This window comes from Heterodontus francisci, chromosome 13 (assembly GCF_036365525.1).
Source record: "Heterodontus francisci isolate sHetFra1 chromosome 13, sHetFra1.hap1, whole genome shotgun sequence".
Lineage (NCBI taxonomy): Eukaryota > Metazoa > Chordata > Chondrichthyes > Heterodontiformes > Heterodontidae > Heterodontus > Heterodontus francisci.
Window position 1 is genome coordinate 76,053,772 of NC_090383.1, and position 121,896 is coordinate 76,175,667.

The window sequence follows — 121,896 nt, forward strand, 5'->3', positions numbered from 1 at the left end:
TGTTGTAAAAAAGGCAGGGGAGACAGGAAAAGCAACCATCATCAGCCCAAGTTAACGTAATGGTGTGGTAGAGAAAACCACAGGCAGGAAAACTGCCAAAAAGGTCGAAAGCCATTTATGCAGAAAGATGGGCCACTTCCAGGCTGTGTGCTGTAGCAAGAAGCCTGCACAGAATATGCACAAAGGTAAGCTTTCGAAAGGTGGCAAGATCCATGAAGTAGAGGATATCCATGATTATTGAGGTGCCTTTCCTTGGAGAGATCCAGGAAGCAAGCGTAAGTTGCTGGAGCATTGAGATTCTAGTACAGGGAAATGAGACACACTTTAAGTTAGAGACTGGTGCAGCAATTTCGGTTCTGTCTGATGCTGAACTGTGGTTAGAGAGAAGCTTTCTTCAGCCATCATGTAAAAAACTATACAGGGCGGGAGGGATAGAACTCAAAGTCATAGGAGAACTGAAAGCCACCCTGCAACTTTGAGAAAAAGAAATCACAGAAACATTGTATGTGATTCAAAACCAGAGTTGCTCACTTTTGAGCAGGAAGGCCTATACCGACTTACATCTGATTTGCAGAATAGAGGAACTGGAATGCTGAGAAGATCAGCCCAGAAACTTTACAGCTGAATTCCCTTAGCTGTTCACAGAACTAGGGAAGCTGAAGACAGCATATCATATAACTCTTTGTCCAGAAATGAAGATAGTGTGCTTGTTTACACCCAGAAAAGTTCCTCATCCACTCTTGCCAAAAGAAGGAAATCAACTCAACGTTGAAGCAAGGTGTTATTTCACCTGTGACAGAACCGACAAGCTGGTGCTTAGGGATGGTCCAGGTGCCAAAACCTAACAGATCTATCAGAATTTGCGTTAATCCTACACAGCTGAACAAAGCAGTTAAATGTGAAGTTCATCCTATGTTGACTGTGGACGAGAGCTTAGCAAAATTGGGAAAGAGTTTCATCTTCATGAAGCTGGATGCAAATAGTGGTTTTTGACAGCTACCCCTGCATTTGGGAGATTTTGTTTCAATAGACTACCCTTTGGCATCACGTCAGCACCAGAAATCTTTCAGAGGACAATGTCAAACATCCTAGAAGGACTGGATGGAGTTTTATGTCACATGGATGATGTCCTGATTCATGGATCCACTCACAGAACATGACACTGGAGTGTGAGCTGTACTGTGCCTAGAGGAAGCAGGATTTACACTCAGCAACAAACTTGAATTCTCGCAGCTGACTGTCAAATTCCTTGGGCATATTAGAAACATGGAAACATAGAAAATAGGAGCAGAAGTAGGCCATTCGGCCCTTGAAGCCTGCCCTGCCATTCATTATGATCATGGCTGATCATCCAACTCAGTAACCTGCTCCTGCTTTCCTCCCATATCCTTTGATCCCTTTCGCCCCAAGAGCTATATCTAACTCCTTCTTGAAAACATACCATGTTTTGGCCTCAACTGCTTTCTGTGGTAGCGAATTCCACAGGCTCACCACTCTATGGGTGAAGAGATTTCTCCTCATCTCAGTCCTGAATGGTTTACCCAGTATCCTCAAATTATGACCCCTGGTTCTGGACTCCCCCACCATCAGGAACATCCTTCCTGCATCTACCCTGTCAAGTCCTGTTAGAATTTTATAGGTTTCTATGGGATTCCCCCCTCACTCTTCTGAACGCCAGCAAATCTAATCCTAACTGACTCAATCTGTCCTCATTGTGGATGCATCTATTGTAAGAGTTGATCCACAGAAGACAACAGCAATCCAGGAGTTTCCAGCTCCTCAGAACATGACTGAGCTCCAGAGATTCATAGGTATGGTAAAGTTCCTGCCCAACCTAGCTGTCATCAATGAGCCACTACGCTAACTGTTGCGATGGGACAATACATAGTGCTGGGAGGAAGCACAATAAAGGTCTTTTGAGAAAAGAGATGCTGATATCACCTGATGTGTTAGTTCACTACGACCCAGAGCTACCCACTATCATTGCTGCAGATGCATCTTGTAGTCTTGTATTCTTTCAGATACTGACGGATGGAAAGTGTAGTCCAGTTTACCATGCATCCCGTTCACTGACGGAGACTGAACAGAGATATGCAGTATAGAGAAAGAGGTACTAGCGCCTACATGGGCTAGGGAGAAGTTTGCAGATTATGTTCTTGGTCTTCACTTCAAGATAGAGACAGACTACAAGTCCTTGGTGACTCTCTTAAATTCAAAGGAGTTGGCAAAAATGCCTGCATGAGTACAATGATTCAGACTGAGGATGATGAGGTTTGATGTAAAGACAGAGTATGTTCCGGGAAGCAGCCGATTACAGTGGATGCATTGTCCTGCATAGCAGTGGTAAGACCCGAACAAGATGATATAGCCCTTGTTGAAGAGATAAAAACCTTTTACATCGATAACTACCACAACTTTACCAGCAACAACTCAGTGACTGAATGAAATCAGAGAGGCACAGAAATCTGATGAAGAATGTGCTCAAGTCAAAGAGTACTGCGTCAAAGGATAGCCAGTATACTTGCCGCACAATCCCATTCTGGTAGAGTACTATGAACAGAGAGGACACCTCTGTGTAGTTGATGATTTAGTCATCTATGATGAGAGAGTGGTCATTCCAAGGGAGTTCTGAAACTCGACATACTACAAAGATTGCATCAAGGACATTTGGGCATCACAAAATGTTGAGCCAGAGCGATATTCTGTTTGGTGGTCAGATCTCTCAAAGTCACTAAAAGAGATGATGACAAGATGTATTACTTGTGCTAGTCATCGTCAGAAGGCAAGAGAACAGTTGATGTCATTTTCCTTCCCATCATGACCATGGGAATATCTTGGGATGAACCTCTTTGAACACAGAGGTAAAATATTCTTGATCATAGACTGCTACTCCAGATAGATAGAAGTCAAGCAACTGCAGGGTCACACTACATCATTGAAGGAGATATTTGCAACACTTGGAATCCCAGACCTTGTAATCCACAGTTTGCCAATGAATACTTTAAAAAGTTCACGGCATTGAATAGATTTGTCCATACTACCAGCTCACTAAGATGCCCTCAAGCCAATGGTGAAGCTGAAAGAGGAGTGCGTACAATGAAAGGATTGCTGAAGAAGAACAATGATATCCAACTTGCACTTCTGAGCTATTGTTCAACTCCACTCCAAAATGGTCTAGCAGCGTGTGAACTTCTAATGGGAAGAAGACTGAGAACTCAACTCTCTCTCTCTCACACACACACACACTCATGTCGCAAGTATAAGTTGATGACTTCAACAAAGTGAAAGAGAAAGAGGACAAAGATTGTTCCAGCCAGGATGTGGAACTATGACAAATGTCACAAGCCTTGCAACCTGCCAGACCTCCAACCAGGAGAGCTAGTTTGGATCCGAGACCAGGCTCGCTATGGAGAAGTGGTTAAACAGACACTATATCCACAGTCCTACCTCATCCAAACAGAGCATGGTACGGTGAAACGGAACAGACATGCACTGATGGCCATACAGAAGCAGCCTCCTATATCCCCTCTGGGGAATCAGTCATCTACCCAATCTAACCAACCAGAGATGCTACATTCATCCACCAATCCAGATGACAACCTGACTGATGAACCTGAGTCATCTACCAATTCTCCTCCCGCCCAGCAGAATCTGGGAGACTCAAGACTCAAAACCTCAATTCCCCTCCAAAGGAAAAGAGAACCCATTCTGGTAGTCTTGTGAAATAGCCACAGTGATTGTCCATCTAGAAATGGAAATCAGAGACTTGGGAGGAGATATAGTACAATGTGCTATATTGGACATTGAGTTGTTAATGGGTTAATTCTAAGTGGTTAATGTTCTAATCATACTGTGTACCTCGTCACAGGAAGTGATGCAACACCACATGATTTTGGCCCCTTGTGTAGTCTCTTGGATGATGTAAGCCAGGGTGGTGCAGTGGTTAGCACCACTGCCTCGCAGCTCCAGCAACCTGGGTTTGGTTCTGGGTACTGCCTGTGTGGAGTTTGCAAGTTCTCCCTGTGACTGTGTGGGTTTCCGCCAGGTGCTCCAGTTTCCTCCTACAGCCAAAGACTTGCAGGTTGATAGGTAAATTGGCCATTGTAAATTTCCCCTAGTGTAGGTAGGTGGTAGGAGAATTGAGGGAAAGTGGGGATGTGGTAGGGAATATGGGATTAGTGTAGGATTAGTATAAATGGGTGGTTGTTGGTTAGCACAGACTCGGTGGGCTAAAGGGCCTGTTTCGGTGCTGTATCTCTCTGACTTGTTTCAGTAAAATCATGTTTCATTTACCTCAGCAGGCTCATTATATATTCTGTATTCATCTAATACCCAAAATTTTACAATCACCTACTGTTCTTGCTGCTGGGCAGCTTTCCTTGTGGACCTGTGTTGCTTGGTGTTGTAAAGCACCTCCCCCCTCATTCTGACTTTCTCCAGTAGCATTTCCGCTGTTACGTCAGAGATTGTGGAACCTCGCTATCCTCCTGCTGATCAGAAAACAATTTTTAAAAGAGAATTTGTTTTATGCACCAAAACTGATTATGATCCATGTTCCTTTAAGCTTTTGCAGGCTTTTTGATCCTGCACCAGCTTGCTATTCTCCCCTCAGCAATACTCTCCCAATCAGAAGCAGTTCTGATGCTAAAGCTCATAGAAAAAATGGTAATGAGGTTCACTTCAGGCTTTAAAGAAAGGAATATATCTGATCAGAAATGTTAAGGTTAGCTGTCATGATAGGAATTTTCGCTATTTTACAAAGTGACCTGATAGCTGATGAGTTTTTGACAGATAAGTATTCTACATATTTTAACAGTGGATATCTTGTAATTTGACCTTTTTAAAGAGAGATTAAATTCAAGACCCATCTAGTTGTTATGGTGATTCAGTTGGATGTTAAGGATCCCATGGCATTAAACACTGCAGAGCAAGAGGTTCTGCAGTGACTTGGCTAATATTTCTCACTCAATCAATACTACCAAAAACAGATTCAGTAGTCATTCATCTTATTGCTTGTTTGCTGGCTGTTGGGTTCAGAATGGTCTCATTTATCTACAGAACAGGAGTCATTCTAATTTAAAATAATTCTTTGTATGAAGTGATTTGAGATGTTTTGATGTGATAAGACACAGAATAAATGTAAGTACTAACAATAAATAGGACAAAGTGCCTAGAAATATGTTAATAGGTTGAGATTCAATGCCTAGTAGCCTTATCAACTGATAGAGTTGCTAAGTTATAATATTTCATTAGTCATGCCAGTTCACTGATATTTTCTCAACAATCCCTTATGTGTATTTTTTCTAGTCCCATTCTGCTATAGTTTCTTATGCTGCACAGCTTTCCAGATCTCCTGGATGGGCTGGGGCCTACTTACAGATCTCTACCAATTCCAATCTTTAGCTGGGTTTCAGGCAGAACACAAGAAAATCTGCTTTTAATATTTTTTAGGGAGAAGAATCCTCAGAACTTGCTGAGGAATTCACTGTGTGAGAAAACACGGGCATGAAACACACTTCCCAGCATTCCACAGTTGCAACTCCAGTGCTCTGTTCCACTGTTCTGTCCTTTAATACAGCCAGCAGAAATTTCAGTCAGCTGCAACTGTAGCAACACTGATATTTTCTGAAAGTGCCACTTTTGTCCTCTGCAGAAATCATGGGGCCAGCAGCATCATCTCATTTATGCTAAATTGCTACGTATGGTCAGTAGGACTTTAATGGAAAAGGGCCATGATTTTTAACATATAATCTGTTATTCTGTGTGTCACCATCTGTCAGTTTTAGCTCAACAGATCTCCACACATGCAATCCTGTTGCATCTATTTTGTTTGACAGTTGAGCTTCTTTCTCCCTCCTCCACAAATGTACATCAAAAATTACCTTTTACACTATTTATTGAGTTTAGAAAAGTCTAACTTTTAGGCCACTTCCAGGATTTATACAAGTCTTTTTCACTTTATTGTCACTATTGGGGTTGGCAGTCATTCAGATAAGATACCTTGGAATAACTGTACTTTCCTTTTTAACAACTTTAATCAGCTTCTTTAATTGTTGCTTTATTACAGTATGCAGTCACAAAGAGTATCTAAAATCCTCTTCTGCACTGAGTATAATATGGAAATCTACTAATGTTTGAAATACCAGATCGGCTCTCGTACTCACAATCGTGTTGATCACATGAAGGACCCAGTTCTGTATTTTACAAAATGTGATCATGTGGTGTCATTGTGACATTTGTGTTTTAACCTTGAAAGTCTTTCACCAGATACAGTACATCTGAAGTAAACATCATTGTAATAAAACTAGCAGATTTTATGTGGTATTGCTAACAGTGGGCAGAATGTTTACAAGCACGGGGAGGTGGGTGTGGGGAGTTAAATCCCCTAAAAGTGACATCAGGTTTGAATCCCAACATCATCCTGCCATCTTCAGGGTGTACCCCAGGCAAGTTTGAAGGTAAGTGGGGAACTATCTTAGAGCTGTCTGGTAATGCATTTAATTATTCTAATAGGCAGTTAAGTTCTGGATTAACAGGCAGCAGACCTATTTCCCAAACTGTGTGGAACTCACCAGGGTTACTGAGGTGAGTGCACAGTGGGGAGTGCTACTTCAGTGAAACTGACAGGCTGAGAAACCTTTGAACAGTGAAACTGAAGTGCTGCAGCCATGGCCAGGTGAGAGGCTGCTGCTCATTGCGCTCCTTCTCAAAGAGAGCCTCAGTGCTTGACAGGTGATTGTTAACTTCTTGGAAGTCACTTCACCTGTCTTGCACTTCACCCTGCACTTCCCTGCTGACAGCCTTTATCACAGTAGGAGAGCAGATTATGCGGCTCTTCTTTGCACCTCTGATGAAGAGGAGCAGCAACAACAACAGCAGCAGCAGCAGGACCAACACGTGCCAGCTGCCTTCTTCTCAGCCACATATTGTTTCACTGGGCAGAGAGGATGGATACAGAGATCCAGCTCCTAGAGGTGAGACCCCCAACACAAGGTCTAGAGGGAGAGGATCAGTATTCTTGGCATGTGTGAGCACCAGTGCCACAGGAAGCTCAGGCTTTCACAGGTTGCTTCTGATATCTGCAGCCTCATGGAACAGTGGGCCAGATGGGCATGGATTGCCGTTGGCCAACAAGGTTCCTGTCACTGGATGGCCAAACACCCACCCCAGTCTCTGCCTCTCTCTTGGATTGTGTGCTATCTTCTCCTGCAAGGTGAGAAAACAGAGTTATGGGTATTAGTAATCGCTTCTGTGGCTAGCAGAGAAGGACAACATTGGTGGAACATGACTGTGAGACATGGGTGAAGAGGGCATAGGATGAGGGTGAGTGTGAGTGTTGCCTGTTGAAATGGGATATGAGGTGCCTGGAGAGAGAGGAATTAGTGGAGCTGCAAGATGTATTGCTGGGTAAATTAGTGTGTGGGGATTGGCACCTGAAAGTGCTATGCCACTCACTTTTCCTGCCCTCCTGAGGTCCTAGATCCACTTGGTGCACTGTCCCCAGGTTGAAGGAACCACACTCCTGTTGCTGACTTTCTCCTTCACTTCCATCCATACCTGTTTGGTTGGAGAAGTTGTCCACTTCCTTCTTTCCTCCTGCGCTCAGGAAAGATCAGTTCACTGTTGCCCTTCAGATCTCACAGCAGGACCTCCAGGTAAGGATGAGAGACCCAGGGAGCAGCCTTCCCTTGTCTCCTCTCCATTCCTGTTGCTGCATATAAATTCGCCAGAAAAAACAACAGACCTGAGGATTGGGAGCAGTTTAGAATTCAGCAAAGGAGGACCAAGGGATTGATTAAGAAGGGGAAAATAGAGTACGAAAGCAAGCTTGCAGGGAACATAAAAACTGACTGTAAAAGTTTCTATAAGTATGTGAAGAGAAAAAGATTAGTGAAGACAAATGTAGGTCCCTTACAGTCAGAAACGGGAATTTATTATGGGGAACAAAGAAATGGCTGACCAATTAAATGCATACTTTGGTTCTGTCTTCACAGAGGAGGACATAAATATCATACCAGAAATGTTGGGGAACACAGGTTTAGTGAAAGAGAGGAACTGAAGGAAATCAGTATGAATGGGGAAATTGATGGGATTGAAGGCTGATAAATGCCCAGGGCCTGATGGTCTGCATCCCAGAGTATGTAAGAAAGTGGCCCTAGAAATAGTGGATGCATTGGTGGTCATCTTCCAAGATTCTATAGACTCTGGAACAGTTCCTCCAGATTGGAGGGTAGCTAATGTAACCCCACTATTTAAAAAAGGAGGTAGAGAGAAAGCAGGGAATTATAGACCAGTCAGCCTGACATCGTGGGGAAAATTCTAGAGACCATTGTCAGAGATTTTATAGCAGAGCACTTGGGGAACAGTGGTAGAATCAGACAGAGCCAGCATGGATTTACGAAAGGGAAATCTTGCTTGACAAATCTACTAGAATTCTTCGAGGATGTAACTAATAGAGTTGATGAGGGGGAGCCAGCGGATGTGGTTTATTTGGATTTTCAGAAGGCTTTCGACAAAGTCCCACATAAGAGATTAGCGTGTAAAATTAAAGCGCATGGGATTGGGGGTAGTGTATTGCGATGGATAGAAAATTGGTTGGCAGACAGGAAACAAAGAGCAGGGATAAATGGGTCTTTTTCCGAATGGCAGGCAGTGACTAGGGGGGTACCGCAGGGATCGGTGCTAGGACCGCAGCTATTCACAATATATATTAATGATTTAGATGAGGGAACTAAATGTAATATCTCCAAATTTGCAGATGACACAAAACTGGGTGGGAAGGTAAGTTGTGAGGAGGATGCAGAGAGGCTTCAGGGTGATTTGGACAAGTGGAGTGAGTGGGCAAATGTATGGCAGATGCAGTATAATGTGGATAAATGTGAGGTTATCCACTTTGGTAGCAGAAACAGGAAGGCAGATAATTATCTGAATGGCTATAAACTAAGAAAGGGGAATATGCAATGAGACCTGGGTGTTCCGCACACCAATCACTGAAGGTAAGCTTGCAGGTCCAACAGGCGGTAAAAAAGGCAAACGAGAGGATTCGAGTACAGGAGCAGGGATGTCTTGCTGCAATTATACAGGGCTTTGGTGAGGCCACACCTGGAATATTGTGTGCAGTTTTGGTCTCCTTATCTGAGGAAGGATGTTCTTGCTACAGAGGGAGTGCAGCAAAGGTTTACCAGACTGATTCCTGGGATGGCGGGACTAACATATGCAGAGATTGAGTCGGTTAGGATTATATTCGCTGGAGTTCAGAAGAGTGAGGGGGGATCTCATAGAAACCTATAAAATTCTAACAGGACTTGACAGATGCAGGAAGGATGTTCCCAATGATGGGGGAGTCCAGAACCAGGAGTCATACTCTGAGGATATGGTGTAAACCATCAGGACTGAGATGAGGAGAAATTTCTTCACCCACAGAGTGGTGAGCCTGTGGAATTCGCTACCACAGAAAGCAGTTGAGCCCAAAACATTATATGTTTTCAAGAAGGAGTTAGATATAGCTCTTGGGGCGAAAGGGATCAAAGGATATGGGAGGAAAGCGGGAACAGGTTACTGAGTTGGATGATCAGCCATGATCATAATGAATGGCGGAGCAGCTTGAAGGGCCGAATGGCCTACTCCTGCTCCTATTTTCTATGTTTCTGTGTTTCTATGCAGCCTCAAAACTCCAAGTACAGGAGAGTCATTGTAACCCATTAATTAGAAATCGCTTTAATTAGAAATTCTTCCTTTGACAAATCCAGTGCATGATATAGCTGCCCTCCTTATTGGTCAGGGAACCTGGAAAGGGGATGCTAATGCCTTGGCGCAGTTAAAGAACCATGGAAAAGCCTGCTGGAGATTCATAACGGGTTCCTAACCCACAAATTATCCTGTCGTTTCAGCAAAGACTAAATTGTGAAAATTACGCCCAGTAAATCAGATAATATGAAAGAATTGATAAAGAAGGAAAGCACCAATTGGTCCGTCAAGCCTGCCCCATTCTGACATGATGCAACTTATATACTCCAAACCACCCTATCCCCCTTCAATTCCTTCCCCACTCTATTAGTTATGCAATCTCCTGGAAGAGGCAAAAAACAGAAGAATAATGTATGCCAATTTAGGGGGAAAAAAACTCTGGGAAATTCTTCTCTGACTCCAAATGCAATCAGACAAGCTTCAGTAGACCACAAAGACTATGTTCAGTAGTCACCATTCAAACACCTAATCTCTCCTAATTCAAGAACTGATACACTGTTGTATAATGCCAAGTACATTATAGCATGTAACACACCATGTATTCTGCTAATGGGAGATTATGTTTTTATCAGTAATGTTGTTTTAAAGCTATAAGCCTAGACATTTGAGTGCACCCAAAAACAGGCATGTAGTCAGTGTAGCAAATAATGCCTGCACCTGAATGGACAGAAGTGAGAGCACGATCTTCTCAAGACTGTTCAATTAATGGCTGGCAGGTGGGAAAGCTGGCCAGTTAAGAGGCACGGGTGGGAGGAAGTATCAGCAAAGGCATGGCTTCCACCATATTTAAAAGGCAGCCAGCATTACTGGGGAACAGTGAGGCAGACCTGGAAACTGCGTAGACAGCGACATTTTGACATAGCAGAGGCAGAGTTGTGCCAAGGTTCACTAATGCCTCACTGGAGGTGTAATATTTCCAAGTTAGCAGATGACACAAAACTAGGTGGAAGTGTGAGTTGTGAGGAGGATGCAAAGACACTTCAAGAGGATTTGGAGAGGCTAAGTGAGTGGGCAAATGGTATGTTGGCCTTCATTACAAGAGGTTTTGAGTATAGGAGTAAAGATGCCTTACTGCAATTATATAGATCCTTGCTGAGACCGCACCTGGAGCATTGTGAGCAGTTTTGATCTCCTTACCTAAGGAAAGATATACTTGCCATAGAGGGAGTGCAACAAAGGTTCACCAAACTAATTCGTGGGATGGATGGATTGTCCCAAGAGGAAAGATTAAATAAACTAGGCCATTATTCTCTGGGGTTTAGAGGAATGAGAGGTGATCTCATTCAAACTTACAAAATTTATACAGGGCTCAACAGGGTTGATTTTCCTCTGGTTGGGGAGTCCAGAACAAGGGGACACAGTCTCAAAATAAGGGGCAGGCCATTTCGTCTGAGATGAGGGTGGTGAATCTTAGGAATTCTCTGCCCCGGAGGGCTGTGGAGGCTGAGTCGTTGAGTATATTCAAGACTGAGATTGACAGATTTGTACAAATTAAAAACATCGAGGTTACGCTGATAGTGCAGGAAAATGGCATTGAGATAGAAGATCAGCCATGATCTCATTGAATGGCAGAGCTGTCACAAAGGGCTGAATGGCCTACTGCTACTCCTATTTCTTGTGTTCTCCTCCAGGCTGTATGGACTAAGAGGGACATCCTGTTCCCTTGGGGTAGCAGGAGGAGACTGGCTTGCAAAACCAAGCAGGCATGGGTGAAGATAACAAAGGAGGTGAGCAACCATGAGGTGGTCCCACCTACCTGTCTGCATTGCTGAAAGAGGATCAATGACCTAATTCGCTTTATGGAGCAATGGTTGGGCAAGACAGGGAAGAGATGTCAGGAGTCATTGCCAGGTCCTCAAACTCCTCAGGTGAGCATGGAGGGGCAAGTGTACCCTGAAAGAGAAAAGGAGTGGCTGCCTGAAGCATACTGGGGTCTCATCTCAGGGCATTTCCGTCATGGACGGCAAGCTCTCTGTTCCTCTGATGGTGACACCAACGTCTCGGGAAACTGTGATGACAGAGGCAGCTCCTGAACCTGTGCAGCAAGCCTCTAATATGCCTGGTCCCTCAAGGTCTCAGGAAACCAGTGGACAACCACCTTGGCCATTGAAAGTCTCAGAACAAAAAGGTCAGCAGTCTGCCTTTACCTCAGTCAACAGCGCAGGTGGAGCACCATGTAGGAGCACCCACAGCATGCAGAGAAGTCCACCTAGCTGTACTTGGATCTGACATGGGTTAGATTATCTATATAGATGTGACCTTGCTGTTTATTAGTCTGTAATGAATAATGATATGTCATACCACAGAAAGATTCCTTCAGTTATTTAAACACTACAGGATGATTAACATATAGATGGCTCTTGCAAAGGGTATGATGGAAAGGAGCACACCTGATGAGGTCAATCCATTTCCCTGCCGAGGTCTCATGTGATGACAGCTCCAGGAATATGGTAAGTGCATTCAAGGAAATGGCAAAAGGGCTACAGAAGGTGAAAGATTTATTTAATTGAATGGGTGTGTAAGGAAGGCTCATAGAGAAACATTTCTGTATTGGTGAGTCACGAGCCTCCTATAGGGGAGACTGGCTTATAGGGAATCATGGGATACTTGGCATAACCCAGCCCCTGAAACTTGAGAAAAGCTTGCCTGTTAGACACCCGAATCACATGAATAACACAATCAAAAGGTAAACGAGATCAGGAGGGAGACACCCGAATCACATGAATAACCTAATCAAAAGGTAAACGAGATCAGGAGGGAGACACCCAAATCACATGAATAACCTAATCAAGAGGTTGACAAGATGAATAATATAATCAAGGCAGAATGAGATTAGGGAAGACAGTAGATGGGAGATGATGTAATTAAAGAAACAGTTTGTCAAGTAAGCCTCCTGTAAACTATATAAAATGACTGCTTAAACATGGTACTAGTAGAATCCCTACGATCATTCGTGAGAGTAGGACTTCAGCTTGCTCGTAATAAAGAATGCTTGTTTGAACAAGACATCCGACTCTCGAAGCATTTTTGGGTACCAGGGCAAGCCCTCACCCCTTACACTCCCTTGTGCTTATCTCATTGCGCCCTGCCTACTGTCCCTTGGGGTCTTCATCATAATGTACCTGGTCACCATCGCCCTCCATATCTTCATCCTCTGAGGAGGCTTCGTGCTCCAGGATGTCCTCATTGCTCCAAGGTTCTCCCCTCTAGCACCAGGTTGTGCAACACACAATACACCACAACGATATGCGACACCCTTGCTGGGGCGTATTGAAGGGCTTCCTCCAGATCTATCAAGGCATCTTCAGAAGCGCTATGGCCTGCTCAATGGTCACTCAAATTTTCCCATGGCAGATGCTGTATTTCTCCTCTGCATCTGTGCTTAGGTTCTGCACAGGCATGAGTAGCTGGCCCTTGTCACCCAGTATCCATCCTCGAAGGCATGTGGGGGACCTAAAAAGGTTGGGCACCTGGGACTGCCTTTGTATATAGGCATCACGACAGCTTCCCAAGAACCTAGCATCGAACTGAAGGATCCATTTGCAGTGGTCAAAGACCAGTTATACATTGAATGAGTGGAAGCCCTTTCTGTTGATGAAGACTGCTGCCTTGTCTGTGGGAGCCTTGATGGCTACATGCATGTGACCATCACACCCTGCACCTATAAGAATCAAGCAATGGTCCCAAATCCTGTAGCCCCCTCTCAGCCTGACTGTCCTGATTGATGTGGAACTGCACATTTTGGCTGGTCCTCTTGAAGATGGAATTGATGACATCTTAATGCAGTGATGAGCCACAGACTGGGAAATCCCACAGATATCTCCAGAAGATCCTTGGAATAAGCCTGAGGGGTAGAAATTCAGCGTCAGGATGACCTTCAATACGACAGGCAGTGGGAGCCCACCACTTCCCATTGGGCTCAGCTTCTCCTCCACCATGGTACAAAGCTCAGTGACACTGCTGCTCCAACATTTGCAGGAAGCAGAGCCTCTGTCAGTAGACCCTCTCCGGTGGGTACCATCCATGCAAAAGGCTGGTTGTGTGTACCTCTGTCCCCTCCTCCTCCCTGCCCCCTTCCAGCCTCATGCTCCTGGTGCCCCTCTGGGAGCTGCAGCTCTCTCCCTCACTGATGTTCCTCCTCACTGGAGGTTTCAAGGCCTGACTGAATGAGGGCCATAGAAATCATATTCACTTATCAGGTTCTCCCACCCCTTCCCCACCAACACCCTCCCCCCACCCCATTACTCTGTGTTCACAAGTGCCAAGTTGGAGAAGACACTCAATCAAAATGCGTCTGCTGTGGTGTCCAAGTTTGGCTTGCCTCCAGATTGTTAGTCATTGGCTACTTGGTATCACTCTCATTACCAAGCCCCGCTACCCATCTCAATGGCTGTTGACTGCAGCAAAGACTGATCTGCCACTGAGCTTCCACCTCCTTTTAGCTGACGAGGCTCTGAAGTTCCATTGTTCTCATTTGCTACTTGCAAAATGCAAAAACACTAGTAAAATCACAATTAATTGCCTGTTTAACAGGTTCCAATTATCTTCCCGCCACCTTCAAGCGAGGCCTCCTCCCACCAGGCTGGCCACCTCTGGGAATAGCCCCCTGATGGCGTAAATACATCTGCCTTCCCTCCCGACGCCTTTTGCTGCCATTTTCCCACTTCCCAGTTTGTCTCCAGTCGGCTGGTAAAATCCTGGTCCTAATGTATGTCTTCCGGCAGCTGACAGAAGAAGCCACGAAGATTGGGCTGTTGTGACACAGTGTATCAAATGTCTAGGCTATAAAATCAACTCACTGTAAGTATAAGCCTCATATTAATCAGAGTTTAATTGCATTTTGAGGTAAGCTTTCAAACTGGAAGATGCGAGTAAATTTTGGCTCCAAGTCAGAAAAATAATATGGGGTGAATCCCTTTCATTCTCTATCATTTTATGTGTGTACATCTGACTTCTTCCACAGAATTACATAGAATGTACAGCACAGAAACACACCATTCACACTCCACAGGAGCCTTCTTCCACCTCTCCATCTAACCCTATTAGCATAACCTTCTATTCCTTTCTTCTTCATGTGTTTACCCACTTAACTGCACAATTTTCATTCTCAATGCTGCAAAGGCAGCATTTATTTCCCATCCTTAGAGAAGTTGGTGGTGGGCCATCTTCTTGAGCCACTAGAGTTCATATGGTGAAGGTACTCCACAATGCTATTAGGTAGGGAATTCCAGGATTTCGATTCAGTGACAATGAAGGATTTGTCCAAGTTTGGATGGGATGTAACTTGGAGAGGAATTTGGAGGAGATGGTGTTCCCATACACCTGCTGCTCTTGTTCTTCTAGGTGCTGAAAGTCACTGGTTTGGTTGGTGCTGCTGAAGAAGCTCTGGTGACTTGGTACAATGTATCCTGTAAACAGTACACACTATAACCAAGGCCTGCCAATGGTGGAGGGAGTGGATGTTTAAGCTGGTGATTGGTGCTTTGTCCTGGATGCTCTTGAGTGTTGTTGCAGCTGCTCCAATCCAGGCAAGTGTAGATCATTCCATCACCCTTCTGACTTGTGCCTTGTTGGAGACTTTGGAAGTTCAGGAGGTGAGCCAATCACTGCAGAGTACCCAACCTCTGACTTGTTTTAGTAACCACAGCATTTATGTAGTTTGTTCAGCTGAGTTTCTGATCAGCAGTGACCTCCAGGATGCCAATGGAGGTTTTGGCAATGGTAATGCCATTGAATGTCAGGGGAGGTAGTTACACTCATTCTTGTTGGAGATGTCATGGGCTGACACTTGTGTGGAGCGAATGTTACTTGTCACTTAACTGCCCAAGCCTGGATATTGTCCAGGTTTTGCTGCATGTGAGCACTGACTGCTTTAGTATCTGAGGAATTGCAAATGGAGCTGAACAATCATCAGTGAACAGACAAACTTCTAACTCCTCATGGAGGGAATGCCATTGATGAAACAGCTGAAGATATTTGGTAATTGGTCAAGTTGGCTTTGTCCTGCTTTTAGTGGACAGGGTATAACTGGGCAATGTTCCATATTGTCTGGTAGATGTACTGGAAACAGCTTGGCTGGAGGCCAAGAAGGATCAGCCACTGGACACTTTTGGCTGAAGAGGCTTGCAAATGCTTCAGCCTTTCTTTGCACTGACGTGCTGGGCTCTGCCATCATTGAGGTTGGGGATGTTCATGGAGCCTCCTCCTCCTCCCATTAGCTGTTTAATTGTATGCTACCATTCATGACTGGATTTGGCACGGTAGCAGAGTTTTGACCTGATCTATTGGTTGTAGGATTGCTCAGCTCTGCCTTTAGCATGCTGTTTCTGCTGTTTAGCATGCATGCAAATGTGTACTGTAGCTTCACCGCATTGGCACCTTATTTTCAGGCACGCTTTATTTTCAGGTACACCTGGTGCAGCTCCTGGTATGCTTTTCTACACTCCTTATTGAACCAGAGTTGGTCACCTGGCTTGATAGTGATGCAATAATGAGGGATATGCCAGGCTGTAACGTTACAGATTGTGGTGCAGTACAAGTCTGCTGCTAATTGCCCACAGCACCTCATGGATGCCCAGTTTTGAGCTGCTAGGTCTCTTCCCACTTTATCCCACATAGCATGGTAGTAGTACTGCCCTCAATGCAGCCCAGCCTCTACCAGTCATGGATGAGCTGGACATACAGCCAACCAAATCGGAACTCAGTGTTGCCATTGATTCCCTAGCCAGCGGAAAAGCCCCTGGGAAGGACAGCATTACCCCTGAAATAATCAAGAGTGCCAAGCCTGCTATACTCTCAGCACTACATGAACTGCTATGCCTGTGCTGGGACGAGGGAGCAGTACCCCAGGACATGCGCGATGCCAACATCATCACCCTCTATAAAAACAAAGGTGACCGCGGTGACTGCAACAACTACCGTGGAATCTCCCTGCTCAGCATAGTGGGGAAAGTCTTTGCTCGAGTCGCTCTGAACAGGCTCCAGAAGCTGGCCGAGCGCGTCTACCCTGAGGCACAGTGTGGCTTTCGTGCAGAGAGATCGACTATTGACATGCTGTTCTCCCTTCGTCAGATACAGGAGAAGTGCCGTGAACAACAGATGCCCCTCTACATTGCTTTCATTGATCTCACCAAAGCCTTTGACCTCGTCAGCAGACGTGGTCTCTTCAGACTACTAGAAAAGATCGGATGTCCACCAAAGCTACTAAGTATCATCACCTCATTCCATGACAATATGAAAGGCACAATTCAACATGGTGGCTCCTCATCAGAGCCCTTTCCTATCCTGAGTGGTGTGAAACAGGGCTGTGTTCTCGCACCCACACTTTTTGGGATTTTCTTCTCCCTGCTGCTTTCACATGCGTTCAAATCCTCTGAAGAAGGAATTTTCCTCCACACAAGATCAGGGGGCAGGTTGTTCAACCTTGCCCGTCTAAGAGCGAAGTCCAAAGTACGGAAAGTCCTCATCAGAGAACTCCTCTTTGCTGACGATGCTGCTTTAACATCTCACACTGAAGAATGCCTGCAGAGTCTCATCGACAGGTTTGCGTCTGCCTGCAATGAATTTGGCCTAACCATCAGCCTCAAGAAAACGAACATCATGGGGCAGGATGTCAGAAATGCTCCATCCATCAATATTGGCGACCACGCTCTGGAAGTGGTTCAAGAGTTCACCTACCTAGGCTCAACTATCACCAGTAACCTGTCTCTAGATGCAGAAATCAACAAGCGCATGGGTAAGGCTTCCACTGCTATGTTCAGACTGGCCAAGAGAGTGTGGGAAAATGGCGCACTGACACGGAACACAAAAATCCGAGTGTATCAGGCCTGTGTCCTCAGTACCTTGCTCTACGGCAGCGAGGCCTGGACAACGTATGCCAGCCAAGAGCGACGTCTCAATTCATTCCATCTTCGCTGCCTTCGGAGAATACTTGGCATCAGGTGGCAGGACTATATCTCCAACACAGAAGTCCTTGAAGCGGCCAACATCCCCAGCTTATACACACTACTGAGTCAGCGGCGCTTGAGATGGCTTGGCCATGTGAGCCGCATGGAAGATGGCAGGATCCCCAAAGACACATTGTACAGCGAGCTCGCCACTGGTATCAGACCCACCGGCCGTCCATGTCTCCGTTATAAAGACGTCTGCAAACGCGACATGAAATCGTGTGACATTGATCACAAGTCGTGGGAGTCAGTTGCCAGCATTCGCCAGAGCTGGCGGGCAGCCATAAAGACAGGGCTAAATTGTGGCGAGTCGAAGAGACTTAGTAGTTGGCAGGAAAAAAGACAGAGGCGCAAGGGGAGAGCCAACTGTGCAACAGCCCCAACAAACAAATTTCTCTGCAGCACCTGTGGAAGAGCCTGTCACTCCAGAATTGGCCTTTATAGCCACTCCAGGCGCTGCTTCACAAACCACTGACCACCTCCAGGCGCGTATCCATTGTCTCTCGAGATAAGGAGGCCCAAAAGAACAAAGAAAAGAAAGAAGTACTGCACAACATGATAGATGGTACCCTCAGTGTAAAGAAAGGGCTAGGGTTCTAGAAGAAATGTCCCTGGACACTCGTCACGAAAACGTCATATTACAATATTACAATACAAATATTGTCCTCAGTACCTTGCTCTATGGCAGTGAGGCCTGGACAACGTATGTCAGCCAAGAGCGACGTCTCAATTCATTCCATCTTCGCTGCCTCCGGAGAATACTTGGCATCAGGTGGCAGGACCGTATCTCCAACACAGAAGTCCTCGAGGCGGCCAACATCCCCAGCTTATACACACTACTGAGTCAGCGGCGCTTGAGATGTCTTGGCCATGTGAGCCGCATGGAAGATGGCAGGATCCCCAAAGACACATTGTACAGCGAGCTTGCCACTGGTATCAGACCCACCGGCCGTCCATGTCTCCGCTTTAAAGACGTCTGCAAACGCGACATGAAGTCCTGTGACATTGATCACAAGTCGTGGGAGTCAGTTGCCAGCGTTCGCCAGAGCTGGCGGGCAGCCATAAAGGTGGGGCTAAAGTGTGGCGAGTCGAAGAGACTTAGCAGTTGGCAGGAAAAAAGACAGAAGCGCAAGGGGAGAGCTAACTGTGTAACAGCCCCGACAAACACATTTTTCTGCAGCACCTGTGGAAGAGCCTGTTACTCCAGAATTGGCCTTTATAGCCACTCCAGGCGCTGCTCCACACACCACTGACCACCTCCAGGAGCTTACCCATTGTCTCTCGAGATAAGGAGGCCAAAGAACATTCATTACAATGTCACTATCCTTCCATCATACACGGATTTAAAAGATTCCCCAGCTCTCTCTTTGCCTCATCTTACGGATAATTCTTACTAAATATTATTATTTTCCTAGCCCTTCAACAGTCTCTCTGAACTTTAATTTTACTCCCTCTGACCATTACCAGTATGTTCATTTATCCTTATTATTGTAAGGTTATTTTCTCTATCGAGTATTGATCAATGCCTTGATAATTTAAAATATTGTCTCACTCTACTGGCCACATTAACCATTTCATGCCATGCTGTTTATCAAGTTGTTGCACATGTCTGAAACCCATTCTTCAGTGTATTTCATGATGCATTTTGCATGTTAGTTGTTTCACATGTAACAAATCACATCTGCACACTTATATCGGTATCCCAATATCATGTCGCATATTCTTGACTCTCCAGTGATCTTGTCAAAGATCAAGGATCAAGGGTGGTGGTAGGGGGAGGGGGCAGGGTGGGTGTCTGTCTGGAGACCTTTCCTTGTCTCCCTGTGCATGCCTTGATGTCTCAGGTAGTGGCTAGACTATCAAATGCAGCACTTTTTAAGAAAAAGTTAGAGGCAAGAGAAAGCTATCAAATTATCTACACCTTCCTGACTTTCACTGGAAAGTTCTGGACCTTGGAAATTCTACACTGTATTAATTTAATAGTTTGAATTCTAATTTCACCATTTTTTTGTCCCCAAAATGTCTTTATTAGCTCTTGCTGCAGCCAGATGTAACTTCCAATTCCCATTAATTATAATTCTATTGCATTTTGAGCTCTGGAGAAACTTTACAGTACAATATTCATAATATCTTTAAAACAGAAATTAAACATTTCCATTTGCTTCCAGGCATTACCATATATTGTTTGTTTGTTCTTTATCTTGGATGACATTTTAGTTTCTATAAAGTAACTTGCTAAATTAAACTGGACTTTTTGTATCTCAAAATTATCCCAAATTCAAATAACTGTTTTGCTCGGATTATAGGTTTTGTTAATGTTCCATTTAATTTCTCCCCAAAATAAACTTTTTATGGTTTTTGTTTATTCTCAGGAACCACCAAGACTGCTTTTTCATCAGTTTTTTTTTGTTTGATGTAAATGTGATTATCCCCTTAAATGTCAGGTAAATTTTCCCTTTTGAGTGCTTAAAATAGCTACTCATATCAAGTTGTTCACACATTTGTTTGTTTATCAATTCCAGTTTCTTATGCCCAGGCTTGGTGGTATTGTGTGGTGTCTTACATTAAAGATAGAAGTGCTTGCAACTAGTTTAGAGATAGCATATAATTGTGCAAAGATAAGTGGCAGGTCAGATGATTGGCCAGAATATATAGAGCAGCAGAGAATGACTAAAAGGTTAATCAGGAGAAAGAAATTGGAGCATGAGAGGAAGCTAGCTAGAAATGTAAAAACAGATAGCAACAGTTTCTACAGGTATTTAAAAAGTAAAAGAGTAAGTAAAGTGTACAGAAGTTTCGAGTACAGGAGCAGGGATGTCTTGCTGCAATTATACAGGGGCTTGGTGAGGCCACACCTGGAATATTGTGTGCAGTTTTGGTCTCCTTATCTGAGGAAGGATGTTCTTGCTATAGAGGGAGTGCAGCAAAGGTTTACCAGACTAATTCCTGGGATGGCAGGACTGACATATGAGAAGAGATCGAGTCGGTTAGGATTATATTCGCTGGAGTTCAGAAGAGTGAGGAGGGATCTCATAGAAACCTATAAAATTCTAACAGGACTTGACAGGGCAGATGCAGAAAGGATGTTCCTGATGGTGGGGGAGTCCAGAACCAGGGGTCATAGTCTAAGGAGATGGGGTAAACCTTTCAGGACTGAGATGAGGAGAAATTTCTTCACCCAGAGAGTGGTGAGCCTGTGGAATTCACTACCACAGAAAGCAGTTGAGGCCAAAACAGTGAATGTTTTCAAAAAGGAGTTAGATATAGCTCTTGGGGCAAAAGGGATCAAAGGGTATGGGGTGAAAGCCGGAACAGGCTACTGAGTTGGATGATCAGCCATGATCATAATGAATGGCGGAGCAGGCTCGAAGGACCGAATGGCCTACTCCTGCTCCTATTCTCTATGTAAGTGAGTGTTGGTCCTCTAGAGAGTGCGAATGGGAAGTTAATAGTAGACAATAAGGCAATGGCAAATGAAATCAACAAATATTTTGCTTCTGTCTTCACTATAGAGGATACAAAAGACATTCCAGTAATAGCTGTAAATCAGGAGGTGGAAGGAAGAGACCAGGGAAATGGTACTGGGCAAACAGTTGCGAGCTGACAAGCTCCCGTGTCCTGATGGGCTTCATCCTCGGGTCTTAAAAGAGGTGGTTAACGAGGTTGTAGATGTTTTGGTGTTAATTTTTCAAAATTCGCTGGATTCTGAAAAGGTTCCATCAGACTGGAAAGTAGCAAATATAACCCCTCTATTCAAGAAGTGGGGTGGGGGGGTGGTGGGGAGGGGACAGAAAACAGGTAACTATAGGCCAGTTAGCTTGATGTCTGTCGTGGGGAACGTGTTAGAATAGATCAATAGATCATTAAGGAGGCCACAGCTGGGCACTGAGAAAAAGTCAAGGTAATTGGGAATAGTCAGCATGGTTTTGTGAAAGGGAAATCATGTTTAACCAATTTATTGGAGTTCTTTGAAGGAGTAACATGCGCTTTGGATAAAGGGGAGCCCACTGACGTACTGTACTTAGATTTCCAGAAGGCATTTGACAAGGTGCCATATAAAAGGTTATTGTGCAAAGTAGGAGCTCATAGTGTAGGGGGTAACATATTAGCATGGATAGAAGATTGGCTAGCTGGCAGAAAACAGAGAGTATGCATAAATGGGTCCTTTTCTGATTGGCAGGATGTGGTAAGTGGAGTCCCACAGGGGTCTGTGCTGGTGCCTCAATTTTTTATATCAATGATTTAGATGAGGGGAGCAATGGCTTGGTAGCTAAATTTGCAGATGACACAAAGATAGGTATGTTGTGAAGAGGACATAAGGAGGTTGCATACCGATATAGGTAGGTTGAGTGAGTGGGCAAAATTCTGGCAGATGGAGTATAATGTGAGAAAATGTGAAGTTGTTCACTTTGGCAGGAAGAATAAAAAAGCAGAGTATTACTTAAACAGAGAAAGACTGCAGAATTCTGAGGTGCCGAGGGATCTAGGTGTTCTATTGCATGAGTCACAAAAAGTTAGTATGCAGGTACAGCAAGTCATAAAGAAGGCTAAGGGAATTATATCCTTTATTACGAGAGGAATTGAAAATAAAAGTAAGGATGTTATGCTTCAGTTATACAGGGCATTGGTGAGACCACATCTCGGCTACTGTGTGCAGTTTTGGTCTCCTTATTTACGGAAGGATGTAAATGTGTTGGAGGTGGTTCAGAGGAGGTTTACTAAATTGATACCTGAAATGAGCGGATTGTCTTATGAGGAAAGGTTGGACAGATTGGGCTTATTTTCACTGGAGTTTAGAAGAGTGAGGGGAGACTTGATTGAAGTTTATTTGATCCTGAACAGTCTTGACAAGGTGGATGTGGAAAGGATATTTTCTCTTGTGAGTGAGTCCAGACTAGTGGGCACTGTTTTAAAATTAGGGGTTGCCCTTTTAGGACAGAAATGAGGAGAATTATTTTTCTCTCAGAGGATTGTGCAACTTTGGAACTCTCTGCCTCAGAAGGTGGTGGAGGCGGGGTTGTTGAATATTTTTAAGGCGGGGATAGATCGATTCTTGTTAAGCAAGGAAATCAAAGGTTATCGGGGGTAGATGGGAGTGTGGAATTCGAAACACAAACAGATCAGCCGTGATCTTATTGAATGGCGGAGCAGGCTCGAGGGACCGAATGGCCTATTTCTGCTCCTAATTCGTATACTTGTAACTTCTATATCTCTCCTTCTCAAGCAGATTGTCTCAGAAGATAACAATAACAAAAGTTTTTGAAAAGGCAAAGAGCCTTTAATCCAAGTTTGAGTCTGCAGATAATTTCTTACATTCTTCAAAAAAAACTGCGAGAATTGCTAATGTTGTCCCCTTGTTTAAGAAGGGCAGCAGGGATAATCCAGGTAATTATAGACCGGTGAGCCTGACGTCAGTGGTAGGGAAGCTGCTGGAGAAGATACTGAGGGATAGGATCTATTCCCATTTGGAAGAAAATGGGCTTATCAGTGAAAGGCAACATGGTTTTGTGCAGGGAAAGTCATGTCTTACCAACTTAATAGAATTCTTTGAGGAAGTGACAAAGTTGATTGATGAGGGAAGGGCTGTAGATGTCATATACATGGACTTCAGTAAGGCGTTTGATAAGTTTCCCCATGGTAGGTTGATGGAGAAAGTGAAGTCGCATGGGGTCCAGGGTGTACTAGCTAGATGGATAAAGAACTGGCTGGGCAACAGGAGACAGAGAGTAGTAGTGGAAGGGAGTTTCTCAAAATGGAGACGTATGACCAGTGGTGTTCCACAGGGATCCGTGCTGGGACCACTGTTATTTGTGATATACATAAATGATTTGGAGGAAAGTATAGGTGGTCTGATTAGCAAGTTTGCAGACGACACTAAGATTGGTGGAGTAGCAGATAGTGAAGGGGACTGTCAGAGAATACAGCAGAATATAGATAGATTGGAGAGTTGGGCAGAGAAATGGCAGATGGAGTTCAATCAGGGCAAATGCGAGGTGATGTATTTTGGAAGATCCAATTCAAGAGTGAACTATACAGTAAATGGAAAAGTCCTGGGGAAAATTGATGTACAGAGAGATTTGGGTGTTCAGGTCCATTGTTCCCTGAAGGTGGCAACGCAGGTCAATAGAGTGGTCAAGAAGGCATACGGCATGCTTTCCTTCATTGGACAGGGTATTGAGTACAAGGGTTGGCAGGTCATGTTACAGTTGTATAAGACTTTGGTTTGGCCACATTTGGAATACTGTGTGCAGTTCTGGTCGCCACATTACCAAAAGGATGTAGATGCTTTGGAGAGGGTGCAGAGGAGGTTCACCAGGATGTTGCCTGGTATGGAGGGTGCTAGCTATGAAGAGAAGTTGAGTAGATTAGGATTATTTTCATTAGAAAGACGGAGGTTGAGGGGGGACCTGATTGAGGTGTACAAAATCATGAGAGGTATAGACAGGGTGGATAGCAAGAAGCTTTTTCCCAGAGTGGGGGATTCAATTACTAGGGGTCACGAGTTCAAAGTGAGAGGGGAAAAGTTTAGGGGGGATATGCGTGGAAAGTTCTTTACGCAGAGGGTGGTGGGTGCCTGGAACGTGTTGCCAGCGGAGGTGGTAGACGCGGACACGATAGCGTCTTTTAAGATGTATCTAGACAGATACATGAATGGGCAGGAAGTAAAGAGATACAGACCCTTAGAAAATAGGCAACAGGTTTAGGTAGAGGATCTGGATCGGCGCGGGCTTGGAGGGCCGAAGGGCCTGTTCCTGTGCTGTAATTTTCTTTGTTCTTTGTTCTTGTTCTTGCTGTGGCAAGATGGTCCTGGAAACCATCGTCACCAGTTTAAAAAAACACAAAGAATCCATTGTGGCTCCACCACAAAGCCCAATGGGTTAATTTGTCCAATTATATCTGTCAATTTAGAAATTTAAAATTTAATAATGTCCTAGATATAAATTTTACACTCAGCAATACAAAAGCTGTGTAGTAATTAAATTAAAAAAAAAACTACAGCAGGGTTAATTTCTCTGCTTGTCACTAAGGGGATGGAGTAAAACATTCTCAGATATGTCACTTTACGTAACCTTAAAAAAAATTCTTGATTGAAAAAGAACTCCATTTTAAACTGGTTTTTTTTCCCAATTCGTTTTGGTATTCTTAGGGTTCTTCCTCATCTGTTAGAGGTTTACGTCTCTGTAGTTTCTTCTCCCTCATTTCCTATTTCTAATTTTGTTATTTTCATTATTCACAGTGACACCGCCCTCCCCTGAACTCACGCTGGCAGACTGCCCCATCCTCAATTTCAATTTCCCCTCCAAATAATTCCAAAAAATACAAATTCATAAATACATCTGGCATGTTTGTTCCCCACTCACTCTCGCATTTATCTCTGAAATAAAATTCATTACATAACGTACACACATCAGGATTTTTTCAGGATGTTTGAATTTTTAAGCAACTCAATCATAAACTAGTCAAACTTATCCTTCTTATCTTCTAATTGCTCCAAAATTGCTGCTCACCCTCATGCATAACCTGCCACATCTCAACTAGCCTCAAGACCAACTCTTAATTGTTGACCGAGGAAATTAACAAAATCTGACAAATCAAGAACAGCCCCAACATGCAAATAAATAGTTACATGAGCATGTAAATTAAGCTTTATTATTAGTATTCCTTCATATGTATTGGAGAAGGAAAAGAATGAAAACCTGAAGGGAATATCATATGTTAAAGACAGAAAATGGAGGTGCAGGGGGGAGGTGGTTTGAAAGTCTGACTCACTCCCCAGAAAAAATGAGATTTTACATGAAAAATGATGCATTCTAATTAATGCTAAGCACTTTTAAATCAAAATTAACAGAAAAGTGGTATTTTAGATTTGCAACATCACTCTCCACATCCAACCTCCCATTGCTCCATTCACAAAGGCAACCATCCGACTCTCTCCCAGTTCATTTTAGCACTCTTCTCCCTCCACCGCCTCCCCTTTCAATTTGGCACTCTTCTGTTCCATCTCAGTTAAACTAGTACTTCTCTCTGTCAATTAAAACTTGTACCCTTTCTTCAACTCCTGTGCCACCACTGCCCTTCCCAGAACTCATGCTGGTACTCATTCCCATCCTCATGGTTGAAATTGGAATTCTCCCTCTCAGCTAATACTGTCACTGTTCTTCCTTCTCCTCTCTGCCCGGCCCCCAACAAAACACTCAATTTTTACCTTTCCTCCTCCCTGTCACCTCCATAGTCGGTCATTTTTTCCCCTTTCTCTCTATTGCCTATGCTTTGTGATCCAGTTCCCTCTTCCCTTTATTGCCATATGTTACATATTGGGATTTTTGATCTTTTTTCTTTCATGGGATTGAGTTCTGTTTAGGTATTTTTGAAATGAAATGAATTTCTACAGTTTTTTTTTAAAAGGCCATAAAATACAGGCATTGAAGATCTGTATTTAAGCCAAATGGACCAGTTTCAGGAATGTCACAGTTCAGTCTATTTCAATCTAATAGAATGAGGATCTATTGTCTCATCTCAGGCCCATTACCGAAGAAGACCAGGCACATAAATCAATTTGTTATCTCGTCTCAGATACCCAACATATATTTACACCCATTGCCGTGAGGATGATTCTATTCATCTGCACACTGCTCCAATGATTCATGGGTTCATAACTAACAAAAAGATCATGGGGTCATAATTAACAAAAAGAAGGGGAAAACCTATGTTAGAGGACAGTCAGGTTTTAAACAAGAGCCTGTGAGGCTTAGGCCTGGGGCCCAAAGCTGGAAGCAAAAATGCAGAAGGTCATTTTTTGCAGTTACAAAGTGTCTAGATAGAAAAGTAATGCTAAAAACAAGTGAGTCTGCTTATGAAAGTTTTATTATTCTTTACCTATTTTTCAAAGAAAGATGTGCAACTAGGTGAAATTTGCATACACTGTTGCTCTATATTGTTGATGAAATAAAGCAGCTTAATGATTTGTATCTGGCCTCATCTCTAGAAGTGTTTCTCAGATCGCTTTTGAAAAGATTGAGGAAGTGCACGTGAGGACACTTGAAAATGATACGGGAAGTGCATTTCAGTAGGGGTTCTCCTGCTAGTTCACCATAACTTTGATGAGAGAGCCGCAGAAATGCAGGTGTAAATAGCATTTTTTCCAGGTTTGCTGCAGCTCTTTCATCAAAATTACTGTGGACTGGTAGGAGACCCCACCCCCACCACCCCCAAGAAAATTCATCCCCAGGATATTGTTGCCCAGGGGCTGTAAGAAACACAGAATCAGTTACAAACTGCTGAGATTGTTTGACCTGTAGTAACCTGGAGCTCGGACACTGGCCTGTGCTGGTAAAAACCAGTTTGAACTAATTACTTTGAGACAAGACAAAGGATCGATCACAGGAAAAGGGCCTTATTTGGATATGGTGTGATACCGGGGTCTTTGGGCCTGGGCCAATTAAGAGATGTGAACGAGGTGAGCAGGCTTAAGCCAACCGGAAAGAGACAGCTCAGATTGGAGAGATGAGTGAGGATAAGAATAGAGCTTTTTGGGCATAGAGCCAGCGAAGACTCCGGAGATCAACCATCGTGGAAGCGGAAGACCCTGCATGAGCAATGCGGCGACGAGGTAGAAGAAAGAGAGAGAATGGAACGCCTGGCCAGCGTTAACTCTCCCTTTTTCGGATAATATCCTTAAGTTTTCTGTGACTAGGTCAGGGAAAGGTCAGAGGAACCTAGTGGGTGTGCTTATGAATTCTAGCTAGTTTTGTTATTAACTGTATAACTCAGTTGGAGTTGTATGCTTTTGTCTAACTAAGTGTATAAGCCTTATTCTTACATTGTACAACAATGTGAATAAAGTAAATTGATAGTTAAAGAAAGGACTGAGTTCCTCCTCTTTGTACTAAGCCAGTAACTGTAGCTGTGGATTAAGCTGGAGGGTGGCTCTCTTGAAATCCGATATCCCAAACACCCAGCCTCAGCCTGAATTAAGAGGACTTCAGTCCCACGTGACGGCCAGGATCAAGTGGGTGCAGGGAATAAAGGGGACAAGGGGGAGTTGACTCCGCGCCACGGTTTACATAATTGGCGTCCCTGGGTGGGCTCGAGGATAAATCGCTCTGTTGAATCAGTGGGAGACTCGAGCCGAACCGAATTGGCAAAGTACAGAGAGAACAGGAACTTAGGGATTAATTTGTAGTTACTAACATAAGATGATGAAACAAAGGGAATCTCCAAACCTTGCAGACTCGGATTGTTTTGATTGGAAGGGATTTCTCCAAAAATACGTAATGGCGAAGTGGCCACAATATGGAGAATATGCCGGTCACAATAGCGATAAGGGAAAACCCGTAGGAGAAGCCCTTTGGAAGATTGCACAAGCAAAGATGTCAGCAAGGAAATTTAAAAAGATACAGAAGTCAGTAGCTATTGGCTGCTTACTTGAGGAATGGATAGAATGCCAACAGCAGGCTAAAAATGAGCAGAAAAGACGAGAGGAAGAGAATAAAAAACTCCGTGAAGAGGCAGCCTGCCTTTGTGAAAAAGTAACTGATTTGCAGGGACAGAGAAGACGGGATTTGATGTATATGAACCAATATCAGTTACAGTGTGAAAAACTAGTTACAGAAAAAAGTAGGCGAGAGGGAGAAGCCCAAGCAGCTAAAGCTGAGGTGGAAGGATGGAAGCAGCAATGTAGTGATTTAAAAACTGCCATGAATGTGATTCAGAGAGCAGCTCAGGAAAAGAGAAGTAATTCAGGTGATCACACAAAGTGTCAAAAATACATAGCGAGACTGCAAGAGCAGCTAGCCACACAGAGAGGTATAATCTGTGCTTTTGCACCCGAAGGAAGTGAGGAGAATGGTGAAGGGGACATAGATTGGAATGAGTTAGCAGACGAAGCGGCTAGACACAGCCATGATGACGGAGACCCTGTACCCGAGGATCCTCCGCCAGCATATGAGCCAGAGCCAAAGGACTGATCGGTCCCCATGGCCACCTTTGTGACCACTAGGGCAGCGATAGGGGCAGATGGCCAGGCGGCAGCTGGCCCGCATATGACATATTCCACTCCAATGGGGGTACAGCAATTGAGGGATATTGCAAAAGATATTGGGACGTGCGCACCCGGGGATGATCCTAGGGAGCTGCTCCAAGCGGTCAGTCAACAGAGAGGAATACACGGCTTAGATGATGCTGAAGAAAGAAAATTAATTATAATGTGTCTACACCCACACATACACTCCGCCCTACCGGAGGAGCAAAAACTCGGTAGAGGCACAAATGAGGATTTAAAAGAACAAGAATTAAATGTCATGGGCGCTAATAGAGGGGACCCAGTGGAGGCGCTAACGAAATGCTATCAAAGAAAAGGTGAACACCCTGTTGCGTTTGCGGCTCACATCTGGGCGGTGTTTCAAGGGGTATATGGCACGATCCTAGACAGAGCCAATCCAACGCCAGAGATTAGAAATCGATGGCTGAGAACGCTGGTGTCGCATGGCACTGAGGAGTCAAGAAGGGTACTAGATCGATTTGATCCCTCTGATGACACGCACACAGAGGTTTGGGTACTCAGGAGGATGGTTAGAGCATGGGAGAAGGAAACAACAAAATTCTCCAAGGCCCCTGGGGGAAAGGCAATGCCTGTAAAAGATCAGACAATAACCTGGCGAAATGAAGGGAGGGGAACTGCCTGAGGGGCACCCCACCCAGCCTTTCAGACAGGAGGAAGGGGTAGAGGCATTGGGAGAGGATCCGTCCTAGGAACAGGGAGAATTCCGGGCGGGCCGACCCACTGCTATAATTGTGGCCAGGAGGGACATTTCAAAAGAGAATGCCCAAATCTGAGACGAGAAAATGTAGGTCGGGGAGGAGGCCAGAATAAACGCCAGAGCCTACCCGTGGAAGGACGGAATAGGTCAAATCCTCAATGTAATATACTAGAGATTGCACCATCTTCGGGGTTTTACCCTGAACTACAATGACGGTCGCAGGCCTCTCCATTATGGGTGTGCGACACGCGGTGGGATAACACAGGGAGACCCCTAGTGAATGGTAGGGTTGGAGGCCGCCCTGTCACGTTCCTTTGGGACACTGGAGGATCCCGAACCACCGTAAACACCACCAATGTTAGTAAAATAGATTGGAAAATTCAAAGTAAACTTGTTTTACGTGGATTTACAGGACATTCACAAGTGGGATATGTGAGCGTACCATTGGAAGTCAGTGTGGGGGACGTAGCAATAGAGCACTCAGTGGTTCTCATTGAGTTACCTAGAGAACAACAGCATATATTAGGGTGTGATTACATGGCTAAAGCAGGACTCTGTTTTGACCCTGTTAATTGCGCGATTTGGCAAATGCCCTTGGGCATGGGTAGTATAGATCACAGATCCGTCCCGGTGGGGGAATACCAGGATAGGATATGCACGTTCGGGGAATTGTGGACAAGACCAGAAGAAATGAGCAGCGATAGTGAAGTACAACAAATTATCACACGGAATTCAATAGTATTTGCTCGACATAAACATGATTGTGGGAAAATGACCAGGAGTGTGTGTATACAGGGCCCAGACCCCAAACCACAGAAGCAGTATGGTTTTCCGAAACAGGCAGAAGAGGAGGTGGGAAAGGTGATACAGAGTTTGTTGCTACAAGGGATACTAAGACCGGTAGCCTCCACTAACAACTCGCCTATTTGGCTGGTGAGGAAACTGGACGGTAGCTGGCGACTAACGATAGACTATCGAGAATTAAATAAGGTAACCCTGTTAACGGCCCCTACCGTAGCAACTAGCCCAGAGACGGTAGTTAAACAAAATTAGGATGCACAGTGGTTCACTGTTTTAGACATAAGTAATGGTTTTTGGTCTATTCCTCTGGAGAAGGAATGCCAATATAAATTTGCGTTTACCTTTCAAGGACAACAATATACATGGACCACCCTACCACAGGGATTTCATAATTCCCCGTCTATATTTCACCAACATTTAAGGGAAGGGTTAAAAAGGTTCTCAAAGCCTGAATGTCTGGTGCAGTATGTAGACGATTTACTGCTACAAACTGAAATGGAACAGGAACATTATCAGTTACTAAGTGAATTACTACAATTGTTACACGAATTGGGACTAAAAGGAAACCCTAAAAAAGCGCAAGTTATGAAACAGAAGGTTACTTACTTGGGAATGATCTTGACACCAGGAAAGAGAGAAATTGACCAACAAAGGGTAGTAGCGGTTGGCAGGCTCCCTGTCCCGAGGGATGTAAAAGGGTTGAGATCCTTCCTGGGTTTGGTCGGATATTGCAGGGACCACATTGATGGATTCGCTACAAAAGTGGCCCCATTAATGGAACTATTGAAAAAGAATGTGGTGTGGGAGTGGAAAACTGAACACACACAGGCCATTTCAGATTTAAAGCAGGCACTAGCTGCTGCGCCTGCACTGAAAACCCCAAATCCAACGGAGCCATTTTCATTGGAGGTAGCTACCACAGACACCACCCTCTCAGCAGTTCTGTTACAGGAGACACATGGGAAATTGAGACCAGTAGCGTATGCCTCACGTATGCTTTCACTGGTAGAGCAGAGGTATACGACGTGCGAGAAACATTTGTCAGCAGTTTTTTGGGCAGTACAGTATTTTACTTACATAGTGGGACTGAATCCACTTACAATATTGACAGAACATACCTCTGTACAGTTACTATTAGACGGTAGGATCAAAGACGGGTCAATAAGTCAGAACCGAATTGCTAGGTGGACACTATTGTTGCAAGGAAGAAACATAAGCGTGAAAGGAATAAAAACTACCACTATGTTGGCAGACAACCTAGTGTATCAAGGAGAGAAACATGAGTGTCAAGTGATGATGGCAAATGATCCCAAGGGACCATTTGTATCAAAGCAAAAAGGAGGGGGTAGGAGTGGATTGGAGAAAGCAACGGAGACAGAAAGTAAAGATGCAAAGGAACAAGAAGAACCCCACTTAAAAATTTTTGTGGATGGTTCCTCATCAGTTCAGGATGGCGAGAGGAGGACTGGGTGCGGGATATATGTAGAAGACAAACATGGTCAGGAAAAGTTTAGCGCAGCCTGAAAATTGCCTAAAACAATGAGCACGCAGGCAGCAGAATTAGCAGCCATCGCATATGCGGTTGGCCACCCAGAATACTTCCCGCCTGGATCGGTTATATATTCTGATAGCATGTATGTCTGTAATAGCCTCACAGAACATTTGCCCTTATGGGAGGCGAGAGGTTTTGTCTCAGCAGACGGGAAGCCCCTTCCATCGGCTCCATAATTAAGATACATCTTTGTAGGAGCACAGGGGAAAGGATATGGGATCACGAAAGTAAAAGCTCATTCAAAACTTGCTCCGGAAGGGAACAGGAAAGCAGATGAGCTAGCCAAACAAGGTGCTGTTAGTGGGCAGGAATGGCAGCCACCGATTGAGAACATTGGGGAACAGAAAGGAAAACAGGTTAAGGTCATGGATGTAACAGAGGAGCAGAAGAAAGATGGAGAATTGAAAAAACTGATGGAAGGAGTAGAGTCAGATACATACAAAGAGTACAAGGGGATATATATTCAGGAAGGAGTGGTTTTATGTGAAGGAAAATTTGTAGTGCCAGAGGGGGGACGAAACCAAATAATCCACTGGTACCATGATTTATGGGGACATAAAGGGACAGAGAGTACCCTCGAAAGGATAAAGGAGGTGTGCTGGTGGCTTGGAATGAAAGGTGACGTGGAACACTACGTCAAGAATCGTTTGATCTGTGCACAACACAACCCCAATAGGAATGTCAAGAAAGGGGCCCTCCGACATACTAGACCAGTAGAAGGGCCTTGGACTAATTTACAGATAGACTTTGTAGGACCCTTACCCCCCCACTCCAGGAGGGTTTAAATACATTCTAGTAATAGTAGATACGTTTACCAAATGGGTGGAAGCTTTCCCAACCAGAACAAGTACAGCCAAAGTCACGCGAAAATTCTGTTAGAAAGGGTATTCACTCGGTGGGGTTTACCCCGAAGCATAGAATCAGATCAGGGAACACATTTTACAGCCCAAGTAATGCAAAATGTCATGACCCTCTTTGGGGTTAAACAGAAATTCCACATACCCTATAGACCAGAGTCTAGTGGAATTGTGGAAAGGATGAATCGGACATTGAAAAACATGATAGCTAAAATGGTACAGCAGCACAAGGCGACCTGGCAGATTGTTCTGCCCTATGTGTTGATGGTAATCAGAAATACCATAGCTTCATCAACGGGTTATACTCCCTATAGACTCATGACGGGAAGGGACATGAGAGGAATGGAGGGGTTGCTAGGTTTGGACTTGTCCGAATCTGAGGTGGACAGTATTATATCAGAAAAATGGGTACAACAATTAGTAGAAACAGTGAGGGAAGCAAATTACATGGCAGCTCAACAACAGGGAAAGAAGAGACAGCAAAGTAAGGCTTATTTCGATGCGAAAGCCAGCCCGATAGAGTTGGACCCCGGACAAAGGGTAATGATCAGAATATACCAGCCTATCTCATTTTTGTGTCCAAAGTTCACTGGTCCCTATGAGATAGTAGATAAAGCTAGTCCATCTGTATACAAAATGTTGACGGTGCCAGATAAGAGTGGCTGGTATAACATTAATCAGTTAAAGTTAGTAGGAGAAAAACAAGATAATCACAGTTGGCATGTAATGCTTGATGCTACCGTTGTTCCGATCGAAGGTCAGGGAGATCAAGAGCAGGATCAACTGCAGATCCAAGCCGAAGTGTTTGAAAGACAACCTGAAGTTGTACGTCCACATACAGAGGGAAATCGAGGGAAGAAACAAAAGAAAAATAAAGAAAACAGGGGAAGTAAGTGGACTAGAAGAAATGGACGGTTAGAATCAGTAACAAATTGGGATCAAGATATCGACATAAAAACAAGAAATGCTGGAACCGCTCAGCAGGTCTGGCAGCAACTGTGAAAAGAGAAGCAGAGTTAACGTTTCGAGTCAGTGGAAGAAGGGTCACTGACCTAGAAACTGTAAATAAGAGCAGAAATTACACTTGTATATTACAGGTCCAGCCCACAATGAAGAGGGTGATACATTGCATTGCTATTGGATTGACCATATTTGGGACTATAGGTGAACCCGCATCAGAGCTGTCGCGACGAATGAACACACCTGAAGCAGTGTCGATACGGGAAGATTATCCCGTGGCCAGAAACAACTTTGCTCGGCAGATCAAGATAGTTCAAACAACAAAGGACAGCGAGAAGATTTAAATTTGTATTATGTGGGAGTAGATGGGTTGGCGTGCGCGGGAAAAACATTGGGTATACAGAAGGGAACAGAAGTTTGACCTTAACTAACAGAGTGTTAGGTACCTGTGAAGAGGATAGAGGAAGATATTATGGTGGGGCAGTGTTTCATATTCTCCGACACGGGAGTAATTTGACCTACCCTTTAAAGAGAGTCCATAATGTGGGCAAGTACCAAGAGGGTACACAGTAGGGCGGCACAGTGGCGCAGTGGTTAGCACTGCAGCCTCACAGCTCCAGGGACCTGGGTTCGATTCCGGGTACTGCCTGTGTGGAGTTTGCAAGTTCTCCCTGTGTCTGTGTGGGTTTTCTCCGGGTGCTCCGGTTTCCTCCCACAAGCCAAAAGACTTGCAGGTTGATAGGTAAATTGGCCATTATAAATTGTCACTAGTATAGGTAGGTGGTAGGGAAATATAGGGACAGGTGGGGATGTTTGGTAGGAATAGGGGATTAGTGTAGGATTAGTATAAAAGGGTGGTTGATGTTCGGCACAGACTCGGTGGGCCGAAGGGCCTGTTTCAGTGCTGTATCTGTAATAAAATAAAGGGTATTTGGATATCTTTAAGTAACCCACCATCTCATGCCATTATAATGGATGGTGTTGAGAAAGGGGTAGATTTGTCAAAATGTCATCAAGGGGGGAATCACTGGGCCTGTCCGGAAGAGATAACGAGACAGAAACTTACAAACTACGGGCTCAGCACCTATGAAAATTGTTCATTGTCCATTTTGCCAGATATGCCCTTGTGGGGCAAACGTATTACATAGCCATGGCTGCTATGAATTACAACAAGGGATGGAAACAGTGCCCTCTGGGGGGACACAATGTAGCCATTCACAATGTAACCTCGGACTTGGTTTTTGGTGGACTAGTACTGCCTAAGCCAATAACGAGGGTAGTGATAAAGGAAAATCTTACGGTCCAGCGTACTGATACAGATCAAGAAGTACAGGAATATATTGCCACTGAATTACAACCCATCCCACACCTGACAGCGGATTGGGCACTAATAGCAGAAGAGGCAAAAGAGATAATTCATCAATGGAATAAACACACTAAAACAATTAGAACTCATGCCGACAAGGCAAATGAACTGTTGCATGACCCAGGGTTTTGGAGTAAGTTTTGGAATTGGGGATCTAATGTTCAAATACATCCATGGGTCAGAATTGTATCACATATTGCTGTTATTAGTGATTCTATGTGTGCTAATAATTGTTGTATTCAATGTATATCAGCTTAGAAGGTGGAAAAATGAACTTTTGCGAAGATTGGATGATGGGACTATAATGAAACAGAAGGAATGGTTCTCAATATAAACAAAAACTGAAAAAACAACTGTATATACTAAGTTTTATAACGTATCTTTTTATATGTAACAGTATTGCACACTCATTGGGGGACAATGACGTTCTCGGGAAATGTTCACGGAGAAGGGAAACTTGATGATCCTAAGATAAGTATCTTTGGATCATGAGGGGGGAGATGTTGGCCAAGGGCTGTAAGAAACACAGAATCAGTTACAAACTGCTGAGATTGTTTGACCTGTAGTAACCTGGAGCTCGGACACTGGCCTGTGCTGGTAAAAACCAGTTTGAACTAATTACTTTATGAGACAAGACAAAGGATCTATCACAGGAAAAGGGCCTTATCTGGACACGGTGTGATACCGGGGTCTTTGGGCCTGGGCCAATAAAGAGAAGATGTGAACGAGGTGAGCAGGCTTAAGCCAACCGGAAAGAGACAGCTCAGATTTGGAGAGATAAGAGGGAGGATAAGAAGAGAGCTTTTTGGACATAGAGCCAGCGAAGACTCCGGAGATCAACCATCGTGAAAGCGGAAGACCCTGCATGAGCAACGCGGCGACGACGTAGAAGAGAGAGAGAGAACGGAACGCCTGGCCAGTGTTAACTCTCCCTTTTTCGGATAATATCCTTAAGTTTTCTATGACTAGGTCAGGGAAAGGTCAGAGGAACCTAGTGGGTGTGCTTATGAATTCTAGCTAGTTTTGTTATTAACTGTATAACTCAGTTGTAGTTGTATGCTTTTGTCTAACTAAGTGTATAAACCTTATTCTTACATTGTACAACAACGTGAATAAAGTAAATTGATAGTTAAAGAAAGGACTGAGTTCCTCCTCTTTGTACTAAGCCAGTAACTGTAGCTGTGGATTAAGCTGGAGGGTGGCTCTCTTGAAATCCGATATCCCAAACACCCAACCTCAGCCTGAATTAAGAGGACTTCAGTCCCACGTGATGTCAGGATCAAGTGGGTGCAGGGAATAAAGGGGACAAGGGGGAGTTGACTCCGCGCCACAGTTTACAATATCTAGTTAAAATCACAGGGAGGCTCTAGTGCAAACCAGACGTGTAACAATTCATTTAGTTAGACAGCAGGCAGTGTGGGCACAGTCCTGAATTCCGAAAGAGGAGCAAGCTGTTGGGTAGGGGAGGGAAATGGAATGGTTAGCAATGAAATGCTTCAAGCACTTATGGGAGTGACCAGTACTGCTAAACCCAAGGAAATATCTAAGGCAGACCAAAAATTTGTAACACAATCCATTTTCCCCTGTTACCCCTTCCATTTCTCCCTTTTATCACTTCCATTTGCCCCACTTCATTGACACCCATTCCCTTCTTTTCACGACCATCCATTCCCCTCTTATTTTCCTCCCCCACCCACCAGCACACTTCTATTTGGGTCTGTTGTCATCAATAACATGCAGACGCCACAATTTCTGTCATTAGTGCTAGGAACAGTACTGAAAAGACAGATGGACCTGTCCTGGTGCATTTGTCACAGGACTTTGGAAGAAGTCGGACTAGTGCCCAACCTCTGTCATTCAGCCCTGAATAGGCCCTAAAATGCTCATTAACAGGATGAAAAAATGATGTTTGGTATGTATAGTGTGCCCTCCACCAATATGTCTGTCCGTCTGGCCGATCTGAAGCCGAGTGTTTTCATCCACGCAACAGCCAGACAACAACCATCAGGCGATCCAGCCTTACAATGCGTACATAAAGAGTGCAACTGTACTGGAACCAATGTGACAAACTCTAGAAACTGGAAAACAACTCTTAGTAGATGAATGATGGTGGTCTTCTGACTTACTCACTTCCCTCTCAGAATTGGAGAACAGCAGAGAAGCATTAGAGGAAAAGAGAAAGAGGTTTTACTTTTGTTCTTTGAAAAATGCTGTGTAACATGAACTAATATTTTAATACTTTTTCTTTTTGGCAGGGTGTTAGAAATGTGACAGAGCTCAACACTTAAGTTGTTTAAAATCACAGTATTTATTGCCAGTGTCGCTGGCAAGGCCAACATTTGTTGCCCATACCTAATTGCCCTTGACAACTGAATGGCTTGCTAGGCCATTTCAGAAGGCAGTTTAGAGTCAACCACATTGCTGTGGGTCTGGAGTTACATGTAGACCAGACCAGGCAAGGACAACAGATTTGCTTCCCTAAAGGACATTAGTGAACCAGATGTTGTTGTTCTTTTTACGAGAATTAATAGTAGTTTCATGGCACCATTACTGAGATTAGCTTTCAATTCTAGATTTTTAAAATTAATTAATTGAATTTAAATTCCACCAGCTACCATGGTGGGATTTGAACCCAAGTCTGCAGGGCATTAGCCTGGGCCTCTGGATTACTAATTCAATGGCATTACCACTACACCACTCTCTCCCCACAACCTTACTCGGTACCAAAGCACTTTGCATTCAATTAAATACATTTTGATTGTAGTCACCGTTGTAATGTAGGAGACATCCAATTTTTTAAAGCTTTTATTTACATCAGTTGCACATTGCAGAACATGTTGGACAAACCAAACCTATCTGATCAGTAATTCTTTCACTTATATCATATGTATAGATATACTGTTTATAGATTATTGACTGTAGATTATTTCACGACACATTGTGTGAAAGGCATCACATATTCTGTGGTATGAAACATACTGCTTGTCAACGTCTGCACTAATAGCCAGGACTGGTACAAAAATTGTAGTAAAATTGAAATGATCAAGGTTCAGATAACATTCCAAGCTGTTAAAACTGTGAAGTTTAAGGCATAGTCTTACTCATTGATTTTTAGTTCCAGTCTAGTATTGTCATGTATGTCTTATCCTATATAACTGCATAAATAATTTAAGCAATATCTTAAGTACAGTAATGAATTTGGATGCTGATGGCACCATTCTTCAATTGTTTTACTTAGTAGTAGAACATTGCTCATGCACAACAAATAAAGGCTACAGTACTCTGGCCTGAAGAATGTCTGCTGGGATTTTCTCATCAACTATCCCCAAAACAGGTTAGGTTATTTCTAAGCCGCTCTGCCCATCCTGAGGCCCTGGCTCCTTTCTCACTTTTTTGATGTAGGCAGGGCTATTTTAACTATGATTAGGTGTGATAGATTTGTTTGTTTTGCCTAATGGCTGGGGAGACAGCAAAGATTATATTTTTTAAAAAGACACATATAAATGTGTTAGACCCCAGACATTAGTTTTCTTTCTCTATGGTTCCAGATTATACAGTTAGTTCCTGGTTCATCATATGGGACTAGAGACTATAAGGCATGGTTGATGGTCAGGCTGGAATGAGTTTTGGTGGAAAATAAATGCTAACCATTATTGTTTCATGCTGACAAATGATTTGGGTATCTGGATAATGTTGGTGCTTTCTGATAAAATTCAGCACAGATTGGCTCACTCTCATTCTGGACCCATTCTTCATCAAGATTGTCTGCCATTGCACAGGACTAGCTCCCTCTCACTACCAGCAGCTTCTGGGGAAGGGGAAGGCCTCATTTGGATGCCAAGTTTTGTTAAGGAACAGAATTTTGTTAGATTCATTTAGGATGCGATACATTGGAGCCACACTTCCATTGCTTCTATTTATGATTGAAATCCATCAGTTCAAGCTGAGGTGTTTGAAACCGTCAGTACTACTGTGTTTAAATTTAGCAGCCAAAAAAATGGATGTATCACTTAGTATGATTGTGAATCATGAAGATGTCTACGGTTCTCTCTGCTCTTCCTCTTGGAGGAAGAAAGATTCATAGACAAAATGCAAGAGTTCACAGATCTTTTTCAAATTTATGGTATAACATTTTTCACACTAAAATCCATTTGTAAGATTGTCAGTCAGGCTGAAGTGTGGCACATCTGCATGTACTGGAGGCTACATATATTAATACACAGGGCCCTGTTCTTTGCAGACAGAAAGAACATGTACACACATTGCGCCTGTTTCAGCTAAACAAAATAATTGACAGCCATTCGCTGGTTCATTCCTCAGGGCAATGCCTTGACCAATCAGAGTCAAGCTGCCTGGTTTAAATTTCAAACAAATCTTGGCAGTTAACTGTCAGTCACTAGAAACTGGTGCATTCTCCATGGCAATGCCTCTACCAATCAGAGTCCACTTGCCAAATAATCAGTATTCTCTTCTCATACAGTATAAATTTGTTGCTTTTCCTTACATTGGTATTCTTGTCCTGATGAGTGCAAGACAAAAAGCTTCAACAAAATGTCTCTATTTTCAGCAATACTGAAGGACAAAAAATGAAAGAGCAACAGAGAAATAAAATATCACCTGAAAGGTTTTTAATTTTTTTTTGAAAAGGATAGAACTTGTGCTGCCTTGATGGCTAAGCGGATGAAAGCATCTTACTGTTTTGTATAGAGACATAGTGGGGAATTTTCACAGGCAAGGGGTTTGGGTGAATGCGGAGAGTTAAAAGTGACTTGTAAAAATGAGGAACTGAAAGTAATTAGTATCAATAAAGAAGTAGTACTCAGAAAATTAATTGGACTGAAAGTTGATAAATCCCCTGGACTAGATGAGCTACATCCCAGAATATTGAAGGACGTGGCTATAAAGATAGTGGGTGTATTGTTGGTTATCTTTCAAAATTCAATAGATCCTGGAAGGGTTCCTGCAGACTGGAAAGTAGAAAATGCAACCCAACTATTAAAGAAGGGAGCGAGAGAGAAAATGGAGAACTACAGACCTGTTAGTTTGACATCAGTAGTAGGGAAATGTTAGAATCTATTATAAAGGATGAGATAACTGGACACTTGGAAAATAATGATATGATTGAGCAGAGTCAACATGGATTTGTGAAAGGAAAATCATGTTTGACAAACCTGTTAGAGTTTTTTGAGAATATTACTTGTAGCATAGATAAAAGAGAACCAGTGCATGTGGTGTATTTGGATTTTCAGAAGGCTTTTGATAAGGTCACACACAGGAGGTTAGTAAACAAAATTAGAGTATATATTGGGGGTAATATACTGGTATGGATTAAGAATTGGTTAACAGACATAAAGCAGAAAGTAGGAATAAATGGCTCATTCTCAGGATGGTAGGCTGTTACTAGTGGGGTATTGCAAGGATCAGTGCTTGGGCCACAGCTGTTTACAATCTAGATAAAGGATTTGGATATGGGGGCCAATTGTAATATTTCCAAATTTGCAGATGACACAATCTGTGAGGAGGATGCAAGAGGCTTCGAGGGGATTTGGACTGGTTACGTGAATGGGCAAGAACATGGCAGATGGAATATAATATGAATAAGTGTGAAGTGATCCACTCTGGTAGAAAATACAGAAAGACAGAATATTTCTTAAATGGTGATAGGTTGGGAAGAGTTGATGTCCAAAGAGACCTGGGTGTCTTTGTTCAGGAGTCACTAAAAGCTAGTATGCAGATGCAGCAATCAGTTAAGAAGGCAAATGGTATGTTGGCCTTCATTGTAAAGGGATTTGAGTACGGGAGTAAATATGTATTACTTCAATTGTTGAAAGCTTTGGTGAGACCGCACCTGGATATTTTGTACAGTTTTGCTTATCTAAGGAAAGATAGAGGGAGTGCAACGGAGGTTCACCGGACTAATCCCTCAGATGGACTGTCTTCTGAGGAGAGATTACAGAAACTGGGCCTGTATTCTCTAGAGTTTTGAAGAATGAGAGGTGATCTCATTGAAACACAAAATTCTTACAGGGCCTCACAGGGTAGATGTGGATAGGATGTTTCCTCTGGGTGGTGGGTCTAGAACAAGGGGATACAGTCTCAGAGTAAGGGGCAGGCCATTTAAGACTGAGATCAGGAGGAATTTATTTATTCAGAGGGTGGTGAATCTGTGGAATTCTGTTCCCCAGAGGGCTGTGGAAGCTCAATCATTGAGCATGTTCAAGACAGAAATCAATAGATTTCTGAATACTAATGATATCAAGGGATATGGGGATAGTGGGGAAAAATGTCATTGAGGTAAATGATCAGCCATGATCTGTTTGAATGGTGGAGTAGTCTCAATGGGCTGAATGGCCTACTCCTGCTCCTAGTTCCTATGATTCAATGACATGCGAGCAGGATTCTGACATTATCCCGCCCTCTTCTGGGTTTCACGTGAGCAGGTTTGAAGGCAAGCGGGGAACCCCTTTGGAGCTGACAGGAAGGTAATTAGATTATGCAAACAGGGAATTAATTGTTTCTTTAACCCTGCATTCTGGCTTTAACAACCAGGGGTCCTATTTCCTGGGTCTGTCAGCAACTCGCAGGGGTCAACCAGGTGAATGCAGAGTGGGGAGTGCTTCTTCAGTGAAACTGACAGGCTGGGAAAGTTTTGATCAGTGAAACTGAAGTGCTGCAGCCCTGGCCAGGTTAGAGGCTGCTGCTTACAGTGCTTCTTCCCAGTGACTTATTTTAGTGCTTGACAGGTGATTGCCAACTTCTTTGAAATCACTTCACCTGTCTTGCACTTCACTCATCTTCAGCTGCATACCCTGCTGCTACCCTTCACCAAGGCATCAGAGCAGTTTATGCAGCTCTACTTTGCACCTCTCATGAAGAACAAGAGTAGCAACAAGATCAACAGCACCAGCAGCAGCAGGAGCAACACTAGCACCAGTTGCCTTTTCTTCAGCCACATGCTGCTGAACAGGATAGAGGGGATGGACACAGAGGTCTAACTCCAAGGAGGTGAGACTCCCAACCGAGGCTACAGGCAGAAGATCAGCTCTCTTGACATATGTGAGCACCAATGCCTCAGAATGCTCAGGCTTTCGTGGCAGCTGATATCTGCAGCCTCCTGGGACAAGACTTCCTTCCCGGCGGGCCAGGTGGGAAAGCATTGCCAGTGGCAGTCAAGAGGAGGGAAGGATACCATTTATGGAGGGTGACTGTGAGGCATGGATGCGACAGGGAAATAGGATGAGGGTGATTGTGAGTGTAGGCTGTTCAAATGGGGGTGTGAGGTGCCTGTGGAGAGAGGAATGAGTGGAGCTACAAGATGTGTTATCCTGAGGAGTACTGTGCAGGAGAATTCTGGGAAAGTCAGAAGGTGGGACTTGGACCTGAAAGTGTTATGCCACACCTTTCCTGCCCTCCTGAGATCCTGGATCCTCTTAGTGTACTGTCTCTAGGATGGAGAGACCGCACTCCTGCTGCTCACTTCCTTGGCCAACTCCATGCATGCCTGATTGGCTGGAGAGGCTGGCAGCTTCCACACACCCTTGGGAAAGATCACCTTTCTGCAGCCCCTCAAATCTTGCAGCAGAACCTCCAGGTAAGAGTGAGAGACTTGTGAAGCAGCCTTCCGAGGTCTCTTCTCCATTCCTGTAGTTGCTGCAGCCTCATAAATCCAGTTCAGCCATTCTGACCCATGCTGGGGTCCCTTTAATTAGAATTCGAATTCGAATTAGAAAAGGAAATAAAATTAGAATTAAATTAATTAGAAATTCTTCCTTTGACAGATCTGGTGCATGATCCTGCCTGCCCTCTTTGGTTGGGGAACCCGGAAACGAGATGCTAATGACGTGGCTGAGTTAAAGGGTCACGGCAAAGCCCGCTCCTTTGCCATTTGGGTTCCCGACCCGCTACTGGTCCCTCCATTTCAGCAGGGACTAAGAGTTGAAAAATTCCACTCATACAAACTAAAATGGTCCCAGATTCAATCTTCATCTATTCTGATTTGGCTAAACTCAGCTGGGTCACTAATAAATGCATTACAATTGAGAGTCTGTGGGGCAGGAGTGGAACACTGACTCAGGGTTCTCTCTGCTGATTGCTACTGAATAACCCTGTTGGTGCTATATATGAGTATGATCCTTGCTGAATACATGAGCAGGTTTGACTGTGTTTCTCCTCCCATAGTCAAAGAGGCGACAGAAATTATGCATAAATAACACTCCTTAGCCAGGGTATCAAGGGTTGCCAGTTATCATGGTATTATGGAGCAACATAAATCACTGTCTTTATCAGAAGAGGAACAGTTTTGAAAAATGATAGATGGAAATTCAAGACATAGGCTTACAAATTATCTAGCACTAATTTTAAGGTAAATTTTCATCTTCAGTACTCCTGGCTCAAGGCTTTGTAGACTACCAAGGTGAGAATATGATTGTAATTAACATGCAGGAAAACATGAGGAGATGCATATCCAGGTTCTTGGTATGCATTGTTAACACACACAGCTCTATAAAGGAAACAGTAAAGATGAAAATTTACTTCTGTTTATTCTTTAATTTAGAAGATATGGTTGGCAGCAAAGCAATGCATTGACAAAGGTGCTGTTGTGAATAGTTAATTTTAAAATGTAAGCAAAATTACTTAAATCCATAAAAGGAGCAAAAGAAAAATAGGCATTTTCTTCTAAACTTGAAATGTAATTAGGGTACCATCATAGGATCCAAGCTACATTCTGCAATAATATTGATCATCCAAATATTGAAATCCAGACAAGTACTTGACAAACCTAAAAACAGATGTGACAATCTTAGCCGTCAGTGATTATCTCCGAGCAAACAATAACCTTTATTTCTTTACTTATGTAGAAAGTGAGAGGACTGATGTTTAATTTTCAAACTACTAGTGTTACTATGATGGAAAAACCTAAAGTAGATTGGTCTCTGTCTTAGAAGTGTGGGAACAAATACTCGAAACCTTTAAAATATCTTGAGTGTGCATTGTGCTCGCACCTACAAACTAACGTTATTGATCCTTTTTTTTAGCTGGTTAGTTTTGACTTTACTGGTGTGAAAGGACTTCAGGACTGTGTGAAGACTAAAAAAGTTCTGCTTCAGCAATTCAAAATTGCAAAATAATTGGATATTTTTGTTTAAGGATCAAATCTGATAAAGATTATAGCAGCTTTTAAAATGAACTATGTTAAAGAGCAAGAAAATGTTTGTTGTAGTTCCCATTTGAAATGAGCTTGAAAGGGATTAATTGCCTGACTACAGATTATCTGACCGCATAACACAACCAGACCACATCACACACTTGGCAAACAGATAGGAATGTTCACCTTTGGCAGACATTGAGAACATCACTGTAGGCATTGTCACAAGTTGATGCATTAGGCATTGTATTTTATATAGCTTTGCTATGGAGAGGGGGAATGTATAGACTGGGGAAACTACAGACCATCAAGACAAGAAAAATATTTTAATTACACCAGTAATATTTTATCTACAATGTAAACAAACTGATTCCTATGTTAAAAATAAATTATGTGAACCTAGGGACCACTGTCAATAGTGTTTATAATCAAAGAATCATAGAAAGTTTAAGACACAGAGACATTGTGTCTGTGCCGGCTGAAAAACGATCCACCTATTCTAATCCCATCTTCCAGCATTTAGCCCGTAACCCTGCAGCTTATGGCACTTCAGGTGCATATCCAGACTCCTTTTGAATGAGTTGAGGGTCTCTGCCTCAACTACCCTTTCAGACAGTGAGTTCCAGACCATCACCACCCTCTGGGTGAAAAAGTTTTTCCTCGTTTCCCCTATAATTTTTCTACCAATCACTTTAAATCTATGCCCCCTCGTCACTGACCTCTCTGCTAATGTGAATATACCCTTCACCTCCACTCTATCCAGGCACCTCAAAATTTTGTACATTTCAATCAGATCTTCCCTCAGCCTTCTCTGTTTCAAGGAGAGCAACCCCAGCCTATCCAATCTTTCCTCATAGCTGCATTTCTCCAGTCTTGGCAACATCCTCGTAAATCTCCTCTGTACCCGCTCTAGTGCAATTACATCCTTTCTGTAATGAGGTGACCAGAACTGCACACAGTACTCAAGTTGTGGCTTAACCAATGAGTTATACAGTTCCAGCATAACTGCCCTGCTCTTGTATTCTATACCTCAGCTAATAAAGGAAAGGATTCCATATGCCTTGTTAACCACCTTACCGACCTGTCCTGCTACCTTCAGGGATCTGTGGACATTCACTCCAAGGTTCCTTACTTCCTCTACACTTCTCAGTATTTTCCCATTAATCATGTATTCCTTTGCCTTGTTTGACCTCCTCAAATGCATCACCTCATACTGCTCCAAGTTGAATTCCATTTGCCACTTTTCCGCCCATCTGACTAGACCATCAATATCTTCCTGCAACCTACAGCTATCCTCCTCACCAATCTTTGTGTCGTCCGCAAACGTCTTGATCATGCCCCCCTATATTTACATCTAAGTCGTTAATATACACCACAAAAAGCAAAATTACAGAAGTTACTATTAGTTTCAACTATAATATAATAAACTAGAATTAGGAAAACTTATTTTTGAGGATTACCAAGTCTGATCCAGAGGTGTTTATTTTACAGATAGATTTCATTATTTCAATGTGGCTTATGGTCAAATGGTAATGCATTTGGCCTACCATAATTGAGGTCATCTAATTCTCCAAAGACCAGAAAGTAAACCTGGGAGCATGCAGATCTGAATGCCTTAGTAACGTGCTGGCCAGTGCATTTGGCCACTAAGCCATCAAAGCAATATCTAGATGTTTTTTAAAACAGATTCTTGTGTTTCATATTGTCCATTTACTGCATTCAAGTCAAATCAAGGCTAAGTCAACCATAGAGTTCTCTTAACTGCTTGGGAAAACTGAATCATGGCAACATTTATCCCTTTGAAAAATTCACACTTTAATAGACATGTGGGATAAGGGTTCACAGGCATTTAATTAGCAACGGAATGTGATTATTCAGTATTAACATAACTATTGGTAGGATTAAATGAGGCAGTTCATGGAGACAAAACCACTCATGTAGATTTAACAAACTGAATGGCCTGTTTTTGTACTATTACATTCTACGATTATATTGTCATTCTGGTCACTGCCTTAGTGGTAAAGTGATAGAATTCACTTAAGAAAGCAAAGAGAAACAACAATCAGCCCAACAATGGACTCATGCCAAAACCTATGTAAATTTTTATTTTTCGTCCCAATTTTTTCCCTCCTCTCCTGAAACTGGTAGTTATGGTGGGTATAGTTTTATAGAACCAACTGCACTTGGCACTTGACCCAAGTACGCGTTCTTCATGTATAACTATTCACAATAGGTGTAATTTTAAGTGAACTGCTTAACAGGAAAGTTATGGGGTCGGGCCGAGCACCCAGTTTACACCCTGCCTGATTTAACTTTGACATTGACTTCAGTGGAGAGTAAAATTGGGTGACTGAATTGATCCTGTCAGTTTCCTGCCAGGCATGTTAGGTTAAAGTTACCTGCAATGTGTGCTGGACAGAGTATCTGACTATGACTTAGTTCCCATCCAATGTGTACTTTCCAGCAGACAGTCACTGGAAAGCCCCCAAAGCCCCAACCTCAAGGAAGTGGAAATCCTGCCCAAGACCAATTAAGGGCCTAGGGAGCGAAAACTCCCGGTCTGGCTCCCCAGACCCAGAGGAGGCGGGCATGCCACCGACTTTTTAGCCGGTGAACGGGGCCTCCTGCCCAATGAAAAATTCAGCCAGAGTCAAGAATTGTACTAGCTTTCCCTCAAAGAAAGAAAACCAACAGAGAATATTACCATCTTTTGGAGAGCCTATTTTTAATAATTATGGCCAAGTCATAAATATCCCAGATATTATAAGGGTCCAGGAACTCTCTTCAATACGTACCTCTCCACTTAAAGAGACACAGAGAGAGGGTTCTTTGTAGCTGTATACAGAATGCTACATGAGACGATTTATTAACTTTTATAGATTTATTAAAGAATTTAACACTTCCAAGTGGATAAGTATATCACAATATCAAATATTACTAAAAGATGTAACATATAATCTTATTTTTAAACATAGAATCCAAAAGTTTAACCTTGCTAATGTTAAAGCAAAAATATCTTAGAATGTCCAGAATATCCATCAAATTAATACCCCGTAGTTGAGAAGCATTGTTGAGGATCAATACTTCTAATCTTTGCTTCAAAACCTCTCATGTTTATACTGTTTCTGAAGTGTCATCTGACTTTTAGCATATAGATGTTACCTTCCTGTGTATGTTTATCTTGCTTTTAAAATCCATATCTTTAACTACCATCTGCACTTAATGTTTTACTGGAATTTTCTTGCTTTTGAAGTTGTGAGCATTTATCTGGTCAAAATGTTGATAATTGAGTTTACTTGACCTCTTGTTCCTGTAAGTCCATTCCATTTATTGTTTTATTATCTATAATTTCCCTTTCTATGGGACCCCAAAGCAATCTCTGGAGCCAACCTGTCTGCACAACCCCACAAACCAATTAAGTTTATTGCTATCTCTTGCTGATGTCACACAGGATATTTCAATGCGTGTGTTTATCTTCTAAGCCCGTAACAACAGAGACACAAATGAATTTCCCAACTTGTTTCTGGTTCATAGCAGGGACCTTGAAATTTTTTTAACTCTACCTTCTTAAAGGGGAATGTCAGTGAAAACCTGACCGTGTATTCAATCTTTAATTCTAAAAGGTATAATATTTTAAATATGTCTAAATTCTACCTAATTAACCCTTATATACCTATATTCCATCACAACCCCTCTTGACCCGTATAAAGGCGAACAACAAAAATAGGTTGTTTAAACTATCAATGCCTAAAATATAAACATTCAATAAAATGTCATAACCTATTATGTGAAACAGGGCAATAATACGAAAGACTACATTGACAACAATCATAATCCGCGTTTTTACATGGATCATCTACATTTTCCAAAACTGAATCTTATAATGCTATCACAAAGTTCAGAATAAAACTATGCGAAGCGTCGGTGATCTGAGATCGCAAAATGTCTACTGAGATGACTGTATCCCGCCATGTCGGACATCAATGATCAATTGATGAAACCATGTGAAGAGGTAAAGAAGTAAGATTCCATAGCTGCCGCTTGATCTTAAACCGATAAAGTCCTGTTGAGATAAACTGGATAAAAGTGTTATGCAGAACTTAATATCTTTATAACAGGTGTACAGTCCATCAGAAGCTAACGTGGCGATACAAAGAAAAACCATTCCGCCATGTTGTCCTTAGTTCCATCGCACTCTTCCAACGTTATGATGAATAAGAACATCACTTGCATTACCTCCCCTCCAAAGTCACTCAGGGCAAATGCAGTAAAATGTTCTATTTCTGCTTCTCTGCAAAAATCACATAGGTTAAGCTGTTCAAGCAGTAAGACATATCTGGCATGTCAAATGCACTGCTTGCATCCAAAAGATCTTTAACAAAAGAATCTAGCAGCACCTTAATCCTTGCTTTATGCAAGAGCAAATCCCATCACTGAGAGTCTGCAGTACACACATTCCTTTCCCACAGTGCTTCCTTCTTCTGTCAAACAAAGAACAAAGAACAGTACAGCACAGGAACAGGCCATTCGGCCCTCCAAGCCTGCGCCGATCTTGATGCCTGCCGAAACTAACACCTTCTGCACTTCCGGGGCCCATACCCCTCTATTCCTTTCCTATTCATATATTTGTCAAGATGTCTCTTAAACGTCGCTATCGTATCTGCTTCCACCACCGCCCCTGGCAGCAAGTTCCAGACACTCACCACCCTCTGTGTAAAAAACTTGCCTCGCACATCCCCTCTAAACTTTGCCCCTCGCACCTTAAACCTACGTCCCCTAGTAACTGACTCTTTCACTCTGTCCATGCCGCTCATAACTTTGTAAACCTCTATCATGTCGCCCCTCCACCTCCGTCGTTCCAGTGAAAACAATCCGAGTTTTTCCAACCTCTCCTCATAGCTAATGCCCTCCAGACCAGGCAACATCCTGGTAAACCTCCTCTGTACCCTCTCCAAAGCCTCCACGTCCTTCTGGTAGTGTGGCGACCAGAATTGCACGCAATATTCTAAGTGTGGCCTAACTAAGGTTCTGTACAGCTGCAACATGACTTGTCGTTGTGACTTGACTATCGCTCATTGTGCCGAGTATGGTTCCCTGTGAAGCTAACCTTTGAGGCACTGTGAGGTCCTGCGTGGGTGAGGAACATTTATTGACGCAGTTGGTTTCAGTTCGATTAGAGCCATTTCCAATGCCAGCCTCCAGGCTGGATCCTGAAAGACAGTGTACGACTGCACCTTGTACTGTCCCTGCATCCTTCAGAACACCTCTTCAGGTTTTCTACAGGGAATGCTTTCCACTCAGCTGGTTAGCAAATATTTTGACAGTTCTTTCATTAATAGCAATGTATTTGAATAGGTTTCTTCTGCTTAGGTCTCAAACCAAGTTTCTGTTCAAACTTTCTCTCCTGAACCCACTCCTCGGTTACAGGCTGCCAAGCTTTGTCATTTACCTGTTTTTGTCCCGTCCTTGCTCTGATTCGCTGATCAATTTCATGAATTTGAGCTGTTATTTCTTGTTTCAAATCTAATTGTTGCTGTCGGGTCAAGGCGTCAGAAAGCGTAGAGGCAATAAAAGAACCGCGAGTAAGTGATGTATGCATTTCAACACCTTCTCCTTCTTTGGCCTCCTTGTCTCAAGAAACAATGGGTAAGCGCCTGGAGGTGGTCAGTGGTTTGTGAAGCAGCACCTGGAGTGGCTATAAAGGCCAATTCTAGAGTGACAGACTCTTCCACATGCACTGCAGATAAAATTGGTTGTCGGGGCTGTTACACAGTTGGCTCTCTCCTTGCGCTTCTGTCATTTTTCCTGCCAACAGCTAAGTCTCTTCGACTCGCCACTCTTTAGCCCCACCCGCGTTTGCAGACGTCTTTAAAGCGGAGACATGGATGGCCGGTGGGTCTGATACCAGTGACGAGCTCGCTGTACAATGTGTCTTTGGGGATCCTGCCATCTTCCATGCGGCTCACATGGCCAAGCCATCTCAAGCGCTGCTGGCTCAGTTGGGTGTATATGCTGGGGTGTATATGTTGGCCGCCTCGAGGACTTCTGCGTTGGAGATACGGTCCTGCCACCTGATGCCAAGGATTCTCCGGAGGCAGCGAAGATGGAATGAATTGAGACGTCGCTCTTGGCTGACATACATTGTCCAGGCCTCACTGCCATAGAGCAAGGTACTGAGGACACAGGCTTGATGCACTCGGACTTTTGTGTTCCGTGTCAGTGCGCCATTTTCCCACACACACTTGGCCAGTCTGGACATAGCAGCGGACGCCTTTCCCAAGCGCTCGTTGATTTCTTCATCGTGAGACAGGTTACTGGTGATAGTTGAGCCAAAAGACTTGCAGGTTGATAGGTAAATTGGCCATTATAAATTGTCACTAGTATAGGTAGGTGGTAGGGAAATATAGGGACGGTGGGGATGTTTGGTAGGAATATGGGATTAGTGTAGGATTAGTATAAATGGGTGGTTGATGTTCGGCACAGACTCGGTGGGCCGAAGGGCCTGTTTCAGTGCTGTATCTCTAATCTAATCTAATCTAATCTAGGTAGGTGAACTCTTGGACCACTTCCAGAGCGTGGTTGCCGATATTGATAGATGGAGCATTTTTGATGCCCTGTCCCATGATGTTCGTTTTCTTGAGGCTGATGGTTAGGCCAAATTCGTTGCAGGCAGCCACAATCCTGTCGATGAATCTCTGCAGACACTCTTCTGTGTGGGATGTTAATGCAGCAACCTCAGCAACGAGGAGTGCCCTGATGAGGACCTTCCAACCTTTGGTCTTCGCTCTCAGACGGGCAGGGTTGAACAACCTATCTGATCTTGTGTGGAGGAAAATTCCTTCTTCTGAAGACTTGAACGCATTTGAGAGCAGCAGGGAGAAGAAGATCCCAAACAGTGTAGATGCAAGAACACGGCCCTGTTTCACGCCACTCAGGATAGGAAATATATTAAATAATAAGGTGTTCTAGGGAACACTGTCCCTGACGCACACATGGGCACATTATTTAGTACTCCCGGAATGATGGCGGCCCACTTATTCCCTCTGATTCTCAACAGTTTGGTCAATAGCTTTTTTATTTCCTGGTTTTTATGTCCCACCAGTCCCGCTGACTGCGGATGATGTGGTGGGCAGTGCTCTAACCCAATCCCCCCCTTGCACACAATAGCCTTTGAAAACCTTGGAAACAACTGCTCCGCCTTGATCAGAATGTAGGATTTTGGGTGCACCAGCTACAGTAATAATGTCAGTAATAGCATTGGCAAGTGCAGTTTCCGAAACAGATTTTGTGGGGACGAGCCAGCAAGAAGAAGTGCAGGCACCAACACAAATGAGAACATGTTTATACCCCATTGATGGGGGTAGTGGTCCAATGAAGTCAACAAAAAATTTCTCCATTGATTTATTCGGCTTCACAGGAGTTTAATAAGTGACGATTTGTTGATCAAATTACATGGCTCACAATTTGCCACATATGTTTTACAGGCTTGAGGCATGTCTGGCCACAAATATAAAGGAGTCAATTTACAGAATGTTGTTCGGGGTCTACTATGTGCCACTATGTATTCCATCACACTCTTGACTTGTGCCTTGTAGATGGTGGACAGGCTTTGGGGAGTCAGGAGGTGAGTTACTCGCCACAGAATTCCGAGCCTCTGACCTGCTCTTGTAGCCACGGTATTTATATGGCTACTCCAGTTCAGTTTCTTGTCAATGGTCGCCCCTAGGATGTTGATAGTGGGGGATTCAGCGATGGTAATGCCATTGAATGTCAAGGGGAGATGGTTAGATTCTCTCTTCTTGGTAATTGCCTGGCACTTCACTGTCGCTGGGTTAAAATCCTGGAACTCCCTTGTTAACAGCACTGTGGGTGTACTTACCCAACATGGACTGCAGCTGTTCAAGAAGGCAGCTCACCATCCCTTCTCAAGGGAAATTAGGGATGGGCAATAAATGTTGGCCTGGTCAACGACACCCACATCCCATGAATGAATAAAAAAAAACTTGTGTGGCGCGAATGTTACTTGCCACTTATCAGCCCAAGCCTGGATATTGTCCAGGTCTTGCTGCTTTTCTACACGGACTGCTTCTGTATCTGAGGAGTCACGAATGGTGCTGAACATTGTGCAATCATCAGCGAGCATCCCCACTTCTGACCTTATGATTGAAGGAAGGTCATTGATGAAGCAGCTGAAGATGGTTGGGCCTAGGACACCACCCTGAGGAACTCCTGCAGTGATGTCCTGGAGCTCAGATGATTGACCTCCAACAAGCACAACCATCATCCTTTGCGCTAGGTATCTGTCCATTAGCTTTTAGTGATTCTTATACCTGGACCCTAAATCTCTTTGATGCTCCACAGTTCCTAGATTCTCACCGTTTAGAAAATACTCTGATCTATCGTTCTTTGGTTCCAAGTGGATGACCTCATACTTCTCCAGTGAACTCCATGCGCCACAGCATGTCCCTTTTACAGCTTTCTGCTTCCATCGATGCTATCTATTGTGCCACCTAACTTAATGTCATCATCAAACTTGTATATATGGCTCTCTATTCCTTCATCTGTGTTACAGAATTGTGTATTGCACCTGGTAGTGAGATGTTTTGCTCTTAGCTAATGTACGTTGCATTTAAAATGGAATGGCAAGAGTTGTGAGGCACCTCCTGTTTTGTATCGAAGAAATCTTAAACTCTATTGCACTTTCGAAAATGTCAAATTTGAACTGTTTTGTTATGTTAATTTTTGCAAATTTTTATGATTAAAGTATATTCTTGGAAAAAAGTTTTGCTATTTGCTACAAAGTGGCTTATTTTGGTTCATCCATCCAGAAATAGAAACTACGGTTCCACACCATCACTGAGATGGCAAAGGAAAACTGCTCTTATTGCCTGCCATTTCTAATCCAAGGATTCATTGACGGCTTGATTATGACCATAGTATTACACAAATAAATTTTTGCATCAAAACGGTGTTTCATGCCTTGATTGCAAAAAAAACTTGGTAAAGTGAATTACATTGTTGTTTGAATTATATTTCTCAATGTGAATATTAATTGTTTTACGCGATACACTTGGTCACACGATCCCAACAGCCATTTTGAGAATAAATTTGCTGAAAGGGCTTTAGATGACGACTTTGTGAGAAAACATGACGTTTAAACATGATTGTTTGGAAGATACCTTTGTATTAATAACAGATATTGTTCAGGAATCATTTAAAATCCTACACGGAATATCTCTGATTTTGTTTTCAAAACTAAGCAGGGCGGAACAATGATGTCATATCAGCAGATTTTCCAATTAGCCTCCTCAAAGCCAGGATCCGAGCTCAAAAGAGCTTCTTATATTTTCAGATCTAATTCAGCTGAAAATTTGGGAAAATTCAATTCTCTAATTACCAACCGGATTCTTTCTTTGGCTTCGTTAATATTTTGGCATTTTGAAAAATTAGAAGAATGTGCATTTTTCACATCCGTGCAATTGTCGACAGCCGATTGGCCAAGTGTCTTGTTAATGATTTCGTGATTCCCGTCCTATCGGTGTATCCGATTGGTCATCTCCCATTGATCGCGCCCGAGCGGACAATTGATTGGCTACTATGTTCCCGATTAATCTGTGCGCCTCATGACTCCGGAACCTGATTGGCCAAGAGCAGCGTCAATCATGTGCACCTCCTACCGTATGTTCAATGGGCCACAGCTTCAGTTCTAACCCGCCCTCCAGAACGTGTGACCAAGTGTATCGCGTGAACGGCTCTCATTCAGTTGAGAAGCACCGTTGAAGAGCAACTGAAGTAGAAATTTACTGTACAATACAGTTTAAAAAAAAATTACACCTATAATACATAAAGATAGATTTTAGTTTCTAAATGAATTACATAAAGTATATATTTTATATATCAGCGAGTAATTAAAACTAAATAACAATGGTGGACGCCGATGGAACAGCATGCCCTGTCACAAAGACAACACCTACTGCTTGCGGTAAAGAAGTGGTTCTAAACGGCCTCAATGGCCACGTCGAAGGCATTGAGCAAGACGGAAAGCCGGCGAAAAGTGCCCGCTCCCCGGAGGAGAGGGAAATCATGCTGACTGGCGATGTGAAACCGATCCAGACCCGGCTTTACTGGAAGAGGTTCATTATACTGACCGTGTTCAGCCTCTACTCTATGGTGAACTCCTTCCAGTGGATCCAGTACAGCATCATCGCCAACATCTTCTGTACTTTTTACCAAGTCTCCGAAGAGCAGATCGACTGGCTGTCGGTGGTGTACATGCTCGCCTACATCCCCCTCATCTTCCCCGCCGCCTGGCTGATAGACAAGAAAGGTTTGAGGACCGTGGCGCTGCTGGGTTCCGGCCTCAATTGCATCGGAGCCTGGATTAAAATCGCAAGCGTAAGGCGGGATCTGTTTGGAGTGACCATGTTCGCCCAAACGGTCTGTTCCGTCGCTCAGGTTTTCATCCTTGGGCTGCCCTCTAGAGTAGCATCCGTATGGTTCGGGCCCAAGGAGGTTTCTACAGCCTGCGCCACCGCTGTCTTGGGCAATCAGGTAAGGGGCATCGAGTCTCTGGGATTTAACCGAGACTCCGGGGACCGTCCCGCGGTGGGGAGGGTTGTAGTTCCACGAGGATTTCCTCACCCGCAAAGGGTGAGCGGAGGAGGACCCCCGTTTTACGCCGGTGCGGCGATGGGACCGCCACGAATCGGCACATTCGCGCTGCTGTTCCTTTTCCCCCATCTCCAGTGGCTTTCGCTAGGACGGTCTGTGAATCTTCGAGAGGGCGTGCGGCCCCATCCCACATGAAAGCAGTTGCGTTACAGTTTTCTCTCTCCTTTCCAATCTCCGCATCCTGTAATTTGACTGAGGTTCCAGACGGACCGCTTTTCATTTACGTTCTGTTAAACCATCAACATATGCTGATAGCCGTGTAACGTGGTTATTGGAGAAAACCCTCAAAAATGGTTGACGGAATTGGCTTTCTCGACGGTTTTTAAGTGCAAATGTTTGAAATTGCTTGGCTGTATCTTGGATTCCAAGCCATTATTTTCATTTACATTTTTCTCCCAGCCTCGAAGCCAGCATGTCCAACACTACATTTTACTTTTCCCTTCTCCGAGTTAGGGACACGTAGCGAAGTCATACCTAACACGTGCATTTCACAACCCAAGTGGAAATCATTCCCTGTTCTGTGATGCAGTCACCTATGTGATTAAAACAGGAAATAGACAAAGATGGCAGTTAAGAAAACGGTTTTCTCACTGGCATGCCGTTAGCAGGAGTTTGTAACTGGTATCTTGCGTCCATTGTTCACTACTTTGCTGATGGTCTCAGTGATCTCGTCGCCAATGTTGCGCGACATGAGACCAAAAAAAAAATCACTAGAGGAAAATTCCGTGGGAAGATCAGCCAGGAGCTTCATCTTAGCCCTCTGGCATCAGGTTACCCTGCTAAAACGGGCAGCCTGGTGTTGGCAGATAATATGGAGCAAGTTGTGTGTTCTTTACTAGGAAAATGTTCTGAAAGTGGTCTTTGTCACTGGAGCTAGTTTGCTCAGTGAGCATTTATCTGTTTGACTAATAATTGAGTCTGAGGTGTGATAATTGACTTGCTCTGTCCTTTTTCATCTTTCTTACTTTTCTAATCTTTCCAGATTTCTTCCTCTTATCTTCACTTGTAGATTATGGCCTGGTTTGGTTGATCTTAGGTTGGCGAAGACCCTCCCCTATTCTGTTCAGATGGTAGCAGTTTTGTTGATATGTGATGCCCTCTTCATACTCTTCGTGATCGACAACTATTCAGAATTAATTAGTTCTGGCCTTTTTTTCATCCTTTCTTTGACTTATGGTGGTTTGACATGTCACTAAAGTATTTGGTGTCCACTATTTGTTTGAGCAGCCGTTGTTACTATTTGTGTACGCTTTAACATGTCTTCCATTTTCTCTTAAAATATGACAAATAAAGTTCTTTATAAAAGGAAAATTCCAGAAAATGTCTGTGCGGTACCCTGAACTTCCATGAAAAAAAAAACTCAACGAATGGCCGGCAAGGATTTCCATCCTTTTTCCAGCTGATTCAGATGTTGACCAATTCTTTTGGAGTGAAGGCGAGAATGGATTCAGACATTGAGAGTTTTCTGATTGCTTCAGATGTAAAAGGCAAAACTAAAGTATGCCATTCTGTTTTTAATGTCACATTATCAAACAGGTGAGGTAAACTGCTTTGATACAGCTGTGAGAACCTTACACTGAAGAAAATATGTTTAGACCAGCTAGACAGAAACTGAGTGAGGCACCAGACATGTAACTCAGCTTCCATCAATTAGGAACAGCATGAGAATACACAGATGTGATACCATCCATGACCATGCTGGGCATAGATCGGAACACTGCCTGAAGCTTGCAAGTCTGAAGTTTTCATACATCATGCACAGCATTGTAATAGCACTCATAATCAACATCTCTTGACAGTCTGAATACAGTTTCATGGAACCAAATTGCATCTTCAAATGAACTGGCAGTAATAACCCTACATAGAAGACAAATATCCTGCCCTGCCAGAGGTAAACTCTGCAGATTGTGCAGTAAACAAAATCGCTTTGCAGAATGCGGTCATTCTAAATTGTGGAACAATTAAACAAGGGCTGCAATCCCAAGTTTTTATAAGATGGTATACAAAATAACACAGCCAGAGGGCGATAATCAATCAGTCCAAATCCTAATTCAGTATAGACGATGAATGTCATGTCATCAAGTAACCTACCCAATTCCTTGTGATTGAAGTGGCCATGTTGAACGTCCTATGCAAGAAGTGATAGAGACCAGGGTAATTGCAAGTTCCCTCAACAAGAGTGCCTGTAACAAACAACCATTACATACAATCTCTCGTTGGATGTCTGGCAGCTCTGGTTGAATAATACATCTCAAGGCTATTTATATACTACAATATGGAGCCACAGTTTTTGAAACTTGACCTCGTCACAGTACTGTGGAATCTGTTCCTGAATTTAGGTATGCAATTTTTTTTGCCGAAGTTATGAGCGACGTAATAATGGAATTTCTTCATTCCAAAATACTATCCAATATACTTTATTGGCATAGCTAGATAGCAGAGCGCCATGCAGTCTAAGTGAGGTAAGAAGCCTATTGTGGCGACATCAGGTATAAATCTGGCACAATCACTCGACCCATTACACAAACTAACAAGAAAAGGTGTTAGTTGGAGCCTGGAACTGAAGCAACAAACTTGGAGGTACCAAAGAACTGAGTGGGTAGCATAGTGATGGATTACTTACATCCAGCCTAGATGGCTGAATATTATGACAGGGGCAAGTATAGTCAGCTTGGGAGCTGGCCTTCTGTGTCCATAATAGATTTTTCGATCAGGGCATTGACACCTGTTGGAACAGTATTTTAAAATAGAATATGAAGCAGTGACCATTCATGGAGCTCTGAACACGTTCATATTTGATAACTAAAAACAACCAACTTGTAGACTGTTGGTTATATTCTTTCATGAGTATATTAAAATAATGCAACACATTTCCAGTTAATTTTCACAAGTCTTTATTGAGGTCAATCTATGTCCCTGCACCAAAAATGGTGATATTTCATCTGAGAGCAGCTCCTGGCTTAAGTCAATCTTGAGGGTGGAGGCATCAGATTTCACTTTTTTCTGGACTTTTCTCTTTTTTTTTTCCCCTCTGGAAGGGGCAAATCCTGGGTTCAGTGCCATGTGCTGTGGTAGCCTTCTGGTACCTTCCCACTTTGGCTGTTCTTCATTTGTGAATTTGCATAGTAAGTTTGGGCTATTTCCGTGAATGTAGATTGTCACAATGATCACAGTGATAGTCTAAATTATTTCACTATTCCTAGTGTTGCGACCGAGGTGGAGGAGTGCACTGTCTTTTCTAGGCCCACTTCTGCACATGTCACAACATATATTTTAAAAATATTTATCCAGTTACCAATTTGGTAACTCTTTTTATTCCAGCATAAAATACACCAACCAGGTTTCTTTTAATAAACAACAAAGTTATCAGTTTATTGTCGAACAAGATTTATCCAGTACTGAAGCAAAGCATTAACACACATTAAAATATGAAAGTTCCCTTTTTAAATTCCCCCCACATACACTGGAAAAAAAATACAGAAATTCTCTGTCAAGGTCTGTTACAAAAAAAAGACAAAGAATACCTTGGCCAAATATTGCTAATTTTTGAAGAAATAAGATATGGAAGGAAGTCAGTTGTCCCTTTTGGGCTGCTGTCCGGGTCTATGGAGACAAGTCACGGGGATCTTTTCAAAAGCAGTTCTTTTCAGGCGGCGTTGAGAATTAATCTGACACGTTTTTCCAACTTCTCAGGAGAGATCACAGAATAATACAGCGCAGAAGAGGCTCTTCGACCCATCGAGTCTGCACCGATGCATTAAAGACACCTGACCTGTCTACCTAATCCCATTTGCCAGCACTTGGCCCATAGCCTTGAATGTTATGACATTCCAAGTGCTCATCCAGGTACTTCTTAAAGGATGTGAGGCAACCCGCCTCTACCACCCTCCCAGGCAGTGCATTCCAGACTGTCACCACCCTCTGGGTAAAAAAGTTCTTCCTCAAATCCCCCTTAAACCTCCTGCCCCTTACCAGGTGCAACACCAGGTGTTTCAGCTCTCCCTTACTGGATCTTTGTAGGGTTTCTTCAAAGAGCCAGAGAAAGAGGTGAGCTGGGTGGTTTTTCCTGGGGAGGCCAAACACCAACTGTGTTCAAAACAGTTCGCAGCCCAACTGACTTGAAAACAATATCTTCCCCGAAACTCAACCTCCTGATCTCCATAAATCTTGACATGCGGCTTCTCTGTAAACATCTTCCCCAGGTCACCTAGGTTTCCATTGTTTATGGGGCTTAAAGCACATTATTTCCAGCACAGGTTGTTTTCAAACAGCATCTCAAGTGTCCTTTTCAGTGAACCTGGTAGCAAAAACGCATCCATGGAATCTCTCCAGTTTTAACATAAGTCCTGAAAAAAATTTAAAATGGAAGCACTTTTGTAACACTAGCCTGTATACTCTAAACTTAATTGTGCACCTCTGACTGGCACCTCAGTGACATCTGATTTGGCACAGATCAGAGTATATGGCTCAGCCTTTAACCTTGTGGTGCATTTATCACGGCTATTTAGGTACTTATGCATTTGCTATTTTAAGTGCGAGAAGATCCAGTCTATTCCTCTTTCATGCAAGCTTTCATCTATGAACCTGGTGTTAGTATCTTCGGTTAGGCACAAATATGAGTGGAATCTTTTTGTATCAATGCAACCAATACAACATTGACCATTTGCTGAAGTAGCTTTTATTATCATGTCTGGATGAGTTCTCTTCTACATCTGCACAGAGTTTTTGTACCATTCAGGTGAGATCACATAATTAATCACAGGATATCAAGTTTCACAAGGGACTTCTAGATATTTTCTAGAAATGATGACATGTCCTCCTTCTACATCATCCTTCTCCATCTTGGACTCAAACATCAGTCAAACTACTAACCAGATTAAACATTTTGAAAAGGATGTGATAGTTTGAGAGATTAGTCATTTATAATAAAATAAGATTTTATTTGTCACTTTCTCTTCAAACCACAGAGATCCTTATTACCTCAACCTGTGAAACTGTATTTCATGGTTACCTATTTTCAATTGCACGAGAATATATTCAAAGCTTTTGTGTGTAAAGTTAGTTAACACAACTTTTCATCTTTGGATTTTTATCCAGTTTTACTGGATGAAGTGTCTTGAATGAAAACCTCAAATGAAGAAAAGGTTGGCAACTGTGTTAATTAATTGTGGTGGTATAGGCAATTAAGGTGGCTTCAGGATTAAACTCAAATGAGTGATTCTTCACAAAAACTAATAACTACTCATCATCAGTATCTAGACCAGGAACCACCAAAACTGAGAGAGAGTCATAGAGTTTTACAGCACAGAAATGTGAGTGTTCCTGCTGTACTACTTATCTTCAGGAAAAACAGTGAACATACTAGGTAAAGCAGATGACCTGGAGTTTCGTCCTTGAGCACAGTCTGGAAGTTAACACTGGGCTCATTTTCAGGTTTACTCTTATTTTGCTAATGTCAAATTCTTTTTTTCTTTTGGGCCTCCTTATCTCGAGAGACAATTGATACGCGCCTGGAGGTGGTCAGTGGTTTGTGAAGCAGCGCCTGGAGTGGCTATAAAGGCCAATTCTGGAGTAACAGGCTCTTCCACAGGTGCTGCAGAGAAATTTGTTTGTCGGGGCTGTTGCACAGTTGGCTCTCCCCTTGCGCCTCTGTCTTTTTTCCTGCCAACTACTAAGTCTCTTCTACTCGCCACAATTTAGCCCTGTCTTTATGGCTGCCCGCCAGCTCTGGCGAATGCTGGCAACTGACTCCCACGACTTGTGATCAATGTCACACGATTTCATGTCGCGTTTGCAGACGTCTTTATAGCGGAGACATGGACGGCCGGTGGGTCTGATACCAGTGGCGAGCTCGCTGTACAATGTGTCTTTGGGGATCCTGCCATCTTCCATGCAGCTCACATGGCCAAGCCATCTCAAGCGCCGCTGACTCAGTAGTATGTATAAGCTGGGGATGTTGGCCGCTTCAAGGACTTCTGTGTTGGAGATATAGTCCTGCCACCTGATGCCAAGTATTCTCCGAAGGCAGCGAAGATGGAATGAATTGAGACGTCGCTCTTGGCTGGCATACGTTGTCCAGGCCTCGCTGCCATAGAGCAAGGTACTGAGGACAGAGGCCTGATACACTCGGACTTTTGTGTTCTGTGTCAGTGCGCCATTTTCCCACACTCTCTTGGCCAGTCTGGACATAGCAGTGGAAGCCTTACCCAAACGCTTGTTGATTTCTGCATCTAGAGACAGGTTACTGGTGATAGTTGAGCCTAGGTAGGTGATCTCTTGAACCGCTTCCAGAGCGTGGTCGCCAATATTGATGGATGGAGCATTTCTGACATCCTGCCCCATGATGTTCGTTTTCTTGAGGCCGATGGTTAGGCCAAATTCATTGCAGGCAGACGCAAACCTGTCGATGAGACTCTGCAGGCACTCTTCAGTGTGAGATGTTAAAGCAGCATCGTCAGCAAAGAGGAGTTCTCTGATGAGGACTTTCCGTACTTTGGACTTCGCTCTTAGACGGGCAAGGTTGAACAACCTGCCACCTGATCTTGTGTGGAGGAAAATTCCTTCTTCAGAGGATTTGAATGCATGTGAAAGCAGCAGGGAGAAGAAAATCCCAAAAAGTGTGGGTGCAAGAACACAGCCCTGTTTCACGCCACTCAGGATAGGAAAGGGCTCTGATGAGGAGCCACCATGTTGAATTGTGCCTTTCATATTGTCATGGAATGAGGTGATGATACTTAGTAGCTTTGGTGGACATCCGATCTTTTCTAGTAGTCTGAAGAGACCACGTCTGCTGACGAGGTCAAAGGCTTTGGTGAGATCAATGAAAGCAATGTGGAAGGGCATCTGTTGTTCACGGCATTTCTCCTGTATCTGACGAAGGGAGAACAGCATGTCAATGGTCGATCTCTCTGCACGAAAGCCACACTGTGCCTCAGGGTAGACGTGCTCGGCCAGCTTCTGGAGCCTGTTCAGAGCGACTCGAGCAAAGACTTTCCCCACTATGCTGAGCAGGGAGATTCCACGGTAGTTGTTGCAGTCACTGCGGTCACCCTTGTTTTTATAGCGGGTGATGATGTTGGCATCGCGCATGTCCTGGGGTACTGCTCCTTCGTCCCAGCACAGGCATAGCAGTTCATGTAGTGCTGAGCGTATAGCAGGCTTGGCACTCTTGATTATTTCCGGGGTAATGCTGTCCTTCCCAGGGGCTTTTCCGCTGGCAAGGGAATCAATGGCATCACTGAATTCCAATTTGGTTGGCTGTATGTCCAGCTCATCCATGACTGGTAGAGGCTGGGCTGCATTGAGGGCAGTCTCAGTGACAGCATTCTCCCTGGAGTACAGTTCTAGGTAGTGCTCAACCCAGCGGTCCATCTGTTTGCGTTGGTCAGTGATTATGTCCCCCGATTTAGATTTGAGGGGGGCGATCTTCTTGATGGTTGGCCCAAGAGCTCTCTTCATGCCATCATACATTCCTCTGATGTTTCCGGTGTCTGAGGCCAGCTGAATATGACTGCATAGGTGTTGCCAGTAGTCGTTTGCGCAATGCCTAGCTGTTCTTTGTGCAGTACTTCTGGCTGCTTTAAGTGCTGCGGATGTTAAATCGCTGGGGGCTTTCTTGTAGTTCAACAGTGCAATGCGCTTAGCGGCTATGACAGGTTCCAGCTCTTCATTATGAGATTGAAACCAGTCTGCATTCCTCTTCGCACTTTTGCCGTAGGTGGTCAAAGCTGACTCATAGATGGCGTCTCTGATGTGGGCCCACTTGGTCTCAGCATCCCCTGTGGGAGTGTTTTGAAGGGCTGTTACAAGTGAATTTAGAAATTTTTGTAACAGCTGTGGGTGAGAAATTCTGCTCGTGTTGATGCGCAGGTGGCCCTTCTGCTTGGAATGATGCAACTTCTTTGGTCTGAGTCTCACCTTGCTGCACACCAGGGAGTGGTCGGTGTCGCAGTCCGCACTGTGGAAGCTGCGTGTGATTTGAACACTGTTTAAGGTGGCTCGCCTTGTGACAATGAGGTCTAGCTGGTGCCAACGACATGATCTTGGGTGCCTCCATGAAACCTGGTGACAGGGTTTAGTGTGAAAGAACGAGTTGGTGATGCAGAGGTTATGATAGGTACACAACTCAAGCAGTCTCTGCCCGTTCTCATTCATCCTTCCAACGCCATAGCGCCCAAGGCAGGAGGGCCATGAGTCATGGTCGGCCCCAACCCTGGCATTAAAGTCCCCCAGCAGGAATAGGTGTTCGGTGTTGGGGATGCTGCTAATGATATGGAGTTGTTCATAGAACTGATCTTTAGCTTCATGTGGGGAGCAGAGTGTTGGGAGCATAGATGCTGAGTAGGTGTACTGGACCAGAGGTGGTGAGCAGTCTGATGGACAGTATGCGTTCTGTTGAGGGAGGCTCTATCATGCTGAGCAAGGAGTTTCTGATGGCGAAGCCCACTCCATGCTGTCTTGGTTCTTCAGGATCCCTGCCCTGCCAGAAGAAGGTGTAGTCTTGCTCTGCATGAGAGCCACTCGCGGGGAGGCGAGTCTCCTGAAGTGCTGCAATGTCCACATTGAATCTACTGAGCTCGTTGTTAATGATGGCGGTCTTCCGAGAATCATTGATTTGTGTAAGGTCTTCCGACAGGCCAGGACACATAGTTCTGACGTTCCAGCTTGCAAAGCGAAGGGCTGGTACCTTCTTTCCTTTTTTCATGTTGTTTGATGCGGTGTATCAGTCCACCTTTCGGGCAATGACCCTGAGCTCCAAGCACCCATTGAAGCAGGCAGACTGTGGCAGGACAGAACCTTATTGACCGGGGGCTGCCCGGTTTGAGGCGGGCGGTAGCTGTCCAGTGAGGTGCCATGGCCTCTCCCACCGACAAAGGCAACCCGTGGCCCCCAGTTTCTACGCCAGTTTATCTGGACTTATAACCCGTAACTGCTGCCTTCCGTGTTTTAGTCGCTGTGAGGCAACTATGGAGTGACCTCTCCATGGCGCATGCCTGGGCAAATTTATGGAGGTTGAGAGTTGCCCAGTCGTCAAAACCCCCCTCTCGGCCTTTCTGGTGGGGTCCAAAGGAGTGCAGGACACAACGTTTGGCACCAGTATGGCTGCAGGAACTGCCGGAAACATGCCAAAGGTGACACATGACCGCCTACGGGGTTCCGCTCCGGATTATCTGTTAGGGTTTACTCCCTTAGCCTTGGTCTCTCCCGAGGCGCCCACAAGGCAGTGGGGTTGTTCGGGACCCTACACAGGTGTAGGATGGTGCCGGTGGGAGGAGGGGATGCAAGGGGGGTGCAGGGGAAGGGGGTGCGGGGTGAAGATGGTGCGAGGGGGGGCGGGCTGGGACGGGGTTGTGAGGGGGTGAGCTGAGAGGGTGGAGCAGGGAAGGGGACGAGGGTGGAAGGGGGGTAAAGTGGGGGGGGAAGCTGGTCCAGGTAATAAGCCATTTCCTCAGTGCACACCATCGACGTCTGGAAAGCTCATCCACGCCCTTCGGGAGGTGAAGCATCATTTGGCAGACTTAGAGGTGATTACATTTGCTAAGGGTTTTTTTTGCAGTGGTTTAAATAAAGGCATGCAGCATTGCCGACAGTGCGCTGCAGATGCTCTCCGAGCCATCTCCCGCGGGCGCTTTGAAGTTGCGGCCGGGGGGGGCCGTTCGTGGATTTTTTGGGTGTTCGTGGCACCTTTTCTCAGGACTTCTCTCGGGTCCCGCAGCTCCTTCTTCACCTTAATGGACTTACCGCATGCCGTGGCTGCAGACACTCTGGACTGTGAAGACAGCAGGATCGGAGATTGAAGTATCGGCAGCTGTGCTCGTCAGTTTCATCCGGATCAATTTCATTGAGAAAACAAAGAGCAGGTGTGGCTGGGGCAGGGCAGTGGGCCCAGGTAACATACACTAAACTAACTGTTAGCCTTTAGATAGGGCTAAAATGAACTGATTTAAAGAGCCAGGGGAATTTAAACAGTTCAAGAGGGCAGATTGGGGGAGACAACGTTAGGGATGGGAGCAGATGGCCATGGATAGAGTTGAACAGCAAGGGAGCTTCCAGCCCAGGAGCCAAATGTCAAATTACACCCAAGTATTGTCCCAATCTCATTAGAATGCGTCTAAGCTTAAAATGGGCATAAATCGGCATAACCAGTTGAGGGGCCAAGGAAATGCAAACCTATGTTCGTTATTTTCTTGAGTCTTAAATTTAAGTTCCAACTCATCATTCATGTACAGCATGTTTATGAACCTGCAGTTTTCTCTTTTTTTCAACTTGTTTATAATGTGCCATTTTTTTAAAAAACCAAGTATAGATCAGGTCTGAGGATAAATCGGATTTCAGAAACTGAAAAATGAGTTTGTTTCCTGCTTTGCCTGAAAATCTGCCTACAAAGTCAAGATTCCTCAACACCTCTCCTTTCTTCCCCCCTCTCCCCACCTCCTCTCCCCCCAAAGCAGGAGGGCACTCATATGGGAGAAGGGGTATTGCAAGGCCAGTTTTGTGGGTGGAGATTCATTCAGCTGAGGGTTTAATGGACGAATATAAAAGAAACTTGGGTCCCCTTCACCCTCACCTCCAATAAGTGTGAGGAGCTCACGGACCTCCTTGTCACTGAAATTGGGACCATCTGATCAGCTGTCTCTGCCGCATCCCATCCACTGGCCCCCCTGGCCCAACTTCCTATAATGCTCCCCCCTGAACTAGCATCTTTCTCTAGTTTCTCTATCTTCCCCCACGCCCTCTCTGAGCTCATCTTGTCCATGAGACCCACCTCTTCCCTCAGTCCTATTCCCATTCAGTTGATCACCCATCCTCCCTTCTAGTCTGCATTTTAGCCAATAATGTAAATGGTTCTAGTTGGCATGTTAGCCGATATTGTAAACGGTTCTCTCTCAAGGTGTTGTCCCTCTCCTTTGTAATTCTGTGGTCATCACCCTTCTCCTCAAAAAAAAAAACCCTTGACTCCACCGCCCTTGTAAATAACTGTCCCATCTCCAACTTCCCTTTCCCCTCAAGTCCTTGAACATGTCGCCTTTCAAATCCATTCCCATCTTTCCTGGAACTCCCATGTTTGAATCCCTCTAATCATCAGGCTTTTGCCCCTGCCACAGTATTGAAACACCTCTTATCAAAGTCACAAATGACATCTTACGTGCCTGTCACAAAGGTAAACTTTCTCTCCTCGTCTTTCTTAACCTGCCTGCAGCCTTTGACACAATTGGACCACGCTGTCATCATCTAACACTCCTCCAACTGTCGTCTAGTTGGGTGCGACTGCTCTCTCCTGGTTTCATTCTTATCTATCTAATTGTAGCCAGAGAATCTAAGATGGCTTCTTTTCCTATTCCTGCACAGTTGCCTCTGGTGTCGCCCTAAAATTTATCCTTTGTGGGGGGTGAGTGCCCCACTTTCTCCCCGCACCTCCCACCACCACCCCCCCCTGGCTGCCTGCGCCTGCAAGTTCCGTTCACCCGCCAGCCTGTACTGACTGACCTACATTGGCTCCTGGACAAGCAACGTCTTGAATTTAAAATTTCCATCTTGTTTTTAAAAACCTCCATGGCCTCACCCCACGACCCTACAAGATATCTGCTGTCCTGGAATTCTGGACTCTTGAGCATTCCTGATTTTAATCACTTCGCTGTTGCTGGCTGTACCTTCAGTTGCCTAGGCCCAAGCTCTGGAATACCCTCCCTACACCTGTCATCCTCACTCGCCTCTTTTAAGGCACTCCTTAAAACCTACATCTTTGACCAAGCTTTTGGTCACCTGACTTAAGATCTTTTGTGGCTCTTATACTTTTATAATACTCCTGTCAAGCGCCTTGGGACATTTTATTACTTTAAAGGTGCTATATAAATATGTAAGTTGTTGTAGTTACACGGGTAGCTCGCTCACAGCCAAAACTCCCAATCATCTTTTAACCTACATAATTAATTTGCACTCTGATTACAAGTGTATCTGGGTGCAAATGCAGAGGGTGCTACAGAAGATGTTTGCAACCTTAACCTTAACCTTGATCTGCCAAACTCGAGTAAAAACTTGAGATTTTCTAAGTTTCTTCAAGTCCTCAAAGTTAAAATAAGAGTTTTGAGCTTTTAAAATGAGTGCTTGGATGCTTGAGTATTGGTTGTAACTCAGCCTAATGTACGTTTTTTTTAAGTAGCAAATGCCATATTATATTTAAATTTGTTTCTTTGTTTCACAGCTTGGTGTGGCATTTGGTTTTCTTTTACCTCCAATGTTGGTGCTTAATACTGTAGATGATCTTAACCTGATGGCAAGCAACATAAGTATATTGTTCTATGGAACAGCAGCAGTAGCCACAGTCCTGTTCATCTTGGTTGTAGCAGGTAGGTTTATTTTGTTCTAAGAATATGAAAGTCAAATAACAGTTTATATTCATGGCTGGTTTCTGAAGGTATGTACCCACAAGCTTGGTATATAAATAAAATGCACCACAGAGTAGGTGCACCAATTTCTTTACACTGTGAAAAGCAACATTCACTCCTCAATAGGAGTCAACAGCTGAATGCGGTGGATAACAGGCTTTACTTGAAAGAACAATCTGAATCCATGCAATTCCATGCCAAACACACCTGGTTGAAATTTATGCCCAGTGGTCCAACCAGCTTGATTTGGCAACTGTCAAGTTACCAACTACATTCAAGGGTCAATTTGGGCAGTGTTGGCAAGGTATCAAAATGCTGCGGCAGTCTACCATTGATGTGGTGCCAGAACTACAGAACATAGTGCTTTGCTTATTAAGTTATACAAAATATTTCACGGTCATTTTGGTTGTATCAAAGCAAGTTATCTCTATAAATATGTGTGGACCCGGGGGCGAAGCTAAACTCAATATTGTATGTAGTTCTGAATATCCTAGCTTCAAAAGAAACTTGATGCATTGTTTCGCCGTGAGTGCAAAATCAGTTATGCCTGTACGTTTATTTGTATAGTTTGACTAGAACAGAGAGTATAGATATAGAAAAAATAACTGTTCTATGAGACAAGAGATTATAAGTGATCCAAGTCCCAAACCCTGTCATGTAATAGTGGATATAGAATGTCCAGTGTAAACAAAAGCAGTATTTGTGTATGATCTTTTAACACCTAGCTATGTATCTGGAGTAAAAATTAAAAATCATCCTTTTGAGAAGATGATTTCTTTGTAGTTCAGTGTGCTGATTCCTGGAGGCATGTTGCCTGATCAGAATCAGTTTGGGATAGTCAGGCCCTGGCTGGCATCACTCTTTTTGGATTATGAGCACTTGGATCGATTTTATAGATTGGAAACTATGGATCATTTCAACAAGCTATCCAGCTCGTAGCAGTATTTTGAACTGAAATGCATCCACTTTTTGTGACTAATTCATGACTTTTTCTAGCTTCTGCCAGGAATGTGTGAACCACTTGGATTATTAAGATTTCTTTGGATTAGATATAGAATATTAAGTCATACAGGCTAGGAAGGGGCCATTTGACCCATCGTATATTAACTCTGGGGAAAAAATTGCAATTTGTCATGCTCCCATAGGCCTGCAAATTTTACTTTTTCAGTATACAACTTTTTGTCTGAATAAAAGTTCACTTCAAAAATGGTATTGTTCCTTTTAATCAATATCTCAATTTACTAATATTTAATAGAAATTGAGCTGGGTCCAATTTTGAACTGCCTGCAATCATTTTTGACAACCATATCCTTATCAAGACTAGGTCTGTTAAGTTGGGGTTTAGATCTGCTGGAGGGTAAATTTACTCCATGCCCAGTGCAGGGGAAGGATAACTGCAAAATAAGCCCTGATTTTGTAACAAAGGCCCAAATAATTGCTGCTATGACAAAGGATGAAATATTTAATAAAAATATTTTTTAAATAGTCCATTAGTACTTGGTATATGGAAAATAACCAAGAGAAACTGAGTTGCAATCGACATGATATCCTTTTTTTTTAATGAGACTAAATTATAAATAAATCTTAGTGACTTCTTGGTGATCCTTTGACTATAAGTAGCTCTTGGATTAAGTTATCTGGGTCAAGTGTCCTTTTTTCCCCCTTGGCAGTACTTGCTGATGGAAGCTGCTGATGCCTGAGCAAGAATCTGAAGGCCCAAGTAGAAATTGAAAAATGCTTTGCCTTGATGTCTAAATAGAACTTTGCAGAAATAAAAATTACAAATGAATACTCACGTTGCATGATGCTAGAAGCTCAGCATTCGTGAATTACTATGGCTTTTTCCCTACCATATTTGATTTTATTTTTTTCCTCCTGGTTTCAGTTATGCTATTCCCTTTTTTTTCCCCCACCCCCACCACCTCCTCTTTGCTGTCTCTGCTATTGTCAAAAAAACTCAGCTCCGCTTTATGCAATCCTTGTTTTAATTTTCAGTGAACAGAAATTTGACGTACTATGCTTAGCATTTTAATGCTATCTTTTCTTCCGAATAGTATTTCAGGAGAAGCCTCCCCTTCCTCCAAGTCAGACCCAAGCCGTGCTTTTGGACTGTCCTATTGAGTATTCCTACAAACAATCAATTTTAAACTTGTTCAAGAATGTTCCATTTGTGCTACTACTGCTAAGTTATGGTGAGTAATTCCTATTTTTATTTTGGTTTGGGTTACTCGCCATTTCAGTTCCGTAATATGTTTCAAATGGCAATTCTTTCGTTGCTTTCTTTGTTTTCATTGTTGAATGTTCTTCATTGCTGTCAGTGTGAGGGTTCTGAAGTTTTTCTAGTTTTCCTGGTCTAGGTCATCTAGTGATAGAAAACCATTGTCAATATATACATATTACAGATCTACAGTTGCATGAAAAGTACTGAAATGCTGTAGTGCAACCATGGCCTATAGAAAAACACTACTAATTAATGTCTAAGATTTTTCTTCTTGCTTTCTTATGTCCAATTATGCTTAGTTTTGCTTTGTCAACTTTAGTCCTTTAGCAGTTGACTAGATTGGCCAAACATTTCATATTGTATCATCGAGCAGATTTTAATATTGTTGAAACTTGAAATGATTTTTACCATCTTGATTTATTCAGTTTTTTATTTGTACGTGTTAATTCTGACTCTAAAACTATTTCAACATATTTCCGCGCAAACCATCCCCCACCCTGGTTTCCTGTAGGTTGTTATTCCTGTTGGAGTAGAGTTCCATGGGTGCTTTCAGTTCTTTGGTACCTTTTCATTCATGTGTAAGCCGTTGCAATATTGGCAAGTTCATTCAACGTGAATGGCATTGCAGTTGACCCTGATTCTGTCTTTGCTCAATATGTGGGTACTTTCCAGGATCAGCAAGCAGAAGCTGGAAGCTTAGGGTTGTTTACATCAGGTACTGCACTAACTCTTTCCACATTTGGCAGGGTTAGGCAGTCACAATGTGGAAAATTACCCAGGTATGTCAACTCCCGATCATCAGTAAAGTGATGGAAGGTATTGTGGACAGTGCTAACGAGCAGCAGGAATACACTGGAGTAACCTCATGAGTGCTCAGTTTGGGTTCCGCCAAGGCCACTTGGCTCCAGACCTCGTTACAGTCTTGGTCCAAACATGAATAAAAGAGCTGAATTCGAGAAGTGACCCCTTGACATCAAGGAGCATTTGACCAAGTGTTGCATCAAGGAGCCCTAGCAAAATTGAAGTCAATGGGAATCGGGGAGGGAAACTCTCCATTGCTTGGGGTCATACCTAGTACAAAGGAAGATGGTTGTGGTTGTTGGATACCAAACATGTAAGCCCCAGGACATCGTTACAGGAGTTCTTCAGGATAGTGTCCTAGGCCTAACCATCTTCAGCTGCTTCATCAATGACTTGATGGAAGGAAGGTCAGAAGTGGAGCTGTATGCTGATCGCACAGTGTTCAGTTCCATTTGTCACTCCTCAGATACTCAACTAGTCTGTGTCCACAAGGCTTGGACTGATAAGTAGCCAGGCAATGACTACCTCCAAGAGAGAATCTAACCATCTCCATTTGATAGTCAACAACATTACCATCACTGAATCCTCCACCAACAACTTTCCAGGGTTACCATTGACTGGAACCTTAACTGGACCAGCCGTATAAATCGCGGCTACAAGAGCTGGTCAGAAAGTTCTGTGGTAATTCATGTCTTGACTCCCCAAAGCCTGTCCACCATCTACATGGCACAAGTCAGGAGTGTGATGGAATACTCTCCACTCGCCTGGATGAGTGCAGCTCCAACAACACTCGAAGCTCGACACCATCCAGGGCAAAACAGCTCACTTGATCGGCACCCCATCCACCACCTTAGATATTCATTCCCTCCACCGCTGTCGCACAGTGGCACCAGTGTGCACCATCTACAAGATGCACTGCAGCAACTTGCCAAGGCTCCTTCGACAGTACCTTCCAAACCCATGAATCCTTCCTAGAAGGATAAGGGCAACAGATGCACGGAATGTCACCATCTGCAGGCTTCCCTCCAAGTCACACACGATCCCGACTTGGAACTATATTGCTGTTGCTGAGCCAAAATCCTGGAACTCCCTCCCTAACAGCCCTGTGGGTGTACTGACACCAAATGAACTGCAGTGGTTCATGAAGATGGCTCGCCACCACCTTGGACAACTAGGGATGGGCAGAAAATGCTGGCCTTGCCAGTAACACACTCATCCCGTGAAAGAATAAAAGCAAATTCATACGTCTTCTAGTTGGTATGGTTTAGTTAATGGCATACTTGTTTTAAGTTTTCATGGCCAGAGTAGTTTGATCATGACTTCACCTGACTTGTACTCTACAGTTTTGGCTATGTAGTTCAAAGTGTTTTGATTGCTACTGTGCAATAGTTGGGCATGTTGAGTATTGAATCGATTTAAGACTTTTAAGTGAGCAAGAAAGGTGGGAGTACACTACATTTTATCTTTTAGGAATTTTAGGAAATATATTACAATTGTCATTTTACGTATGTTTCTAATCCTTTTTTCAGGTGTTCTGACCGGGTGCTATTATTCTGTAGGAACACTATTAAATCAGATGATCATTGCTTACTATCCGGTAAGTTGACGATCATTAGTTGTAAAGCTTTATTTTTCTTGAAAGGCAATCTTCAGTTAACCCTAAAACACCTCTGTTTCCTTGTGAAATATGATTATCTTCACCAGTAAAATCCATGAAACTAAATTACTTGACCAAAATTCAATGTTCTGCTTTCCTTAACAAAAGATGTGTTTAGAATAAAGAGATAGGGCACAGTCAAGGTATGTTCCCTCAAAGGGGAAAAGTAGAGCAAACAAATCCAGAGCTCCCTGGATGACAAAAGAAGTAGAGATTAAGATAAAGAAGAAAAAGTGTGCTTATGATAGATGCCAGGTAGAAAATACTGTTGAGAACCAGGCAGAATATAGAAGGTCCAGAGGGGAAGTGAAAAAGCAAATATGCGAAGTAAAGAGAGCGCGAGAGGAGACTTGCAGCTAGCATTAAAGGAAATCCCAGAGTTTTTTGTAGGCGTACAAATAGTAAAAGGGAGGTAAAAGGAGGAGTGGGGCCGATTAGAGACCAGAAAGAAGATGCAACCCAGGCAATGTTGAAAGAGGCGGTAAGTCATACACTAGAGGGGATTAAAATTGATAAAGAGGAAGTATTAGATAGGTTGTCTGAACCTAAAATAGATAAAGCACAAGGGCCGGATGAGATGCATCCAAGGATACTGAGGGAAGTGAACGTGAAAATCGCAGAGGCACTGGTCATAATTTTTCAGTCTTCCTTAGACTCGGGGGTGGTGTCCGAGGACTGGAGAATTGCAAACTGTACACCCTTGTTCAGAAAAGGGTGTAAAGATAAGCCCAGCAACTACAGGCCAGTCAGTTTAGCTTTGGTGGTTGGAAAACGTCTTCAAAAGATAATTCGGGACAAAATCAGGAGTCACATGGACAAATGCGAGTTAATTAAGGTAAGCCAGCATGGATTTCTTAAGGGAAAATCACGTTTAACTAATTTGCTTGAGTTTTTGAGGAGATAACAGAGGGTTGTGAGGACAATGCTGTTGATGTGGTGTACATGGACTTTCAAAAGGCATTTGATACAGTGCCACACAACAGACTTGCATGCAAACTTGTAGCTCATGGAATAAAAGGGACGATAGCAACATGGATACGAAATTGGCTGAGTGACAGGAGACAAAGACTAGTGGTTAATGGATGTTCTTCGGGCTGGAGGAAGATTTGTAATGGAGTTCCCCAGGGATCAGTGTTGGGACCTTTGCTTTTCCTGATGTATATTAATGACCTAGACCTTGGCGTACAGGGCACAATTTCAAAGTTTGCAGATGATATGAAACTTGGAAACATTGTGAACTGTGAGGAGGATAGTGTAGAACTTCAAAAGGACATAGACAAGTTGGTGGAATGGGCAGACAGGTGGCAGATTAAGTTTAATGCAGAGAAATGTGAGGTGATTCATTTTGGTCAGAAGAACATGGCAAGACAATATAGAATAAAGAGTACAATTCTAAAGTGAGTTCAGGAACAGAAGGATGTGTGTGTATATGTGCATAAGTCATTGAAGGTGGCAGGACAGGTTGACCGAGCAGTTAATAAAGCATACAGTATCCTGGGCTTTATTAATAAGGGCATAGAATACAAGAGCAGGGAAGTTATGTTGAATTTGTATAAGACCCTAGTTCAGCCTCAGCTGGAGTATTGCATCCAAATCTGGGCACCGCTCTTGAAGGACATGAGGGCATTGGAGAGAGCACAGAAGAGATTCACTAGAATGGTTCCAGGGATGAGGAATTTCGGTCATGAAGTTAGGACTGTTTTCCTTGGAGAGGAGAAGGCTGAGAGTTGATTTGTTAGAGGTATTCAAAATCATGAGGGGTCTGGACAGAGTAGATAGAGAGAAATTGCTCCCACTCATAAAAGGATAGAGAATGAGAGGGCACAGTATTTGGTTAGAGAAGCTAAAGTGACATGAGGAAAGACTTTTTCATGCGAGTGGTTAAGGTCTGAAGTGTTCTGCCTGAGCGTGTGGTGGAGGCAGGTTCAATTGAAGCAATCAAAAGGGAATTAGACAGTTGTATGAAAAGGAAGAATGTGCAGAGTTATTGGGGTGGTGGGGGGGGGGGGGGGGGGGTGGTGGTGAAGGCCAGGGAATGGAACTGAGGGAGTTGCTCTTTCAGAGAGCTGGTGCAGGCACCATAGGCCGAATGGCCTCCTTCTGCACTGTAACAATTCTGTGAAGGTGTAGATTATTCTTAAAACATTTGCATTTGAAAGAATCTAGAATCATTTTTGGTTGAATTATATGGTACTAAAAATTGATTTTTTTTTATAAAAAAAAAAATTCTGATGTAGTGTCAAGACAGAATCACTAAATTTAGATATAAACTGAGTTTAGGTAGGGAGTATAGATTTGTTGGAATTATACCCACAATGATGATGGAATCTGTTGGTTGATAAATGCATGTAGTAGCATTTTACCTCTTAACTAATGTAGTTGTCTTTTGTTCATGCACTATTTCTGTCCACTGATTTGGTTTATTAGAATCAAAGCTGATTTTAGTTCTTGAGCCCCCTCTTAATTTCTTGTTTTGTAGCTCCACATTCCTGTTATTTTTCCATATACTAATTTGTATGTGTGGTGTGTGTATATATCTTATCAATTCATCACACTGTATTGCACATTGTTATAGATGCAAAGCTATTTCTTTTTAAAAGAAATCTAGTCACTTCATAATGGATTCTGCTAACCAAGAGCCAAATAGTTACAAGTAGCTGTAGTTGCCCTCTGACCTAAGGAGTTTACAAGCAAGTGAACTCTAGCCCCAGATTGCAGTTTAGTTGTTAACATTCGTAAACATATAAACTAGCAGAGCTCTGGAAAATTTACTAGTATTGTACAGGAATGCAAAATGTTATATTTCAATTCACAGTTATTTTTGTTGCCAGGGAGAAGAAATTAATGCTGGGAAAATTGGACTTACTTTAGTGGTATCAGGGATGGTAGGTTCCATCATCTCTGGTTTCTGGGTGGACCATACAAAGACATACAAGTGAGTATAACCATACCACCACTCACTGTGGTGTAAGTGCGTGCAGAAGTCAAATATGTCTTAGCAGGATGATCGGAGTGTTGCTGGTATCTTCTTTTAGTTACTTGCTCTTGGAAAGCTATGTAGAACATTGTTATGATTCTACACTTTAGTGATAATGCCAGCTTGTTCGTGAAATTTCTTGATTTTAAGTTGTATATGTTTCAGGCTTGACTTTTCTGCTGGTGCCATTTTGGACACAATTTGCTTATGCTCATTATAAGTACCAAAACTGTATTGTGCTATTAAAGTCTACAGAGAGCTCCATCCTGTAAATAACTATGGATATTGACAGCGCTTCAAGAGTTGTTGCTGGACTGATTTCAGCTGTGGCTTGCTACCCAAGTGTTAAAAATCTGTATCTGAGGCCTTGAATTACTAGGGTTCTGCTTATAGGCAACTGGATTGAGATCATCATGTGTATATGCACTATGGAAATATAATTCTGCTTTGTTTGCCTTGTAATAAATGCATGTATTTTAGAATGTAAATCTATTTTCCTGTAATGTGCTTTTCTTTCTCTCTTTCTCTCTCTCTCAGGGCTCCATCCAGTTTTCCGTTGTCATTCAATCTTTCTCTTATTTGTTATGTCTATATGATGGAAAATTCATGAATCATCTCTTGCAGTCTGAGCAGCTGAATGATTTGCTGTTTAAATTTAATTACCTGAATTTCAGTAACTAATCCCTTTAATCAGTTTTCCTAATATTCTAAGTGAATCAACTGATTGATCGAAGTGACAAAATAATGCACGATAACAGAAGAAAACAAGAACTGAAAGGAAATCCAAATTTAGAAGATCCCAGGTGTGCAAAAAAATTGGGAGGATTTTTTCCTAGTATTTCAGTATTAAATCCTTGAGGTTGATGTGCAAAACCAGTTAACACTTAACTCCACCTGTCCAAATTCTTAGTATTTATTGTCGCACTCTAAATATTTATGCCCAAATCCATAAGTCAAACTTGCCATAATCCACTAAATGAATAATTGACAATTCATTGCAACATCTAATCGCAGTCTGGTACTTTTAAAGGCTTTTTCGTAGTGTTTTTGCACAGTTTTTCAAAAATAATAGGATTCAGTTAAAACTGATTTGCCCAGTTGAGACTAGCATACCTGTTGTGGCAGGTTACTTGAATTGCTTGGTATGGACTTGCACTGTAGCGTTTGTATGCAGGAAGCATCTTTTAGGTGTTTACAAACCACCTCCCATACATGTCCACAATTTTTGCGCTACTGGTCCTCTGATACAGTACTTGCCATTCATTTCTGTTGAGCCTGGTCTGCCATTCTTTTATAATATAAAAGAAAAACAAAAAATGCTGGAAATATTCAGGTCTGGCAGCATCTTTGGAGAGAGAAGCAGAGTTAACGTTTCAGGTCAGTGACCTTTCATCAGAACTGGCCTGAAACGTTAACTCTGCTTTTCTCTCCACAGATGCTGCCAGACCTGCTGAGTGTTTCCAGCATTTTTTGTTTGTTTTTATTTCAAATTTCCAGCTTCTGCAGTATTTTGCTTTTATTTTACTGCCATTCTTTTAGATCGTGGCTGATCCACCTCAACTCCATTTATCTGCTGTTAGCCCATATTCCTTGATAACCTAACAACAATCTATCCATTGATACAAAAGCGAAATACTGCAGAAGCTGGAAATTTGAAATAAAAACATAAAATGCTAGTGAGAGATAACCAACTGGACACATTAACTTGGTTTCTCTCTGTGCCGATGCTGCCTGACCTGCTGAGTAATTCCAAGATTTTCTGTTTTTGTTTCAAAGATCTAGTCTAATCTAAACCCAGTCTTACATTTCAATTGACTCAGTATTCACATCCTTTCTGGAGAAAGTTCCATATTTCTGCTGCCAATTGTGTAGAAAAAGTACTTTTAAAAGGCTTAACTCTCTAATTTTAAAGTAGCCCCTTTTTCTGGATTTCCCCCACCAGAGAATATTTTTAACTATCCTATCATCATTTCAAAAACTATCTAATCACTCCTCAACTGTATAAAATCACAGGAAGATAAGCCAAGTTTATTGTTTTCATAATTTACGCCATGATGTCATTTTGGTGAAACTGCACTGCACCCTCCAAGCCCTATTGTATAGCTGTTTGGTGCACAAAGTTAAACATTGTCCTATAGAAGGGCTCTGACCAAGGTACTATATAACTGAAGCATCACATCCTTACTTATGTCTTCCAACCCCTTTGAGATAAAGTCCAACATTCCATTAGCATTCTTGGTTACTTTTTATACCTGTATTTACATTTACATAGGCCTTGTCGCATTGAAACATCAATAATTTCTTTTGGATCATTTTTGGTTGGGCAAACATTCTGTGCTAGTAATTGTCCTACAACCAAAAATACGATGAGTAATTACATTTTATCATATTATTTGTTGAAAAGGAAAGATGACCAGGGTATCAGGTGTTAAGAATTGGTATGCAGTTGTACAAATTCTGACTCAACTGGAGAGGTGTAGGGTAAAATGTTGACCTTCAGCCAGAGTTTGAAAGAGTTATTGCACACTTGATCACTTCGCTAACCAAAACAATTTAAACATATTTCAGTAGCCCAAAATTGGTGGTTTTAGTATAGCTCTAGAATTTAAATTTATTTTTCAAATTGGGGCACTTTGTAACCTTTTTTCCCCATGCTTTTTGACAGTGGACAGAGGTGTCTATTGTCTGCTAACATCAGTCTTGAACACTATTATTCATTCTTCTTTCTTTGGCCTCCTTGTCTTGAGAGACAATGGGTAAGCGCCTGGAGGTGGTCAGTGGTTTGTGAAGCAGTGCCTGGAGTGGCTATAAAGGCCAATTCTAGAGTGACAGACTCTTCCACAGGTGCTGCAGATAATATTGGTTGTCGGGGCTGTTACACAGTTGGCTCTCCCCTTGCGCTTCTGTCTTTTTTCCTGCCAACTGCTAAGTCTCTTCGACTCGCCAGACTTTAGCCCCGCCTTTATGGCTGCCCGCCAGCTCTGGCGATCACTGGCAACTGACTCCCACGACTTGTGATCGACGTCACAAGACTTCATGTCGCATTTGCGGACGTCTTTAAAGCGGAGACATGGATGGCCAGTGGGTCTGATACCAGTGACGAGCTCCCTGTACAGTGTGTCCTTGGGGATCCTGCCATCTTCCATGCGGCTCACATGGCCAAGCCATCTCAAGCGCTGCTGGCTCAGTAGGGTGTATATGCTGGGGATGTTGGCCGCCTCGAGGACTTCTGCATTGGGGATAAGGTCCTGCCACCTGATGCCAAGGATTCTCTGGAGGCAGCGAAGATGGAATGAGTTGAGACGTCGCTCTTGGCTGACATACGTTGTCCAGGCCTCGCTGCCGTAGAGCAAGGTACTGAGGACACAGGCTTGATACACTCGGACTTTTGTGTTGTGTCAGTGCGCTATTTTCCCACACACTCTTGGCCAGTCTGGACATAGCAGTGAAGCCTTTCCCATGCACTTGTTGATTTCTGCATCGAGAGACAGGTTACTGGTGATAGTTGCGCCTTGGTAGGTGAACTCTTGAACCACTTTCAGAGCGTGGTCACCGATATTGATGGAGCATTTCTGACATCCTGTCCCATGATCGTTTCCTTGAGGCTGATGGTTAGGCCAGATTCGTTGCAGGCAGCCGCAATCCTGTCGATGAGTCTCTGCAGACACTCTTCAGTGTGGGATGTTAATGCAGCATCGTCAGCAAAGAGGAGTTCCCTGATGAGGATTTTCCGTACTTTGGTCTTCGCTCTTAGACGGGCAGGGTTGAACATCCTGCCATCTGATCTTGTGTGGAGGAAAATTCCTTTTTCTGAAGACTTGAACGCATGTGAGAGCAACAGGGAGAAGAAGATCCCAAACAGTGTCGGTGCGAGAACAGAGCCCTGTTTCACGCCACTCAGTATAAGAAAGGGGTCTGATGAGGCGCCGCTATGCTGAATTGTGCCTTTCATATTGTCATGGAATGAGGTGATGATATTTAGTAGCATTGGTGGACTTTTGTTCTTTTCTAGTAGTCTGAAGAGACCACGTCTGCTGATTAGGTCAAAGGCTTTGGTGAGATCAATGAAAGCAACGTAGAGAGGCATCTGTTGTTCGCGGCATTTCTCCTGTAGCTGGCGAAGGGAGAACAGCATGTCAATGGTGGCTCTCTCTGCTCAAAAGCCACACTGTGCCTCAGGGTAGACACGCTCAGCCAGCTTCTGGAGCCTGTTTAACATCAGTCTTGAACACTATTATTCACTGACGTCAATTATTGGGCAATAGTAAAAACATTCTGATATGAAATAACTCTTCAGCCAATTGTGTTTAACATTTCAGTGAAAGGTATGATTTTATTTTTCAACACTTGTATCAACCCTATTATAAATCTGTCTGCTTAAATGTACCTGATTTGGCATGAATCAGTGACCCAGAACTTGCTGGGAAAATAAGTGAGTTTGAGGTGCATGCTGTTGGTTGCAAATTGCCCAGTAATTTGTGGTGACATTCGCAGCTTGCCATCAGCCTCCCCTCGAGTTTCAAGAGATCGCTGTATTTACACATTAAGTATCAATTAAACTCGCTGCAGAAAGTTGGGGCTGCTACATAGCAGTTTTAGGACGCTTTAGTTAGATTTATGTTCCTGCAATACCACTCAACCTCTCTGACCCAGAAAAGGAACGATTGAAACTGGAAACTAATTCCTACAGGTCGTAAATTATTCTTAGAATTTAAAAAAATCTTAGTTTTCCTTTGTGTGCTTTTCGCTCTTAATCCAGTCTTTCTTTCCCTCTTTATTTCTGTTTCTGTACCTAATTTACTCTAATTCACCATACTTTCTTCTCTCATTCTTGTTTCTTTGTTTAAATCTCATTGGTTAAGGAGATAGACTATTGGTCCATTATTCACCAAGTTCCCAGCTGCCCCGTTATCAGCTTGTACTTCAGTTTACAGAGCTAAAATTTTTCAAGCTAGAGGGTGAGAGAAAAGGTCTTAACTAACAGGGCATACTGCAACAAATTCTGGGCCAGTGTCTCTTTCAATATCCATTAGAAGAATTCTGAATTTTTTTTCAAGAAATTTGTTCTTGGCAAACATACTCATCATTTGTTAAATTTTATATGCATGTTTTGTCCAGTAGTCCAAAATTAAAATACTGATATAAAATCGTATGGGAATTTTACCTTACAATTCTTCTCATTTTCAGACAGACCACCCTTGCAGTCTACATTATCTCATTTATTGGAATGCTCGTTTTCACCTTCACACTAAATCTTGGTTACCTCCAAATAGTCTTTGTCACAGCAGGAGCCTTGGGGTAAGGGACTATTCTGTATCGCACCAAATATATTAAGGAATGTTCCTAATGTGTTTGGTATATCTCTTTAAAACTTCAGAGAACTGAGAATGTCATTGGATATGCTGTAACATTGAAAATGTTAGTTGTCAGTAATGCTATTTATTGAAGTGATGTTTTCAATCTGTATCTATTTTAGATTAACTTATTTGTTAAATGGTTGTTAATTTTACAACTGGGTTAACTTTAAATCTTTTGAAATTTAGTATTTGTTAATGGGGAAATGTACCAGTTTCGGTGACCCTTTTCTCCTTGCCAACTTTCTTCCCTGCTCTATTGCGTATTCACCAATTACTAGGGCGTACTTACACCAGTACCTTGATTATGTGTAAGCCTTGATACTGATTATCATCAGGGTGTTCTCCTTCAGGGGGCATCACATTTCAGTCCTACCTGTTCTAATGTGATGCGCATACGCATACATTTTCTGGAAGGATCACTGGATAGTAATGAGAATTACGAACTCTGGCCTTCCTTCTATTCACCCCTGCCTCAGCATTGGCTAAGATTAGCTAACTGGCCACAGACCAAAGATCAAAACACAGGAGCTTCTTGGTCTGTTTGAGCTACTCGCTGAGTTATCAGTAGAATCTGGAGTCTCTGACTTGATATTAATTGGTCACTAATTATTTTATTGAGTAAGCAAATACTGGTAATTAGGTGACTTATACAGCTTAATATTTTTGTTGTGAGATCCGGTTGTAACTTTTTTTGTAATGGAATAATTTATCTATAGAACTGCTAAGTCACAGTCCCAGCAAATGCAGTCTCAACGCTGATAGCTATTCTGTGTTCCTCTGCTAATCCGTGTATTTCAGGAGTTCCTGTAAAAGACTAGTAGTTAATATATAAGGCACTTAATTGGCATCCTGGAATAATAAAATAGAACTTTGGACCATAATTGAACCTTTTGTGACCATTTTTAATCAGGACATCTATTAAAGACAGCTTTTTTTTAATTGCATCTCACTTAGAAATTGTGTAATTCCCATTGAATCCCTCCAGCTGATTTAAATTTATAATGCAACTGGCTGCAGTTTTATGAGCTGTCATTTTAATGATTGCTGTAGTAGTCACACAATGAGTCCCAATCCTTGTATTCAAATAACATCTTGGTTTTGTGCAAAACATTGGTAGTCATGTTTTTTAATGCTGCATATAGGGTGAAAAATATAAACATTCCAGGAATATTAACTGCTTAGCAGTAGTTCAGTTTCATGTTTACAAATTAATCAGTCAGCCAAGTTAAGTATCTCTTTTATGGAAATAAACTTGCCCCTTGAACCCTCCATTGAGATGTAATGGAATCTTTATCAAGTTTATATGTGACAAATGTATCCACTTTTTATTGTTCTTTAATACCTGTTAGGGACATAATGTTTTTTAAAATGTTTGTAGGTGGCCCAGTGGTGTACAAACATGTTGCGCCACAGAGTAATGGACATGGGTTCACCGCGCGATTCCTTGTATGGTGAGTTCTTGATCTCAACCAGTTAGTTTAGGGGAGAGACTTCCCCAGAGCAAGGGAGGGAAGTCAACTGCACACCTCCGAACGGCTGGTTCAAGAGCACGATTAACAAAAGCTTGGGAAGAGGTGGTCAGTCCGCCTTTGGTTAAGGAAAATCTGTGCCATACAGGTTGAGAAAATAATTCTCAGAGCTGAGTGGAGCAATTCGATTCCTGCCCCAGCTTTGACTTGTCAAGAAGGTTTGACCTTCTTATTCAGAGGTGAGCATTCCAAATATGATGAATTGTGTCCACTGTGCACATTTACCGAGAACTGCCTATGCTGGAGCAGTTATCTTTACAGCTGTCTATATTATTAGCTAAAGTTCCAGGGACCACACAATAAGAAATGAAAATGTTCCTTTACAGTGGTTAATGTTTTATTAACCTGTTGAAAAATTTGTTCCTTTCCATTTCTGGAATGTAAAATTGAAGTTATAGTGGTATACATAGTAATAGTGGTATACATAATACATGTGTTTGCTAGTCTCAGTTCACTTATGAAGTGAATAAGATTCTGGTTTAATAATTCTGTCACTGTTCCCTCTACTGTGGGATGCAGTAATGTATTTTTAGAATTAGAATTAGAATTAGAACATTACAGCGCAGTACAGGCCCTTCGGCCCTCAATGTTGCGCCGACCTGTGAAACCATCTGACCTACACTATTCCATTTTGATTTTGTCCGTTGATTGCTAAGACACTGAATTTACTAATTTACTGACTATTCAATGAACTGTGGATTGAATAGACTTGTTTTGCATTCACTTTAGTGTGGTGGCGCAGTGGTTAGCACCGCAGCCTCACAGCTCCAGGGACCCGGGTTCAATTCTGGGTACTGTCTGTGTGGGGTTTGCAAGTTCTCCCTGTGTCTGCGTGGGTTTCCTCCGGGTGCTCCGGTTTCCTCCCACCACCAAAGACTTGCAGGTGATAGGTAAATTGGCTGTTATAAATTGCCCCTAGTGTAGGTAGGGCATATGGGATTACAGTAGGGTTAATATAAATGGGTGGTTGTTGGTCGGCACAGACTCAGTGGGCCGAAGGGCCTGTTTCAGTGCTGTATCTCTAAATAAATAATCTATATCTTTTCTAATGTCTAAAATACCATATAATGTGCAATCAGTTAACTACACTGTTGAATTATGAACTTATTAGTTTTCCAACCTTTCCCTTCATGTGGTGCCCCATTTGTAGTGGTGAACAGGAGCTGAATAAGCGCAGAGTTTGGTCGTCTTAGTGTCTATAAACCACACAAGTGAAAAAGATGATGCACTGGAAGCTCACACTTCAGTATGTGCCCAAAATTTGAAGGGGGCCAGACATCACTCTTGATTTTTTTCTTTGTTTTTAAAGCCACTTTATTTTTCAGTTCAACGGTCCTAAACCATTCTGTGCTCCCTTTAGTACAGTTCTGTCAGAATCTCTAGGTATACAGCTTGTTTCATGAGTGCAATAGCTAGTGTTTATGCAGTTTCAAAAAAAAAATACTACCTTTTTATAGTAGAACTTGGAGTTCTTGTAGAGGAGGCTGGTTAAAGTATTGTTGAGATAGATGTGCTGCATATGCCACAGTTGTACCTACAAAAGGTTTGAACTGTAAACATGTATGCTTTCAGTTGTATCAGCAAAAGAATAGATCAGAGATAGTAATCAGGTAATGTAGACTTTAGTATTTAGAATCTACATGACCATTTCAGTGATTTTGAACATGCACCTTCCCTAGAAACTAAATTCTCTTAGAATTTGTAGTGATCACTCTTTTACTTTCAGCTTTTTTTGCAGAACTTTTGCAGAGCAACGGTAGTGTTTCTACAGTTTGTAATTGTATGGATTGTACTTCTGTAGCTAGCTTATGGACAGGTGATATCTCTTTGTTAATCTCTGCTTGGATTAACATTTGGACGAATTCTGACATCAGCTGTAGGATAGCCGGAATAAATTGATCTGATCCAAACTATGATTCCAAGCATGAATGGGGAATGTAGTCCCTTGACTAATGGGATAAAATGAAGATGTAAACCAGGAAATGTTGATTGTGTAACCAATATGTTAGGTGATGATGCAATGCAGTTATTCTTCCCCCTCCTCCAATGCCATTTTTATTACCCCCCCCCTCCTCCAATGCCATTCGTATTCCCCCCCACCACCCCCAACCCCTGTCTGTGAGGATTAAAAAATGAATCTAGCTGGAGTTGTGATTTAAATCCAACCCAGGCTGTTAAACTGATGCCCCTTTGCTTACATTTTTGCCCTAAATGAAGTTTTTTTGATGGCTGCATGCCAATGACTAATTTGGGAACAAATGGGAAAATCTGAAGGCATATGGTGGGGGAGGAATGATTAGTGGGCATCAGTGTCCACTTAATGTGTTTTTCCCAATTAAATACCAGATTCAAATTTGGCTGCCTGTTGCACTGCAGTTCTGTGGATGTTCTAATTTAAGTTCATTGTTGGAAAATGGATTTTGAATTTTGGGAATTTATTAATCGGGGAAAAGTAAGGTTACTTATTTATAGAAAAATTACAGCACGGAAGGAGGCTATTCAGCCCATCGTGTCTGTGCCGGCCAAAAAATCTAGTCGCCCAATCCAGTTCCACCTTCCAGCACCTGGTCCATATCCTTGCACGTTACAGCATTTCAGGTGCATGTCCAGGTACCTTTTTAAAAGAATTGAGGGTTTCTGCCTCCACCACGATTCCTGGCAGTGAATTCCAGACACCCACCACCTTCTGGTGAAAAAGATTTTCCTCATGTCCCCTCTAATCCTTCTACCAGTCAACTTAAATCTGTGCCCGATGGTAATTGACCTCTCTGCTAGGGGAAACAGGTCCTTCCTGTCTACTCTATCTAGGCCCCTCATAATTTTGTACACCTCAATTAAGTCACCCCTCAGCCTCCTCTGTTCTAAAGAAAACAATCCTAGCCAATCCAATCTTTCCTCATAGCTGCAACTTTGAATCCCTGGCAACATTCTTGTAAATGTCCTCTGCACTCTCTCCAGAACAACTATGTCCTTCCTGTAAATGTGGTGACCAGAGCTGTATGTATAATATTCCAACTGTGCCCGAACTAGTGTTTTATACAGTTCCAGCATTACATCCCTCTTTTTGTATTCTGTACCTCAGTCAATAAAGGAAAGAATTTCATATGCCGCCTTCATCACTTTATCTACCTGTCCTGCCACCTTTAGGGACCTGTGGACATGCACTCCAAGGTCTCTCACTACTTCTACCCCTCTCAATATCCTCCCGTTTATTGTGTATTTCCTCACTTTATTTGTCCTCCCCAAGTGCATTACCTCACACTTCTCCGGATTGAATTCCATTTGCCACTTTTCCGCCCACTCAACCAAACCATTGATATCATTCTGGAATCTATAGCCATCCTCTTCACTATCAACTACATGACCAATTTTTATGCCATCAGCAAATTTCCCAATCATTTAAGTCCAAATCATTACCACAAACAGCAATATATTCCTTGCACAATGCACTGGAAAGGTTCAGCACAAACACTATCTAGAGGAATGCTTACATTAATGCAAACTACAAGGTTTAACTGCAGTAAATTCTCATGCACACATGGGCCCAAAGAAAGGCATTTTATTTGAATGTGCAGCACAAATTGTAGTTCATGCTGTTCAGGGTTGCTTTTCTCCTAGTTTGAAGCAAAATTTAACTAAATGCAGGTACATTCAAAGATACATAAATAGGCTATGGGCTGAATTTTATCAGCGTGCCGCGCTGTGAAAGCAGTGGCTTTCCGACACGGATGTGCCGCTGCCGAGCCCCCACAATATTACGCGCGGGGGCTCATTTAAATGGAGGGGGCAGAGCAACCACTCCCGATAACATAGAGGCACTGGCGCCATTTTTAAAGGGCTTCAAGCCCTTCAGTGATATTTAAATTTTTAAAGGTCCCAGTCTCCAGGAAATAAAAATAAAATTTTCATTCAACTTTAAATCCCATTCCACCCCCCTGCCCCCTGCAATGGGTAATCTATATATAAATTGTCCTTCCCCTGCCCCCCCCACCCCCCAAAGTTTGTTCCCTTTGACTCTCAACCCCTTCCTATCATCCCTGCAACAATAATAAATGTTTTCCCTGCTTCTCCCCTCTCTTTCCCACCCCACCACCCTGATAATCTTATTCCTCCCCTGTCCCCATCAGTGTCTCACCTCAGAACTCCAGTGGCCCCACCGCCACTAATATCCGGCGGGGGCTTTGTGGGTCTAGGCTCGCATTTTACGGGCCTCCCTGCCACAACGTCGAGGGGCTGATAAAATTCAGCCCTATGCTTTCATCAAAGCATTGATTTCTAAGGGCTTTTATGCAAAGAGTTTAATTTACAAGTTATTGTGGGCTCATGTTTTTAGATTAACATACAACATATACAGTTTTAGTTATGCTAACTAAATTGATCTGCATTGTACATGTGCAATACTTGTGTGAACTTGTAAAATCTGGGAAAGTAACTCAATATTTCAATGCCAGATCCATCTTTCTAGCTATATTCTTAAATATCCATTATATCTGCTAAATATTGAAATCCAAATTATATATGTTCATGACCATTAGATTATTGTATGTATTTGTGAATCCTTTTAAATGGTTGAAATGTTTTTGTATATGAATAAAATGTTATATTTACTCAACATTTGACAGCTGATATTAAAACTGGACAATTTGAAAGTTCAGTCATCAAAGAATTCAAAAGTGGCTTGACACCTGGTTATTTGCTGCGTTTCCTGTGCAGGGTAGCTAAATACGTTATTATATTTTCAGTTTTTTCATGACTGGTTATCTTCCACTGGGCTTTGAATATGGTGTAGAAATAACCTATCCAGAACCCGAAGGGACATCATCTGGACTTCTCAATGCATCTGCTCAGGTAAGAGATTGAAAGGTCCTTTTATGATTGGAGGGAGGGGGGATCATTAAAGTTAACTGTATATCTTAAAGTAAATAGCCTATTCACCATTATAAAAGCTAATGAACAATATAATCATTCAAGCTTTCTAATCCTGGTTTCTTTTATATGAATGCTGTGGTGTGTGACTGTAATAGCACTTAAAAATAATACACGCTTTCATTAATTAACAATGTCATATCTGCAACTTTAAGTATATTTTATTCTGGGACAGATTATATTGTGCTAAATGTTACAGGCCCATAATTCTCTGTAGAAGTGCAACAAATTACAGCCGCCATTAGTTGGACTTGCCTTTGCTACAAGTTGCTGAAAGAGAGATGAAAATGTCACAGTGAGAAAATCGAGGCATTTGGGACCTGAGTGATGTGGCAAGCAACTGTGTACCTCCTTAATTTCACAATCCTTCGATATGATTGGTCATCAGCACAGGGCCTGAGATGGAAGTATAAATTAGAATGGGTGAATTCAATGGCTAAATTGGATACAGAAAGAAAGCTTGGCGTAAGAGGGAAAAAGCTTAAAACTTTTATATTTTACATTAAGGTATTTAGCAATTAAAACTTGAAGCAATGAAGCTGCATGCTTGTTAATAGTTAATTTTCAGTGCCAGCAAGGTCCATCGACAGTAATTAGCATAATGCTTAAAGAATCTGACAGCTAATCCAGGCTTATTTAAAGATGCACAGAGCTCGAATGATTCCAAAACAAGCTCCTTGTGTCACTTCAAACCAGCTTGCTCTTTGTGGTGAGTTTAGTTTGTATCTACAGCAACCTCAGGCGTTCATTAGATTTCACTGGTGAGCCAAACAGCAAGATGCCGTTTTTGCATAGCTAGTAGAGCACTGGATTTTTGCCCTTGCCTGAGGTTGCTTTAGCATTTGTGCATAAGTAAACAGTGAGTGCAGTTAGTCTTGCTGCTGTTTTGACAGATTATGGGCTAATATGTTCCTGTCCTTAAACAGTATAGCTTAAAATGGAACAACACATGTAAGATTTTATTCTTCTCTTTTTCATGCTTTTTCTTGTTTGTAGTGGGGACATATTCACTCTTGCCTTATTTCTATCATACCTTTCTAAAAATGACAAGCTTGTCTTTTATGTTTTTGTTTATTTTTGGACTAAGTCCTCTCAACTTCTGATTTGTGCCTCCAAAGTAGGTAGTCCTGTTCTTCACAACAGTACCTATCTGAGGTGTGAAATTCAGGCTTCCTGCCTGAAACTTCTTGTTGCTGTGTCCACTACACTGAGCAGCATGCTGAGTATGAGGGCTTTTCTCCTCTGACTCTGCTTCTACCTCATCACTGTTGCTATGCGAACACTTAAATGGTGGCATCTTCTGCCTTATCACAGGGGCGGCGCAGTGGTTAGCACTATAGCCTCACAGCTCCAGCGACCCATGTTCAGTTCTGGGTACTGCCTGTGCGGAGTTTGCAAGTTTTCCCTGTGACCGCGTGGGTTTCCGCCGGGTGCTCCGGTTTCCTCCCACAGCCAAAGGCTTGCAGGTTGATGGGTAAATTGGCCATTGTAAATTGCCCCTAGTGTAGGTAGGTGGTAGGAGATTTGAGGGAAGATGGGGATGTGGTAGGGAATATGGGATTAATGTAGGATTAGTATAAAATGGGTGGTTGATGGCACAGATTCGGTGGGCCGAAGGGCCTGTTTCAGTGCTGTATCTCTCTATGACTATCATGTTGAGAAATATCATTGTAAATGCACTGAACGCTTTGACTAGCTGAAACAGAGTTCCGACCTCAGTGTTAGGAAGTACTGTACAGGGTGGCATAGAAGTGTCTCTGAACCAACCCAACACGTCGTTTCCAACCTCCATTGTCCTCAGCTTCTGAATCCCCCACCAGCCATTCATGTCCTTGAAATCCTCCTGCCAGTACTTTGCACTGTATGTCAATCTATGCCTTGCACCCAGATCTCTCAATTTATTTCCAAATCCCATTGTCCATTCCGCTTCCAGTAGCCTTGCACTCATGCACCTCCTAAATGCAGAAGATTTGAGACTATTGAGCATTGTGGGCAGCATTTGTAACTTTTCTTAGTGCTATATACCAGAGAGAAATTTGTTCTTGTCGCTTCTAGTGGCTCTACGCAGACCAAGTTGATTCACTGGGGTTAGACAGCACTGTGGGCTGCCACCTGTGCAGCAGCACAGTGTTCAGCAATGATGTCAATGAAGAACGCTGTGCAGCCTGCCCCTGGGGTAGTAACGCTATGCAAATGGTTTCTTTCCCATTATATTTAAATTGTGTGGTTGCTGATAGAAACTCCTGATTTGACTTCATAAAATGTTTACATGCATGAGGACATAAAATTGTAAAAACAGAATTGGCTATTGAGATTTAATGAGCCAAGAAGTTGGAACAACCATTGAGTGGGAAAGGGTATGTCCAACACACGCTTGATATTGAGCCTCTGGCCGCATTTACACAATACCAGCAAGCTACATTCCTGCTAGGTAGCTTGATGGTTGAGATGATTTAAATTTTGGGCTGTTGCATCACCTACAGTGACTCTTGGGTAGACCTGGTGGGGTGATGAGGCAAGTGATTGGGGTAGAAAGGGAGACCAAGTGAGGGCCACTGCGGAGAACTTGGGAGGAGCACTCTTGCTCCTCCCAGCTCCACATTCAGGTAAGTGATAACTCTTGCCTCTGAGTCTGGAGGCTATAGGTTCAAATCCAGCTCTGGAGACTTGAGCACAGAACCTAGGCTGGCAGTCCCAGTACAGTACTGAGGGGATGCTGTACTCATCTTGCAGATGAGAACTTACACTCACCTGATGGGCAGGCAGGTTTAACAGATCTCACGGCATTGTTTGAAGAACAGGGGAGTTCTCCTCAATGTCTGGGCCAGTGTGGATCCCACAAACAGCAGTTTTAGTGATGCTGATTGAGGAATTTTGCTATGTGCAAATTGGCTGCTACATTTCCTACATTGCAAAAATGACTACACGTAAGCAAAAAAAAAAGAACTTCAGTGCTTTGGGGAAGTCCTGAGGTTATGAAAAGCATATATAATGCAAGTAGTTCTTTATTGGTGGCCACTTCCGGTGGTGCCTATAACGACTACTGATGTTGGGCTGCATATAGATCACATTTTCCTGAATCTGACCGGTCATGTTTCGGGCAACTCTGTTTGTGACAAAAGGTGTTAGGCTCCCTGTTTGCATATGCAAATGCCTAGTGCCTGTTTCAGGGATTGAGCCATGACTTTTCATTGTCTTTATGTCGGTGGTGCACTTATGGCACTGCATGCTTGTCTGTCAGTGGATGCTTAAGCACATATTCTGTGCCTGAACACTGAGGTTGTGCCATTGAATTTATAGGCTATAGCATACAGCATATCTGGTAATTTACTGGTAGATATCATTGATATATTCCATCCTATGGGAATGACCAAAATAAAATCACGGTGGACTTGTTTTAAAAATTAAATTCTTTAAAAGGACAATTTTTAAAAAGTTATTATATTTTGTGGTTTGTTTGAAGTGCAATTAAGACTAATTAAGTTGCCACAATTGTGAATTTAGAATTAAAAACAAGAAATGCTGGAAATACTCAGCAGGTCTGGCAGCATCTGTGGAGAGAGAAGCAGAGTTATCGTTTCAGGTCAGTGACCCTTCTTCGGAACTGGCAAATATTAGAAATGTCAAAGTTTATAAGCAAGTAAAGTGGGGGTGGGGCAAGAGATAACAAAGGAGAAGGTGTAGATTGGACAAGGCCACAGAATAGCTGACCAAAAGGTCAAGGAGCAAAGGCAAACAATATGTTAATGGTGTGTTGAAAGACAAAGCATTAGTACAGATAGGGTGTTAACGGACTGAAGATTGAACAGCAGCAAGTACAAACATGAAAAAAAACACAGTGGGTAAGCAAACTGAACAAACGAAGATGAAATAAAATAAACATACAAAAAAAAATGTAAAAAAGAATGTGAATTTAGAATATTGGTTAGTGGTAGAGGCACTACATTTGGTCTCTGCCCCCCAGGGTTCTTGTTCCTGGTTACTGTATGGCAAAACCTGCTGAAATTGCATGTGTGCTGATTGCATCGTGGATAAAATCAATTCTCTCTTCAGGCAACCAAATGACTTGTCAACACTAGCACACAAATAATGACCACTTTAGTTAGGGAATTGTGGAACTGTACGTAAACATGTTCACTCCTTCAAGGGGAATCTTGGACAGTTACTTCAATATTGAGTTTTTATGTAATTTCAGCTATTTGGAATTGTATTCACGCTGGCCCAAGGAAAGTTGAAAGCAGATCACGGCATATTAGCAGGAAATCTCTTTCTTTGTTCTTGGATCTTTGTGGGAATCATTCTTACAGGTAACTAGCTGCTTTTACTATCTGAAAGTTATTGTATAATACATTTGAGGGATGCAGCGCCCTTAAACTGTTAATTATATAAAATGGGATGTGGAACAAGAAAAAGGCTGTTCAGCCCATCAAGGCCATTCCCTCCACAGATCTTGAACATTTTTTCCTATTTAGGACTCCACTCAGCCCTATCAATCTTAAGAAGAGGGCAGCCGACGACTGATAAACTTCAAGAAGATAAAGTTCTGAAATTTTACCCACATCAGCTTCTGTTCTTGCTCCTTTTCTCTTTCCATCACCCCCATTCTCTCTTTCCCCCCCCCCCGCCACCTGAAGGGTAATGAAGCAAAACCTCTGGATTAGTCCAATCATAGTGTGTGCTACTCAGTGCTGACTGGTTCCACTTGTGTCTTTGTTGTGCTTAGAACCTTCATAATGGTTCTTTTAAGTATTTATCCCACTCTTTTTTAAAAAAAAAGTATTTGCCTTAACTGCTTTTTCTGGGAATCTACATAATGGAGAAGGGAGAGAAAGATGCTTGCTTTCTTTCAATCTTTTAGTCAGCTTCAAGGGTTATTAATTTCCTTTTACTTTTGTGATCAGTCAAAGTTGAGGGATACTTACAGTTCTTTTTGCAACTTAGGGCCCCAAATCTCCCAATTATCTTTGCTCTGTGAACATCCTGCAGTGCATCAGTGTCCTTTATGCTCAAAATCATTAAATTTACATTGTTCTCAATGAGATCTCATCAGTAAGTTACGCTGTGTTAAAATAACCTATTTCAATTTAGTTATTTGAATTGCTTTCTCATAGTTTGACGAACTAGAGTAACAGCTTTGCCTTAACTGGATCTTTTTAGTGAAAAGTCTGTCTTTGTCCAAATTCCTGTCCATCATTCATAATGTACATCCCTTTTGTACACAAGACAATTATTTACTCGTTTACCACCTTTATCTGCTTTTATTTCTACATTTACTTTAAACTCACCTCACGTAGATTACTTGGAATACTTTTAGTCTCCTGTGCACTACCCATCTGCTTACTTGCCTTGGTATTTAACAAAATTTAAAATCATTTGAAGTATCTTGCTTCCAGATCATTCATAAATAGCATAGCAGGGGAATCAAAACAGACACATGCAGAACTTCTGTCAGTTACTGCCTTTTGAATTAATCTTTTCTTTCCTCATTGATCATCATTACCCACTTCCTAGTCTTCAGCCAATTTGTGTTAATTTCCATGAACTTGTAGGCTTATGTGGAACTTTTATCAGATTTCTTCTGAAGATCCAAATAAACTTCACTGGAAATTCCTGTTAATTTTAATTGCAGTCTGAACTAATTTCATCATTTATGGGGAATAACCTATTGCTTCTGAAACCATATCGATTACTTCTTACTGCCCCATTAAAATGTTCATTGTGCTCCAATACCCATCCAGCAACCATGTGGAGCTCTTGGAGGGGTCGATATGTTAATTAGCAACCTTGAGACTTAATCTTTGATTCTAGGGTGCATCATTTAATACCTTCATTATCTTTATAATGCCTCTTTCTCATGTTCACATTTACTTGAGATTTTTTGAAGCAATTTAACTGGACCTGGAATTTGTGACTGATGTGAATGAACTATTAACTAAATAACTAACTGTCATTTCTTGACCTATCTACCCAACTTGTACTTAAAAAGAATCTATCTCCTACTTCTTGCGACTCTCCGAGGTTACTTTGAATTTTTCTTACCGCTGTCTCCAGTCTTCATTTCCATTCTCTTGGAAGCTTGGTTTCTATTCATTTTGTTTTTTCCTACCCTTTAAAATGACATTTTATTTGCTTTTATGTTGTTTTGGTGCTCTTGTTCATTACTGCAATCTCAGGGTTCCAATTTTTCTCCTAGGGATAAACTTTTCACAAGTTTTCATTTTTTTCTAACTTTCCTCTCTACTCCATTATAGAACTCTTTAGTTCAAGTTTGCTATTTATGCATCAGTTGTTGTTGCCAAAGCTTAATTAGAATATCAAGTCTACCTATTCAGTGGCCACTATAAAACAAGTATTTCACCCCTTTCTAGATTGTTATTTCTGATGGATTGTTGAATGCACCATCTATTATTATACATCTACTGTAGTTCTGCTTCTCATGTTAAACAGTGATTTACTGGCACTATGAAATTGTTTACTCCTTCCTTTCAGTTAACCCTGGTTTGTCCAGGGTACCTGGCTGTCCTATGTTTACAATTTTATTTACTTAAGCATCTGGACATCCTTGATCACTTTCAGCTGACAAATACTTCCCAATTCTTTTGCTCTTCCTATTTTCCAACCATTTTGGATTTGCCATATTGATTTTTGTCAGTGTATTTGTTGCATTCATTCTTTGATAGCTGTTTTAACATCACTCAGTAGCACCAGTCTTCTGCCTAGTTTTATCATGCTGAAACATTTTATTGCTGTAGCTTCATCTCTCGCCTAGCCTGTGTTTACAGCTGTGATATATAGATCAGTATTTTTATTAGTTTCATATGTAACCTACTTCCATTTATTCATTTGTTCGTCTAAAAGCACTTGTTTTCTCTATCTGTCTAGTTATGCATGGCTCATCCATGTTGAGCCTTCTGCTCAATAGCTCCAATTATTTTCAAAGTCAGTTCCCTTCAGAACACATTACTTTAACAGATAATCTTTGAATTTAGATATCCTGCTGGTTTGCTCTATACCCGGAATAGCACCACTTGACACCCTCATCGTTCCCTCCTGTTTCTAATACATTCTAACTATATTTATATTTATTTGTCCCTGTGTTCTACAAGACTTCTGGTTCAACCCCACTCTCTTTTTATTGGCACATCAACTCATCTTTCTATGGCCTTTACCATTGATTCTGGAAAATTTTATACGCCGCACTTAATATCGCTACAGAACTTGCTTTTATACTTAACCCGTAATACTGAGTTCTCTACTGGAATGTCAAGAATTAGCTGATGGACCATTATGTCACTTGTACCATTTTGTTCTGAAATACTACCATCAATTCTGCAATGCGATGTGCATTGTCTTTGTCACTTTCACCTGAGGAATTTGGTAGTTTCTACCTGCTAGATGTTGTCTGCAGGCCCTTTTGAGGCTGTAATTGTGTGGCCTTGAGTGTGGTTCTTCCATCATTTTACTTGCAGATCTAATTCAGCTGTCATTCAAACATTAATTCTTACAAAAGTATTTTTTTCGTAACACAATCCCTACACCTAATATGTTTCTTACTTATATTTATCTTTTGTCCCCTTAATCCTTTTTAAGTAATAGGTATGCCTTAAGGATCTACTGTCTCATCCAATTTTGATTCTCTGGTATCCCTGGAGGTGCTATATTCAGATTTCTTGAGTTCCAGTATTTGTCAGCAACTTTATTTTGAAAATCCTTGCTGCACTCATTAGGCTCTTAGTCACACTGGAGAAAAGGCTGCAGCAAATCCTGAACTTTGCAAACTCAAAACTTACATCTAAATGCCTTCAGAGTTTGTTGATAAAAATTTTCAACTGACTGTAACTGTAAACATTGTGCACACTCTCCACCCAAAGTGTTGTATATTCTTAACTAATTTACCCAGTTTTTTTCCTAATAAATCGCAGAGCTCCTTTTACCGGCTGCTCCTCTCTCCAGCACAGGAAGTATATAGCCAGTTCAACAAACTACAGGTACTAAGTTTTGATTGTATGTTGAGTACTGTAAATACATATAGTAAATTACAGTAGGTTATCACAACATTCATGCAAAGACCATATCATCTAGGTGAATCAGTTAATTAGAAAGCTGTATCCAAGTTATTGGTAGTGCATAATAGAATTTTGAGACATGGGGATCAAACAATAGCTAGAACTCCTATGTCAGTGAAAGGGCAGTTTTATTAGTATATAGAGGAATATTGTTGGATCTTTTTCTTGAAGTACATGGCTGAAGAATGAAATTGAGAATATGTTTAGAAAGCTTCACTCCATTATTCCTTTTAAATCCTGGTGGAATAAATTACTGAAGAATTTTTGCCAAAACTGGGAAAATACTGATCACCTAGTAGCAATATAAACAGCCCGAAACCCAACACGCTCTTCTGGTCATCCAGATGCAGCTCTGGGTGGTTCAAAATTCCTTCTAGTCATTCTTGAGATTTAGACAAGATATGGGAGCAAGGGGCCCTATGCAATTGGGTGAGGTTCCGTAATGATGATCTGCTCTCCTATGGGAGGCAGCTACTGATGGATAGTCCCAAGACTGATGTGCACAAATTCTCAACTAAGTACACTGATGCCAACAGAGCAGCTTGAATGTATTGTAGCTTTCTAACAGACTTCCAGTATCTCGTCTCTTTATACAGTGCGTGAATATTAAAACATTGATCACTCTTCTGTCACTTGAAATAAAGGCATATGGCAAAACATGGTGGCTATGCAAGTCGCGGTAAGAAAAAAGACAGTGGTAAGAGCAGAAGTTCACTGAAATGGATAAATGTGAATGGAAAGCTCATTGAAGGGGAGACAAAACAAAGTAAATTATAAAGATAGGTGGAGCACCTTTCAAGGACTTAACTCCTTTTCAGAGTCATTGAGATGTTCATAAACTATTAAGCATTCATTCTTGCATTTTGACATCTTGTGAACTCCTGTGTTCTACAACATTGTGGGGCACGCTCAGCTCTTGTTTGGTTTGGTTTGCTGGCATGTTTGTATTAACAAGTCAATTGTGAAGCTAGTCTGTTTAGGTTTTAGGAAAGGAATATAACCAGTCTACATGAACGAACCAGGATTGTGACTGTCCATGGAAAATCGTGTACAGGGTAAGGTGGCGTTATGCTGCTGCAAGTAACAGAAACCATTGTGTAACCAGAAACGGTTCTGATGGGAATTTGATGGTGCTGTGGATTGGAACCCTGTCCTCTCACCTCTGGGGCATGTGTTGAAATGAGGCTGAATATATTTCGTAATGCACACAATTCCACAGCTCAAGGCCGCCTGTGGTTTAGCGCTAGTCAGCAACCTGACTTGAGGCTACAACAATAGCTGCTATGGAAAATATCACACTAATGTTGCGAGGTTGCAGTTAAGACACTATGTTGGGGCAGATTAAAGGGAGTTTTACTCTGCATCTGACCAATACTTGACCTTGTCAGGAGTACTTGATGCTGGCTGAGGCTGCCAAAAATGAGTTTCTAACTTAACTTTACCTACAAGCACAAAGAAACACTAGAAACACTATTCTGTACACATCAAAACAAGATAGTGTCAGTTTATTTTTTGTTTCTCCAGCAGAAGGTTCATACTCTAGTCTGTCCACCCTCTGATGTGGAAAAGTGACACTTTTTTTCCTCCAACCACTAGACATGGTATGCAACTGTTGTTGTTACAGGTTAATGAATGAATCTGTAGGTGTATGGCTTAATAAGTGAAGTGTTTTTTTAAAAAACAAAACCCTTTCCATGCTAAATGTGCACACTCAAATCTTTTGAGTTCTTCATTAGTTACTGAGGGCAAGTTCGGGAAACGACATATGTTATGTAAAAGTCTCAGAAGCTTCTAACAAAACCATAAAAACCCAATGGGTAGCATTTACTGCATGCACAAGTAATCCTTTGATAAACTCATTTAGTTTAGAACAAAGAACAGGCGGTGCAGTGGTTGGAACCGCAGCCTCACAGCTCCAGCGACCCGGGTTCAATTCTGGGTACTGCCTGTGTGGAGTTTGCAAGTTCTCCCTGTGTCTGCGTGGGTTTCCTCCGGGTGCTCCGGTTTCCTCCCACAGCCAAAAGACTTGCAGGTTGATAGGTAAATTGGCCATTATAAATTGCCCCTAGTATAGGTAGGTGGTAGGGGAATATGGGATTAGTGTAGGATTAGTATAAATGGGTGGTTAATGGTCGGCGCAGACTCGGTGGGCCGAAGGGCCTGTTTCAGTGCTGTATCTCTAAATCAAAATCAAAGTACAGCACAGGAACAGGCCATTCGGCCCTCCAAGCCTGCGCTGATCTTGATGCCTGCCTAAACTAAAACCTTCTGCACTTCCGGGGTCCGTATCCCTCTATTCCCAACCTATTCATGTTTTTGTCAAGATGCCTCTTAAACGTCTCGATGGTACCTGCTTCCACCACCTCCCCCGGCAGCAAGTTCCAGGCACTCACCACCCTCTGTGTAAAGAACTTGCCTCGCACATCCCCTCTAAACTTTGCCCCTCTCACCTTAAACCTATGTCCCCTAGTAACTGACTCTTACACCCTGGGAAAAAGCTTCTGACTATCCACTCTGTCCATGCTGCTTATAACTTCGTAAACCTCTATCATGTCGCCCCTCCACCTCCGTCGTTCCAGTGAAAACAATCCGAGTTTTTCCAACCTCTCCTCATAGCTAATGCCCTCCAGACCAGGCAACATCCTGGTAAACCTCCTCTCTACCCTCTCCAAAGCCTCCAGTTCCTTCTGGTAGTGTGGCGACCAGAATTGCACGCAATATTCTAAGTGTGGCCTAACTAAGGTTCTGTACAACTGCAGCATGACTTGCCTATTTTTATACTCTATGCCCCGACCGATGAAGGCAAGCATGCCGTATGCCTTCTTGACTACCTTATCCACCTGCGTTGCCACTTTCAGTGACCTGTGGACCTGTACGCCCAGATCTCTCTGCCTGTCAGTACTCCTAAGGGTTCTGCCATTTACTGTATACTTCCCACCTGCATTAGACCTTCCAAAATGCATTACCTGACATTTGTCCGGATTAAACTCCATCTGCCATTTCTCCGCCCAAGTCTCCAACCGATCTATATCCTGCTGTATCCTCTGACAATCCTCATCACTATCCGCAACTCCGCCAATCTTTGTGTCGTCCGCAAACTTACTAGTCAGACCAGCTACATTTTCCTCCAAATCATTTATACATACTACAAACAGCAAAGATCCTAGCACTGATTCCTGCGGAACACCACTAGTCACATCCCTCCATTCTGAAAAGCACCCTTACACTGCTACCCTCTGTCTTCTATGACCGAGCCAGTTCTGTATCCATCTTGCCAGCTCACCTTTGATCCCATGTGACTTCACCTTTTGTATCAGTCTGCCATGAGGGACCTTGTCAAAGACTTTACTGAAGTCCATATAGATAACATCCACTGCCCTTCCTTCATCAATCATCTTCGTCACTTCCTCAAAAAACTCAATCAAATTAGTGAGACATGACCTCCCCTTCACAAAACTATGCTGCCTCTCGCTAATAAGTCCATTTGTTTCCAAATGGGAGTAAATCCTGTCCCGAAGAATCCTCTCTAATAATTTCCCTACCACTGACGTCAGGCTCACCGGCCTGTAATTTCCTGGATTATCCTTGCTACCTTTCTTAAACAAAGGAACAACATTGGCTATTCTCCAGTCCTCTGGGACCTCACCTGTAGCCAATGAGGATGCAAAGATTTCTGTCAAGGCCCCAGCAATTTCTTCCCTTGCCTCCCTCAGTATTCTAGGGTAGATCCCATCAGGCCCTGGGGACTTAACTACCTTAATGCTTTGCAAGACACCCAACACCACCTCCTTTTTGATAATGAGATGACTGAGACTATCTACACTCCCTTCCCTAGGCTCATCATCCACCAAGTCTTTCTCCTTGGTGAATACTGATGCAAAGTACTCATTTAGTACCTCGCCCATTTCCTCTGGCTCGAACATGGATTCCCTTCTCTGTCCTTGAGTGGGCCAACCCTTTCCCTGGTTACCCTCTTGCTCTTTATATACGTATAAAAAGCCTTGGGATTTTCCTTAATCCTGTTTGCCAATGACTTCTCATAACCCCTTTTAGCCCTCCTGACTCCTTGCTTAAGTTCCTTCCTACTGTCTTTATATTCCTCAAGGGATTCATCTGCTCCTAGCCTTCCAGCCCTTACGAATGCTTCCTTTTTCATTTTGACGAGGCTCACAATATCCCGCGTTATCCAAGGTTCCTGAAACTTGCCAAACTTATCCTTCTTCCTCACAGGAACATGCTGGTCCTGGATTCTAATCAACTGACATTTGAAAGACTCCCACATGTCAGATGTTGATTTACCCTCAAACAGCCGCCCCCAATCTAAATTCTTCAGTTCCTGCCTAATATTGTTATAATTAGCCTTTCCCCCAATTTAGCACCTTCACCCGAGGACTACTCTTATCCTTATCCACAAATACCTTAAAACTTATGGAATTATGGTCACTGTTCCCGAAATGCTCCCCAACTGAAACTTCGACCATCTGGCCGGGCTTATTCCCCAATAAGAGGTCCAGTACGGCTCCATTCCTAGTTGGACTATCTATGTATTGTTTCAAGAATCCCTCCTGGATGCTCCTTACAAATTCTGCCCGATCCAAGCCCCTAGCACTAAGTGAGTCCCAGTCAATATAGGGGAAGTTAAAATCACCCACCATTACAACCCTGTTACCTTTACATCTTTCCAAAATCTGTCTACATATCTGCTCCTCTACCTCCCGCTAGCTTTTGGGAGGCCTGTAGTAAACCCCCAACATCGTGACTGCACCCTTCCTATTCCTGAGCTCCACCCATATTGCCTCGCTGCATGACCCCTCCGAGGTGTCCTCCCGCAGTACAGCTGTGATATTTTCCTTAACCAGTAATGCAACTCCCCCACCCCTTTTACATCCCCCTCTATCCCGCCGCCTGAAGCTTCTAAATCCTGGAACATTTAGTTGCCAATCCTGTCCTTCCCTCAACCAAGTCTCTCTAATAGCAACAACATCATATTTCCAAGTACTAATCCATAAAGCATAAACTTTAAAAGAATGAAGGAACTGCAGAACTGACATAACCTTAAACCTACACGCGCTACCTGTCAAATATGCAGATGTAATATGGTAATTTAGCTTCTTTATTTGCGTTTGGATATAGCCTTTATGCATCACACTGAATGAAGGAGAGAGAATAGCTGGGAGTGATTGAGGCAATCATTATTCTGGGACTTTGAGGGCATATATTACAAAATAAAGCTCATGGCTTTTAAAAGTCAGATTTAACATCAGATTTTGTGTAACAGTCACTCATGCCTTCTCAATGAGCAGTCTGCAATGTTTTGTATCTCATGAACAGCTGTCAAAATGACTAATAATGTAGCTGTCTTTTGTGGTCAAGTTTGACAACAGGAAGCTTACTTGTGCTACACACACACCAAATGGTGATATTATGTGGAGTCTCCACAGGCAGTTCTCCCTCCTACGCCCTAACATTCTGCGCAACTGTTGCTCCAAGCCCAAGTCTTGGATGTTATTGGGGGCTAAAAAGGGACCAGCCTGCATGATGGTAACACATAACTGCCATAAACATAATCACATGTAAATATTTTAGTCTTGTATAATTAAAAAATTTACATTTGAGGGCCTGTAGTTTACAGAAGATAATACAACAATAACTAGCAATTTAAATCATTCATGCCTCTTAATCATACATTTTTGTGGCAGCTATTGCACAATTATTTTAGTTTGATAAACCATTGGTCCGACCTTCATATCCTCTTTTTATATGGTCTTGAAATCACTCCCTTCTAATGGTGACTTCTAATATATGCTGATGTTTTTATTTCTAAATTGGTTAGTCTTACTATTTTCAGCCAGTGTTTGTCTGGAAGCTGTGTGAGGTAAGCACTCTGCCAAAATGTAAAGTCAATACTTTTTCTTGTGTGCTGCTGCTATTCAATTGAATTAAAATACATTCCTTGTAGGTGATTTTTTTTTAAAAGGTTGAGAAGCTGCAAATTATTTGTTGGTTGCTGGTTTTTGTGATACATTGACACAAGTGTATAACAACCACAAAGTTATGGCAAATATAATTGATTACAGTGAAATTGTCATTAAGAACAACTTTCTTTAGCAAATGTCTATGAAATGTTTCAGTAATACTTCTGATGTTACTTTTAATAACTAGAAATGAATTTGTGATATTTGTATGATGGAAACTATTTGAAAATCTTCATTTTAAGTTATGCATTTTGAAAGCTTAATGTTTTTAGTCTTTAAAAAGATGCTGAATAAAATTTACTCTAGCGAATGTTATAAAATTTTATTATGGTTTAATTGACTATGTAAATAAACTAATCAATCTTTTAGAAGGTTGTAAGTGTTCACTTTCATAGATTCCATTGCTGATAACATGTACATATAAAGAAATAGATTGTTTCATAATTTCTATTTTCTTTACAGTTTTCGTAAAATCAGACTTGAGAAGACAACAAGCAAACTTAGTTGCAAGTGCACAGGTAGGTTGATCACTTCTTCCTTTCACTTTTATGGAAAATGATTTGCAGTATTTGTTTGATGTGAAGCAGGCCTAATGAGTGAGGTTCTTTTGGTTTTCAGTTTTCACCTTTTTTTTCATTCCTTGCTTGACCATGATGCACATACAAATATGAATTGCCTCCAGAGGAGAGGTGGAAAAGTTAATCCTAACAATGTGTCCCTTTTGAAATTTGTTTCATTTTTTGACATTTGGGGCATGTAATCCTCACTCGGCCCGCTCTATATCCAGGGTACTCGAGAGTCACAGGTTCCTTTTTATTTTCCACATCATTATTGGGCTGTGAATACCTATTTTATCCTTTTATCTACTTTTTAAGTTTCAAGATCTATATCAAATGTCATTGGACCAAATAACTGAACAGTTCACACCATTATTAAAATGCAAATCTACCAGTAACCTGTAGCAAGAATTGCCCATTAAACTCGCAACAAAACTAAGTGTAATAATCAGCACCAGAATGCCTTTTATGACATAATTGTTAATGACTGCTAATCATGCTCTCTTGCCCAGAAAGTAGTTATAAATGTGAAGTCTCATTTCTTTAGGTTGTAAATTATTTTAGGAGCTTATAGAAAGTCCATCTTTTTTCCTTTTGTCTATTTTTTCTGTTAATGCAATATTAATATTAATACCTCAAGCGCTGTAAACTGCAGGGCTACGGACCAAATGCTGGAAGGTGGGATTAGAATACGTGGATCATTTTTTGGCCGACACAAACATGATGGGCCAAGTGGTCTCTTTCTGTGTCTTTAACTTTCTATGTTTCTATTTCTTTCCATTTCTGTACCTGATTTGACATTTTGAATTTGAATTGAATGACACTGTCATTCAATTCCCTCCTCAGGCCTGTTTTTTTTCTCTCTCAATCCTTAAATCTCATTGGTGATGGAGGTACATTGTCCTGTTGTCCTCGCTGTGCTGTAATCAACTCACAAGTCCAGCAAATTTTTGGACAAAATATTTTAAAACCTAAAAGTGCATGAACAAATCTAACTAATAGAGCATGCAGCAAGATGCCCCACTCCAGCAAGATCTGACCCAATATCTTTCCCATGACTACCAACGCTGCTGTTTTGTATTCTGAAATTGCTTTTTTAATATAGCAGTGTGGAACCCACTCCAGACTCAACACAAGGGTTTGTCCTTACTATCTTATTTTCTAGAAGGCTAGCCAACTTACAGCTGTACAGGCTCAATTCTTCTAAATGCAAAGAACACATTTAAAATGCACAGCCTTCCAGCTGAAAATTTGCATATGATGCCACATATGATTGGTGATGCCATCAGGAATTTTATACATAATGGCTTTCCACTTCTTAACAGTTTGAGGAATCTGGGACTATTCTCTTAAACAGAGAAGCTCCAAAGGAGTTTCCATGGTGCTTGAGAAATCATTATTTACTGTTTGCAGTTTCTTTGCTGATTTTCTGACTTTTAAGCTAAGTTTGGAGAATCTTCAAGATAAGACCAGGCATCTGCTATTTAAAAGAAACATGTTAGCCTGCTCAATGGGTTGGCTAGCTAACTCTGTGAATAATTGATCCATACAGATCATGAACATCTCTGTTCAGCAATGAAGAGCTGGTCAGGGTCAAGGGAAATTTAAGGAGGGTTCTTGCTCCTAATCTCTTTTTGAGCAAACCGTACTGGAAATATGTTGAAGGCTAAGGTTGGACTCAGATTTAACGCCCTAGCAGCTGAATGCCTTGATTTTGCTATCTAGATTTATGATTGAAGGGCCACTTGGAATAGTACTTGAGGGTATCTAGCTCATACCCTGGCAAGTCGATTCTTTCAAAAGAAAGAAGGACAACTAAATTGGTGGAAAAGGGAAGAAAGGAATACTGGATATCTAAGGCAGACTGTATTCTTGGTGCCTTGAAAATAAGTGGGATTGTACTAATCCATTGGATCAAGTCTTTATATGCACAAACCATCTGTATTAATCTGATTATGTTTCTACTGTGTAAGGATGCCCACAATAAATACAAAAGCCAAAGTGTTGAAGTTCTCATATATAGGATTGCTCAATACAGGAACCCTGAAATAGCCATGACGAATCCTACTCCATACATCTACATGGTTATGGATCTTTAGGTTCTCCGTGGAAATCCACAATAATGCCTTGAATTTAAGATAAGGGTGTTGCTGCTTTTTGACATGTAAAGTTCAAAACCTATCCCATAGATGCCTGCTGAAACTCAGCCCTCAAAAGTTTATTGCATGGTTGATGCTGCTGTCAACATAGGTGGCTTTACCTTGGAATTAAATAATTCATGAGTAGTTGTGCTACTTCATTATGTAGCATTACCCTCAAGTACTGGACCTACTATACGTGGGTGCTTTGTTCCCGACTGTAGTCAGTCAGTTTTGTGAGGGTATGCTTTCAATTGGCCTCCTCTCGACAGGTGAGTGGATTGGTTTACTGCAGATAGTACATGCACCCCGTTCTCCAATGCTTTCCGGGATGTGTGCTCGCAAAATTTATTCACTGTCTTTAATTGGAATGCCTTGTCTTCAAATGAAAAACTAGATTTCGGTTTGATGCTGCTTGTATCTATATATGTAGTGATAGTACAGAACCCTTCATGGAATTATTGGATGATAGTAATACCGTTTTCCCCAAAAAACTAGAGGTGATTACTCGTATTTTGTGTTGTCAAAGTCCCTCTCTTTATGTGATCTAATATGCATGCAGCTATTGAAATTTGGGCATATTTTACTGAGAAGTATACTGAGAACATCACCACCTGCAAATTCCCCTCAATGTCTTACACCATCCTGACTTGGAAATATATCACCACTCCTTCACTGTCACTGGGTCATAATCCTGGAACTCGCTCCCTAACTATGCTGTGGGTGTGCCTACACCACCTGGACTGCAGTGTAGACTCCAGAAGGCAGCTCACTACCATCTTGTGGGCAACTGGGGACGGGCAGTAAGTGCTGGCCTTGCCAGTGATGCTCACATTGCATGAATGAATTTTTTTTAAACTCTGTCTTTCTCCTTGGGTCAAAACAAATAAGATTGCACATAGAATAAGACCAGAGTGTCTATTACACTACTGTCACTCAGTGAGTTGTAGGCTGTGTGGAAATTACAGCAGAACACCCAGCAAACAAAATCTGTTTGCTCCATGCACTACAGGAAACATCTTGGTCATCTCCATGAACTGCAACAAATAGAACTCTTGGCCAAAACTACAGCAATGTCTCCAGATAAAATATGGGTTATTTATCCAGCAAAATGCAGTGAGTGGAGCATTGTTACAAACAAATGACGTGAGTAAAACCAATCCTGGCCACTTACTGCAGTGATCAGCTCCATTCTGCCCAAGAATGATGGTGTTAGTATATAGAGCCAGAATAAGATGGTGATCATGTATACAGCTGGCTAACTAGGAATGCAAAACATTTTGCTGAAAGATTTTAAAATGTATCATTAGGATAATTCAGCATTGAAATATTACCACCTATTTACTAAAGAATTTGCCAGGGCAGTAGAAAAGGAAGTTATGAATTTTTAAAATAAAAACTCTACCAGTGGAAACTCTGCGCCAGTTATGTGGTATTTTTTATTCCCCACCCAGCTTGCTGCTCGTGATTCACTAGAAAAAGTTTCCACTTCACAAAATGAACTCCAGACAGCAGAAGAAACCACAATCTAATTAATATGGGAGAATGGATAGCAGTGGTACAACGCACATCTAGTACAAGGCATTGAAAAAATATGAACAGCTGCTAAAGGCGCAATGGTTAGAAAACTGTGAGAATTTATTAACCATGACCAATATTTATTTAGTTCTTGATCGATTCATTTTAACAGGTTTCAAGAGCATTACGTTGTATCCCAGTGAGCTGGGTATTTTTACAAAAAAAGGAAAGTTTGATTTGGTTTCTGCAAATATTATTTGTACAAGAGATTTAAACTGGTTCAAATTTCCATTTAGTGTAAAAATGTATAAAAGCCTGCTAATTTTGAATACCATTTTCATTCTTGCGTACCATCTTTTGTTGAGTGTCACTTTTTAATATTTTCAGTAATCCAGATGCATGGGCACTGAATTTTCAACATTATTCTGGAAGGGAAGGAAGGAATCTCTTTTTTTTTTAAAAAAAAGGCTTTGATTTTGTTATTGCTCTTGGGCATGTTGGATGAATTTCAAGAACAGTGTTCTGTAAAGTGAGAAAAAGTAAGCTGTAGCCTTCTTAACATTCAATGAAAAATTTAATTTTTTTAATAACTTGTGTATAAATAGCTCTTGCACAGTTTGTAACATCTAAAAGCAATTTCAGTGGCAATGCATTTGATCTTGTTAAATAGTCAAAACTAATATGCTTAGTCAAGATAGGATATCCAAATCTTAAACCTACTGTATTCATTCTGTCAATTTAAAAGATTTAAGGGCAAATTATGTTATGTGAATATTTTCTGTCCACTAACATTTTTACATACATACTAGATATCTGCAGCATTTCATTACAGAATTGCAACTCAGTGCATATACACAAAACCTATCAAATCTGTGCAAGCCATTTACTTTTTTTTTATTCATTCACGGGATGTGGGTGTCGCTGGCCACGCCAGCATTTATTGCCCATCCCTAATTGCCCTTGAGAAGGCAGCTCACCACCACCTTCTCAAGGGCAATTAGGGATGGGCAATAAATGCTGGCGTGGCCAGCGACACCCACATCCCGTGAATGAATAAAAAAAAAGTAAATAGCTTGCACAGATTTGATAGGTTTTGTGTATATGCACTGAGTTGCAATTCTGTAATGAAATTCTGCAGATATCTAGTATGTATGTAAAAATGTTAGTGGACAGAAAATATTCACATAACATAATTTGCCCTTAAATCTTTTAAATTGACAGAATGAATACAGTAGGTTTAAGATTTGGATATCCTATCTTGATTTTCACATGAAGCTAGAGAGTGAAAATGTATGGTTTGTCCAGTGCAGTTTATGTACTGTAAACCCTCAAGGGGTGGGGGAACAAATCTGTTCATCAAAGTAAATGTGCCTTTAATATTAATGATGTAACAGTTCTCAACTATGGAGATGCATTAAATTCGAAGAACTGTAAGGTCCAAATGATCAAACTCATGCAAGTCATTAGTCCCTAAAAGCTGGATAGTACTGTATATATTGACAATGTAGAACCAAAGGTTTTTTTTAATTTTCCTTCTCTCTCCTCACTTCAGTGTTGACCTTAACACATCTGCACAGCTGCAGTCAATTCTGCTTTTTCGCAAAAACCCATAATTCTTTTGTCACTTCCAGGTGTCAACTTAGGAACCAGTCACTGTGGAAGTGCACATTTCTGTAGCTATTTTGATACAAGTTTCATATATCTGTATATAATTGTATCATTGTCTTCTAAGTGATTTTATTACACAATGAAATTTTTATTTTGCATACAGTGATTTGTTGTGGTTATTTTCACCCTCTCTCTTCCCCAGATAGCTTGGCTGAAATCAGGAATTCATTGTGTAGAGAATTGTGGTGGCATGTCTGCAATTCAGAATACTCTGGTGCAGGTGGTGATGGCATCTATGTGTGCCAGGGTGTTTCCATAATGTTTTAGTGTTTGAGAGCAGACCGGGTATGGAAGGAATCCTACACTTGGGGGGAAAAATAACCAATTGTCGTGTCTTTTATGCCGATGGCATTGCTGTGAAGTAAATTGTCTATTAAGTATCATTTCTGTAACTCGCATGGAATAGCTGGTGTACATTAGCACACCATCCTTTCACCTCTGGGGCCCAGATTCCAATCTAGCCTAGACTGATGGAGTAAAAGTCTCCTGACTCTGGTGGCTGTAAGGGTCCCATGTAGAATAGGTTTGAGTTGTCTTAACCCAGTGCTTATATTAGGCCCCACAAGGCAAAATTACTTGGCATAAATTTGAAATCAGGTTGGTTGTGGTAGGAAGTGAAGAAAAAAAAATCTGATAGATATTCTTGTGTGATTAGGATTGAGGCGGACATGAGACAGCTTTTATTCTGGCTGTGCCAAAACTGACCAGGGAGTATTTGACCTTAGAGTCTTTAAGCATGCGGCTCATTTCTCTCCAAAATTTCACCATGAGACAAATGCAAAGTTCAGGGGCTGAATTTTACCAGTGCTCCGTGGCGGCTCGCTGTGAAGTTGGCAGCCTTCCGACACAGAGGTGCTGCCACCGAGCCCTCGTGATATTACACGCCTGGGCCTCATTTAAATGGAGGGGCGGGGCGGCCATCCCAATGATGTCGAGGGGGCAGCTGCCGTGTCCACGGCAACGGTGTCTGGCGCTACCGTGCAGTTGCGGCACCCTTTTTAAAGGGATTTAAGCCCTTCGTGAGATTTGCATCTTTAAAGGAGAGTGACTTTTAAAAAAATTTTAATTGAGAAGCAAAAGCAGGAGGCCCTTTCCCAAGTTCCCAATGGTTGTTTTATATGCCAGTCTGACCGACATTAATTTTATTCCCACCCTGTACTTTCTCCCCCAAACTCATCACTTTTGCCCTTCAACCTCCTCCCACCATCCCCACAGCCAATAAAAAATGTCCCCCGCCCCCCCACCCCGGCGCCTTGATGATTTTAGTCCTCCACCCTCCCTGCCAGTTTCTCGCCTCAGAATTCCGAGTTCCGAAGGCGTGCGAGTTGCGATTGGTGGCGGTAAAATCAGCATGGGTCGGCTGACAGCAGGTAAATTCATTTGCATGTTAATGTTTCTAATTTTCATATTTTAATGAAGGCCCCACCGCCAAGCGGCGGGGTGGCCTTACTGAGGTTCTGCCACCGCCGGAAAAAATGCAGCGAGGCCTTCTCAAAGTCGGGGGTCGAGGCTGGTCTCTCCTGGCAGAATTGTATGGCCCCCTGCCACGACCCCTGATGTCGAGGGGCTCAATTATTCTGTTAAATCTGGAATATAAAGCTAGAATTAGACCATGAGCTGTTGCAGTGTCATAAAATTCCATTCTGTTCTCTTCCTTTAGGGAAGGAAAGCTGCCAATCTGGCCTGTATGTGACTCCAGATCCACAACAATGAGGTTGATTCTTAACTGCCCTTTGAAATAGCGTTGAAAACCACTCAGTTGTGTCTGGGGTAGTTAGGGAAGGGCACTAAATGCTGGCCTTGTCAGCAATGCCCACATCCCGTGAAGGATATTTTAAAAAGTTACAAAGTTTTTGCCCCCTTCTCTCAGACGCACACTATTTTGTGATAGTGTACCTTGGTGAACTGTTCAGTCTTCAGTTATGACCATGGATAATGAACATTTCTGAATTTCCTTTTTATCTGATTTTCTCTCTTTATAGGGGTGTGCTAACTACCTTTCACTATTTGCCCAAGTGGCCATTGTTCATCTGTGAATATAAACCGTGAGCTTATCTGGTTAATTTACCATGGGGCACATCACAGCTGTGTCTCATGTTCTCCGCACTCATAGGGATTGCTGAATAGTGATTAAGGATCCCCTGTTTAAATCGAGGGTCTGTAGTGCTGGCAACACTACCCTGGCTGAGAGCCAACCAAGTACATATCAGAAATCAAACCTGGGCTTTATTGGTTGCCATCTGTTCACTGCCTTAACTAGCTGTGCCATCAAAGGAGATTAATGTGTTATTTTATCACCGGGAGCATCACTGTTGAACCCATATAGTTCCAGTGAGGTTGCTAAATAATTAATCGTTGGGGAATTGGAGCCCTGTTTTTCTTCTTCTGGTCCACTGGTATCCTGGCTGAGATTAGCTAATTTGAATCAGACTGATGTTCCAAGTGATCTACATTATTGCACTGACCACACTGGGAATTGTCTTCTGTGAAGAGATTGATTGGAATAGGCCTTTATTCCCTAGAATTTAGAAGTATGAGAGGTGATCTAATTGAAACATATAAAATGCTTATTGGGTTTGGGGGTTAACGAGGGAGTTTGGAACTGGGGTGTCACAGTCTTGGAATAAGGAGTCGGCCATTTCGGACTCGGGCAAGAAGCAGTGCCTTCACTCGAGGGGTTAAGAATCTTTGGAATTCTCTACCTATGTTGAGTATATTCAAGAGATTAATAGGCTTTTGAGTACTGAGGGAGTTGAGGGATATGAGGATAGTGCAGGAAGGTGGAGTTTAGATAAATCAGCCATGGTCTTATTGAATAGTGGCGTAGGCCCGAAGGCCAAATGGCCTATTCCTGCATTAAGCCTTGAAGAGGAGAGTCTCTAAGATGTATAAATATTGCCCTTTTTTTACTTTCTGTTTTGACCACATCATTTCCAAAGGTGCTATCACCAGGATTTTCATGGTTACTCAAAAAGATTTCTCTATTAATATTCCTAATAATTGAGATATGAGTGGTGCTCACTAGGATAAACCACCTTGTGAATTAGATTCTAAAAATGCACTTGCATCCATGGTCCTCAACTGTTTAATATGTCAGCAAGAGAGAGCCCTCCATTAGCTGATGGCCACCTCTTACGTGGATTCATTATTAAATTCTCCGTTACACTGAAGCTAACACTACTCTAAAATCTATTCTGTGTGGTTTGAATCAGTACAGCAGCTTTAATTGCCTAGTTACATGACCAATTAGATTTGGTAGGTAAATATTCTTGTCTGCTAAGCATTGTTGACTACACCTTGGTTGCTTTCTTATCTTTCGAGTACCATTGCTGCAGGTGCATGCACAGTGGCAATCATCCAAGAGAAGTGCAAGGTAAGTATACAACATTAATGCTCCTAGAACAGTATCAGTTTGATCGCATGCTGATTTAACAGTACTCTGCTATGCCAGGGCTAGTGTTCTAAGTCATATTGGTTATATACGTGTATACGTATCTGTTCTGATGAAAGGTCACTGACCTGAAATGTATTTCCAGCACCTTGTTTTTATTTCAGAGTTTCAGCATCTGTAGTGATACTACCTAAAAAAGATTACAGACAAGTTAGTTCTCCTTTAGAAATACCTTGTACACCTGTTTTGGAGATGTAGCTGGCTTTATTAAAAGAGATTCAAATGAGCACTCCCAACTATTATGATAAAGCAGATAATAAAAGCAAAATACTGCGGATGCTGGAAATCTGAAATAAAAACAAGAAATGCTGGAATCACTCAGCAGGTCTGGCAGCATCTGTGGAAAGAGAAGCAGAGTTAACGTTTCAGGTCAGTGACGAAGAAGGGTCACTGACCCGAAACGTTAACTATGATAAAGCAGATGACTGACTTCATCAGATCAGCCACTTGTTTTTACACCCCCATCTGATTATACTTTGTATTGAAGTTAGTGGAGAGCAGGATCAGGCACGTTGTAAAATGGGCAGCTGATCTGATCCATTCGTGTTATTTTTCTGCCAGTTGGTACAGGTTGAAATTGCCCCCATAGTTGTAGATTTAAGTCCTTTGAATTTAATGGCCATAGTTCCTATATGTTTAATCCATTTTCAGAAGGAGCAATATATGGTAATGAAAGTTCCATAAATCTGTCTCCAGAGGCATTATCCAAATCTGTTTGTGACTGAGCTCACATTCTGTCTCAAAAATATGTATCCTGATTGAGGGAAACGTTGCAAGATCTTTGGCAAAGAGTAACTAGTGAATCTAGATATAGGTTGACTTTCTTTTTGAAGTGAAAATTGCTGCACTCTTCCTGCAAATGGAAATGTCTAGCTTGCAACTTATTTTAACAGTTGTGTTCTGCAAAGAAAAAAAACAAATGCTAATACAAACATTTAAATCTGTATTAATCTGAAATCTTAAACAGCATTGCTGCAACCTAATGAAATTTTTTTTAAATGGAAGCTAATCTGAGAGAAGCTAGTAAAGAAATGTAATTACTCCTGTCCTAAACATGCTTTAATTTGAATTGCCGTTTGAGTATTGTTTTTATGTTTGCACTGAAAAATAAGTGAATTCTAGTAGCAATCCTGTTTGTGTGTTTATTGTGGTGTGTTGAAGATGTTTCCAGAACTTGTAATGGGGAATTTTATTCATAATTATTACAGCTGTGTGCTGGAGCAGCAAGATAGACTGACGCAGTAGGACCAACTATTGGAAAAGTTTTGCGTGGGAGGATCCAAAGGTATACTGATTACTGAATGGCAGGGCCAACACTTGTTTACATTATATTTTGTATGTTAGAATGATTCATTTATACTTTGAGCTCAAGAGCACTGGTCTGACGAAAAGCTTTATTGACTAAGCACTCAATGACTGTGATATTTTCCACATGGGCAAGTTTGTACTTGAATAGAATTTGCTGCTGAATGTAGTATAGTCAGTTCTGAGATTTTCCCCCCTCTGTTCAGGAAATAGTTTTTATTAAGACTAGTGCATGTTAGCTCAGTTGTCATTCTTTTGTTCTGTTAACGGATAAGAATATAGTATGCTCTAATTTAATATTTGCAGTTACCCTGTTGCTGTTTTCAATTCATAGAATCTTGCACAGGAGGGAGGCCATTTAGTTCATTGACCCTGTGCTGGCTCTTCGAAAGAGCTGTCCAGTTATCCACTCTTCCCCATATCCCTAATTTTTCTTCTTCATGTATGTATCTAATTCCCTTTCTGAAAGTTAATATTGCATATGCTTCCACCACCTTTTCAAGCAGTGCATTCCAGATCATAACTTCTCCCCTCTGGTTCTTATGCAAATTATCTTAAATCTGTGTCCTCTTACTATCAATCCAACCACCAGTGAAAACAGTTTCTCCTTATTTACTCAATCAGAGTACATTATAATTTTGAACATCTCTACTAAATATCCCCTTAACCCAAGAAGAACAATCCCAGTGTTTTCTCCATAACTGGAGAAATTGTTTTTGGAAAAGGTTGACTTGTCATGTGCAGTCAGTTGCTAATGTCTACAATTCCCAACATATCTCATTCAAGTTGTGGAGTTCTGATCCAGTTTTATGTTGTAGTATGTTACTTGCAAATATTTCGTTTTTTTTATTTGGACAAATGGGAAGGTTAGAATGATCGCAAAGTGCAGTATTGAATTTTTTTTTTAAATGAGTAAATTAGTGCAAGTAGTTGGTTTTCTGGGGTGATCTGCAGTGAGAAAGGTAGGATTCAAATTAGTGGTTACAGTTTCCTGACTCCCATGTGTCAATATACCCACACTTCCTCATCTCAGCTGTGTTATTGGAGAACCATCTGACACTTGGTACTTTCTCTTTCCTTCTTAACCCTCCCTCCCAAACAAAAGTGAACATGTCATTGTTTTCTTAAAAATTTTGATGTTACTCCAGTACTCCAGCTGGACCAGAAAATTATACTTTTGAGTCCTGCACTAAAATGTGTAGAAAGGAAAATATACTGAAAGGGCAATTTGCTTCTCGTACATTGTTTACATTGTGGTAAAATTAGCTCTTCATGAAACAGCTCCACTTCATAGAACAATAGAAGAATGTTCAAATGGTTTAGCATTGAGGAGTTTTTTGGTAATAAATTTTAATTGTCTTTCCCCTTGACTGTTTTCTTGTCGTCATGGTGCCTCACATATATTCTCCAGCTCAAGGGGTTTAGTTGAGTCTTTTGTTGAGTCTTTACATTGGAAAGATCTTGAACCTTCACACAACTGTAAATGCTGTAATGCATATTGTGTATAATGTGTGTGATATGCACAATATCCCAAGTGGGTTATGTGTTTTTATGTGCCTAGCTAGGAGGACTCAGCCTGGAAATGCCCAGACTGCTACCATAACAGAATTTTTGTAGCCGTGCACTGTAAAAGCTTAACATCTTGTGACTCAGCATGTGATGAATACATTAGCATAGCTTTAAAAGTTTTTTTTAAAAAAAACATCGCAAAATAGAAATCTCTGCAAGGCAATATCTTTTATCCAGCAAATGCTAGAGTATATGGTACAAAAGCATAGCTATGAGGTTTCCTCTTTAAATGAATATTTCTCACTATCAGTTAATGGAGGTTTATCTTGGTTGACCATGGCAGTATTCTAAATGAAATCAACTGAATTTAATATGAATGTTTCCTAAAGTATTTTGAATCACCAGCACCCTCTAAAGTTAATAGTTCATGGGAGGATCATAATTTAGATCTGTTCAGTGGCTTTGAAGTATTAAAATTTGCTAACTTACTACTTTTTAACACCTCTATCATACATTGTAAATTGGAGCAAATAACTGACATCCTTGAGTGCTAAATCCCATCAAAGTTCTTCTATAAAGTGTTATCCCTGCTACAGGAAATACTGAGTTGAACTTATTTTTCACAACTTAGTGATTTTAAAAACCTGTAAACACTCATACATCTGAATACTGAGAATTCTGTTTTGGCTAAATGTTGAACTTTTAAGTTAACTAACATGTTTGATGTACCAACGCAGTTTTTTTTTATACGCTGATTTATTCTGTCATTAAGAATTACAAGACTATTCTTAAACTAAAATCTGATAAAAATGCTTTTTTAGACTTGTGGAACAAGTATATTTTCAAAAGCAAAATTACATGTATTGCTCAAGTTGGTCATCATTGAACAGGAAGAAATTCTGTGTGTTGTATCCATTGTAGTGTATATTGGCTAGGAGAGGGTAATTAAAATGAGGTAAATAAGCCTTTTTTCGGTTATGTATCAAAGCTGTTCAGTGTTGTGCTTGTAAATGTACGAGTTGTTATCCTTAAATATTTATTCTGCTCCTGTCTGTCTGAAGTAACAATGTATTGTGAGTAACACCTCCATGCTGGAAATACTGGATGATTGATTGAAAATGGATTTTGTTTGTGTTTGGCAAAACCACATAGTGGCTTTGGCAGAAAATATCCTAGTAACCATTTATAGAAAATATATATTTTCCATTTGGTTAGCCAGTTCATTTTGGTGCTTCATACTCCTGTAGTCCTTTCAAAAAGACTTCCATTCATTTTCTAGTGCAATTTTTTCAAAAATTGTATGAGTATGCTTGCTTTTTTTTACTGCATTATAACTAATTGCAACTGGTAAGCTCTGGTTTGAACAGCACCAGTGGAGACCAAAATTTGTTTGTCGTGCAATAGTGCATGATGTCAGGAGAGCAAGTCATATTCCTATATACTTTGAATTGTGTTGAATATAGGTGGGTAATTTCATTCATCAACATCCCACATTGCTTAGTTTCTTCAGCTTGTTTGCTATTGAACCCATTTTTTTTAATTTGCATAATCATAGTGCAAGCTATTTAAATTCACAGATTAAATTCAGCAAAATTGAATAATTTTGTGGTTCTTGTGTCACTGTTTATGCTCTGCAGTAATGATGCACAGCAGTAGTTCCTTTAACATGTGAGCTACCCTTTGAAGCTGAGAGGGTCAATGCATAGTCTCAGCCTTTCGCTGCTCTAACCAGGAGGCGATGACTTGCTCATAAAGAGCATATTTGGTGTCTCCGCTGGTTTTTAAGCTAAGGTCATTGCTAATCTCTAAATAGAGGTTGAAAACTCAACCATAAAATGGATATCACAAATGGTTCAGGAAAACTGAGTTTAAAAAAAAAAAGAATGTTTGTTTATATTGTCATTGTGGTTTTTTTTAAGAAGGTAATGGTCATTTTTCATCTGTCCTGGATATGTGTACATGGAGGAGTAGTGAGTGGGGGATTTAGATTTTTTTTTTCCCTCTGTCAAGTGTCTGCAGGAGCTTTCTGTCAAAGCTACAGTAACTTGAGGATTAGAGTTCCAATATAAAAATGTTCAAGTTACTTCCATGCCTTCCATTGGGTTTTGATTGAAGCTTTGTGAAGCGCAGTCCATGAGGCTGCCTTAATGTGAATCATCCTATTCTTATCTAGCTCCAAGAAGAAATTGTATTGCTTAATCCATCTAAATATTGATTGCTTAGAGACTTAGTGGTTTGAATGGATGCAACATTCACCTCTACTGAAGAAGCATCAAAGAACTAAGCATTATGAAAAGATGACCCTGATTTTTTTTTTATATAAGCAGAGTAAAATTTAGATTCATTAGTAGTTCACTAATTACAGATACATACAAGTTCTCTGCATCCTAGAAAAATAGCCCAATAAATTGGATGCTTGAGCAGAACGGCATATTCAAACACACTTTATTAATAAAGATGGCTGTATATCAGTGACCCAAAGGCAAATTTGCCCATCAGTAAGTACCTGAGTTTCTGTCTATTAATGACGTCCATGTCTCTGCTGAAGAGTAACACATTTCAATTGATATATAATCTGCAGACTTCAAAACTGCTTTCAGGCTACTGGGACTGCATCGTCAGGGAAGATTAAATCCCTCTTTAGAGAATTGCTTGTGTCTTAAATACTAGCAAAACTGGAAAACCTCTTCAGATATAGCCATTTTGTGCAGGTAACTCAATACATGAAGCCGTGGGCAGTAAGCATGACCTGTGCCAAGAACATTCTTTAAAAATGGCTTATAATGCTTGGATAATTGTTTGAAAGTGGAGGGTGCACCAAGTTTTTATCCATCTTTTTATCCCTTTTTTTGTTTGCAGCTTCAACTACCGTTCTTTCCTAGAACCTTGGTTGGGGAGAGTTTCCTTATTGTCTACATTAGATTTGAATCATTTAAACTGTGTTTAGCTCTGTGTATAACAACTGTAGATCTAGTGTTTTGCTTCTTGGAAGCTATATGTAATTATGTCCTAATGTACACATGCTGTATTATCTCTTGCTTTCTTAAAATGTTTAAAATAAAAAGTTAAAACAAATTTCTTTGGAGCCATGTATTTTGTTTGAGAGTGCAGTTTAACTTGGATAGAGGAAGCTTTTAAAGGTAATCTGAATTGGTGTTCCCTTTAAGCTTTGTAGCAACCCAAAACTTCCTGTGCAAGCTACATACAAGTTGGCCCCTAAACTTAGAACCAGCCATATTTTCTGTTGTAGCCATTACAATTTTCTGGAGAAGTATTTGGGCACTATTTACTTGACTATTCTGTATTTAAATACTTGCCTGTCCTTTTTCTTTTCTTTAACACGGAGCTGCCGCCCCCTCTACATCATCGGGGGCGGTCGTGGCATCCCCTCCATTTAAATGAGCACCTGCTTGAAATATCGCAGGGGTTCAGTGGCGTGCAAGTTGCATGTGTGCAGCACCTTCTTTTAAGCTCGCCGTGTTCTTGGTGGTGAGATTATAAAATTCAGCCTGCTGTTCTTCACAGCACCAACTGCCTGAGGCCTGTTTTTTGTTTAAAAAAAAAACAAGCTTTCCTCCTCTTCTTTTTCGTGCTTTGGAGGTTCCCAACTGTTGATGAATATCTCTCCTCCCTGATCTCACCTATCACCTTTCCAATCCTGCCTTCACTGAGTTTCTTTGCCTCCTCTCTCATGGCCTGCCCCCACACCCCACCTCGTTGCCCTTTAGTCCCAACCATGACATTTCTTAAAGCATTTTATTTAGAGATACAGCACTGAAACAGGCCCTTCGGCCCACCGAGTCTGTGCCAACCAAGAACCACCCATTTATACTAACCCTACAGTAATCCCATATTCCCTACCACCTACCTACACTAGGGGCAATTTACAATGGCCAATTTACCTATCACCTGCAAGTCTTTGGCAGTGGGAGGAAACCAGAGCACCCGGCGAAAACCCACACGGTCACGGAGAACTTGCAAACTCCGCACAGGCAGTATCCAGAATTGAACCCAGGTCCCTGGAGCTGTGAGGCTGTGGTGCTAACCACTGCACCATTGTGCTCTTAATTAACTAATAAATGTATAGTAAGTGGATTAGTCTTTATAGAAAAATAATTATCCTGATAGTTACTGTGGCTGTCATTTTCTACATATTCCTTTATTTGTTTTCCATTTTTAAAAGCTGAGGATGCACACTAACCTGGTATGCAAAATATAGCAAATTAGATAAGTATCTGAGCTCTGAAATTTGGGGACCATAGAGGATGGAATTTGTGATGGAAGTCTGTTCTTCTGGGATTCCAACATTAACCAGTGCATGAACTTGAGGTTAGAGGAGAGCAGGCTAGCTTTCTACCTGCACACCACCCCCCCACCACTATATCAAGAGGGTTTGTCTAGGTGAGTCCCCGTACTATTCAAAGAATTGCACATTACTTCTCTAATAAAATGCATCAGAACTGTCACCAGCTCACAGCTGGCATGAATTTCATTCAGCGCCTTTCTAAAACCCTATGACCATGCCGATTCCAGAGAAGGTTGATTATCTACAACTACAAGCCCTGCTTCCTAATTTACAGCAAGGAAAATGTTAAAGATTTACCATTGGCCCTTCTCAGTCCTTTCACCTTTGGCATGGTACCATTCAGATTTTCCTTCCAGTGGAACAGAATAAGCACCTTGGAAACCGCTTTAAAGACCTGTGTTAACAACCCTGGGATCTTAAACCACTATATAAATGCAAGTTATTAAAAAAAAAACAACTCCTCAGTTCCCACCCTGACCCCAATTTGAGACAATTTGTCCATCTTCATGAAAAGCCAAGAGTCCCACACTGCTGATTTTTCACCAGTTGAGAATTTGGTGGGTGAGAATAATGGACCTAGCATACTCCTAGCTTTGCAACAGTGGGGAGGCAGGTTCTGGACTTTTACAACAGCAGTGGGGTGAGGTGGCAGCATGGTGTGGAGTGTCCTGTGATTTGGCAGTACTTGTAAAGAGGGAACCTTGGTTTTGGTGGATTCCTGGATTAACAGTGGGAAGGGCAAGGGTCTCAACATGAGGGTGGGATGGGTGGATCTGGGAGCACTGGTTTAAAAGTTTTTAATCGATTGTTGTAAACTTTGCATTCACTTGATTTAATTCCAGAGAAAATATTGCATTCTTGTGGTATAGCTGCATGAACACATACGGGTTCCACTGCGACTCTGAACAGTAAATAAACACATGGCTGCTTTGAAAATCAAAACATTTGATTCATCTGCAGGGAGCTATCCTCTAAGAACAGTGTTCTTCCTTCTCAATACAATGACTACATTTCAAAAGTATTTCACTCAGATGTTATATACATGCTTCCCTCCCTCCCCCACCCCACCCAACCGCACTTTGCTCCAGTGTTGGCAGCTGAACTTTCAGCCATCTAGGCCCTAGGTGCTGAAATTCCCTCCTTAAGCCTCTCCACGCCATCTTCCTTTTAAGACCCTCCTTAAAACCTACTTGTTGACACTTCAAGTGTCTGGTCACCCTCTTAACATCCCATTTTTTTGGCTTAGTGTCAGTTTTTATTTGATTACACTCCTGTGAAATGCATTGGGACTTTTTTCTAAGTTAAAATCACTGTATAAATGCACATTGTAACACTGGGATTATTTATTTTTTTCTTCAAAACTGCTTTTGCGATTGAGTTAATGCTTCACACAGGCATAATACAAAAATGGATAAAGATGGTGGGGGGGGTGCTGGTGGTGACCAAAAGCTTGGTCAATAGAGTGATTTTATGACTCTTAAAGGAGAAGAGGAAGGTAGAGGTGTTTCGGGTGAGAATTGCACGGTGTTGGACCTAGATGACTAAAGGCATGGTTGCTAATGATGGGGTGAAGAGAACAGGAATGCACAAAAGGCCAGAGTAAGAGTTTGGGAGGGTGGATTTGTAGGGCTGGGAGAGATTACAGAGATGAGGAAAGCAAGAGCATGAAGGGATTTAAAAATGATAGGCTCTGAATTTGCTAGAGTGAGCATCTCGCATGCTGTTCGACATGTTCCTGGAACTTGCAGCTCAAAAATATTTGCCAGTAAGTTGCTGGATGTGCAAGTTGATAATGGCAGGGCAGTGCGACAGGCATCTGGGAACTTGGCAAAAGATGGGACCAGCAGTCTACCTTAACCAATGAGATTAAAGGATTGAGAAGAAGGAATTAGAGCAGATCAATGATGTTAGGTAGAGAAAGAAATAAAGACCTTGATATTAACACTCCTCTTGCTCCTCCCTGATATTAAATTCAAATTCGACAAGACTTCTGCAGCTCCAAGTCTTCCCCACCTCCACTGCCCCAGCCTCTCCCCCACCCCAGCTACTGTGTATTCCTGCATTCTCCCTTTAAATATCATGGCAAAAGGGAGGGCAAGGAAGATAAGGTTGCATTAGAGGGAAAGAGTCGTAAAGGAAAAATAATTTTTAAAATGAAAATTTTAAAAAATAATTCACTATGTACATCACTGTGATGCCTTTATCAGCAAAATATGGGACACAAGGTTGATTATTTACAGTTTCCACAGAAAATGAGCAGAACTGTGAAATTTGATCCCCTTATCATTGATCAGATTTTTTCAAAAAAAGCAATTTGATGCATTCAGTTACCATAAATTAATTGCCCTGACAATACATTGTGCATTATGTAGCATACTTCTGTTATAAAACAGCATATTATTTGCTCAACACTAAGCTCAATGGAAAGTCCACTAGAACTGCCACAAACTAACTGAACAGGTTACCAATAAACAAAGTACTTAAACACAATGATGAACTACTAGGTTCTATATATGATTGTAACTAATCAAGCCCTCCTACCCGCCACCCCACCCCCTGCCAATGACCACATTTTATTTTTGGTTCCTTCCCACCACAAAAAAAAACTTAATTTCCAAGCCGCACTTTCCTCCCCAAACTTAGTCACCTTTGCCCTTCAACCCCCTCCCACCATCCCCTCATCCAATGGAAAAATTTTTCTCCACTGCCCCCTCCCATCCTGCCCTGAAAATTTTACTCCTCCACTCGTCTCTCCTCCTCTTCACCCCCCAGCAGTGTCTCTCCTTGAACCCCCAAACGGGGATCGGAAGGTGCGGACTTCCAGCCACTAGCTGGAGTATTAGTGTGGGACGGCCGCTTGATCTGGGTAAATTCATTATCATGTATTTGCATTAGTTTTATTTGGCAAATGAAGGCCCCGCTAGGCCGTACCGAGGCCTCACTGCCGCCAGTAAAATGCAACGGGGCCTTCTCGGCATTGGGGATCGTGGCAGGCCTCTCCTGGAAGAATTTTTTGGGGCCCCCCGCCACAACCCCCGATGCCGGACGGATCGTGAAATTCAGCCCCTAGTGTTGTCTCTTGCTATGAAGAACCGCAAAAATACATTAAAGCAATAAGAGCTGTAAAAACCGAATACAAGAAAAAAACTCATGATATTGAGGACAACACCAAAGATTTTTACAAATATGTTAAGAGAAAGAGGGTGGCTAAGACTATTGTGGGCCCCTTAAAGACAAATGCAGGTGCCATAATAATTGAAAATAAGGAAATAGCATACTTGCTAATTAATTATTTTGCATCAGTCATCACAGTTGAGGTATGGGATAAAGTACCAGAGATAAAAGGAAAACTTAATAAATCAAGGGGAGGAACTTACTAGACTTTAAGTTTGAAAGATGGTAATAGAGAAAATAATGCTTAAGATTGGCAAATCTGCAAACCCCATGGTACTGAAAGAAATAGGTGAGGAAATTGTAGATGCTTTAGTCATGATCTTCCAAAAGTCTCTTGATTTAGGAGTTGCCCCTTTGATTGGAAATTGCCAATGACATTCCAATATTTGAGGGTGAGTGTAATAAAGCACACTGTTATCGACCAATTCATCTCTAGTCTGTTGTGTGGAAGTTACTCATCTGTTATTAGGGACAGAATGATTGTTGCACTTATAAAATATGAACTCATCAGAAACGGCAATCACTCATTTGTAAAGGGTGTCACATCTAGGTGAATTTTCTAATGCAGTAGAAAGGGAGTGTCTATGGATGCTATTTATATAGAATTCCAGAAGTTATTTGATGAGGTTCCATATAAGAGACTGTTAAAAATGGAAGCACATGGAATTGGAGGCAATCTTTTGAAATGGGTAGGGAATTGGTTCGGAGGTGGAGAAGGGGTATGTACTCCAGTTGGCAGAAAGTGATCAGTGGTGTCCTGTACTGCACCTTAGCTTTTTACTATATTTTTATAAATGACATGGATGAAGGAATAGAGTTGTGTATGCAAGTTTGCTGATGACAGAGTAAATATTGTAGATGGAAACAGAAAGTTGCAACAAGACATTGATTAAGTGGAGGGGATAAAATTGTGATTAGTGTAGTTAAATGTGGGGAAGTGTGAGGCTGCACACTTTGAGCCTAAGAAAAATAGATCAGAGTATTTTCTAATTGGTGAGAAGCTGAGAGATTTACGGGTTCATGTACAGAAATAATTTAAAATTAGTTGACTGGTACAAAAAATAATTTAAAAAATTAATTGAATGTTAACCTTCACCTCTGGTTGGAATACAAAGGGATGGAAGTTGTCCTCCAGTTGTATGAAGCTCTGGATAGACTGAATGTGGAGTACTGCATTTAGTTCTGGGCACCACACCTCAGGAAGAATATATTGACCTTGGCGAGGCCACAGCACAGATTCACCAGAATGATAGCAAGGCTAAAAGGGTTAAATCAGGAGAAAAGGTTACATAGACTAGGCTTCTATTCCCTCAAGTATAGAAGATTAAGGAGTGATCTAATTGAAGAGTTTAACATTATTAAAGGGTTTGATAGGATAGGTAGAAATTATTTCTTATAGTGAGGGAGCCCAGGACAAGGCCATAACCTTAAAATTAAAGCTTGGCCATTCAGGGGTTATGTCAGGAAGCACTTCTTCACTCAAAGGGTAGCGGAAATCTGGAACTCTCGAAGAGTTCTGTTAGACATGGGTATTAAGGGATATGGAACCAAGGTAGAAAAATTGACTTAAA

The 121,896-nt window shown here is 42.0% G+C and overlaps 1 protein-coding gene across 7 annotated transcripts; it reads left to right on the forward strand.

Moving 5' to 3' along the window:
• Positions 1–53,850: 53,850 nt before the first annotated feature.
• flvcr1 (FLVCR choline and heme transporter 1) lies at positions 53,851–115,920 on the forward strand. 7 transcript variants are annotated; one of them, XR_010976216.1, is made up of 11 exons: positions 53,851–54,684; positions 67,007–67,151; positions 69,245–69,382; positions 71,742–71,809; positions 74,701–74,804; positions 80,034–80,144; positions 86,475–86,580; positions 90,854–90,965; positions 101,162–101,217; positions 104,849–105,013; positions 111,240–115,797. XR_010976216.1 is itself a non-coding variant. In XM_068045003.1 (10 exons), the coding sequence occupies exons 1-10, from the start codon at positions 54,058–54,060 to the stop codon at positions 115,912–115,914; spliced, it is 1,677 nt and encodes a 558-aa protein (XP_067901104.1). In that variant the 5' UTR covers positions 53,851–54,057; the 3' UTR covers positions 115,915–115,920. The 7 variants fall into 7 exon arrangements, 5 of the variants coding, with proteins under 5 accessions (XP_067901104.1, XP_067901106.1, XP_067901105.1 ...); XR_010976217.1 differs by lacking the exon at positions 104,849–105,013 and having other exon boundaries at positions 111,240–111,316; positions 115,705–115,793; XM_068045003.1 differs by lacking the exon at positions 104,849–105,013 and having other exon boundaries at positions 115,705–115,920.
• The last annotated feature ends 5,976 nt before the right edge of the window (positions 115,921–121,896 follow it).

Coding starts and splice junctions, on each gene's coding strand:
- flvcr1 (XM_068045003.1), top strand. CDS start 54,058: ATGGTGGACGCCGATGGAACAGCATGCCCTGTCACAAAGACAACACCT. Junction 80,145..86,474: donor GTCACAGCAGGAGCCTTGGG/GTAAGGGACTAT, acceptor TTATATTTTCAG/TTTTTTCATGACTGGTTATC. Junction 90,966..101,161: donor TGTGGGAATCATTCTTACAG/GTAACTAGCTGC, acceptor TTTTCTTTACAG/TTTTCGTAAAATCAGACTTG.